Genomic DNA, 144179 nt, shown 5'->3' on the forward strand with positions numbered 1-144179 from the left:
GCGTCCGCCGGCCGTCCGGCGTCCGTCCACACTTTCTTTTAAACAACATCTCCTCCTAAACCGCTAGGCCGATTTTGATTAAACTTCACAGAGATGTTTCTTTGATGGTCTTCTTTAAAAATTATTCAAAGAATTAAATTCCATATAGAACTCTGGTTGCCTTGGCAACCGAAAGGAAAATCTTTAAAAATCTTCTTGTCCAAAACCACAGGTCATAGTTCTTTTATATTTGGTATGTGGCATTATCTATTGGGGCTCTACAAAGATTGTTCAAAATATCACTCTAGGGTCAAATGTGGCCCCACCCCTGGGGTCACATAGTTTATATAGACTTATATATGGAAAAACTCTGAAAATCTTCTTGTCCAAAGCCACATGGCCTAGGTTTTCTGAAGCAGGGATACGCTTTTGTTCGATTAAGGTCGAAAAGGCTGACTTCCAGCCCTGGTATTTCAGAGGGTCACCATCAAAGATGCCAAGTTCTGGAAATGGGAGACGGTTAATCATAAGATGTTCAGTCAAAGATTTTGTGAGATTCAGAATCTCTTGCGAATTTGAGTTATCAGCCAAAGATAAGTTGGTCCTAGGTGGAAAGTGCACTAATGGCATCTCAGTGTTTTCATGTAGATCAACAGAAAGGTTAGTAATAGTAGGAATAAGAGAAGACTTTACATTGATCTAAGAGCCAGAGACAAATGTTTCAGTAGCAAACCTTGTGTGTCATAGAGGACTGGTTTACAATAGGAGTTTCCTGTACAGTATCCATTTGAGGGTCACAACTGTTTATATAATTACTAACAATTTCTTCTTTACTGCAAGTAGGGACAAGCAATTCAGGTATAACCTTGCGCACGTTTGTATCTGATATTTCTGAGCATGCATCATTATATATCCCTAATTTGGCTTAAGCCATTTCTAGTTCCTTTTGAGTAACGATCCTTTCAAATTCAGCCCTTGATTTGGCTTCGGCATCAGTATACCTTAATTTCGTTTTTAATATTGCAGCTTCGACTGCCGCGTCTGAACGTTTTGAAGTGGTTGAATATTTTGTTCTTTTTTACCGACTACTGCGTGACGAAACACGAGTATTCACAGAGTTATTTTCGGACCTTATTTCGCAAATCCTATCAGCAATTTTACATATAAGCTGCTGATGTTCCATTTCCAGGTCTTCCAAGACCGTACATACCTGACTCCCGGTGTCATCAGACTCAGGTTACTGATTTAGGCTACAGAATGAAACCCTAGTATCATTAAGTGACTGTTCAAGATTACCTCTACCACTGCGGATTTCATCAAGATTATCGCTATCAGAGAGTAGTACTGACATTTTGCTAATGTTGGCACGCCACGCTGATATGGTATATTTGAACTTCTTTTCACGCATACCGATTTCATATTGTAAGCCCCGTTCGGAGGGTTTATGTTCTCTTTCACTCCTTCGTAGAGAGACATTGTCGGTCTTGGGATCTTGAGGGGCAATGGTATTATGAGATGATGTCTCGGGCTGGTCTGACATTTTAACAAATGGTAACCTATTTCTTTTATTTTGTTGAATTTAGCGTCGCACCGACACATGATAGGTCATATGGCGACTTTCCAGCTTTAATGGTGGAGGAAGACCCCAGGTGCCCCTCCGTGCTTTATTTCATCACGAGTGGGCACTTGAGTAGAACCGCCGACCTTCCGTTAGCCAGCTGGATGGCTTCCTCACATGACGAATTCAACGCCCCGAGTGAGGCCCGAACCCACATCGATGAGGGGCAAGTGATTTGAAGTCAGCGACCTTAACCACTCGCCACGGAGACCCCGGTAAGCTAATTCAACCAACAAAAAAAAATAGACAGCAAAGGGTGGTCACTTTAAACTTAACGCCGATGGTTACACCAGCGCTCAGTCAAATATTAATACAGTTATAGGTGGTCAAGCATTCCCGAACTACAAAGTCTAGTACACCACCTTTATAGACAATACACATATATAAGAAATGGTTGAGTCTCTCAAGTATATGAAGTCTAGTACACCACCTTTAGGCAAATTACATACAATGATAAGTTGCCTAGCATATTCAGCCTGAAGTCTGGTTAGACACATTTAATTGAATTTCATATAAAAATGATCAAACATTCTAAGCTACATGTAGCTAAGTCTGACGAAACACCTTTTAACATTTTTTTACAAAGTACATGTATAAATGGCTTAGCATTTCGAACTCACAAATCAGGTAAACACCTTTAAAGTTTAAACAAAGTACACAAGTTGAACATAAACTGCTATAAAACTGGCTGAGTATTTATTCATGTGCCTGTGAAATCTCTATAATTGTAACCAGTCAAACACAATCTCTGAATTTACAATATCCCTTTCTTGGAAAATTCCTGAACTTGATGCAATTTTCTTCAAGAACTTAGGCAGCTGGATCATGGAATCAACTGGTCAATACTCTTCTCATCAGCCGTGGTTGCTCCAATTTTCAATAGAGTTCGACTATGACAACATAAGCTGACCGCACGCCAGAAGAATAATAACCAAAACCCAAATAGTTCTTTTACAGGAATTTAATCCGTCGAACTGAAATCAAACAAAAGATACATTAAAAAATAATCCTACCCGAAAGGTATATCCACAATGTTGCAGTAGATTTGTCACTAGAAAATTGAGAAATTCACGCCAAATCGTACAATCACTTTCAATATCAAGAATAAAATAATAATACAGTTGATTAACAAACATTATACCTTTATTTGGGTCTTATAGTCGACGCAACGCACACAATTCTTCAACATAGAAACGTGCCAGAACGTTGGATTATGCAATACATAAGTTACTAAAACCCGCACGTCCACCGTTACAGATAGTTCGTACTTGTGCTTTATATCCCGATAAAAATTATAAACGTCTACTGGAAATTATGCAGTAAATTGAATAAAATGCACAAAACGTGAACACAGCTTTATATTAAATATTTTATAATTTAATTTTATACTACATTCATGTTTAAATTTTACAAAGTCTCCATTTTATTTTCTGACCATATTTGCTTAATTAAACTATCTGCTGTGCGCATGCTTTCAATACCTTTAACTGAGACATAAAAACCCAAAACTGTGGTATTTGTATGGTTTGAACCTACGTCACTTGATATCATAAACGTCTACTGGAAATTATGCAGTAAATTGAATAAAATGCACAAAACGTGAACACAGCTTTATATATTAAAATATTTTATAATTTAATTTTATACTACATTCATGTTTTACAAAGTCTCCATTTTATTTTCTGACCATATTTGCTTAATTAAACTATCTGCTGTGCGCATGCTTTCAATACCTTTAACTGAGACATAAAAACCCAAAACTGTGGTATTTGTATGGTTTGAACCTACGTCTCTTGATATCAGACGCAAACTTTCATCGAGGTAGTTAATTTAGAAGACGTTCTTAACTTTTATGTTGAGACATGTTTAAGTGGCAAATATTGAAAACTCCCTGTAGTAGCATGAATGACAAAAGCAAATAAAATATAAAAAGAATGTGTAAGATCAAAGAATCAGTCTTTATATAAATTTTCCAAACTGCATTATTAGCCACGATAATATATTGTTTTAACAGGACCTGTGTAAAAAGTGCACTCATTTATCGAAATAAATGCATATCTATTAACAACACCCTGTCTTCTGCGTTTTCATATAAACCATTTTATCTTATCTACGTCACACGAAATGGCCAACTGCACTTCCGTCGAGAAAGTTCGAACATTTACCTGTTTCCTCTCCAGCTATCGGTTTTTGCACACAAGTCACGTGCAGTATTATTTTCTAGAACGGTTCCTTTTGTCCCTATCATGCGTTCGACAGATGAACACCAAAATTTCTGGTAATAGAATCTCTTTAAGATTGAATACAAACATTTTGTTTAGAACTTTAACATTTGATATGCTTGTTTGTAACATTTTATTCACTTTGAGACATTCTGCTAATGTTTTAGAATTTCGACAAATATTGTTAATGTTATCAAATTTAAACAAAGTTCGTTTAAGAATTGAAGCTGTAACTACAAATAAAAAATCAGCGTATGCTCGGTGAATACAACTTTCGGCTAAAATGCACTTTACCGATACATATTTCCTGTTTCAATAAGAAGGACTGTTTGCATTTCTGTGTCTTGTAAAGGAGAGCAATTTCCTAAAATCATTCGTTTATTTCAATAATTTCATTAAATCATATCTTCGTTTTATCATTACTGGAATTTAATAGCATTATATCCACCAACAGAAGCAAAAATGGAATTTAAATCAATGGAACTTAACGAAATAAGTATAAAAACGTCTTATTTTTACTGGGTGTAGGGGAAGCGCCACAGTAAATAGAGCGAAACATAAAACGGTGACCCCCATTGTTCTTTAACGGAATCGATAGCGATTGAGATTTTGCACGCTTGTTCAAATTTATTCTAAAAGCTATCCGACAGTTTCTTTAATATAGGCGTCTTTACTCAAAATTTTGGGTGAAGTTCGACGTCAGTTTTGTGTGTTTTGCGTTTATATATCGTTTGCCTCCGATGTGACGTCAATATAATTTAATACAAACTTGTAAATATAGATTTTTTTGTCGTATATTTGTTTTATGTAAAACGATATTAACAATAAAACCTGTCAAGTACGTCACTTTACGTTGAGACTGATTATAATGGTTAGTGCTGCAATAATTATCTAAGAATTGTTATCACACCACTTTAAATATAAATATTAAAATCAGCACATACGCAAAATTAAAAGAAGGCACAAAATTAAGTGAAGTTTTTATAAATCTTTCAAATCTGATGTCACTCATAAACACATATTCGCAACAACAATGGTCTGAATTATGTCTGTCAATAAAGCTGTATAATTAATAAAATTATTATATACACCGATCTTGACAATTTCTTCTATTAAGAATATATATCAACATAAACAGAAAATTCTACATGTATTCCGAATACATTTTAGTATATTCCAAAAGTCTAATTTACTCTCCAATAACAAATAGTGCTCACAGTTCCTTAAAGTGGCTCTAAATTTTCATATAATTTCCTATCAAAAAAGAAGTTTAAAATTTAGTCCAAAACTGTAAACTTAAAGTGCCAAGAATTACTATTATACCCATATTTATAGTCTAAGAGAAGAACCAAAAAGCTGCAATCGGATTGGTTAAAACAGTTTCACAAATAGGCAAAACTTTTCTATTTATATGCAGAAAAAAAAATACTTATCAAAAACCAAATACATAAACATAAGCTAAACCAGAAGAAACTACATCTTAACAGTATATTTCAAATTACAAATTATAAATTAAAACTACTAAAGTCAGTTGTCAAAAACTTGTCACACTTATTCTCCCAAAATATCCAATATGGCTGCAAAAATTAAGTGTTCACATCTGGGGCCAGGCTTGAAGGACTACAGGAGAACAAGAAATTCTTAAGTTTCGGTCTAGAAAGTATCATGAAGTATAGAAAGATAAATTAATTGGTCATATCTAATCCCACTAAAAATTGAGTAGAAAAAAATGTAAAAAGGGGCATTTCCCAAAGATTAATGTAAAACTACATTATGTCATGTCCCCAAACTTTACAAAAATGTTAAGAAATATATTTCTGATAATGTTATTGTGTTAAAATGATTGGTATGCATTAAGAACCAAGCGTTTTATATACAGCAATTTTGTTCAATGCTGGAAAATCTATGCGATATATTTTTGCCTTTAACTTCATCAATACGAGCCCGAATAACTTAAAACATATAGTTAGTTGCGTAATGAAATTCTGTAAGAATCACCGTCCTTATATCAATGTAGAACAGTAAAGGCATAAAGATATACACAAAAGCAAAATGCTTCTTTGCCAAAACCCAGGTTTGCAACAAAAAACATATTCGTCATTGTCTGTATTTGCGATATCTATTGAACAGAGGGGACAATATGGTCCTAGGTCGCTCAACTGAGAAACACACCATAATAGTGTAAACATGTCTGACCTAGTGATTTCATATTAACAAATTTTCTGACCAATTTTCATTACTGGACCGAAATCATTTAACCCCACATGACTCTGATTCTATGCATAACGGTCTACTGGTCTTTGAATCGTGTTCTTAAATAAAGGTAAATGCTGAACGCAAATGATGTTTGATTGGTTGATTTAAAATACTATTGTTACAGCAACTGGACATAGTAAAAACTGTATTATTTTTGAAATTGCATTTATTCAATTAAAAAATGAAATCAGAAGTATATGTCAAATTTGCAGAATGTCTTATGAGAACGAAAATGGGTCATCTTAATTTTACGCATTGGTTAAATAGATTTATGTCCTAATTATTAATAAAAAGATTGCAAAACAATATTAAGCCTGACCCTAGAAACAGTTGCGGATAATTAAAACTAAATATTTTCAAATATCAATTAATGTCAAAAGACACAACATATATTATCCAAAAAGTGAGATTATTGAAAATGTAATCGTTAGATCAGAATGGAATTTGACTCTATCGAACCAAAGCATGAAACATTACAAACTTATTTATTAAATATAAAAAATCGAAGCCTGAATAAGAAGAAAAATTTAGCTAAAAAAAACAATTTTAAATGGCTTACCAAAATAATGGTATCCAGTACTGTATAAAAACACACACACACAAAATAAGGCTTACATTAAATAATGTTCTAATTTTAACTTACTAAGTTGATAAGGATTTGTTACGCCTTGTTAACTTAAACGCACGTTTCCGTGTAAGTAAAAGCTTATTTAACTATCGTTATCATATAATTTGTTATTAGCACCTTGTAACTCTCTTAGAATTTCTTCGACTACTGCCTTTGTCTCTTTGACTTCTGTCTTTGTCTCTTTGACGTCTGCCCTTATCTCTTCGATATCGGCCTGCAACTTACCACTCTCAAAATTTCTAAACCCGGTGACGTCAAGTACCTTCAAAATTGCAGCGATCGGAGTAACAACACACGATACTTTATTTTCCGTTTCATCATTCTTCCCACCAACAACCATTCCAACACATAATACACCTTGTCCGTTATGTCCATCGCTGAAAACCAGAGATCCAGAATCACCGTAATCAGCAAACTGTAGTTCATTTATACCGTTAAACTCAAGCTGACGGTTAAGGTGTATTCTGTACTCTGACTGACCACTGCCATGTGTCCATCTCAATTTTTGTCTTACTGACAGCAGTGCTATCTCTGATTCCAGTTTCCCGCGAGTTAACCCTGTGGCCATACCAAACTTCATGAGTTCTTCCTCGTTTGCCATTGGTCGTGGAAATCCGGCCGTTTTTCCAGATATGTAAGTCAATGTATTACCGTCTGAAACAGAATAGAGTAAAACCACATTAACGCTGTAAAACATTTTAAACGGTTTATTATATTAATTTTTTATAGATATTTCGAGTTATGAAAAGACATCTGACTGAAATGATACGTGATAATAGGAAAACGTTTATTACAATTGTCCCTTAAATTAATCAGAGGGTCATTGGTTTGTGACGAATCGGAATAATTCAAACAATCTTGGTACAAGGTCACACAAGTATGGAAGAGCAATTATGCCAGATGAGTTTCTTTATTAACACGAAATTTCGAGCTAGTTGCACTTTAAATATAACTTACTTTTATCAACTGGAAACTTTGCAGAATTTGGGAATCTGTCACATAATCGAAAGACAGCTAAGTCCAAACCAACATTATTCGTTTTCTCGTTCCCTTTGTGGCAAACAGCTTTAACCAGATTTCCAACCTTTCCCCCATTTTGATCTGGTTGATATACACTGCCATGAAAGGATGGATATTCAGCATTTAGCTCTCCATTTTCGCAAGATAATCTTTTCATTTCGGCAGGCTGTAAAACACAGTGAGCGCTTGTAATGCCACAGTAGCCGTATTTAGGGTGCTGAATAAATCCTCCAAGGGTTCCCTTAGGCGTTTTATTTCCTTCCGATTCCCCGCTTATTTTACAGCCCATTTTCAAAAAATCCTGATATGTTTCTGCTCCTCCTGAGAAAAGATTAAAAGAACCTTCCCTTACGTCAACTGCAACTCCTCCGTACTTTTCTTGAAATGGTTCTTCGTTAATTGGAACATAACCTTTGTACTGCACCCACAAAACGATACAGAGCCCGTCTGTTCTTTTCACATTAGGTGTCTGGCCAGAACATCTGTATTGGCTAGCGGAAATCATCGTCAGAAATTTATGTTTTTCCATCAAAGTTTGCTCGTGTTCATATATAATGTTTTCCACTTTCTTTAATTCATGAAGCTGACAAGGGGAATGTGGAACATGGTACGGTTCTTTTTTGCTGGATCTGACTTTACGCTTGGATGGTATTTTAACACACCTGTACATTATTTCACTGAGGTCAATATCTTCGTTTGAAACGATAATAAAAGTGCAATGTCTTGATTCATCGTTTCTTATTTCGGTTGCGGGAAATCCTGGCCAAACATCTTCTGCCGATTTATCGAATTTGCATTGTATGTTCTCGCAAATGTGATTACACGCTTCAATTAGGACATTCGCGTTTCGCCGAAATACATTTTTGTGACACATTTTATCTAGCTCCTCGGCATTTGGAAGAACTCCATCCTGTAGAAGTCTTTGAGCTTGTTCGACATCGTCATTACCAATACAAGTCATCCAGTTATATTCTGTTATGTATGCAAATAAATATTAAGAATTTGTATACTGTACAACAAGAGTCAAAACTACTCGGTTAATATGTATCTATTACAAGGTCATACCGTTACCATTTCGCAATTTTGTGTTTTATTTGCAATTTCTGTCTCATTAGTTGATGTTTGAATTGAACACTTATATATCTATATATTGTATGTTCTGTCTCATTAGTTGAGGTTACAATGAAATTCTGATAGATCTAAGGCGGAATAAGCGTAATTTGAAGTTGATGGGTTCGGTTTCGAAATTTTGTCTAATATAAAATTCAGCATATTCCTCATAGAATGCGTATTTTACTTTTTGACATTTCTGTAACTTTTTTTTTCTACAAACCTTCAAACACGACCGTTGACGTCCATTTTTGATGAACCCTGACTTCACGTCCGTCAGACTGTTTTCTTAAATCGTTCTGTTCAGTCAACATGTATAGATTTGCTATTTTTCTGATCATATTTTCATATAAAAATGTCTTTGAAATGGTGTAAAATTTGTGGAGAACATTCTAACGTTGAAGCCGATATTTACGTTAAAGTGACGTCAGAGCGACAAATATGACGTTTAGTTTTGAATAAAAAGTTTGCGTTAATCTCATGTAAAACCCAAACGATAGACTTTGACAAAAAACTAACATGATTATGAAAACATTTATTCTGTCGATTGAAAGAAAAAAATTAATGGGTCATCGAATTCATTTTCGCGTGCAATTACGCTACCCCCACCCCCACCCCCAAATCACAAGATAGCGCAATTGACCTCAAATTAGGCGCATTCCACCTTAAGTAAAATAAATATATGCTATAGGATAAACTTTTATTTTTACTTAAACTATGTATTCTGCCCCGTATTTAAAAAATGGCCTACTGGGGTTAGATGATAATAGGTATTATGTCATTTCTAAAATACTGCTTTTATATTAAAGTAACTGTGTATCGAATGTTGATAATCAGATTGTTTTTAAACAAACTAAACATTTTGATAAAAATGGAAAAAGAGGCTTCAAATTGAAACAATTAAGATGACGTTTCGCCTGACTAGAAGTATGTTTATATGGTTAATACCAGAATCTAAACCAATATTTCTAAATTTCATTGTTATTTTCATAGAAAATGCGCTCGGCTCTTGACTTAAATCATTTAAAAATAATGACCCTTTGAATATCCTTCATTAAATAACTTTTTCTTCCGAAAACTTTCCCTATAGTTATTAACATGGAATAGTCTTTCACTAGTCTAGTAATCTAATTAAGGTTGAATAGTATGTCATCTGGTCTGAAGGTCTTGTGGGCTCCATCTTTTCTAATCTGCTAGGTAGGTTTATATATAACTGCGCTGCAATACTTTTGGTTCTTGTGAAGTGTTAGTGTGCAGTCCATCTTCAGATTTCAATCGAATAAAAGATATGTTTTTTTTTTTTTTTTTTTTTTTTTTTAAAGTTTGCTGGCCCTATTGTATTATAATATTGACGGGATTATCCATAGGAATGATTAATACAAAGTCTTGTAGTGTATGTTTTACGGGATCAGGGTTGGAATAGTGTTTACTCAGTTATGTCCTGTCAATTTTTGCGGCGGTTGCCAGTAGGCGGCCAAACCGTTTACTTACCATAGTCTAAAGGAGTTTGAAACGTCCAGGAAAATGCGTGGGAAGATTCTTTACTTTCCAAATCACATTCGAAATGTAAGCATTCAAGTTGAGTTGAACATTATTTTTTTGTGTTTACATATATTCTGGTCCTACGGGGTCCATTCAATGGATTTGTATAAGACTTCCGCTTATGCAAATGGTAGGGGCGTGAGAGGTTTTTCATTATCGTATACAGACAAGTTATATGATGTGTAATAAATATATAAGTTATTAAGACCATTGGGAAAGTGGTAAATTTACTGTTGGGTCCCAAAGACCCGATAATCGACTTTCGACCGAACAATCGACTTCGGACCCAACTTTTGACTTTCAGACATACAAATGACCCTCTAACTTACGTAGATTGAAACTATATGACCCTTTGAATATCCTTCATTAAATAACTTTTTCTTCCGAAAACTTTCCCTATAGTTATAAACATGGAATAGTCTTTCACTAGTCTAGCAATCTAATTAAGGTTGAATAGTATGTTATCTGGTCTGAAGGTCTTGTGGGCTCAATCTTTTCTAATCTGCTAGGTAGCTATATATATATTGCAAATCACAACACAATTTCGCCTACATCACGTGGGAACAGAATGAGATCTCATTTTACCATTCTATAAATCAAACAACAGAAGGATAAAAATGTGTCTTGAAAAATTATCATCAGACCTTTTCTTTATGATGTTGATGGTGTTTTAATGCTTAGTAGTATTTTTTACACAGAGTAGGAATAAATTTATGATTGAAAGTTTGAAAAATCAACATTAACGTTTAAAAACTAGACCCGATTCAGTTTATTACGTGGCGTAACTACCGCCAGTCTAAGTCCTTAATAAGCGTATGTTGATTTGATCACAAGTGATAAGGTCCGCAAACGCTTTAAGAAGATATCGCGGTGATACCAGCTTACGCGAGATGATCTCCTGTTTCCATCCTGCGCATTTAATACTTCTTTGGTAAATCATACTGATTAAGCTGTAAAAACAAAATTGCTTCACTACACGTGTTCTATTAATATTAGTTAATGCAGTTAAATGTCGAATAAGATAAACGAAGAGATAGCAAAATACACTTTGGCTTCCAAATTATTTCTTCAGACGGGGATAAGATACATCTGTTGCTTTTTTTGAAAATGCTATCAATAAGTTATTTAAGGTATTAGGCCCCTAAAAGTAATGTTTAAGAAATGGCATTTGCTTGGTATATTGTTACATTTGACCGTGCTTTACATTGTGTTGCAAATTTTTAAAAACTTTTACCGTGCCGTTTTTTTATATATAAATTTTGTATAATTAATGGTATTTCCTCAAGCTCAAGTGGGGACAAATTTCAAAGTGACGGCCTTTATCTAAAACGTTTACAGAGTCTTCATTTTACCATTTTTTTTTATGGAAGAAACATCAAACTATTGGTAAACATGTATAAAACTTAAAACAAAACTGTCAATATCATCTTTTTAGGGTGCCTCAAGTAAACGGGACTCCGATTTCCGGTTGTAAACAATATGGCGGCATTTTTGTAAACTAACAAAGAAAAATGTAGAATTTTTGGAATTTAACCCGAATTGAGACATATATCAAGGATATAATGTGTGAAATATGTTGAGAAATTTTATAGTGACTGGAAACTAATCATTTGACGGTGAGCATTTATCACGGAAAAATACAATAACTGTATAACTGTTATCGAGAATTAATGCCGCGCAAACAGAACAACAAACGAAGGCGCAATAAATCCTCACCTGGTCACCTTAAAACCAGTAAAAAATACAGAGTTGCAAGTGGCAGCGACAGTGGGGAGGATTCTGAGTATTTTGAACCATTTGACTATCCTGATACCGATATTGATACTGAAACACCCGTTACTTCTTCATCAGTACCAAATATGAGTTCATAGTCTCAGACTGATATAGAAGCGCTGGCTGACAGAATAGTTCCAGTGCTAGTTGAAAAGCTAAAAGATGAACTTATGAAAGAGGTTCACATTATGATCAAGGCAGAAACCTCAAAGTTGAGTGAGGATATTCAGACTTTACACGCTGCAAATGTATCCCTGACAAACGAACTTAATGAAACAAAAAGAGAACTAGATGAACTCCAACAATACGGTCGCAGAATGAACCTCGACATCTCAGGCATATATACAATGTGTCTATGTTCAAGCAAAAATAAGAAAAAAAGAAACTGCAATCCTATGATCAGAAATTATATAGTTTTTGTTCTGCATAATCTTTTTTCCCCCAGTATCAGACGATAAACGATCGTTGTAGCAGACGACAATGGTTCACATAGTTTTTCATGTTCAACATCATTTTTCACTTTTTCAATCCATTGGTGACATACATTTACATAGCTACTAATAAACTTTGATAATGTGGCAGTTGACCTCAATACAATCAACACTGCTTATTTTCCAATACAGGTAAATCCAATAATTGCTTTACAATAGATCTGTGACAGATTAAACAGATGTAAAACTGCACTTTTTTGTTTACTTTTTCTCCTATCCGTATTGTAAATGCAGATCTAGCTTTTTGTTTCGGCTATGCTCAACCTTCATTCAAACAGTTTTTCTAAATTCACTAGCTATTATTTATGATCTGTAGTCCACATCTACATTTTTTGCGTCGTTATTTTTTTTGCTCGCTTATACATTTGTTATTGTCTACAACCCAAGGTGGTATCGCTCCATATGCCATATTACTATTATAAATCATGACAACCAGTATCATAAAATGTGATAGTTCGTATTTATATCCATTATGAATACATGTTATGTACTCCCGAAATTACGTTGCTATTTGTGTACACTGATACAGTTATAGTGTTAAAAATAGAATTTGAATTTCCAATATTCATGAGAAATGCTATAAATATATAACTGGAAAGTCCTAAACCAGTTACTATAACTTGATAACCAAAACAAGTAAGAGTTGAATTAGTATTATTATTATCATACCAGAGTTACAGGTAGGAATGTATGTAATACAATAAGTGGTAATGTGTTGTATAATTCTATCCGTTTATATAATGCGGAGTGATACTAAAATTCTACTTTATATTTCTCTCCGTAAAAGTATCGAATATCTACCTTCAATTAAATAAAAACAAGAGGACCATGATGGTCCTGAATCGCTCACCTGTCCCCACATGACCCAGTGTTGAACTGAGTATGATGTCGTTAGTTCTATTATTTGACATAGTGACCTAGTTTTTGAGCACATGTGACCTAGATATCATCAAAATAAAAAATTCTGACCAATTTTCATGAAGATCCATTGAAAAGTATGACCTCTAGAGAGGTCACAAGGTTTTTCTATTATTTGACCTAATGACCTAGCTTTTGAAGGCATGTGACCCACTTTTTAACTTGATCTAGATATCATCAAGGTGAACATTCTCACCAAATTTCATGAAGATCTCATGAAAAATATGGCCTCTAGAGAGGTCACAAGGTTTTTTCTATTTTTCGACCTACTGACCTAGTTTTTGACCGTACATGACCCAGTTTCGAACTTGACCTAGATATCATCAAGCTGAACACTCTCACTAATTTTCATGAAGATCCATTGAGAAATATGGCCTCTAGAGAGGAAAAAAAGGTTTTTCTATTTTTAGACCTACTGACCTAGTTTATAAAGGCACGTGATCCACTTTCGAACTTGACCTAGATATCATCAAGGTGAACATTCTCACCAGTTTTCATGAAGATCTCATAAAAAATATGGCCTCTAGAGAGGTCACAAGGTTTTTCTATTTTTCAACCTACTGACCTAGTTTTTGACCGCACGTGACCGAGTTATAAACTTGACCTAGATATCATTAAGCTGAACACTCTCACCAATTTTCATGAAGATCTATTGAGAAATATGGCCTCTAGAGAGGTCACAAGGTTTTTCTATTTTTAGACCTACTGACATAGTTTTTGACCGCACGTGACCCAGTTTCGAACTAATAATGCCCAAATCGTACAGAGAAATACCGCTTTGTTTCTGTTTGTTTAGATTTGTTTCTCATGCGTATTCGGTGAGATGTTCTTTTTAAGTATTCAGTTGTAGGTTTAATGAAATGTTTACCTACATAGGATTATATTTGAAATAAATTAATTGGAAGGGAGATTATTAGGACAAAATTTGCCAACTTATGCTTGGTAGGCTTATCTATCTTCATATAATGAACTGTACTGTATATTTTTATTTTGTCTTTGCTTGCTGTTTCGATTTGCAGATTACAATACAATTGCAGATTAATAATTTTGAAAACGAATGGAGATAATTAAAGAAAAGGGTACTTATTGTTCTTTCTCGCCTGATACGGCTGGCGTATATTATATACTATAAATTCAGAATGATATGATTTGTAAACATGTACTATTTATTTATTTTATTAGTTGTATAAGTATGTGATGGATTGCTCTTTATATTTTTGTAACAGTTGATGAATTTTACGTGTAATACCTGAGCAAGATTCAACTCAGACATTGTATCCTCATAGGTAACGAATTAGGAGCCTGAAGAATGGCGATCGGATTGCATTACTTTAAGGGGCGTGCTTGTATTAAAGCTGCATTTTTTAGTTACAATTTATGTTCGATTTTTGCGAAATACCTGCATTTTCTCTATCGAGATATCATTATCAAGTTACACCTTGTAACCCAACTTGTATGTAACTCGAGTTTGAAATTTTCATATATTGCTTTCATTTTCATGTACGTGTCTTTGATTGACACTTCTGCTCGTTCAAATATTGATGATTTTGTTGATTCAAAAATGTACCCCCTATACTTGATCTTAGACAGTTTCATTATGCAATGATCACGCGATTAATTATTTTTTGTCCGGTGATGTCCATCCCAATCCTGGGCCTAGTCTAGAATCCAATGGTTGTTTTTCTGTACTACATCAGAATATAAGGAGTATTCGCAACAAGTTAGATTATATCAAAGACAATTTTCTTGACTTCGATGTTATCTGTTTTACCGAAACTCACTTATCGCAAAATATTTCTGACTTGCAGATGAAACATGAAGGATTAGGAAATATGTTTCGGAAAGATGTTTCATCACACTCAGGAGGTATCCTAGTATATTGTAATTCAGGATTACAGCCAAAACGATTAAATGACCTTGAAACTATTTTACCGGAATCTCTGTGTATTAAAATAAAAGATCATAATAAAAACTTTATTTTTGCTACAGTCTATAGGCCACCAAATTCTGCTATCGACTTCTGGCAAAGATGTTATGTTCTTGTTGACCAGGCCTTAGAAATATCAGATAATATTATTTTAGTTGGCGATATAAATGAAGATCAGTTAAATGTAACAAACCGTAAATTTAGAGACATACTTATTCTTAATAATATGACAAATGTAATCAATACACCAACTCGAATAACACACAGTACAAGCACCTTAATTGTTGTAATTGCATTAACAAATACTGTAATACCGCTGGATTCTGGAGTTTTTGAAACGCCGTCAAATATAAACGATCACTTTGCTACTTATGTTTATGTAAAAAGCAGTTTCCAGGCCAGGACATGTTACACCCGCCGAGTGTGGAACTACCACCAAGCCGATTTTGAAAAGTTAAATAACTCGATAAACGCCACTGATTGGTCAGCTCTTAACTCAGACTCTCTAGACGTAGGCACATCTTTATTTGAAAAAAACATTTTTAGATCTAGCTAAAACATGTATTCCTACTAAAATTGTACAAATCCGCCCCAACGACAGACCTTGGTATAATTCATTTATTCGTACTACATCTAGAAAACGTGATCGTTTAAAGCGAATTGCTATCCAGTCTGGGAAACCATCAGATTGGCAATGTTACAAGAAAATAAGAAATCGTGTCAATAATATGAAAAAACACCTACGCGAACAATTTTATAATACTCTTGAATTTTCAATGAATGATTTAAGTTCTACAAATCCTAAACAGTATTGGAAAACAGTAAAAATGCTAGTTAAATTCTAAAGCCGAAGAAGAAATTCCGCCCCTTGAAAACGAAAATCATGACACTGCTACATTTATGAACGATTACTTCGTATCGGTATCAACTCTCGACGATTCCAATTCTGTTCTACCTGAGTTTGTTGCAAAGTCTAATACAACTCTTTCCCACTTTACTATTTCTGAGCAAGACGTAATTGACGTTTTAGATAACTTAGTTGTCAATAAAGCCTGTGGGCCTGATGGTATTAGTCATAAAATGTTAAAGGGATGTTCGAAAACCATAGCTAAGCCACTTTGTACTTTATTCAATTGATCTCTTATTGTAAATAGATACCCGTCTTAATGGAAAATTGCAAATGTAATGCCGCTTTATAAGAAAGGAGCAAAATCTCTACCATCTAACTATAGACCAATTTCTTTGATCAGTTGCGTAGGTAAAGTAATGGAACGAGTGATTTTTAAGGATTTGTACAATCATCTAAACACCAATAATCTTATATATAAAAATCAGTCAGGATTTCTTCCTGGACACTCCACTGTATACCAACTTGCAGTAGATTTATATAACCAGATCTGTACATCTTTAGAAAACAACCTGTATGGTTTTCTGTGATATATCGAAAGCTTTCGACCGAGTTTGGCATAAAGGCCTTATATTTAAACTGAAACAGTATGGTATTTCAGGAAACTTGGTCAATTGGATAACAGATTATCTGGAAAATAGATCGCAAAAGTATTTGTAGGGCAATCGTTTTCAAATAGTAGGTTATTAACTGCAGGCGTACCTCAAGGATCGGTCTTGGGCCCTCTTTTATTTCTTGTATACGTAAATGATATTGCTGATTCTGTAATAAGTACCGCTATATCTTCACCAGACTCCGTTTATATAGAAACTGTTTTAAATTCAGATCTAGAAAAAATTTCCAGTTGGGCAAATCAATGGCTTGTAAAATTCAATCCTTCTAAAACTGAAGTCATGTTTTTCTCCTTTAGAGATATAGCTCAACCTTCATTAACCTTTGATAATACCCCTCTAAACTTCGTTGACGATCACAAACATCTAGGTCTTACAATAAGTCATGATGGCTCTTGGCACACCCATATAAACAATATCACTTCCTCAGCTTCAAAAATACTCGGCTCGATGAGAATGTTAAAATTCAAAGTTAAAAGGTCTACTCTTAACAGCATCTATTTATCGTATCTAAGACCTCTACTCGAGTATGCTTCAGTTGTATGGGATAGCTGTACTCAATATGAAAAGGACACTATAGAAAAACTTCAATATGAAGCAGCTCGCATTGTTACTGGTTTGACTCGTTCCGTTTCCATTCAAAATTTATTAACTGAAGTTGGCTGGGTTTCTCTTGCAGACCGTAGAATTATGCAGAAATTAATATTAGCTTATAAAGGAAATAAAGGACTGCTTCCAGATTACCTTATAGACATTTTCCCTCCAACAGTTCACAATTCTAACAACTATGAACTTAGAAACAACACTAATTTTGTAACATTGCCTAGACGTCTCGAAATTTACTCAAAATCAGTTATACCCGATTTAGTAAAACTATGGAATAACCTTGACCTCCCGACACGCAATGCTAACACGCTTACATCTTTTAAGAGCAAATTGAAGAGAAAATTTAAATATCCAATTGTTCCGTCTTTTTATCTAATAGGAGAACGATTCTATAATGTAGTTCAAACTCGTATTACAAAACCGATGCAGCAACTTAAACAATGATTTATTTTATAACCATTTACGAGACTATCCCGATTGCTCTTGTGGACATGGTATTGAAGATGCGGAACATTTCTTTTTTAAATGTAGCCATTATGCCGATGCTCGTCGATAGTTATTTATCAATACTCGAAGATTTCATCCTCTGAGTACTCACAAATTACTTCACGGAATTGATTCACTTACTACTGAGGAGAACAAATCTTTGTTTTTAGAAGTATAAACTTATATAAAAAATACACATCGTTTCTCTAGCCCTGCCTCCTGATCTCTTGACTATGTATCTATTTTGAAAGCTCTGGGTTGGGCTGGGTGTGGGAATTCTGAAGCGGATGCGATGAGGTGCACTGGTTGATTTTACGCTTGTTTGTGTTAGTTTTATTGTTTTTTTTCCCTTTCGATTGTTTTTTCCCCTATTTTTCTTCTTTTTAATTTACTGTCTTAACTCTTCTTCTATATAAGTAAGTTTATATCTTAAAATTATATTTTGTTAAGCATATATAATTTTTTCCATTCTAGACCAAACAAAAATCCGCCATTTAGTTTAATCTAACATTAATTTGACATCCAGGGACGGACCGATTTCTGATGTTGGCAAAACTTGTGGTCTAACCCTTTTGTATTATCGCACATTCGCAAAGTTACTGAATACTTCCTAATGTACAGTAGTAATATATATGTCTTGTATAATGATAGTTTGCTGTTGTAAATATATTTACATATGTATCTGTATAATATTGTCCTGATGTACATAATGTCTTGTGTGATGATTACAATAAAATATGATTAAACTAAACGGGTTTAATGTGACAGAACTCTAACTCCCAACATCGAAAAATTAAGGTCGAATGCTGTCAGTCTGTTTTGAATTTTGCTCGCTTCATTCAAAAATAACCTTGGGGCAAAAGTAAAACCTACCTACATTTCTTCCACAATATTTTATCTAAAGATTGAATGCTAAATAAAGAACTTTTACCGTATGTAACTCAGTATTTTTAAACATGTCTCACTGTACCCCTTCTGTTGCAGAGGTAAATTTACTTTGAACAGAAAGAAATCGCTTATCAAATGATTTTTCCCATTTTTATGCAACAAATCATTAACAAGTCTTGAAAGAAGTGACAACTTACTAGAAAAAATGGAAAATAAGGACAAATTTTAGTCCCAGTGGGGTTTAAACATACGCCCCCTGAAAATTGAAGTCAAGGTAGCTTTATGGTAAGAATTGAATACTCTTCAAAAAGAAGGTACTCTATTATGGGCCTAATACCTTAAGTATATCATCAAATACTATTTAAAGCAGGCAAAGAAACTCATGAAATCAAATTTGAGATTATTGATTTAAAAGAGATTATTGAGATATTATAGCTCACGCAAATGTGCCTTACTTCTTTCCTCTTCATGACTATCTGCACATCTGAAAGCAGAAAATAGCGATAAAAGCAATACTCATTATACTTTATAGTATGATGAAAATAATTAAATATCGATTAGCCGATGCAGAAACAAAAACTTTTATCCTGTTGTGCAGGTATTGTCTTTTAAAATTAAACGTATGACAGTTTACATGCTTGAATAGTTAAGTGCCGAATACAGGGTGACAATCACTGTACAACTATTCGAACTAAGTTGGAAATTATGATATCAGTAGGTCGAGGCATATAATTTGCATCTATTTAATACAATGTAGAACATATCTGAATTCCGTTACAATATTACAAGAAAATTTCGGTCACCTTGTTTCGTAATTGCTTGGTACACCAGAGTGATTTTGAGCATTTGGCATTTGTATTTGTGTGGAGTCTTGCTTCAGACTTTCTCTTAGTGACTTTGTATCCTCAACAGACGCTCTATCTATTACTAAATGCCAAAAAACAAAAAAACAAAATCATGCATAGCACATAGACATTTCAACTTCATGCGCAAAGCTATTACCCACAATGAGGTAAAAAACAGAAACAAAGATAAAGTTTATTAAATTTACATGGCATATAAATATATGTATGTTCATGAGGTCAATTATATTACAGAAATGCTATTTGAGTGATTGCAAATTTTTGCTTTTAATGATCAATTAGACATTTAATATATATTTCTTTTAACTGTTTTAGACGTTATTTTATCATACATTTTCGGAAGAAGCCAAAATAAGCCCGAATCTGATAATGCTACGGTATTTCTTTGTTTCTTTTGGCAGTGAAACATGCAGTGCAAAAAAACAGTGAATCAGGTTATTTAAAAATAGTTTTTTTTTTTTTTTACTTTAGTCTAAATACTACAGGAAAGGAAACGAGCTCGTCGAACACAAAATGTCCCCCTTGATGCATTCAGTAATTGCACAATGAACAGAAATTATAAACTCACTGTAAACAAAAGTTCTACCATTCTGGTTTAATCTGACCTTGACCTTTAACCTATTAACCTAACAAGAGATTACAGAGTGATCTTGATGCCATCCACTGTTCCAAATTTCAAGACTAGCTCAAGGTCAAATTTCATTTCGGTACGAAACAATGTGTATGTGGTCCAAATTTGAACGCGGTGGCTTGAAAAATGTTAAAGTAGGTAATAGGTAAAAATCAATGTCAAATTTCAATTCAGAACACAAAAATATGCATGCGGTCTAAATTTGAAGGCTGTAGCTTGAGAAATGTGAAAGTAGGTCACTAGGTCAATCTCAAGATCAGAATTAATTTCAGTACACATTTTGTTGTCAAATTTGAAGGATGTAGCCTGAGAAATTTGAAAGTAGGTCACTAGGTCAAAATGAAGGTCAAATTTTATTTTGGAACAAAAAAACTATGCATGTGGTCTAAATTTGAAGCCTGTAACTTCAAAAATGTGAAAGAAGGTCACTAGGTCAAGATCAAGGTCACCTCATGTCAAGGCTCATCTTGCCACTTAAAACTATACATGTGGTCCAAATTTGAATGATGTAAGTTATGGACATGAAGATTCTACGTTTTTCCCTATATAAGTCTATATGAACCATATGACCCCATGGGGCGGGGTCATATTTGACCCTAGAGGGATAATTTGAACAAACTTGGTAGAGAACCACTAAATGATGCTACATTACAAAACTGGTTTGGACAAGAAGATTTTCAAAGGTTTTCCCTATATAAGTCTGTGGAAACCATGTGACCCCCAGGGCGGAGCCATATTTGACCCTAGGAGAATAATTTGAAAAATCGTAGTAGAAGACCACTAGATAATGTCATATATAAAATATCAAAGCCGTAGGCCCTGTGGTTTTGGATAGGAGGTTTTTCATTTTTTTCCCTATATAAGTCTATATAAACCGTGTGACCCCCAGGGTGGAGTCATATTTGACCCCAGGGAAATAATCTGAACAACGTTTGTAGAGGATCACTAGATTTTGCTACACACCAAATATCAAAGCCCTAGGCTTTATGGTTTTGGACAAGAAGATCAGAAACCGTTTAACTGTTCCTGGCCAATGTGACCTTGACCTTTGACCTTGACCTTGACCTCAAAATCAATACGGTCATCTGCTGGTCATGCCTAACCTAACTATCAATTTTCCTGACACTAGGCCAAAGCGTTCTTGAGTTATTGCCTGGAAACCATTTTACTGTTCCTGGTCACTGTGACCTTGACCTTTAATATACTGACCTCAAAATCAATAGGAGTCATCTGCCGGTCATTACCAACCTTCCAATCAATTTCCTGATCCTAGGCCCAAGTGTTCCTGAGTTATCATCCGGAAACCGTTTTACTATTCAGGGTCACTGTGACATTGACCTTTGACATACAGACCTCAAAATAAATAGGGGTCATCTGCTGGTGATTACCAACATCCCTATCAATTTTTATGATCCTAGGCCCAAGCCTTCTTGAGTTATCATCCGGAAACGGATTGGTCTACATTCCGACCGACCGAAGTTGGGGGGGGGGGGGGGGGTTGGAGGGGGCATAAAAAGTGTTGTCCAAATATTTTTAAGTTTCACTTGAATTAGTCTTCTCTAATGTAAATTTAGTTAAATAGTGTGGGCACATGTTCCGATCGGGGTATAAATGTATTTCGTCGATCAGGGTTATCTATCAGGGTTGTCTTACCCCAATCGTGGTAACATAAGAACAAAAGAAAAACACGAAAACGTCAGTATCTTTTAAAAAGTACTTTTTCTAGACATTGTTGTCTTTTAAATGTTCACGTTTTGTTTTCATGCAAACTAAATGTCACATAGAGCAAACATATGGGTATTTTAAGTACTCGACGAAGTGTTTTTTCGAATTGTATGTATTTGTTCCAATAAGATATACTTAAACCCATTATTTTATCTGGGGACCAAACGCCGCTCTTCATGGAATTACACGCCTCAACACGTGTATCATTGAAGGTTCCATGTTCACCACCGTTTGAATACATCTGCGGATGTCTCTAAATTGCTTCTGTACTTTTAGCATGTGTAAATGTTGAGTTCTGCTCAACCCGAGGCTAGAGGGCGTGGACGGTAGCATGCATTTCCACTACAGTCCATGAACAGGCTAAATCAAACCGAGCCTGCAACATTTTCGTTTTTGTCGTGTTGAGCGACCTGTGAAGTTTCCACGTTTCTATTTTAAAACAAATGCTTTACAAACCCAACACAAAATAGGACTGTTCACAACAAAGGCGCGTTTAGGTTAGTCAATAATCAATCTTGGAATAGATGTTTATAAACCTGTGAGATGATTTGAAACCACAGACTTAATCACCATACAGACCTATTCCTCGAACAGTCTACATTTGTATAACTTATTGACCGATACACAAAACGGTTTTCATATGCATTAGACGGTGTCAAGTTGCTGTTCGTCATCTCCAACAGAAGTTGTATTGAACGGTATCGCATTGCGCTGCAATACATCAAAATTTAATTCATAACTGATCTGATTATTTAACAACACGGTTTAATACCCATTAGATTGTGTCAAGTTATGGTGTCTCTTTTGTTTTACACTGCAAGAACACAGGCTGCATTCATTGTATCCACATAGGGCTTCATGACAACACAATTTGTCGGACGGTTTCACGTTTCACTGCATGATATATAATTCTTATGCACCTCTTCGTATTAAATAATGCGGGGTCAATGTCCATTAGAAGGCAACAGGTTGAAATGAGTCAGCTCATTTTTTACCACACGAACTCATGTGGCGTTGCAAGTCGTCCCACTGGGCTGCATGGCATCAAATATTTATATACAGCTTCATCTTAGTGTTTTCAAAATGTATTACACTGCGTCAAGTTGTGACAAATCTTTTCATTTAATATTGCATGAACTCTTGTTACATGGAACGTCTTCACATTGGCTACATGGCTACATAACCTGTCGAACAGTTTTAAATTACGACGCATCGTAACAAGTTGTTTAAAATATCGTTTTATGTTTAAATGGATAGAAAAACATTTCAAATCATGTGGTATCTAAACTCAATTCACTGAATGACAAGTTACTTAACGGGTTGGACTTTAAGACCAGACCGTATTAAAATGCACTGCGCTGACTCGCTTGCTAATGAGTGTGTTGTATATCTACTAATGTTCACGGTATGCGTTCTATATGGCCGAGGTAGAGTGTGAGCGAGCATTAAGGGACATGTTTGATCTAATGTATATGTCTTTTGATTACAATTAGACTCTACATATATTAAATGGAGATCACATATGTCCTTCTAAAACTATGACCATTTTTTGGTATTTTTGTCTTGAAAATGAATTCATATTTTGATATACACATTCTATCTGTATTTAAAAACTGAACGGATTGGACTTTAAGACCAGACCGTATTAAAATGTAAATTAAATATAAGGTATACGGATAGCTTAGTGGTTTGCACACTTGCCTTCCAATCATAAGGTCGGGGGTTCGATCCTCGACAGCTAATCGGGAATTTTCAGAAAGGCTTTTCAGTGTTTCCAATCTAACTAGAGGTGTACTAGTCAGGAACCAAGGCAATCCTTGCGTGTATCAGTGCTATACACTGGGCACGTTAAAGAACCAGGCTGTCTATTCGCAACGAGCTAGGCTAAGTTAGCCGGACAAGCTTGTATCAGATTTTTGATCTCTCTGTGGTTTGGGCTTTGTCTCATTCAGTCCCTCTGGTCAGATTGCTCTGTGTCTGTACTAGTAGAGGTTGAATTATGCGCTCTGTGTGGCTGCATTTGAACTATGTAAAAAGCCTTTGGACGTGAAATTGATCATAAAAAGGGTGCTAAATAAATCTAATATCATAATAACAATAATAAAAATTCAGACGTCAGATAGGAGAAATGTGCGGATAGCAAAGAGCACTCTGTCTTTCAAAGAATTATTTCTGCAAACGAAGATTTAATATACATGTTCAAACAAGTGAGTGAGTGAGTTAGATTTTACGGCAAATCGACACAAAAAGGCCTTATATCGCCGAAAACAAGCGCTTTGAAAACGCTAAGAGTAAAGCATCTCTAAAAACAATTATGTAAAAATGTTTAAACATATAAAGGGTAAAGTAACTTGTAAAGTACATCTAAAAACATTATGCCAAAAAATAGGGTTAAATTATTAATGACAGTAATATTGCAAAATACGTGAACAAAAATATATGATTTTCAGAAGGACAAGATATTGCCGACTGAATGTTTTCAAACAACTCTTTCAAAGATTGAACGTCATAGTACATAAGTATGTACTGAGCTGTGGAATGAAGTCCACACAGTCAATTAAAGTATGTTTAATAGTAAGCAGTGTCTGACATAGTACACATTCATGTTGTTGTTTTTTATTCAGAATATAAAAATGAGTCAAACGGGTAGGACCTCTTCGACAACGAGACAACTGTAGCTATTTAGAGCCCGAAATTCAAATAAAACGCGTAAAATTTGGTAATTTCTCAGCCCAAACACGATTTTCTAAACTATTCCCACCATTTGAAACTAGGTGATTAATACTTATATGTAGCCCGGCTTATAAGTTATTCGATCTTGCACTTTTTAGTAGAGACAAGCCATGAACGTAAAATGATTGAAGATTATGTCAAATAGAAATCTGGATATGGAACACTGACTTTTCGCACCTTCTCTTTTCAGGGGCAGACAACTCGTATAAAGGATATTTTCAGCAAATTTCTTTTTAAATCGTCATATTTTGCTCAGTTTTTAATAAAACTTGAAGATTTTGGGATTTAAGTGTTTTGTGCTAATTTCGTTCTATATATAGTATTAAAAGTAGATTTACTCTAAAGTTTATTCATGCGCAACGACTTCTGTTATTTTGATAAAAATGCTCTTAGTAGTTATATTTTTTAATGAATCCTGAAAAATTGTTATATAATTTATCTTTATAGAAATGCAAAATTAAAATAATGTAGTGAAATAATATATTTCAGAAAAAGACAAAAATATTCATTGTGGTTTATAAACAGCTACCGGTCCTTCCTTTTTATCAAAAATACCGTAAAATGTTTGTAATATAATACTCATTTTTCAATACAAAACGGTTTGACGCGCGAACCGGTAAGACAGCATTATGAAGTCCATTATGACGTCAAATGGTGACATGACGTCCGGTTTATTACTACTTGGATAAATGAAGCCCAGCATAATTTTATCATGAAATTTCAATGTCCATGTTAGAATAAAAATAAAGAAGGCCGTTGAGTCGTTTTTCACTTGATTTATCACAGTTCAGAGCTCAGATGCGAAGGAATTGAACCAAAATGTTTTTAATATATCTAATTAAAATGCGATATTTTTAATAGCGTGATTTATATAAAGACATGGGTGTGATATTTTAAGTGAAATGTTTCTATTAATCTAACAAAGCTGTTTTACTCTTTGTAACGGCATGATATGTGTATCATTCTGTATATTTTTGCAAACTAACGTAATTAAAGATATACTGAAATGAACAGTACTAAGTCGCGATTTATTTCTTACGTTAACCAAACTGTATTTATATCTGACAAATGAATATTTTAGATTGAAAGAAAGTTGACATCGATCATAACTTATTCACACAAAGCACGAAAAAGTCTTACAGAGTTGTTGTTGACCTATCATCCTAAAGGTCTATGGCCATAGGGTAAAATAAAAATCAGCTAAATATATTTTTGTTTTAAATGTTAAGGGGTGCGTATTTCGAACGTAGTACATACCAAAATGGAAACTGCTAATTTGCTATTTATATCATATAAGAACATTTTTTATTTGTCTTTCTTTAAATTGTTTACACTGATTCAGTTTTGCATGACTTTAACTGGTTTTATAGATAAACTTTACATCTTATCTTACAGCATATATTTATACTGGCATGCATCATCATGAAAGTGTCTTATGACTAATGTCTAGTGTAATCACGACGCAACGTCTGTAAGCAATCGTACATCCAAACGTTCTGATATTTATAGCCCCGTTTTTTGAAAGCCAATTAACTTCGGTAGAACTATTTATTTCATTTCATCAAATGCAATCGTTCAGGAGTACTAAGTTGTGTAAAAATGCTTCTGTTCACATAACACTCCCTTTCATTAAGAAATAGACTGTGGTTTAGTGGTTCACATCTGGGTATGAAACATATGGACGTGTTTACCTTACAGAAGGCGGTAGTCTTCACACTTCGCGCTTTAAATAAAAATCATGTATTTCATATCAAAATATAAATTTGTAAACCACGTTGGTGATGTGTATCTTATAACTACTACTTGAAATATTCAAATATTCAGTCTAATTAGTCCCCTACTTGTTGAAAACCAGTTTCGGGGACTATATGAATGCGCTTTTCCGTCATTCCGTCATTCCATCATTCTGTCATTCCGTCATTCCGTCCGTCCACAATTTCGTGTCCGGTCCATAACTCTTTTATCAATGAAGGGATTTTAATATTACTTGGCACGAATGTTCCCCATGATGAGACGACGTGTCATGCGCAAAACCCGGACCCATAGCTTAAAGGTCAAGGTCACAATTGGAGGTCAAAGATCAACAGGGCTTTTTTCCTGTCCGGTCCATAACTCTCCCATCCATGAAGGGATTTTAATATCACTTGGCACAATAGTACCTCATAATAAGACGATGTGTTATGCACAGCTTTCAGACCCCTAGCTCAAAGGTCAAGGTCACACTTAGCAGTCAAATGTTAACATGACATGAACAGGGTCTGTTTCGTGTCCAGTCCATAACTCTTTCATCCATGAAGGGATTTTAATATTACTTGACACAAATTTTTCCCATGATGAGACGACGTGTCATGCATAAAACCCACACCCCTAACTTAAAGGTCAAGATCACAATTGGAGGTCAAAGATCAATAGGGCTTTTTTCCTGTCCGGTTCATAACTCTCTCATCCATGAAGGGATTTTAATATCAGTTGACACAATTGTAACTCATAATAAGACGATGTGTCCTGCACAACTTTCAGACCCCTACTCAAAGGTCAAGGTCACACTTAGCAGTCAAATGTTAACATGGTATGAACAGGGTCTGTTTCGTGCCCGGTCCATAACTCTGTTATTCATTAAGGGATTTCAATATAACTTGGCACAGATGTTCCCCATGATGAGACAGCATGTCATGTGCAAATCCTAGAGCCCTTGCTCAAAGGTCAAGGTCACAATTGGGGGTCAAAGGTCAATCGGGCTTTTTCCCTGTCCGGTCCATAACTCTGCCATCTATGAAGGGATTTTGATATTACTTGGCACAAAATTTAATGTTCCCCATAATGAGACAACATGTCCTGCGCAAAACCCAGACCCCTAGCTCAAAGGTCAAGGTCACAATTGGAGGCCAAAGGTCAATAGATTTTTTTCCTGTCCGGGCCAGAACTCTGTCATCCATCAAGGGATTACAATATTATATGGCATAAATGTTCCCTATAATGAGACGACATGTCATGCGCAACACCCAGAACCCTAGCTTAAAGGTCAAGGTCACACTTTGAGATAAAAAGGTCAATAGGATTTTTTTCCTGTCCAGTCTATAACTTTGTCATGCAAAACAGGATTTAAATATCAGTTGGCACAAACATTCCCCTGGATGAGACAACATGTGCGCAAAGCCCGGACCCTAGGTCTAAGGTCAAGGTCATACTTAGAGGTCAAAGGTGAAATTCAAGAATGACTTTGTCCGGAGCATTTCTTCTATATGCATGGAGGGATTTTGATGTAACTTGGAACAAATGTTCACCACCATGAGGCACACTTTTTTAGAATTACGTCCCTTTGTTGTTACTATAAATAGATTATATTGTAACATTTTTATTACTGGCCGTAGGAAAAAATCGAGACCACTTTTCTGTGGTACAACATGCATGTTACATCCCATTTTAGGTGTATTTTGATCTATCTCTACCTGGTTAAGAGTTTCTTGTGGACTTACATTATGCAGATATTTTTTTTTATTAGGAATAATTTCACTTTGTTGTTAGTATAAATAACTTTTGTATAATCGGCCAAAAAAATCCAAATGAAAACAACTGTACGTTTTTGTATATGCAAATTTTAGTGCTTTGTTATATTATATTGTATATATAGTACAATATTGTTTATACAGATATCAGTTCATTATGTTATACTGCAGTACAGAAAATAAGGTGCCTCCAGTAGGGGACTTTGTATTGCATGGCAATACTTCATTCACTTGTTTTACATATTTTGGGAGTTATACTTCTCTGGAACCCTACAGTAAATGTATTAATGTGGTGTCACAATGCAGTTTTCCCATTGGTCACATCCGGTAACGTACACATTTACCATGCCGCAGTTGTTCCATCTTTACGTAAAGTCATAGTAATGGTACGTAGGTTTATCGTTTATAATGCAGAAGCAATTTTAACATATACTAATGAGGTAGTCTGTCCCAATTGTAATTTACTTTGTTGACTTAGAAACATACATTTATAAATATTTTGTCTACAGTCATACGACAGACTAGCACAGTATATCATCTCACTGGTGAAATGCAGTTTGATATAAATATGTTAGATCAAAGTCGTCACACTATAAGGCAATCATACATTTTTTCTCATTAATTTATATAATAGACTAATATATCTCTGAAAGGCAAAAACACCCCAAAAATGAAATTTATTAAGGAAATTGTTTCAAACAAATGTTCAGTTTTATTCATCAGTTAAAAATTATATTCGGATGAGAACCCCCCGCCCCCCCCCCCCCACACACACACCCCTCTCTCTCTCTCTCTCTCCCTCCCTCTCCCTCTCTCTCCCTCTCTCTCTCTCTCTCCCCACTCTCTCTCTCTCTCTCTCTCTCTCTCTTCTCCCGCCCCGCACACAAACAACACACCTTATCGAGATCAACTTGCATTAGTTTGTGTCAAAACATTATCTCGCATGCCACTTTTAAAAATGGAGTTCTAAACGAATGTTTTAAATGACTACAATAAACAATAAAATATGAGCTAGATACTTAAATATATTAAGTTTTTTATTGAGACGCTTTTAAATGGGTTTAGGCATTGATGCGGATAAAAGTAATTGATATTGCATGTTTCAATTAGCTGTAATTTTGAAATTTTACTAACAATATACTTTTCTAAATGAGAAAAAAATATGTGCTTGTAGTAATTTAAAAGGTATTTGAAAAAGTCTAAGTATGACGCTAGGAGATTTGGTAAGTGCATGTTGTCATACAGTTTACAGCTGTATGAAACATCGCGGTACTAATAAAATCTCTCTGACCTATTCCTACAAATATTCTTTAAGGGAATATTTCTTCTTTCAGTTTTAGATATGTTTCTTGCTTTTTAATAATTAGAAAGGGTCTGCTTTTCTTAGTATTTTATATGCCATCCCTTAGCCCAGCTCTGTTGCGAAATAGTCATGAAATTAACCACTCTACATGTTCTTCATTCTGTTATATCAAGTAATATATCGCTGCAAAAGTATAGATAAGTATTTAATTCAAATTAAGATCTACGTATGAATTGATTATTACATAAATACGAGGTTTAGTTCGTATCCACAAGAAAGAAATATACAACATTTAGAATGAGCAAAATATGAGGCATCTCTCCCGTATGTGTGAACAAGTGTAAAATGACCCAAAAACGCATTTATAGTCGGAAGAACTTTTAAGTGAAATAATCTAATTATAAACACATGTTTCCTCTTTTTTCTAACACTATTTTATAAAACAAATTGTCATTTTTTGAAAACAGGATGTAAAGGTTAAGAAATGTGATACGTCGTTTTAAATAATTTATCCCTGTTCATGCAAATTATTCCAAAAGTAACCTTTCTTCGATATTTCTTACAATAATATAACTTTGAGAAGCTCTACGTAGCCCAATTGTTTTGTCACCAGATTATTAGAAATTTCGAAAAGGGCGATAAAATTTTAAACGTTGCTGAACATGATCAAATTATTTTTACGATTTCAATAGTCCTAAAGATGACGTCATAAAACAGTTTGCCCAGGCTGTCATGATTGACTGATTCGAGTGTTCCATATCCAGAATTTATCTCCTGGTATTGTTCTTTAAGAAATGTATTATCTTAAGTCTCTACTAAAATGTGCAAGGTTCGGCCATATTTTAGGATTTATAAGCCGGGCTAATGTGAGTTCACCTAGAGTTAACAATTACAATTAGTCATATGGAAACAATAATTATATACTAAAACTCAACCTAAAACATAGGGGCTTAAACCAGGCCAATATTGGGGGTAGATTTATCAAAAAGTGTAAAGCGATGTTTAGCTCGACTATCTAAACCACACAGATATTGGACGTGCTCATTCGTCGTAGTCGTCTTCTGCACCGGCGTCATTGTCGGCGTCCCGATTTGGTCTAGTTTTTAATGTAAGCTGGTATCTCAGTTTCCACTTGTGAGAATAGAGTTATGCTTTTTACATTTATTTTTGGTAATATGTTTGTATGTCAACTGGTACCCCAGTACCAACTTACGGGAAAGGACTGAACCTTTACACACCTTACATACTTGTATCTGATATGCAGTCTAAAGCGGTTATATCTACTTTGCATTTTCACACATTTTTGTCCGATTTCGACATGGCAAATGTTGATTATGGTTTTGTATTTAAGTTAGCATCCGTCCCCATGACTGGGAAATGTGTTGACACTTTGCACATTTCTTCGCTGACGTAAATTAACTTATAGGGCGTCTTAGATAATGCTCAAGAGGATTTGCATATTTCATACTATTTCACGAACAGAATTTGCTGAACCAGTTCTGATGTTTTTCGTTTTGTTGTGTTCTTAGCTCCCAAGGGATATCTATATAGATTTTATGTCAACAGTACTTATGGATGAAATGCACGTAGCAGATTATGTTCCTGACATGTACCCTGTAACAGTCAAACAGATTTCAAACCAAAGTTTTTTAAAATTGTTATCTTAAAAACGGAAGTTTTAGAATTTTGAAACTCGCAAGAGTCAGCGCATACGAAAAGTTAAGTTCCTTCTATAAAATTGATTTCAGTACTTTTATAGATTTTGTCAGTTTCAAATTCAGTAAAGCTACACGACAACTTTTATTTTACTCGTAAAGTTAATAATTTTCACCGAAAATTGCAAGTTTATGTTTGAACGGTAGCGAACATGTCTGAAACTTGTCATTGATAACAAAAGATACATTAATTTTACTTTGGATCTTATGCTGAGAGTATACTGTAATCTTAAGAGTTCGACAGCCACCACCCGCCGCCCACTTCCCTCCGCGCCTACCACAAACCAGGCTAAATTTTATTAAGTTACCACTGAGTTAGCTGCCGGGTTTTTACAAAGAATGCCATCATCATGATCATAAGCAATTTCTAGACCTCTTTTGTTTTGGATGTATCAGCACGCTATCTAACAGGAAGGCTTTCAAGTGCCATATTTATAGTCGTTACTCAAACTTTGATAAGTATCTCACAAGTAGGCCTTAAGTAGAATTTGCTGGTGTCTAAGTGGAGTTCGAATTTCATATTCATGAATCCCACTCAATCATAATTTCCAAAACGGTTTATATAACAATAACCTTAAAGGTATGCAAAGATGTTGGTCGGTAGTTTTGTAGTTGAAAGTTTTCATGTTAATTCTTACCTGTATTATGTCCAAAAAAAGTCAAATGCGTACAACATGTTATATATCAAAAAACTTGTAAGTTGCAATAATTCAAATTCAGTTGGAAACTCGATTTATTAAATGTAGCTATTTATAATATAGCCGCGGTAGAGTGTAAGTACGTAATACATTTTAAGGGTCATGTGCAATCAAATGTACGTTTCTTTACTTGCAATGAGGCTTTACAAACATTCACTAGTGAAAATGTATGACCATTTTTCTGTTCTGTTTTTTTGTACCCCCCGACAACAAAGTTGTAAGGGGGGGGGGGGGTGTATACTGGTTTCAGGTTGTCTGTCTGTCTGGCCGTCTGTCCGTCTGTCCGTAGACGCAATCTTGTGCGCACCATCTCTCTTTATCCCCTTGACAGAATTTAATGAAACTTCACACAAGTGATCAGTACCAACAATAGTTGTGCATGGGTCATGTTAGGTTCTTTAAAAAAAAAAATTGCAGAGTTATGGGACTTTGTTTTTTTGTTACTATACTATATACATAGACACAATCTTGTGCGCACCATCTCTCCTCATCCCCTTGACACAATTTAATGAAACTTCACACAAGTGATCAGTACCAACAGTAGTTGTGCATGGGGCATGTTAGGTTATTTTAGAAAATAAATTTGCAGAGTTATGGGACTTTGTTTTTTTGTTACTATACTATATACATAGACACAATTTTGTGCGCATCATCTCTCCTCATCCCCTTGACACAGTTTAATGAAACTTCACACAAGTGATCAGTAACAACAGTAGTTGTGCATGGGGCATGTTAGGTTCTTTCAGAAAAAAATTTGCAGAGTTATGGGACTTTGTTTTTTTATTACTATACTATATACATAGACACAATCTTGTGCGCACCATCTCTCCTCATCTCCTTGACACAATTTAATGAAACTTCACACAAGTGATCAGTAACAACAGTAGTTGTGCATGGGGCATGTTAGGTTCTTTCAGCGACAAAAGTTGCAGAGTTATGGGACTTTGTTTCTTGTTAACATACTATGTACATACAGTCTGCATATGCAATCTTATGCGTGCCTAATCTACCAAACCATTACACACAATTTAATGACACTTCACACAAGTGATCAGTACCAACCCTAGTTGTGCAAGGTGCATGTTACATTCTTTTAGATAAATATTCTGCATAGTTACGGAACTGTGTTTTTTGTTACTATACTGTATACATACAGTCTATATACATACAGTTCACATAATTATGCAATCTTGTGTGCGTCAAATTGCAATGTACTGTGTCAGTGCATGCGGGGGGTACATTCATCACCTTTAGTGATAGCTCTAGTTTTTTCTGTTCATAAATTGCCATTGTCAGATAGGATAAACGAAACGAATGCACTTTGGCTTCCAAAGCAAATTATTCCTGCAAACAAGGAATAAATATATCTGTTTTTCTTTGAAAATTTTAACAATATATTATTCAAATACTTTGGATTTTGTGATATCCTAAATCAAGTTTTGATAGTGTATACACAATTTATTTGACGATATCTTGGATTTTGTTTAGCTTCGATTTATTGAATTCTATTTAATGTAGTTTTACATTGTTTCCGTTTTCTTTAAGTCGAAAAACAATTTATGAAAATCATGACAGGAAAGGTATTGTTAATAGAATACCCAATATTCATTAGTAAAATTAATGTATCCGATGTCATTTAAAAGTCCTTTAATAAATAAAGGTTTTCTCCAAAGTTTAGGGGAGGTTTATATTTTTCAGTATGAATTATCCGTTATCTATGCTTGTGAATTGGAATTATTTGTTACCAGGACGTGTGATTCTTAGAGAGACGGATGAGCCCCGTTAGGCTAGATTTCGTGTATGTATATTTAATTTCAATTTTATATTTCAATCGTCTGCCCAAGTGTATTGTCTTTGGATTTGTTTGTTTTTTGTGTGTGTTTTCATTAACAAAATGTGTTTCAACAGAACGTAATATATTTTTGTTTCCAAAATATCTTACTTTATTTATTTGTTTTGTTTGTTGGGTTTAACGTCGCACCGACACAATTATAGGTCATATGGCAACTTTCCAGCTTTAATGGTAGAGGTGCCCCTCCGTGCACAATTTCATCACGAGCGGGCACCTGGGTAGAACCACCGACCTTCCGTAAGCCAGCTGGATGGCTTCCTCACGTGAAGAATTCTACGCCCCAAATGAGGTTTCGAACCCACATCGATGAGAGGCAAATGCTTTGAAGTCAACGACTCTAACCACTCGGCCACGTAAGTCCCTAAAATATCTTACACACATATTCCTTTCGCTTTACATATATATATATATATGTCACCGTTATCTTTCCCTCAAATTAATCAACTGTTTCAAATTTATCATTCAATCTTATATTTATATGCATTAGGAAACACTCGAGCGACACCCAGACCTCCTAAATATTTACTCACTCTCAGGAGGTAATCTCAACAGTCACTAACCTGTACAAATATAAATCGAATCTTTCCTGATCAAAGACGTGACCGTAAAGCATTTATTTGAGTGTACTCAATGAGTGGAGTTGGAGTATTGCCTATGATTATAGGACTATATTTTCAATTGATAAATACAGGGGAATAAGACTAGTAAAACAAATTACCATGTTTTTTGACAAACCGAAATGATTTGAAAATTCTTTATTTATGCTCTCCCCAGCTAAGGTTGTATCAAGTTAATTTAAATCAGGCTAGCGGATTCTGACAAAAAGGGGGCCAAATGTGCAACCTAACAAAACGGTTTTTACAAGTTTAAAAGATAACTGCAAACAATTTTCCTGACACCATAATGCTTTAGGGATGTTTTTTTGAAGAATTGTTGATGCCGACGAAAGAGGGATGAATTAACGATTGAAAAAAGAACAGAAATTAATCATACTTTGTTTTACATAATTATACTTTGGTCAGCTAATTACACAATAATTTAAAAAAAATTATTTATATAGCTAAAATCTAAATCTTACATCTTTCTTCCTGAAGATTATCTGCACTTCTGAAAGCAGGAAATAACGTTAAAAAGAAATATTCATTAATATTAAATAGTATGATAAAAATAAACATTTTTTAAACTTTGCGATCAACAACTGTTATAGTTCAGTTTTCCAGATATCCAAGTCTGTAAGTAAATTATTACATACAGAGCGACAATTATTGCGCCAGTGATCGTGAATTTATATCCTGCATGACTCGATATTTTATCGTTTGAACAATGTGTTACAGTAGTGACTTTAAACCTGTTGTCCCTTACAAACAAATAGCATTTATAGACTGAAGCAATCCGTATAGATTCTAATCTGATAAGATATGCACCTGTTTAATAAAATACAGGCATCCGTTACAAGTTTAACTTAATTTACCTTGTTTTATCATTCCTTGGTAGTTTGATATCTTCAAAGTTAATGCGCTTTAGAGCATTGGTTACTTGAACTTGTTGTTCGGAGCCAAGTTTGACAAGAGTACCTCTTGATGGATTTCTTTTAAAAGTAGATAGTAGACGTTTTTTGTCCTCAACAAACATTCCACCTATTTTAAAAAGTAGATATAAAATCGTTTAAAAATGTTAGAAATGTCAAGTTTATTTTTGCCTCAATAACAAAAAAATAACAAAAAGAAGTTCTTGTAGAAAAGCGTTTGTGCCGAAGCATAGTAGTCAAAAGGGTACTTAAGCGAAAATTACTGAAACACTGATGGTTGGCCAAGTGACGTTAAAATAATAGAAATCATCTACTCAGCATCTTATCATACCATGAAGTTTCATGTTCTGAGTCAAGTAGTTACATTGTATCAAGTGATGAATCGGCAGAACGGGTTTCCATGTTTTGGCCTCTGTGACCCTGATCTTTTATCGGGTGAGCCAACAAAACAACAGTGTTCAATTCCTCCGAAAGTCCTTCACCCTTTGAAGTTTGAAGGTACTAGATCAAAAAGTTGTTTAGGTAATGAGCTGAAATGAAGTGTAACCGACAAACGTCCGGACAGGGCAAACCACGAAACATAAATATAGTTTTCTGAAAATCGCAAATTGGATATGAAGGGAACTTATAATCTATATAAGAGACAAGACAATTTGGTTTTAAATACAAATTTCTGTTTTGATTTTGACAAAGCCATTCTTCCATAAAAGTATGTTGTTTTATAAAGTAATTAAGTGCTTCGCCTTATTACTTTAGTCTAAATACTAAAGTAAAAAATAACATTAAAAATCGCTGGAAACGGCGAATAAGTGTCACATGAGAAAAAAACGTAAGACATGTTATATATTTAAATATTTGTAAGTGGCCATAGTTTTAAATTCAAATTCAATTGGAATCTTTGTTCAAAATAGCCGTGGTAGAGTGTAAGTGCGTAGTACTCTTTAAGGGCCATATGTAATCAAATGTTTGTTTCTTTCAATTGCAATAAGGTCTTACAAACATTAATTGGATAAAAAGGCATGCCAATTCTTCTGTTCTGTTTTTGTGTGAATATATTAAGTTTGAAAATTGCAGATAAAATAAACGAAAAGATAGCAAAATGCACTTTGGCTTCCAAAGCAAATTATTCCTGCAAACAAAGATTAAATATATCTTATTTTTTTTTAAATTTTAACAGTTTATTATTCAAGGGTATGACCAAATACGTTTAATTTTGTGATGTCCTAAATCCAATTTTAATAATATATACATGACTTATTTGGCAATATCTTTGATTTATTTAGCCTCGATTTATTTAGTGAAATCCATGATTCTATTTAATCTCGTTTTAATCAAAAGAATTATTTATAACCCATGCGCGTGCAAAGTAGTGTCGTCATCCTCTATGTATAGAATGATCCTGGTGCGTAATACGAAGTGTAAATCATGACGTAAAAAGTAGATACCATTTTATTCTAAGATTGTCGATACTTATATGTCGTGTTAGAACTGATATAACAACCTCCCAAGTGTGGTTTATCGAAAAATACCCAGAGTATTTCGTTCTTATGCCAAACAATATATCGCTCAGGCCTACGTCCTTTGTGAAATATTCTTACGCATAAAAACGCAAAACACGGATTATTCTACAATAAAACACGCCTAGGAACTTAGTATCAGTTATTTCAAATTTAGTTTGACTAATAAAACAACAGGTAGGGACTGGACTCGCTCATTTGGCGGTGTTGGCGCCTGCATCTTCGTCCGCGTTGGCGTCCCGATTAAATTAATTTTTATATAAGCTGGTATCTAAGTAACGGAACTGATTTATGCTTTACACACTTAATAACTTTAGTCAGTTGACTTACGGTGAACAGGTCTTATAGCTCACTTATTTTTTGTTATGCCCATTTTTCATTTAAGAAGTTTTTGGTTTTGCTTTCAAATTGTTTGTAAGCTGTTATCTTAGTACAAACTAATGAGAATGGGTTGAAAATTTTCATACTCGCAATCTGACATGCAGTGCACAGGATCCATAACTCTACTTCTCAAAATTTAGAAAATTTTGTTATATTTTGACTTGGAATTATTTGGTTATGTTTTTATATGTAAAATGGCAAACCAGTACCTTTGCACATTTATTCGTTGCGATGAATTAACATGCATTGCACAAGTTCAAACAGACTATTTTATTTAAAAACTTTTTTCCCGTTGATTTTGCAATTTTAGGTTAAATGTCTACATGCAAGCTTGTATCTCAGTTCCCACGAATGGGAATTAAATGAAACTTTAAACACTTGTTGTTTACTGTATATCTGTATTAGACGAATGTCTGGAGTTAATCTGGTAGACATCAGTACATTACAACTTGCATTACGAGATAAGATACAGGAAGAGCAAAACGTTGTTTCATGACATTACTGATTCTTTGATACAACAACACTTTTTCTTTAAAAACCAAGATGGGATCTTAATATGTTGCATCTTAATGTAAGTGGTATCTTAAACGAGCGAGTTCGAATGTATTTCATTACATTCTTTAAAAGGTCATTTATAATATTTAGATTTTGGATTTAATACCTATATACCTTATCTAATGCCATTGCATTTTGTATTGTAGATTAACGCAAAAGTTGTGATAGAAGTGCTGGTAGACCTAATGTTCGAATCCACTTTACTGGACATGTACTGTATGTTGGGGTACCGTTAAAGTCGGTGCACATTTCTGCTCCTCTCCTTAATAGAACCATCAAGATGTGTTGTCTGCTACAACAACCTTGCATTTTCTTGCGTTCTAGTTTTTTATGCTCTGTGCTTCCGAGAAATCTACCCTTACCTATTATCTTTTGCATCATCTTACATATGTATTAATTACTGCATTGTGTAAAATAAAATTACAAAATTACAAGGCCTTGCAAGTTTTAATATCTGCAAATGATGGAAAAATGTCCTTTATCTAACTTTTCGATTTACAAGAATAATGTTACACAATCGATATAAACCTTGAATCAGTCTTCATAAAACAAGACCTGATGTTGGCACCGTACTGGGTTAGTATTTTGTGTATCATGTGGTATGGTTTCACTATCCGAATAATGGTCACTACAAGCAATTTAACACGAGTTTGTGCTTTTAAGGTATTGCTTATCTGTCCAAACCTAAATATTATATTAATATAGTTAATCATTTTCAAAAATATCTTTACTCATATAATTCAAATAAACAACAATTAGTCCTAAATAATAATAGTTGGGCATCACTTTAATTTGACAAGTTTCTTGGTTTACTGAACATTTTTGCAGATAGCGATAGCACTACTATCTTACTTTTGACTTTACTTTTACCTTGTTTCAAAAATAGAAGATATTAAATAAATGAATATCGTTTCATATTGAATTTTTTAATGACTTGAATAAAAAATAATATCTGTTTACTTATAAGAGGCACACAATTAATATTCCTTTTACTACATGTTAGCTTTTCTCCTTGAAACGTCGTAATTTCGTCTTTCTTTACCTACACTAGACCTATATTTTCTATATCTAAAACAACGTCAAACCTTTATTATACTAGTGTAATACCTATATTAACCGATATTATGTTATGGCTTTCTTTTACTACAACGCCGTCAAACATGTGATACATAGACTCGACACCAGGTTCTTGATAGACGAATAGGTGATGCTTATATTCAAAAGAATACTAAATACAAATATAAACATGAAGGTAAAGGTCCATGTTTCGGAGAAAAAAGTTCGAACGTCATCAAATCATAGAAAGAAAGCATTGTTTTACATGAAAATTTAACAACGTATAAAACATTTATATTATTCTACAAAACCATTGTCAATTTACTCATATATGTATTGAATTTCGGAAAGGGACTGCATGAAGGGGCCACACTTCTGTACAGTTCACCGCCTTTAAAAACTCACCATTTTTTAAAAGCTGTTACATGTCTTCGTCTTGATGCATTTGCAACATCGTGCGAGTGTTTAAACTTTACATAATTAGGTAAAACATCGTTTTTGACAATTGTTTACATTTATTTCTTTACAAATGGCATTCTTATTTAAAGGGGGACAACTCATTTAGAATATTTTAAGTATCCAACTCTGTGGGACAGAACAGTAAAACATGTATTGGACAGATGAGTTGTGTGTCAAGATGCTGTTCATTTACTAAAAAAATCTGTTGTTTTGTGATATACTGCTAAACCTGAAGCAAATACTCTTGCCTTGAATATTTACTACTTCTAAAGATCTAAATTCTCAAAGATTAACAATAGTATCAAGTATTTGCTTAGCCTTCATTAAAATTATTATTTTATTTAGTTGTTTTATTACAGTTCAGTACATCTGTAGAAAGAAAACAAAAGTCAAGGGCTATACAATATTTAACTGTCAATAAGCTTTATAAAAACCATAAAACGCTGAAATAATTTTGTTATTATTAGGATATTATACGAATATTTCTTACGCTTTCTTTCATCTGTTAATTCCTCCTTAGCCCTGCAAGTAAGAAGTTTCGATAAGGATAAATGGATACAACATTTTTAGTAATAACAGTATAAATCAAAACTATCCTGTTAAATCTGTGAAAAAGCAATAAATGCACTTAATTTTGATTAACCTAAACTTTCGCATTTTACAGGCAGAATAATACGTCTATTGTCTTGTCTGTCCAAAAATAAAAAGTCAGTTTAATCTATTTCTTAGACATGCCACCTGGCTGCTCTGTAGGAACCACACACAACTTGAGTAGACAGATATTTGGTATATGTAGAAATAGATACATGGCACAAACAAATGGATATAAATACAATCATGTCAAAATGGGGACTTTTACTGTACATATTCATGTCAAAAGAAATGCATAGCAAACACACAATGCATACTGAAGTTTCAATAAACATTGATTGAAAGTAGATATATGTATATATAACAACAAAAATAAATGAAGTTATATATCAGCATAAAACGGCCTGTTTACGTATCAAATAATGTCAAATATTTCTTGATCAGTTGTTATTGATTAATGGTTCGTGAATGTTACATTATATACAATGTAGATGGTGTACGTGAAACAAATATTAGTACGTAAATGCAACGGCCGCTACACCTACAGCTACAACTACTTTGTCTACGGTCTGTCTATACATCTGGTGTTCAGACTGACTGTTATCAATGCGACTGATAAAAAGTTTATTTATGCTTCTGTCAATGCAAACTTATAAAAGGGCAAAACAGTTATGTTATAATATTGTTATATATTCATCCTAAGACAGGCAGTTTCAGTTGACACATTATTGATTACCATGTCATTGTGACTTTCTACACTGGCTACAGCACTGTCATATGAATACAAATAGGCAAACCTGTGAGCAAATGAAAACGACATTGAAAATTCACTTGGAATGCGTGGAATGCAATATGGCAAAGGGGTGGTGGTGGGGTTGAGGGGGGGGGGGGGGGGGGGGAGGGTATTGTCTCAGTCAGCTGTCTGCGCAAAATGTGTTTTTCTCTATATGAAAATATACCTACATGTAATACGTTTCATTTACAAGTGTTACTGTTATCAGTTTTGACTTATATAAATTCACATTTAAAGTGGATGGGGTAATTTGACATGTTACCAGCTAAGAAAAAAATTTCTGTCGTTTGTTTTGAAAATGGTTCAAACTTTTTACCTGGAACTTTCGTAATAAAATAACTATGCAATGGACATTTACACAACATGTTGCGTTTTAAATTGTCTTCAATACCTTTTTCAACACAGAGTCACAAAGTGGCCAGATCAAATTTACTGATTTTTATTAGACAAACTTCACCAAAAATTTAAAACATTTTTATTAGTTGAGATATTCAGGTAATTATTTTCAGCAGATAATGTAAGCTAAATAAACATTAAAATGACATAATATCAGAACACTCATATTAATTTTGGAAGAGTGGTACACTCTCAAACAGGGAAAAAGTGGGGTAAATAAATATTCGAAGCAACACTATTATTGGAACAAAAAATCTGCAGTTGCATAGAAATGGCTTCAAATTGTATACAATCCTCTTAATTGTATTAAATACAGCCATAAGTGATAAACTTAACACAATTTGTCAACTATAGACATGTGTGTCATGCAAAACGCATAGACCTTGAACACGAAATGTAGACAAACAAAATTAACCCTGAAAGCTCAGGATATTTAACAAAACGTTTTGCCTGAGGCAGTATATTATTAAGAATGGTATTGTAAAAGTTGAGATTAGATTTTCTGCACTTTTAATTTCAATGTAGTTTAAAATATACATGAATATAGGATTTCTAACTGGTAGCTTTGACAGTCTCTTTCAGGTGGCCTTAGTGCTGGTAGTTTTAATATTCTATCTGGTTTGTCAATAAAAGCATGTAATATACACTACAGGCACTGCTGTCAGTGGTCATTTACCTGAATGTACATAACACATTGATCGTTAATTTCTAGACAGAAACATAAATCTGCACCAAGTACATTTGTTATAAGAATGAACAAATACTTATACATGTAATTGCATTAAATGTACTTTGACACTGTTAGTTTTAAGAAGGAACCCATCAAGTAAGTTCAAGGAAGGAACAAACACATTATCTACACTTGTTCCGAAGCAGGAACATACATCAATCTAGGTATTATTAGTTCCAGGTAGAGACATATACCAGTTACACTCAATAAGCCACTATATGTTCCAGAAATTGTATCACCCAAGGCTGTATTTGATAAAATAGAAGATAAGTGGAATCTTCACAGGTCGCCCAACACGACAAAAACGAAAATGTTGCAGGCTTGGTTTGATTGAGCCTGTTCATGGGCGGTAGTGGAAATGCATGCTACCGTCCACGCCCTCTAGCCCCGGGTTGAGCAGAACCCAACATTTACACATGTTAAAAGCACAAATAGCAATTTTTAGACATCCGCAGATGCATTCAAACGGCAGTGAACATGGAAACTTCAATGATACACGTGTTGAGGCGTGTAATTCCATGTAGAGCGGCGTTTGGTCCCCAGATAGTGTTTGCTCCAAACGAGAAAACAATGGGCATAAAAGCACAAAAAAGCAATTTTGAGACATCCGCAGATGCGTTACTAGAATGTGCCTGTAGGACAAATGGTGTACAAAGTCACATCATAATCAAGACTCATGCAGTGCTTCATGAATTTACATCAAACTTTCTGAACTAAGCAGGTCATTATAGTCTGCCTATATATCAAGAAAAGTGGCCTAGAAATTGCCTTTGGTGGCATTTTTGTTAATGCCGACAGCCATGTTCATTGTTAACTTTATAAAAACTGAAAAAGTTTCAGGGGAGCTGTCGTCTTCCAAGGGTCATAGTAAGGTCACAGCACAAGGTCAAAGGTCAGTCAGTGCATTTTTGTTTTAAACGTCAGATTTTCGCCACTTCTGCTACCTTTAAATACACAATGTATAAACTTGTAATTTTTCGGTGATAATTATGAATTTGAGAAGTAAAATAAATTACTTCATGTATACTTATTGCATTGGACACTGGCAAAATTCAAAACAACTAAAGTTATTTTTATAGAATGAGCTTAATTTTTTGAACGCTCTGATTTTCTGATCATTTATAAAAGCTATCTTTTTCATGTTTGATATTCTAAACTTCCGTTTTCAGGCTAACACTTTTTAAAAAGGCTAGTTGATTGCCTGTATGAGTGTCTGTATGAACAATACAGGTAGAAAAAGTATTTTAAGACTGGTACAGTTAAACTTCGTTTGCTCGAATTTGGATTATTCGCTTACTACTGGCTCGAACTCGTCGTCAGGTCTATATATAATGTGTATTTCACGTTGGCTTGTCCTACTGATATATCGAACACATTTGCTTGTCCCGTCGAGCTCTAGCGAACATATAGTTTGACTGTAATATCGTTGACAGATCTAATTTAAAAGATTCCTTCGTAAGCATAGAACTCAATGACGTAAAATAGCAAACTCAGTTTGATTAAGTCTGTTTGTGAGATAGTATGAAATGTGCAAATTCTCTCGAGCATTATCTAAAATGGTCTATGCTGTCAATTAAAAATCTATTCCAGTGGTTTGTGCATGTGTTGTATTAATTTCAGGAATGTGTGGGTGTTGAGAAATACCAGCTATGTACAAACATTAAGCGATATCAAATTTTAAATACAGATATTAGATAACCGTACATTTTTTAATTTTTAAATTTTTGAATCAGCTAAAATATTACTTTGCACATTAACGTTAAGCTATTATAAGAACTGGTAACCGTTCTTAAAGTGTTTTCAATATCTACAATTTTGTAACTACCGGTATTGGTTTATATTGGTTCTATAAATGTCATAACTTCAAAAAGGCTTAATAATTGTCAGTGAATTTGAAAGTATATCGAATATTATTAGTGTTGTCTTTATGACTGTGAATATAATGGAAAGCATGTTTGTCTTCCTGTTACAACGCCTTTAGATTTCCGAGTATTTGGCTGGTGATAGGACCGGGTAGAGCAAACGTACCAATGTATCACGAAGGAATCTTATGTTATAAAATGAAACAAATATAAGCTAATGCTATTTTAGTTTTAAATGTGTAAAATTAGATATATTGTTAATTAAATTCAGTGCGGAATGCTATAATGAACTATCCTTATATAAAAATAACGTCTTACCCTTGTATAAAAATGATTAAACCCCATATGATGGAATAATATTCCCACTTCACAAGCTATAGATGTCTTAGTCTGACATATTCAATCGACACTATTTGTTTATTATAAATCCATCGTTTCGGATTTCGAATCTCTTCTTCATGCTCTTCTCCTCATGTATGAAGTCATTTTTACACATTGTTTATCTCTTAGTTACTGAATGTGACTTAATATTACTATTATAAAAAATCTAAAGCAACCTTTCTGATGTTTTCATATCTTAATTTTACATTTTAGTTCGTAAAACATCTGAATGACTAATGTTTCAGTTCCAAGATACTAGCTTTCTTTTCACAATGTAATCTAGGACATCCTGTCTGAAACCAAATAAGATAATGCAAGTATCGCATTAAGAGCTTCGGTGATATTCTTGAAATGTTCTGCTTAATTACAAATACATAAAATATGATGATAAATGTCTGACCGATAGTAGAAAAAAGAAAAGAAATTACAGCAAATCAAAGACATGGTGTATAGAGTACTTAGTTGAATTCCTACAGATCTGTTCTGTTTTGTTTATTACCGTACATGTACTGTGTACACCTATAATGTTACCAATGTTTCAGTTATTCCTCTAAAATGGTCCTATTTAACCATCACCTCGCGATCGTTGGCAAGTTAACATAAATCTATATAATATAATGACATCACCAGTATTGAAATAATTTCTTTTGGAGCTGGAGAAGCATTTCATATATGTAAATGTTACTTTCAACAGTATTTCAGTTATGTAACGGCGGTCAATTAACTTAATCAGTGTTTCTGGAGTCTCTACAAGTATTAGCCTTTTTTTCCAAAAGTAACTTTGATTTAAATCCAAATGATTCAGAAGCGGAGGACGAAATTACTTCTGACAATGTTTATTATCAAATCATCATGGAGAACATACACCTCTCCCGGGGATCGAACTCACCACACCGCGATCCTTAGATCTGCACTCTCCTTATTGAGCTAAAATATCAGGTTGTATACATGCCAGTAAAGTGATTTTAACTGTTTATGTGAGAATTTTTATATATTTATATGTTATTCATTTTCGTTGTAGTCTCCGTGCTCAAAACAAATCATATTTTCTCTTTCGCACACAATTATTAAAAGGTGTACAATATGAAAATAATCTTTTGGTAGTCAATTCAAAGCTTAAATTCAAATTTTATTGCTACCTCACTTTTGTTTTTATCTCTGCCAAAGTTTGATAGATTTGAATGAAAATTGGACACATTGCTTAATGAGCAGTTCAATTAGATAAACATAACAGCGATATCAACTGTGGGTACATTCATTGAGCTGGGACAGTTCAAATAGCGTAACCTAAAATTTAAATGTCACAGAATGGATGCAGCTTGGTGCTGGTCTCTATGTGGCAAGTACTACCATCTGCAGTATTATACAATTTTCTCATTAATTGGTGTCATTAATGACGTCCAATACCTGATATAAAATTAACATGTTCATATTGAAAATATTGATGGATGTTCCATTTCAACTAAACATAGTTGAACATTCAGAATATGGTACTTTGAATTTCTGCTGTGATGAATTTACTAACTATGCAACATTTAAGCGTTACCTTATTGTTACCCTTACGGTTAAATGAATATATTTCAGGCTATGATCGTTTTCATGTTTTATTATAATAAAATAATTATTAAACATTGTGTAAAATTTGGCGATAAAAGAAAAAAAAAACACGAAAAGTTGTTGAGTATATTATTAATAAACGCACCATTTTGATTCCTGTAGTACATTAGAAGTCAATTTCAAAAGTTCATTTTTGACCTTGACATGTCTGTAACCTTAAAATTACATTAAAAGTTGGACACGACAATACCAAAAATATTTTTGCAGTTGATCCAAGTACATAGATTGGCAAATATGTCAAGTATAACACACTTTGCCATCGTATGCCACTTTTTCCAGATATATATTATTCTGTATAATATAAGAATTTATACGAACTAAATCACCACCACAATATACCAGACCAATTACGACAAAGCGCCTAGCAGTACAAACGAACACGCACATGCCACAGCAAGTCCACTAACCCAATAAGATTAGTTTCGATGCTGCTTTATATACGAGCCCGAATTGTACTACACATTCGTACTGGTTCAACATTTGCATATATATACTCAAATCTCTGTTTCATGTCTCACAAATCAGCAGTGACATTTAAGTCTTTTTAACTGATTGGGACCAGAGAAGCTATATTTTCTCTCTCTGAAAGTTAACTGGATCTCGAGGATACATTGAATATATATAAAGAGATAATCTGCATTAAGGGATATAAATATATTCAGAACAGTTGACTTTCCCATACGTGAGATCCGCTAGGATACAAGTTATATATATATATATATATATAAGAAATAAAAAATATTTTAATATTATCATCAGTTTTATTTACAAAAATACTAAAAGGCGTTGAAAAACAATATTTAAACCAATGTAGATGTCTCTATGAAAACAAAACGAGTGCGCAACGGTGTAGATTTTTCGTAAATGCACTCATTTGACCTTTGACACCATTATACTGTAAGGTGGAACCCTAGAAGGCGACAGCCCCTTTTTAAATTTCATGTTTGATCCTAAGGAACACTTTCATAATAATATCCAAGCATTAACAAAAAATGCCATCAGAAGTCACATTTTCCTCAGATATTGGCAGACTAATAGGTGAAAATGTGCATTTTGAACCACTTCAGGGGCCAAAACTCTGGAAATAGGGGACAGAGTCAGACGACAAATAGGAGTTGCACAAGTTCATATTATGATAAAGACTCATGCATGGTTTCATCAATGTATATGAAATACTTTCTGAGACAGGCGCACAACAAGGTAAAATGTGCATTTGTTACTATTTAAGGAGTCATAACTCTAGAAATAGGGGGCGTACTTAGGAGTTCATATCATTATAATGATTCGTGCAAGGTTTCATTAAGTTATATCAAATACTTTTTGCACTATCCACATCACAACGTGAAAATAAGCATTTTTGACTATTTCAGGGGCCAAAAGTCTAGTAAAAGGGTGTAAAGATCATTCAAAAATAAAGGGTGCACAAGTTCATATCATGGTTAAGATTCATACACGTTTTCATCACTCTATATCAAATACTTTCCGAGCTAGGCATGTCACAATGTGAAAATTTGTTTTTGACAATGTCGGGGGCCATAACTCTGTAAATAAGGGGCGGAGCCAGACAAAAATAGAAGGTACGTAAGAACAGGACACCATAAAGACTCATGCAATTTGTCATCAATTTATATCAAATAATTTTTGAGCTAGGTACGCCAAGAACTTTGGGCGACGGACGGACGCTCAGACGCACGGATGCACTAAAAAGACCAAATCTATATGCCCCAACAACTCATTGGGGCATAATTAAGATAGTAGTAGATAATCATAGGCTATTTTTTAAACTGCAAAATTCTTATTCCAATTAGTGTTGCTTTGAATGTTTAGCTTCGCATGTTCATTTACCCCACCCACTTTTCATAGTTTGAGAGTGTACCACTCTTCCAATATTAATCAGAGTGTCCTGATATATGGTCATTTTAATGTTTATTTAGCTTATAATATCTGCTGAAAATAACACCTGAATATCTCAACTAATAAAAAAAGTTTTAAATTTTTGATGAAGTTTGTTCATTGAAAATCAATAAATTTGATAAGGCCACTTCGTGGCTCTGTGTTGAAAAAAGTTTTCAGGACAATTTAAAACGCAACATGTTGTGCAAATGTTTATTGCATAGTTATTTTATCACGAAAGTTCCAGGTAAAAAGTTTAAACAATTTCTAAAAAGTGGTGGGGATTGTGTTCCTGGCTGGTTACATGTCAAACTACCCCACCCACTTAATATGTGAATTTGTATAAAAGTATGTCAAAACTGATAACAGTAATACTTGCGAATGCAACTTTATACATGTAGGTATATTTTCAAAAAATATAAAGAAAAAAAAAACAACATTTTGCGCAGATACCTAACCGAGGCACCCCCTTTAGGAATATAAAACAGTTTGTTTTCCCGACAGAAAATCGGCGCTAGATGACTGTCATTATACTATAAGGTCTTAGGACGGTCATTTAAATTCCACTAAAATAGTGTAATAGAAAATGCAAAGCTGATATCAATATTGTGTTAGAAATTGATCTAGCAGGTGTCTTTAGAGAGACAACTTTTTCACTAACATGTGCTTGTAATTGTTCCAGGAACTACATCATTATAAAATGAGATATATTACAATTCTAAGCTGAAACGTATACTCAATATAAGGCGTAGTATGTGTTGAGGGTGGTGATATTAGCCTTAAACTAAATCATTATATTTTAAATGAAAGTTTAGGAATCTTAAACTTATTTATAGTTGCGTTAGCTTATTAATATTCCTTCGATATATTTCGATTTATGTTGCACACCAGGACCTTTTCTTCAATTTTACTAAATCATTTCTGTATTTTATACTTACTCAGGTACGTGGTTTAGAATTGTTACAGCAGAGCAATGACTCTCATTTGCTTCGTTGTCTTTCTTTACAAAACCTTCTTCCGAAAATGTTTTATTATGTTTGATCGTTGCTTGTGTAGTGTCTGGTTTGACACATGCGCCTTCTGGGGGCATCCTTTTACCAGAGGTGTCCATACGTTTATCTGACTCTGAAAAAAATGTAGCTACTGCTGAACAATAATTAGTAGCAATACCATTAAAGGTGTGCAGGTTGAGTGACATAATGACGTACTGGATTTATATATTGCATTAAACTTTGCATTAAATATTGCATTAAACTTTTGGTAGAAACACATTTTACTTAACTGAAACGTATACACAATATAACGTGTAATGTGTGGTGGGTCATTATTTTTCAAATGATAGCTTAGGAATCTAAAACCTATTCACACTTGCGTTAGATAATCAAGATAACATGGCAATTTTTTGAAATATGTTACACACGACTTTTTTCATGTTATATGATTAAACAAAGTATTTGTAACTGGTGTTAGTTTGCTTCCAAAGGATCTTTTTACAGATTTTATTAACTATCACAACAGCAATCTGTAAGTGCCGTGTGGCGGCTGTAAAAAGTCTCCCCGTACTTGGATTCAGTGTTATATTTTCTGGTCCCTTGGAATCATGGAGTCCATTCAGCATATGTGTAATAGGGTACCGCTTAAGCCGGTGCTAGGGGGCGTGAGAGGTGTTGCACATTTCATTACCTCTCATGAACAGACTCAATCAAACCGAGTCTGCTATTATTCTTCTTGGTTGCATTCTTTGCTTCCAAAGGATCTTTTTACAGATTTTATGTGTAACAAAATTGTAAATATGTTACAAAATAGAATCATTGAAAATATCTTCTGGAAGCATTCATGAAAATTTCAGCTTGTTGTAGAGAACTGCATTGGAAAGGAAAAGCCACTCAAGCAAATATATCACCTTACTGTATAAAAGAAGTGAATAAAGTATTGCCATGCAATACAAAGTCCCCTACTGGAAGGCACCTAATTTTCTCTACTTCAGTTTAATTAATGAACTGATATCTGTCAATGATGTATAAACAATATTGTACTATATATACAATATGTTATAGCAAAACACGTGGATTAAAATTTGCATATACAAAAACCCATAGTTGTTTTATATTGAATTTTTTAGGTGATTATAGAAAAGTTATTTATAGTGACAACAAAGGGTAATTAATCCTAAAAAATCTATAATATATTTGTCCACAAGAAACTCTTTACCAGGTAGAGATAGGTCGAAATACACCTAAAATTGCATGTAACATACATGTTGTACGACAGAAAAGTGGTCTCGATTTTTCTCAACAGCCTGTAATAAAAAAGTTGCAATATAATCTACTTATAATGAAACAAAGGGACGTTATTCTAAAATGAAGGGTGCCTCATTGTGGTGAACATCTGTGCCGAGTTACATTAAAATCCCCCATGCATGAAGAAGAAATGCTCCGGACAAAGTCATTCTTGAATGTGAACTTTGACTTCTGAAATTATGACATTGACCTAAGACCTAGGGACCTGGTTCTTGCGCAAGACAATCTGTCTTATGTTGTCGAACATTGGTGCCAAGTTACATCAAAATTCCTCATTCAATGAGAAGAAATACTCCGGACAAAATCATTCTTGTATCTGACCTTTGGTCTTAAAGTGTGACATTGACATTAGACCTTGACATTAGACCTAGGGCCTGGGTCATCCAGGGAATATTTGTGCAAACTGATATTCAAATCCTGTTTTGCATAACAAAGTTACATACCAGACAGGAAAACAATCCTATGACCTTTGATCTCAAGGTGTGACCCTGTAAATATGTTGTTACCTTGACCTTTGAGCTAGGTGTCAGAGTTTTGCGCAAGACACATTGTTTCATCATGGGGAACATTTGTGCCAAGTAATATTAAAATCCCTTTATGTTGTGACCTTGACCATTGGGCTAGCGGTCCGGGGTTTGCGCATGGCACGTCGTCGCAGTACTGGGAACATTTGTTCCAAGTAATATTAAAATCCTTCATGGATGACAGAGTTATGGACTGAACACGAAATTGTGAATGGACTGACGGACGAACAGACGGACGGAATGACGGAGAAGCGCTTTCCTAATGTCCCCGGAACTGGTTTTCAACTAGTAGGGGACTAATAAATGTTAAAATAGAACCTAATGCCATATTCAGCTCACGTGGAAAACCCACTTTTCGTTTTCCCTTTGAGGGAAATCTTGTATAGCGAGGAATTCCTCCGGGTACTGCCTTATTCTGACTCGGAGTACCGACCGTTATAGTTTATTACTTTAGCGGAATTTCATTCAGTCACCCCGAGAAAGTACTTGGCGGAATTCCGAGTCTGATCAGCATTCAAAACCCCTGGGTCTGAGTCCAAGTACTTACGCTCATTAATATGACACTGAAACATATGTTATAAAACATGATGTTCTAACTTAGTTACGACACTGTTATATATTCATACAACTGAAATTTGATGATGAAGTAGCTGAAAAAAATTGTAATGTAAATCTGGGAGAAAATTTGTGTATTTGTTAACAGCATGTTGGCTTAGTCTGTAGGCCATTAGGGACAGTATTCAAAGCAGTATTCACAAGTTTAAGCTTCTGTCATCCATCTACCTTCTTATACCTTATCAGAGCCTTTGTTGGTGCTTTTTCATAGAACTTGTTTCTGATTGATCCAAATTAGTATATAGTATTTTACAACGGGTACTAACTTTAACCAAAGGTCTAAAAATGACGCAAATCCTATTATTCACAGCAATTTAACTTTCATTATAGCAAAGACTCAATAAGAATGAGTTAAGCACTATCTGTGCTTATTCGTTACAATTAGTAATATATCATATATACAAAATATTCTGACACATTACCATCCATGAACAGGCTCAATCAAATCGAGCTTGCAATATTTTCATTTTTGTGGAGCAGCCTGTTGAGTTTCCGCGTTTTTCATTTTAAACCAGGTGATAAAGTGTTTGCACTTTTATCTATCCTTGGTAACCATTTGAAGCTAGATATAATGGTCCCTATTGAATGCAACTTATTCACCATTAAGTTGTTGTTGTCATTATATCAATAACAAGATTGTAATAAGGTATTCAACCAATAGTGTCAATTTGAATGTGAAAGTGCAAGGAAGAAAGTAATACATTTCGTGATTACGGATATTACCTTTTATGAAATGAAACCTATGTTTGTATATTATGAAAGGGGAAGTGATAAAGAAAGAAAGAAATTCATCTCGAATTCAAATCGAGCTCTTAAGAAAAAAACGGAAAAAGTACAAATTCAGCTCTTCAAATTAAGAAATCATGTTTGTTACTGCTGAAGCGATGACAGAAATATAGATCTGATAAAAGCATTGATAACGTTTTACAATTCCTTGGAGTAAGCACATTGAACTAAGTTTTAATGTTTTCATTTTAGCAAAAGCTTTGTGAAAATTTAGTCAATGTAACTATAACCGAAGAGGAAAATATATAGGAGAGTTTAGTACTCATTGACAAGAAACATTTCTGTTGCTATCTACAACATCTAGTAGAGGTAATTCCATGTATATTTCAAAAAATAAAATTAAATCAAATGCTGTTCATAAAAGCTAAGTATGCAAACTCACATTGAAGGTAAAGAGTTCAGAATATGAAAATTTTTAATTTTCATTTCTATGGCAACATCACTTACACTTTAAAGGCCAAGTGGCATTATGACGTTGTTATATTGAAAAAAAAATATACAACTCGGTATTATCAGTCATCGAAATCACTTTCCTCATCTTGCTGCAAACAATTAAAAAAGTATATATATAATGTGCCTGAGGTATTGAGGAAATTCACCGATGCGTACAAGGGGCATTTTGTTTTTGATTTTCAAAACGTGACTAAACGTTATTTTCTTCTAATGTCTCTACCTCGTGTCGTTAGTGTTATTCTCCTGGTCACTTTTAAACCATTCATACCACTAATAATACATGTTGTTTTCTTCAGAACATTGTCCATTAAACCTTACGCAGCATAGCATATGAATCTTTCCTTTCATCACTGTTTTGTTTTAGGCGACGATCAACATATTTTACCTGTCAAACATTTTACTGATTTCAAATTAATTATTCGACTTTATTGACGGGGCATATGTTCTTCGTGACGATTTGATAAAAGATATTATGTCTGAAATCATTCGTCCTATATCTCTGATTCATGTGGGGAAGTTGGAAATTACTTAATATAGAGAACAGGTTTCTTCTGGTTCAGAATCCATGGTTAGGTTTACTGCCCACCGTTTCATTACTAAAATACTGTTTTAAAAAACGGCGTTCAATCCCAAACAAACAAACAAATCTACATTACATAACACTTGCATCAATTTTAATGATAGATGAAGAAGAGATACTTTTCCTGATATTTGAACAACTTGCCCACCTTTTTGGATTATTTTCAATAAACATTGTCGAAGCTGCTATCATACACTCTTATGAACAAGCATCAAAAGAAAAATGGCTTCAACAAATAATTAGGATGGGGACTTGACGGGTATTTCCTTCATTACAGGCGATAGACAGTCATGACGCTAAAATATAAAATCAGGACGGTTAGAGTAATAATATAGAGTAGAAATTTTTTTTCAGCTATAACCAAATAAAATGACACATCTTCATAAAGTAGAAAACTCATAAATGTTAAAACAGTTGAAGATATTTATTTTTTTTTCTTGGAGGTTACACAGAATGATAATTTTAAATATATATGTACAACTATATTAACAACATTCCTTTAATGTTTTATACTTCTAGTTAAAATACTTTTTGAGATACCTATGCCACATACTTTAACATCAGTTAAGGTCCTTAACCCTGGTCTTGCTAAGTGAAATGTAAAGAAGACCGAATGTACAACTGTGCTGAGCAATATTCCTATACGGATCCACTACTCTAGATGACTGTTTTATTAAAAGAAGGATAAAAGCTTTATACATTTTTTTTCAGCTTCCCCAAGGGTCTTAACTTTCGCCATACTGAATGAAATAATAATGAATAAAAAAAACCCCAATCAAAACGCCATAACTTCACATACTGAATAAAAGTTCTATGATGTTTGATGATTCTTAAACGCATTCCACACAGATATGAATGGCACAACTTAGGACGGACATCCAAACGACGTTCCTCTATATAGGTATTTATGGGGCTACTCTTTTGTGTTTCTCTATTTTCCTTCAGCCACGTAAAAGAAAATAGCCGCATAAAAGCTTACTGAATGAATAACATCAAAACAATATACAGTAACCTACTGCAAATATAAGCTGGCGGTGACATACGGACACAGAAAAACCTAAATGTCATTTCAAACATTTTAGTTACGGATTGATCGCGACAGCTAAAAATAAATGTAGAGGCAGTTTTTTCCCGATATTTCTTAGAAACAATAATTGAAACTCTAAATCATTTTAGCTGATATTTGTGAGTTCCATAGCATCTTTACTCTTTTCTTCTGCTAGGTTTCAATTTAAGTTGCCAACAGAAATCTGTAAATAAGTGGTTCTTATTTTTGATTTCCATATGAAACGTACGGTTAGAATGCTCTTCTCTTTCTTACATTTGTATGTACATGTAAAACATTAAGTATTCCTTACCGTTTACACCTCTTGAGTAATCTTCAGAACTGAAAACAAGAACAAATCTTTAGTTAAATTAACATTCAATGTAAAGAGGTTCTACACAAAATAATATTTCTACCATTAAAGTCTGATTTTTCAACACTTTGGGATATACTTAGAAATCTGAGCAAACAAAGGGGTAGTCGTGTGCTTGATTTTTGGTAGACTGGTTTGGAAACATGTTACTTCACACATATTATAATAATAACAGTCGTAAGTAATATGTTATAGTGAAAAAGTGTATAGCTCAATATGCTAGGTTTCGATTTGATATTTTTCAATGATGATAGAGATCCGCGCATTTCAAGCTGATTTCATGACATTTGTTAAAATCATCTAATGTGTCAGATACTTTAACATCATATGTCAACTTTGAAAAGGTAGTAACATTGCCGCTGTAATAAATATACTGGTAGCCATTATCAAGTAATTCCACATGCCGAATCCAGGCTTAATTCTACGCGTCCCGTATAAATGACGTTACGCCATTACTTCCGGTTTAACAATGTGTAGAACTACCTTAATGGCAGAGATTAGCTTTGGGATAATTCAGAAGGTACTATTAAAATTATATAGACTTATCATTGAAATCAATAAAAATACTTACGTAGCTTTTAATATGCAATTTCCGAGATGCATTTTCAAACTTATAACACCTATGATTTGATTTCATATGCTGTAGACATATGCTGTAGACATGTCAAAACATATTAATACCCTGTTTTGTCGTCGGTGGTCACATACTCTTCAGATGAATCCTCTATATCTTCTTTTTGATTGTTTTTCTTTTGTCGGTGGTTGCGTTTGGCACGGGTAGCAGGCGAGGTTCGTCTTTTCTTTAAGGCAAGCAGACGTTTCCTCTCCTCCACAAGTCCTCCACCAGCTGGAATTAATACATTACAATCAATACCACTTAGTGCGGTCGATACATTTTCATATCGTTCGGATCCCAAAGGCAACACATGTTTGATTATCAAGTTCAAAAATGTATTTAAAATATATTCGTTTTATCCAGTTGTGTGTGTGTGCGTGTGTGTGTGTGTACGCGCGCGCACGCGCCTGTGTGTGTGTGTGTGTGGGGGGAGAGGATGGCGGATGGGGGGGGGGGCGGGGGCGTGTGGAGGAGAAAAAATGGGGAATGGCGGAGGACATCAATATATTGTCTCAACACTACCCTGACGAATAGATTCAGGTAATCCAAGTCTGCTATTATTTCATTTGGCTGTGGAATCTGCTTCCAAAGAATTTTGTAAGCGTTTTTCGTAATACTTATAAACTGCAATCCTAAAACTTCCTCTTAAGTCAGTGTTAGGGGCATGTTATTTATGTTGCAATTTTCCTTACGCATAAGTTAAATCAATTCATGCTTAACACTGCGTCTTGCTTAAATTCAAAGGACTCAAATTCGTATTGTGCTATTATCACTGAAACATGACGACCAAATTATGGAATGTTGCTATAGACGTGTCACGCCCTCAGAGCTTTAAACGTTGATCCATACTTGAAATCACAGTATTTATTATTGCCGAGTCTTTGAACTCATAGCTTCCATTTAATTTACTGTTATAGAATACTAGAATAATTAATTCAAACAATTTGACTTAATTATGATAGAATTATTAAGACGGAGCGAGAGGGCGTATAGATTGTGCAAATTCTATTACCTCTCATACAAAGACTGAATCAAAACGTGTCTGCATCTTTTTTTTATTTGTTTCTATATTTTGTAATAAAGTTGTTTTATATTTCATCGTTATTGTTATTATCGTACAAGTATAATATTTTGTATTAACCAGTTATCATGGTTATGATAATTGTTCCAATAAACTTTATATGAAAGATAATAGGTAATGGTAGATTTCTCGGAAGCACAGAACACCAAAACACAGCCTCGGATCCTCTCATTTTCAAAGTACGCCAACAAAAATCTAACACATACGTACAAATTTATTCCAAATATAGATAGAGGGGGATGTGTTAAGGGGTAAAAAGGGGGAGGATAGGGGGTTGGGGGAGGAAGTTGAAGAGGAAAGTATAACAAGGATGAATATATAAAGGGAATGCTACGTTCCTTAATCACAGTTACACTACAACATAAACCACAATAGCGCAGACATTCATGTACCAAAGATAAACACACAACCATATCCAACAAACCGATAAACAGATAAAAATGATACAAATTCACCGTAGGGCACCGCTTTAGACTCACGAGCACATAAACGCACCCCTATAATAAGGGAAAAAACAATCGTGTACCGCCAAGAGTCTGAATTTTAAGGGCACGTCTAAGAAAAATGCAAGACAAAATTCTACTCCCTCCGTCCGTTGTATTTAAAATTACGGAGAAAAGCATCATGGAGTTTTACGCTTTATTAATCATCACACCATCAAATAGTAAAGCGTAGCGATTAATTGTAGAGGGGCCAGTCACTAAACATGCATTGTGCTTCACGATTTTCTCATCGTATCCTCTTTTGATAAACTTTTAACCCATTTTACAATATTTGATTAAAATAAGGACTAAGTTTAATTTCTGAATTTTGTACAATTTCTACATCTCCGTAGTATTTCGGGCGTGTCAGTTCAAATTTTAAAAGATTTTTAGGTTAGTGTTGTACGTTTTAAGTTCTGATGAACTGTACTAAACTTTTCTGAAAGCTTTCCTTAGATATTGATAACGGTAACCATGTGGTAATAAATTCTTGGTGATATGAAGATTTCTATCATGAAAGTTTCTTTGAGCAAGCTTTTGTAAAACGAGTAAGTTGTGAAATATTTTGCACGAGGAAAAACAGCTTGTTGCTTAAACTTTATTGCAATTTGAATACCGTGGGAAACATCGGTCATACAATCGTATCACATTTATAAAAATGAACCTATTTCGCGAGAGCAAAGGTATAAAAGTTAGGATTTCGAGTTCAGTTGTGTTTTGTTGCATGGGTACTATTTTGCCACAGTTTTATTTTATACTTATCAACAATTTCTATGATTCCAAGTTACTATTTTGTATGAATGAAGCTGCTAAGCTGCAAAGAGTACTACTACCTTTGTTCCCACATGTGTTTGCAGTATTTTATCTTTGTTTGACCAACGTAGAAAGAACCTAAAGGAGTACCGCCTCGGTACCCTAGTGGTAGAGCGTTCGCTTCGAGTGCAGGAGGTTGTTGGTTCGATCCCGAGCCGCGTCATACCAAAGACGTAAAAGAAGGTACTAGTAGCTTCCTCGCTTGGCACTCAGCATGTGCTGGGACTGGTCAGCTCTGTATCAGTATAATAGAATTAGATGGGGTATCATGTTATGTGTCTACGGCCTGATATTCCAGTTAGGCCTCGTATTACTGTAGTTTTGTAGTGTGATCTGTCGTAAATATATATCGTTTAGTGCCTAATGCATATGTCACCTTAAATGTCTAAAGAATTATGCACTTCTTATCATATTAGGTAAAACCTCTCAAATATCAGGTCAACACCTTGCTAAAAGCAATCAGTAGACAGGTGTATAAACCTTCTATAATGATAATAATAATAATGATGATAGCCCTTCATTGAAAGTCTTGAAATATCATCAGGTGTAGAGTGATTTGTCCTACGTATGTATTTTTTTTCCATATGAGATTCAGTTGGATTTTGTTTTAGGAATTTGTCAAGCAAATATGCTTACAGTTTTTTAAGCAGCAAAATAATGTGTTTATCTATTTAAAGAAGGTTTTTCGTCTAACAATGTTTTGTCAAATCGAGTCATATTTAATAGTGACATATACTGGTAGCATACTTTTATCGCTTAGAGCGGACTTGCTGTTTTTGCCTGAATATAAAGCACTAGTAAATGTCTTCTAGGCTAACTTCGAAAATTTAAAAAGTAAGTTTTATACATTGTCATTGCCATTTTCATTTCTCCAATGACATCAATAATATTGGATAATTGATTGGAAGAAAAACATTTTTACACAAAATTAATGTACCCAATAATAGGAAATATATCATGCACAGCTTCAAGTTGCCTTGCTTAAAGGTCAAGGTCATAGGTAAAATGATATCTGTTTCGTATTCAGTCTAGAACTCTGCAACCTATTAAGGAATTATTGACCTTAATGTTTCCCATACTCAGACAACCTGTTATGCGCAAAATTAAGACATAAAGCTCACAGGTCAAGCTCACACTGAGATCAAACGTCAATGGTATCTTTTCCTGATCGGACAAGAATGATGCCTTGCAAAACAGAATTTCAACATTTTTGTTACAAATATTTCTTTTGATGAAACAAAGTTCCATGCACAAAATCCTGACCGTTAGTTCAAAGGTCAAGGTCATACTAGAAGGTAAAAACAGGGCATTTTCCAGTCCGATCTGTAACTCAACAATCTTTAGAATGAATTAAGCATTACTTGGTTCAACTGTAACCCATAATATCACAACATGCCCATACCCTGAACCCTAGATCAAAAGTCATGGTCAAAGTTGCAGGTAAAAGGACAATATGGCTTTTTCCTGTATGGTCAATATATCTGTCATCCATTAAGAGTTTTTAATGTTTCTTTGTACAAATATTCACGATAAAGCGACAACGTGTCTTATCCCTAAATCCTAAGGTCAACGTGACAGTCGGAGGTCAAAGTTTAGTAGTTTTTTTCCATTCTGGCCCATAAATCTGCCATCCATAAAGGGATTTAACATTTCTTGACACAATTATCTCCTTAATGATACAATGTGCCATGTGCTTTACCCGGATCCATAGCTCAAAGGTAAATATCACATTTCAGAAGTCAACATTGATCTTATCCTATGGAGCGATTGAAATATCTTTATATCAGCTCATGTATCATATGGAGCCATGTAAGTTTTTGGAGTATATCATCAAAACACAGAAATATTTAATAAACGGATAACATCTTTACCAATATTTTCCTGACCATAATATGTTCTACCGTACTGTCCCGTGCACATATTAACTAAAAGTTTATGTTATAAAATGTTGTATATATACAATTTAATGCATTCTAACACGATCAGCAGCAGTTGCTATATAAACATATAGCGAAATCGCCTATAAATAAATCGACGATAAATCCATTTCACCCTGCGGATGTAACATGACTGCGAGATTCTACATGCAGACTAAATACTCTCTTTTTTCAGTGCTAAATATTGGTAATAAAAAGTAAATAAAATTTTGTGAAACAATTTCAAAATTGTTACCGCAAGGAAGTGTTTCAGCTCGTTAAGCTTCAACTTCAACATCGGTTCATCTACCCCTATATCTTGTTGTGTGCGTAGTTTACAATTTCTGCGTTGTAGGCACAACATATGTTAACTAGATTTTACTTTAGTAGTATTGAATTATAATTCATGTTCCAATCTTCCAGACTCAAGTGTTTACATGTTTATATGCCGAAATGTTTCAATGCCATCATATGGGTGACGTGTACTATTTCTAGAAACTGCATGACATTGTATAAATGGTATTGACAATATCATTTTCATAGCAGTAACTACTTACTGAATATCGGAAAATTCTGTTTTATACAACGGTTTCCATTCGCGGGGAGGTTTATATAATAATGACCAGACGAATGACGTATCGAGCTAAAGTGTAGTCCTGTAAAATGCAAAGAATTTGCGTGGTTAGAATCGAAATAATAAATACGTTTCAATAATCTTATCAGTTAAGAAAATATGGGCAGTCGTTCGGATGCGAATATTAAATCACTCGTGCTATGCACGAAAGAATCTTCATTCATTTGTTTTCTGAGTTTTTTTTCTGCATCAGTAATCATACATCTTGTTCTATAGATGTAATAAACCTTTTCTTTGCATTTTAAATGCTGTCCCAATTTCATCAATTCTAGAAACATCAATCAGTATTCGATTTAATGTAATTCACTGCCGAAGTGTATATTCTAATGCTTGCAACCAACACTAGTTTTGATATTGTTCGGTGTTATATAACTGCGTTACGCTTATTAACTCTTATGAACAAACTAAGTCAAGCGGAGGTTTTCCTGGTTCTAGGCTTATCCTAAAATATCTTCTTTCAGATTTTGTTTTCCATTACTGTCAGGAAACGAGATATATGACTCAGGGAAGTGCCTACGCCTTTAGCATCTTGAGCAATGAAATGGGTCCAATCGCTAAGGCGACTATGTCTTAGACTAGCTGACAAACGATATAGAATGTCCTTTGTTTAAACGTATATCTGGTGAGACCAAATATCGCGTATATATATAAAATTTTCACCCGGCTACCATGCCTAAAGCATTCGTGTACAAAAAATTGGTAAATAATTGCAATTATGAGCCATATAATTTCAGGGATCAGGCAAAAATCATTCAATGTTTCAACTATCAACTCAAAATCAGCAGCTTATTCTCCTATAGGCTGGAGATACTATACATGACTAGTCTTTGTGTCGAAGATTCTTTCAGACAATGTCTTTGAAGAACAACGTACGAGTCCAGTCGCATAGATGCTCTGCCTATGTTTTCTTACTTAAAGATGCAACTCAATAAGATTGTCTTACTTATATGGTAGTTGAATGCTGTAAGTGATATATGCGCTGAGCATCCAGAAGTCAAGTCTTAGGAGTATATCATCAACACACAGAAATATTTGATAAACAAGCAACATCTTTACCAATATTTTACCTGACCATTACATGTTCTGCAGTACTGTCCCGTAGGACGGATACTTAAGATATTCTGTTAACGGTTGTCTCCCTTCGAAAATGAAGGTCATTTGTAAAGAAATTTAAATAAACAATTGCTGAAAACTGTGTTCCACCTAGTTAAATGAAACTTCAACACTCGCACGCTATTGCAACTCAATAAGATTGCCTTGACTTCTGGATGCTCAGCGTATATATCACTTACAGCATTCAACTACCATATAAGTAAAACCCTGATGCCGTGACCGTACTTCGCCAACAACACTGAAACTCGTGTATATGCTATAAGATCTACTTTCTTACTGCCTCAGTTTTCCGGAACTCAGCCTATATTTGTTTTCGTCTATAGCATTCAACTACTTTTAAGGTAAAACTCTAATGCGCTGGCTCTATAGTTCGAAACCTTGTTAAAATCCTTCAACACTTCTTTAGTATATGAACACCATACCTTTTTTTTAACATTTTATCCGCCCTGACAGTGTAGACGACTTGTCATGCGCAATATTAAGAAATCAAGCTTAAAGGTCGAGCTCACACTTTGAGGTGAAACGTCAATGGTGTCTTTTCCTGGCCGGTCCAGAAGTTTGTCATGCAAAATAGGATCTCAGCATTTTTGGTACAATTTCTTCTTTGGATGAGACAATGTTTCATGCAGAAAATCTTGACCGTTAGCTCAAAGGTCAAGGCCATACTAGAAGGTAAAAGTCCAACAGGGCTTTTTTTACTGTCCGATGTGTAACTCAACAATCTTTATAATGAATAAAGCATTACTTGGTTCAACTGTACCCCATAATATCACAACATGCCCATACCCTGAACGCTAGATCAAAAGTCAAGGTCACAGTTGTAGGTAAAAGGACAAATGGGCTTTTTTCCTCTATGGTCAATAATTCTGTCATCCATTAAGGGAGATTAATGTTTCTTTGCACATTTATTCATCATAAAGAAACAATTTATCTTACCCCTAAATCCTAAGGTCAACTTGACAGTCGGCGGTCAATGTTTATTAGTCTTTTTCCTTTCTGGCCCATAAATCTACCATCCTTAAAGGGATTTTAACATTTCATGACACAATCATCCCCCTAAGGATACAATGTGTTATGTGTTTTTCCCAGATCCATAGCTCAAAGATCACATTTCAGAAGTCGCTCCATGTGGTTCTTGAACGAACTGTGTATGAAAAGAATTGGAACCACTGCCTTACCCATGCTATTGCAACTCGATAAGATTGCCTTGACTTCTGGATGCTCAGCGCATATATCACTTACAGCATTCAATTACGATATAAGTAAAACCCTGATGCCGTGGCCGTACTTCCCCAACAACGCTTAAATTCGTCTACAAGCTGGAACGCACCTACTTTCTCAGTAGATCACCAAAACCTATGTCTCTGCCTCAGCTTTCCGGTACTCAGCCTATATTTGTTTTCGTCTTTAGCATGCAACTACCCTTAAGATAAAACTCCTATGCGCTGACCCTATTACTTAAAACCTTGTTGAAATCCTGCAACTCTTCTTTAGTCTATGAACTTCCAACATTTTCTTTTTAAAAATTTATCTGCCCTGACAGTGTAGTTGCAATAACTTTCTCATCAATGTACTGGGTTAGATTATAAGTTGAATCCTGGAGGTGTCATCTTCAACGCTGGATACCGAATGATCTCCCTGTCATCCATCTACCTAATAATACCCTAGCAGACGTGAGCTTTGGTTGGTGTTGTTTATAGAACTTGTTTCTGATTGGTCCAAAATCGAACATAGTAATGTACAAGGAGTACCTGCTCTAACAAATAGTTGGTTCCCTTTAACTAATGTATATAATGTAACGTATGATGCTTGGATCAAGCCATCACTGTAATTAACCCAAATTGTCTATAAATGACCCAAATCCTATTATTTACAACAAATCAAATATAATTATAGCAATGGTAGCATGACAAGGGAGTCAAGCACTATCTGTGCTTATGTGTAACGGTATCAATATATCAAATATACAAATAATTCTGAGAACTTGTAAAAGTTTCTGAATTCTAAGAAATTTATATAAAGAACCTTCCATAACAAAATATGTCATCTACTTCAAAACCGTGCAGATATTCCATACAATACAATTACATATTTGTTGTCAGTAATACATAATTGATGGACATGATTACACACTTTGTAACGAAGTTCACTTTTAATATTATTTTATATTATTTCGTTCCAGCATTAGTCAAGATAAGATCAGGCGGTGCCCAACTGTGTTTCTTAATTTGTTCATTTTGTCCTCAGGTGTATGATTTGTATGTTAGCATGTGTTTATGAATGTGGCCTTTCCTGTTTGATTCTATCCTTGTTTTTTGTCTATCTGGCTCTAGTTTCAGCATAAATTATGAAGTCTGATTCATTGCAATTTGGAAATTTGTATATACTGTTTTCACAACAAAACGGTTCTGTACATTGTGTCCATTATTTGACTTTTTCAATAACAATTGTTGTGTTTGCTGTATCTCGAAGACCATGTATATTCACTTTTGTTGTTTCTTTTTCAAAATTGTTATAATGCAACATATTTTGCAAAAGTACTTGATATCATATCCAGCAAAACAAATGCAAAAATGTTATGTGACAAATTCGTATAAAATCATTGCACCACTGTTTAACTTTCTAAAATCTGGTATACAATTTCTTGTTTCTGAAAGGCATTTGATTCCCAAACAAGATAAATATGGTAATATAAAAGCCGAAAACATAAAATGAAATCCTGAAAATAAATCAGTATCGTTTTAATCGTAGCTACTAAAACTTCTGGACGCTCTGCGAAAATCACGTAGAAGAACATTTCTTTAAATCTGATTCAAAACAGACATTAAGATAGTACTTATATTTACGTATATTTCAAATAATTACGATTTAATTTATGTCATTCTAACATATCGTATATGTGCGATAATTGAAGAAACTTTAAATCTGAGGTGTTTCACAAAGTATAACCGTTAATGCTATTTCAACTAAATACGTGTCCTCATTTAGTCTGTCCTGTAAAAAGGGTTCTCTTTGTATATCCTGGAAAGTTACGAAATTTGACATACGAGACTTTGGACGCCAGCCGGCGATTTGAATGTTTAGTAACTGAAAGAATTTAATATTTTCTTATGAAAACTTTTTCAAATGAAAAGTCAGGTCTTGACAGCTATTGGTAGGGATATTGTCCGTATTCTATTCAAGAGAATATTATCTAAATTGTATGGAAGCTCTGGAGGGACATTTGCCTTCTGCACTTCTTACTTCTAACTGACATTTGCACGTTCTCGAATAACTAGCTTTCACACGTCTCACTTCCTGATTTCTGACTTACGACTTCCAGCTTTTCAGCTTCCAACTTCCAACTACCTTACTTCTACGTTCTAACTTATTCGCTTCTGACTACTGACTTCTAATTTCTTTATTTTCATTTATATAACTTGCGAGCAAACTTCTCATTTCTTACTTACAATTTTCAAAATTTATTTCTAACTTACTGACTTTTGGCATCTGATTTCCAACTTCAACACGTCTTACTACTAACTTTCCAATTTCTACCCTCAAACTTCCTTACTTCGAACGTCCAAGTTCAACTCTTTAAAATTCCAATTTCTATGTTCTAACTCCTTGATTTCTGATTTCTTACTTATAACTTCCAACTTTTTATTTACTACTTTCAACTTCCAACTTTCGACTCCCACACTTCTGACTTCCAACCCCTTCGCTTTTGACTTCCAACTTGCTCTTTTTGGCTTCCAACTTCTAAACGTTTGACATCAAATTTTCCTCTTTCTACTTCTATACTTACTTTCGTCAAAACTCAGGAAGTTAGAAATCAGAAGTGCGGAAGTCGGAAGTAAGTCCTTTGACTTCTGATTTCCAACTTGCATACTTCCAGTCGTCTCAAATTCTAACATCATACTTCCTAACTTCTGACGTCCAATATCCTCTCTTTTAGCTTCCAACTTTTATGTCCTAGCATGCTGATTCCCGGCTTCTAACTTTCAGACTTATTATTTCTGACTTTGAAACTCAAACTTCTGCACTTCTGACTTTTAACTTCCTGGCAACTTCAAAACTTCTGACTTCCAACTTTCCTTCTTCCTACGTCTATACTAACTTTTCGTCAGCAGTCAAAAGGCAGACATCAGAAATGCCAGATATCGAAGTAAGAAGTATAGAAGATGGAAATCAGATGTCGAAACTCAGAAATTGAAAATAAAATCTGTAAAAAGATCCTTCGGAAGCAAAGAATGCAACCAAGAATAATAGCAGACTCGGTTTGACTGAGTCTGTTCATGAGAGGTAATGAAATGTGCAACACCTCTCACGCCCCCTAGCACCGGCTTAAGCGGAACTCTATTACACATACGTTGAATGGACTCCATGATCCCAAAGAAAATATAACAACACTGAATCCAGTCAGAAGTGCGGAAGTTAGAAGTCAGACATAGTTAGAACGAGGTTAGAAATAAAAAAAATTGAAGTGAGAAGTGCAAAGAAAGATACAATAATTCGAACTATGGAAGTCATGTGTCCCTCCGTGGCTTCCATAATATTGCTATGAAAAAGGCATAATCGGAGACGTTTCCCTTTGATTTTTAAACTGTTATCAGGTAGGCATGTTGTAATTTCGTCTTTCTTATAGGAAAAACAATTTATAACACAAATGTTAGTCACGCGGATACGCAATAGAGAGGTTAGGAAGTAAGCTGGTATGAGAACATAGAGATTCTACCTATTTCTAAGAATATTATCTTCCAATAAATCGAAACTTAAAGAACCTCTTAAAACATTTACTTACGATTAATACTCTAAGATCAAAAATAATTATGCTTAAATTACTTTGTCCGTAACACTAGAAGTCATACATGCCAGTTGTTTTCCAAGCTATCTTTAAAAGTTGTTTGAATTGGTAAAAAAGCAATGGAAGTTTTTCTAACAATTCATGTGTATTGTGTCTATCTACTACTGTCAACTCAGTAATTTTAATAAAATTTATGCGTCAGTGATTTTGAGTTGTACTCTCATAAAAACATCACAGGGTTTATGTATTATGAAACAAGGCGACGTCATTTATCATTACCCCGGTACGGTATATTGAAAGAATACAAAATTAAGCATAAAAACTAGATTTTTAAAAAAATAAGAAGTGCCTAGAGATAATGATTTTTTACTATATTAGAACATATTAAGGGCATCATAACGGATATCATTACTTTAAAAATGATGCTAACCAAATAAATGGGACAAACTTTAGTAGTCGAATGAGAGGTTAGGATCGCTAAAGGTAGAATCTGGTAAGTAGTAAATCACAAATGAAAAACTTGAAAAGACAATACATACTAGACTGTAGCTGTTTTAATTGGAGGGAATGTCGAGTAATCGATTCACGACTAAATCGATCCGATTTTGCAGCTTGTCGACACGTTTGTTGTTTGCCGGTAATCTTTGTTGAAATTCGATTACGTGCTGCTTTTCCGGGCTCGAAATCACCACTTTCAGACATTTCCGTTTTATCATCGTTTAGTTGTGCACTATATTCGCATTCTGTTTTGGAAGGTTGACTTTTGTCTTGTGATTGTTTGAAGTGTTTTGGTATGGTTAAGAGTACTTCTGTTGTAACATTTTCTTCAGCAGATGCGATCAAATCTGTCGTCGCTATTTTGTCAACAAAAGATTGCTTTTCGTCAATTGAAAATGTAGTCTCCTTTTCAACATTAAAGATAGAACTTCCTGAAATATAATAGAAATTATATCAAAGATCTAAAAAGGAACGGCAACGATCTGGTGCAACAGCTATCATCGAATTTGAAACGATATTCTTGCCATATTTGCTGTATAAGATGAATTTCCTTTGAAATTCTGTTCATATGTGACTTTAATCATTCGCATTTTAGCAACAGTTTTGCACAAATGTTGCTGTATTTCAGATGTTTTTGTTAAGAGTTTAACAACGGAACTATGGCCTGTTACAAACAAACGAATAGATAATATGTTCAAAGAAAATGTCTTCTTGAAGTTGTGTATGTACGGTTGTCGATATTTCACATGATCGTTTTTAAAACAAGAGGGTCATTATAACCATGGATCTTTCAATTGAGTAATATGAGATACATGTTTCAAATGTCAAACTGATGCTTAAATATTATGAAAGCAGGTCAGTAGGTCACATTCATGGTTAATGAACGTCAGTTTCAAGATCGGTGTGTAAAACTGTATTTGTCATCCAAATTTCAAGGCTCTATCTTAAAAAAAAACAACAACAGAAAAATAGGTCAATAGGTCAAGGTCAAAGTCAGTGATTCATAATTACTTGGCTTCATCAAATTATTATAAAATAACAGTCAAGGAAATATGAAGAAAAATTTTAAAGAATTTCTTTCCTATTTAACACATATAACAAGTGGGCCTTAAGATAGGGCCTCTTTTCACCCCAGGGGCATAATTTGAACATTCTTGTCAGATAACCACTAGGCAATGCTACATACCAAATATTGATGACCAAAGCCTTACATTTTCAGCCAGGAAGATTTAAAAATAAAATCCTATATAAGTCTATGTAAAACTTGGGACTCCCCAGGTGGGGCCACTTATCATCCCAGGATAATAATTTGAATACATTTGGTAGTATACCATAAGACAATGCTACATATCAAATAGGTCATGTGGTTTCAGACAAGAAGACTTTTAAAGTGTTTTTCTATACAAGTCTATGTAAAACTGGGACCTCCGAGCCGGGCCATATTTGACCCTAGGGTGATAATTTTAACAGTCTTGGTAGAATACCACTATATGATGCTACATACCAAATATCAAAGACCTAGGCCCCGTGGTTTTGAACAAAATTTTTTTCAAAGTTTCCCCTACATATATCTTTGTAAACCATGTGACCTTCCCTCATTCCAGGGCGGGGTAATGTTTGACTCCCGAGGGGGGGGGGGGGGGGGGAGGGGAAGGGGGGGGCGGTTATTTGTATAAACTTGTAGCAGAGCCATTAAATGATAACAAATATCAAAGCCCTGGCTACTGTGGTTTCGGACAAGAAGATTTTTTTTTAAAAAGTTTTTGTTGCCATGGCAATCAGAGTTCTGTATGGAATTCATTTCTTTGACTAACTGTAATGAGGACCATGCAAAGAAAATTCCTGTGCAGTTTAATCAAAACTGACGATTACTGGCCACAAAAGCTCACAATTGAGCATTTCATGCTCTATTGAGCTAAAAAAGATACACAGAGTGAAACATATGAAGGCTGCAAGGATGGAAAATTTGCATCTGACCTAAAGCACATTCGTCCATCACGTTTCGCAAAAAAAAAACACATCCAACGCAAAACTTGAGTTGGATTTGTTTTGGGATCCAGTAAGACATGGTACACGTAACGTTTGCTCGTACGCAAATAGCATAATTTATAATGAATTCAAACTGGAACTATTCAACCGCTTATTTCATTAAGCTGGACGACTGTGAATCATGTATTAAGTTACAATCCGATGCAATGGGATGTAACACGACTGACAAATCAACGTCTTACGATGTTATGGATTTAGATTTCTTTATTGACAACCGATGAAATATTCCAGGATGTAAATAAGACTACGTGTCAAGTTACTCTTATGTATATTTTTCTATAACATAACATGTTCTTATGTTCAATAAATCGTTGATTTTTTAACAGTTGCTGAAATAATAAATCATCAAAAGCAGTTTTTTTCCGTTACGATTTCATAACAGTCAATATGTCTGAAATCATTAGTACTCCACGGGAAGTTGGCTGTTGCTTGCGGATAAAAGTTTTGTTCTGGTACAGAATCTAGGGATACTGGTTAGGTTAACTGCGCGCCGTTACACAACTAAAATACTGTTCAAAACGGCGTTAAAAACCAAAATTGACAAACAAACAAACAAATAATGGGCTCGACATTTTTGCCCTTTTGGCTTCAACATTCTTCATGCTGTTTTTCGCAGCTTGCAGATTATTTTGCTGGTGACGCAATATCGTTTCGTGTAAGTACGAATTACATGTCACCGTTTAGGGGTTGCCTTAGCTAGAAAAGTATCTTTAAACGACTTCTTTTCTTGAACAGCTTCATGGATCTTCTACAAAGATGGTCTATAGCAGCATTGTAATTTACTGTTTTTAATTCATTCAACTGGGGCACAAGGTGAGTGTTCGACGCTATGTTGATGAAATACAGTGTGTCCCCGAGATCAGTGCTTGGTCCAAAGAACTTAACATGTACATTAAATCCGTAGGTGCCATATTCAGACGTCATGAACTTCTTCACCATTTCTACGCCGATGGCTCTCAATTATACCTATCCTTTAAGCCGATAGAGGCTGTGGTTAGAAGTGAGGCTTTGCACAGCATTGAGAGCTGTCTGACTGAAATTGTCTCGTGGATGTATTGCAACATGCTGAAGCTCAATGCTGATAAAACGGAGGTAATGCTATTCACATCAAAGCAACTCCAAGTACATTAATGACGTCTCTGAAGGTCGGTATATCTGTGATAAAATCCACAAAATGTGTTAGGAATCTTGGTGCAATACTTGACAACAATATAGATATGGCATAACAAGTCAACTCTGTGTGCCGGGCTAGATATGCACAACTTCGCAGAATAGGTCACATCAGACGGTCTCTGACCAAAGATGCCACGAAGACCCTTATCAGCAGCCCGGTTACTTCACGGTTAGGCTACTGTAATGCCTTGTTAAGTGGTATTCCAAACAGCACACTTAACAGGTTGCAACATGTCTAGAACACGGCAGCTCGCGTCATCACCAAGACGCCTGTTCTGAAGGAACTCCATTGGTTTCCAGTAAAATACAGGGTGCAGTACAAGGTTCTGACCCACACCTTTAAGGCTTTACAAAATCAGTCCTCTGCCTATATTAGGGATATGATAGAAATGTATAAACCGGTCAGAAACCTAAGATCACAAGACACGCTGTTACCGGTTATGACAAAAACTAAAACAATGATGTATGGCAATCGCAGCTTTTCGTGTACTGCTCCAAAGCTTTGAAACTCCCTTCCAGTCAAGATCAGGGATGCTTACACGTTAGCTGCTATCAAAAGCCTGCTAAAACCCACATCTTTGTACAATTTATTAACTGACCAATACATTGATGCTTTTTTTCTTCTTCTTCACAAAACTGCGTAGAACGGCATTTTATCCTAGGGTAACTTAAATTCTTTTAAATATGAATGTATATTTATCCTGTTTAATCTATACGTTTTACATTTATGAATTCTGTTAATGTGCAATGCATCTATTTTATGCGTATTTGTTAGCATTTTGGCATTTTTTCTGTGAAGTACTTTTAAACGTGTACATGTGCATGAAAGAGTGCTATATAAATGTGGTATAATAATAATAATAATAATGATACTGACTTGTGCCCCTTTTAGGGGCCACTTGAGCATGAATTAGATAAATTTGTAAGTAACTCATTTTCATGAACTTCTAGATTGATGTTTATCAAAACTCAGAGTCCTTGTGTTTCTCAAATTGGACACCAAGTCCCGTCTAAGCAGTTATCGTAGGATGTTTAAACAGCAACCGACCTGGCGTTTCTAGTAGCAAAGTAACTATGCCATTGACCTTTTAGTGACCACAATCAGGAATTGCTGATTATCATTTTATATGAAAGCTTATGGGTCGAACACTATTTTTCTTTAGACAGACTAACCGAGCAGCATGAGGAAACCTCCAAATGTCTGATGTACATCTATCCTAAGCAGCGTAATAATATATTTCTTATGCTAAGTGATCAGCTGACAAATGTCAAATTGTACAAATAAGTTAATCCGAAGATCAAATAACAAATGAAATAATCATTACCTTTACTCTTCTCAGCTGTACCTTTACTCTTCTCAGCTGGACTATCGCTTTTCCAAAACCTGGAAAAGGAGATATTTGAAATCGAGATTTTATGTTTTTCAAACGAAAACGTAAAGTCCAACTAGTAAACTGTTCTTTTCCATATAATTTATAAGAACTACAATAGGCACATGAAAATTGTTACAAGTATCACAAGAGATGCAAATAATTAATGAAAACACTTAAGTTTCTATATGACGGGCTTCAGATAAGATAAGAGGTGTGCAACAGACATTTGAACGAATTACAAACAAACCTATACGTTCAATAATATATATTTCATCGTAAGTAATTTCAAATGTTCGACTTGAGGCCCGTTTCAGTAAAAAACTACCTGCAAGGGTCGGACCAAGACTGCAAAACTATTTTAGAAGTTAAGTATTTTATCACTGAAGTTTCTTCTGTTTGTCCTTAAAGACCGAATTCAAATCATTTAAGTCTCTACAATGTAACACTAGGCGCCTTCCTTAGTCTCTTAATGGTTCCCCATTTATGACATGTATACCATACAACACTGAAATTACTCAAAGAGATGAATCCACTCTGGTCGCTGTTGTTTAGATATACAGCTAGCCTTGGCGCACTGATAACATATTATGGTTTATGGTGACAAGTCTTCTTGAAACAGATAACCTTTTGTATCTTAGAGGACCAAACATCATTTATTAGTAAGATAAGAATATTATGCATTCTTATCGTTAGATATATATACAAGTACAGATATGTTTTTGTTACAAAATTATTAAAGAAAAACAAACATCATTGCATTGATAAAGTAATGCTATAATTGCAATAGTATTCAAAGAAGCATATACTGAGTATTTTAAGACTTTGAAATAAAGTTACATTTATAATTTTCATCACAGAATAGCAGATGAAATAACAATCCATGATAAAAGCAAACCATTTATGACTTCACATGTATGTTAGACAGAACGCTTTCTGTTACAAAATTTATCATTTTGCTAGATACATACTTTTTTTTAAACCATGACTTTTTTTTCTTTTTCCCGTCCTTGCTTGCCTCTGCTCCTGATCCGTCTTTTTCCATATTTCATAAAAATATGTTGAACGTACTAGCTTCAGACGATGATGTCAGCCGCACTCTGTAAATGATGGAAACATATTGCAACAATTCTCCTTGCCCTTTTCATGGTTTATCTTAATTTGTTCCTAAAAAACTTTTGTAAATGAAAATACAGCCGAAGCACACTGTTTTGTTTATTTTAGCAATAGAGGGATTGATTGACTTATTGTGTGAGATTGAAAGTGATTGACTGGATGTTCGGAATGATCGATCGATCAACTGATGGACTGAGTGAGTTGGTGAGTGAATAAGAATTAGCGAGTGTGGGAGGTAGTGAGCGAGTGAGCTGCGAGCGAGCAACTGAGAGGGTCATTGAGTGAGCATTTGATACAGCATTTCGGCTTTATTGAATATGCTAAGGTGTAATTAACAAACAAAAAAGAATAAAATAAACAAATATATATATACAGTACAACTTGTATTAAGAGACCATCTATATGAAGAACAAAATTTGTCTATAAACACAAAACATTGTTTTTCTTTCGTACTACAGTACTGAAATACTACTTACTTACTAAATACAAGTGGTATTTTAGACTGACGTGGTCTCCAAATCAGATTGACTGCAGTTATTTTATTCTGACACGATTCTTTACATTTTACATATAGGAAAACCGAAGACCTAAATATTCTTTTACGATAAAATATATATTAAACCCCTATGGCAGTAAAGTAATGTTAAAAGTTTGAGATATTTACCGTGTAAAATAATCAAAGATTAATTTATTTGTTTAACTTCTCAAATAAAGTCAGAAGAGCATTAGCGGACATATGACGAGCCAAGTTGATAAATGATGCATTTATGTAATAGTTTATTACATCAAACCCAAACGTTTTATACATCTAGCATAATTATGTAAGCTAGTCTTTTTTTCGGCGACGCCGTCTAAATTCGTTTTCGTTACCTATGCCACGTGACTACAGTTTGCAAATCAAACTACTTGATAACGCATTATAGATAATTTATCAAAATGGAAGATTTATGCAACATTCTGCCTGATTGGACGAGAGTGCCAATTTCTTTCACTCTGTTGATTGTGCTACGCTGAGTGAAATGTAGACAAAGCGTTTATCCTATACGACGCTGTTCAAAGTTTTAAAGCTAACTTTGGCTCAGTATATTTAGCAAGAATATTGATATATCTCAAAATGATACGTAAGTTTAATAAATATGATTAAAACCTGTTCAAATACCAACATATATCAAATTAAAGAAAGAGCTGAATACGGTCTGCGTATCACATGAATAAGGGTGTGATAAGAGTCTTTTACGTAGAGAAGTGCTTTTTAAAAGATTTTCCTTGTTACAATTGTCGTCTGTATATGAAAAAGTTTCTTGCTTTTGTGACTTATTCAGATTGCATATTAAAATGAGTACTTGTTTGCTTTGATATATTTGTTATAAATTATTTAACTGATTTATTATATATGAATATTTTTCTTTAGTATGGTATGCAAATATTGAACTCAGTTGAAATCTGTTTTATCATATATATGCTATATGATGACTGAATCTCATTACACTGAAATGAAGGTACGCTGCATACAGTTTATCTATGTGATATGACTACGGTCAAACTTTGCTTATGAAACAGAAATATTAAAATAATTACAATTGAATGTTTTGCTTGACCTTCACTTTTTTAGGTGTGACGTCATTGTCCAAAGATTCATGAATAGCGAATATGCTATTTGTTAAAGCGGGATCAGTTAGCCTATTTTAGAAATAAATAAAAATAATAAATAAAAAAAATCCTTTAATTCATTTTTTCTCATGTATTCTAATCAAACTTGATTTGTAGCATCTTTATTAGGCCCGCAGCTAACTTTGTTCAGCTGGGATATTGACCCCTTTTAGGGGCTGCTAGAGCTAAAACTAGAAATGCCTTTATATAGCGTCTCATGAACAGCTTGGTGGATCTTTGTCATACTTGGTCTGGAGCATCATTATAAGGTCCTCTTCCAAATTTATTTATATAGGAACTTGGGCCCTATTAGGGACCACTATAGATATGCCTTTCTTCGCAATCACCACCAAAATGTAATGGATTTTTATCAAACTCGATGTGTAACAATATCGTAAGGTCTCCTGCTATTTTGTTACAAATGGGGATAGGGACCAATTTAGCTAAAAATATAAACACGTTTAATGACCTCTTCTCATGAACCGCTTCATGAATCTTCATCAAACTACTGCTGTAATTATTCGTCTAAGGATAAACGAAACGAAACAAAATTGCAACCCTACGAAACCTTTGCGAAAAATTAAAAGAGAACTATTTAAATTGTTAAAGTGCGGTGTTTAGTTTTGCAATTTGAAAAATGTTAGATAAAAGATGAATGTTAGATGAAAAATTCATAAACTTCTTTCCTTGTTACAATTCGCCGACCATCATTTTTAAAGATATTTCTTGTTTGTTAAATTTTTGTTTCTATGTTTGAACAAACTTTCAATGTAAATTTATTTTGATCAATTGGTAGACACGAAAAGAAATTCAAATTTATAAAATGATAAAACCTAACTTATTATATACACAATTCCTAAAAAAGTAAAATATATTTAGAAAAATACAAAAAAAACAACAACAAACCAACAACAACAACAACAACGCAAAACAATAAGAAACAGTCAGGAGAATACTCAAAAGACTGAATTAAGAAATGCAAATGTGAAAATATTTGTTTTTCGAAAATTATACTTGTCATAATATGTTTATTTTACTTGTTCCATATGATATTACTTCCCTTATGGCCACATTTAAACAGTTTTGAGCATCCCCGCATTGACAAATTGTTTGAATGAAGGAGAATGAATTGTCCTATGAAACTTGTGTATAGTCATAGATATGCGAAAAAATGAAATTGTAAATTGTTTCTGTTACGCTATATTTGTAATATTTAATAAACAAATATATGTGAAATACAAAGAACGACTGAAAAAGCTAGTAAGCTAGTTAAATACGTAAAATTCATGATGTTTCATGCATGAGAATGCGTTGCTGGGTTTAAATGTCATTGCTGAATAAATGTGTACATAGTCAGCTTTCTAACCATATGGTTACTTTAGGTCTCAGTAAATTAAAAGGTTGGTCTGTTGTGCTGTAAATATTTTAAAGCCTGATATGGCCAGGAAGAATCTGTTTATTATGCGAAAATGACTTGATATTGTCGCTGGAACATGCGGATTCCAGTAAGGTTGAATTTGTTTACTGTTAAACAGGCAAATATACTGCCTTCTGTAAAATTAGCAGAGATACTTGTATATTGTGAGATACTAAGAGTTACTTAATATTGTTTTTGTGAGACTGGAAGTTGTGATCCCAGTTGTCTTGTAAGACAAATACTGCCTTCTGCAATCTTTTTTCAGAGTCTTACTATCATAGCGTGAAAATCGATGCATATATTGCATTATTAGGTACGTGTGCGTACCGGATATTTTAAGTGCAACAGCTTTTTGTTTTATGAGACCTGATGTAGTATTTTTGTCAAGGAGTTGCAAAAACAGTTGAACGTGCTATTACTTATTTAGGTTACACTTTCAAGTTTTTGCAGAGTATTCTGTCGGAAAATTGATTTTCTCTCGCGGACGACATAATATTTCTGTAGGATCATCTAGAAAGATTACATTTTGTTAAAAGTATGGAAGTAATCATGATCAGTTATTTTGTTTATATATTGGTGTTGGTTTTGAATGTATGTCTATTGTATGTCTATTGTATTTGGATATGACTATATGCTTTATTTTGTAGATTTTTGTAGCTTTCTTATGCATTTATAAATACCACATATTAGTATTTTTTATGTTAAGAACATTTTGCTTTTTGTTAGGAACATATTTTGGCTGATATCATGTAAAACGTAGGACATAGCTTACAGAAAGTACATAGAAATAAGGTTTCGGTTATATAACGGTTTATGCAAGGCACAGATCACTTATAGAAAAAAAAACTACGACCTGGCCGAAATAAACTACCGACAAACTATCAAATTAAACCAAAGAAAAAGTGAATTTTATGACTGTCAAATGGCGGACTGTCATTATATAATAGCCAAAGGAATACATGTAACTGTTACGTATTGGGAAATACTTGTCAAGACGAAATAATTATATTGCACTGGTGTGTCATGACAATTTGTAAACATGCAGTTTTGATTTTATCTGTCATTTATAAATGGGAACAATATAATTACCTGAAGTACTTTCGGTGGTCTTCTATAATATTGGACCTTGTGCAAATGAAACAATAATATTATAAGTGGGAGAACTCTAGGACATTTTAGAAGTTAGCAAATGAAATTAGATGGATGAACATTATAATCTTGGAGATTACGATACAACGTTATAACAACACATGGCGGGTGGTGGAAAATCCTTAGTTATAGATTGATGATGATGCGTTACACTGTAGAAAGATGTCGAAACCGAGGGACACTGGCGAAGTGGATGACAAGCTGTGGAGCCTGTGGAGATTGGCGAAGAAGATGGTATGGTCCAGCTGGAGAATTGCAGAACACTAAAAACAACTATTTATCTTTTCTTTTTTCTACTTATCAATACATATTCATATATTTTGGTCATTACATATTGATTTAGCAATTTATTTAAGAGCTGTAGTCAAATATCAAAGTATTCAAAAGTTAGATTAATATGCTGCATAAAATCTTTGTCTAAATAAGTGAAATTTAAATATCGTGATTTGCTATACATGAGACAATAATTACAAGGAATTTAGCAATGTTACTAAATAATTTTTTATCATTTTCCTAATTTTTAAATAGCATATATTCTAAAAGATGCTACCATGCCTTTTTGTTTCCATTACGTGTGTTAGAGATTCACCTGGAGGGGTTAAGCTCCCCAGTGGTGTTTTTGCCACTGACCATTCCAAGGCGGTGTCCCACTGTGTTCCTTTGTTTGTTCGTTTTGTCCTCGTGTGTTGGCTTTGTGTGTGCGCGCGTGTATGTGTGTGTGTTTGTGGTGTGCGCGTCTGCGTGCTGTGGGTTTCGTTTTGGGAAGACTGCGATTTTGGTACGTGGCATTCCCTGTTTGATATTTGTCTTTGTTTTTTTTTTACCTGTGGTTTGCTTTATCTTACAGTTATTGGTTTTGTGAAATATAGGTGTAACACGGTCTAAAGAAAAAGTCTTGGAGGAAGAAAGGAGAAGTGCCACTACAAAGGCCGTGATATAATAACTAAAAAAAGACTTTCTATGAAATGTGAAAATTGTTTAGTTCAAAACACTATTCTCCTTTATTCTTGTTGACATTAACTGCATAAATTACTTAAGATTCTTTTTCTTTAACACTGTTCTTTAATATCGTTTCTTCAGATTGTATTTTTATGTTCTTGGTCACATTGGATATCATTGTACATGTCATATTGTGAAACAAGAGATAGTATTTAGAGTTCAAGTCTGAAAAATTCAAATTTGCAATTCAGCTAGTGTAAAATAATCAAAGATTATTTTCTTTGTTTAACTTGCCAAATAAGGTCAGAAGTACATTAGCGGACATATGATGAGTCAAGTTGATAAATGATGCATTGATGTAATAGTTTATTACATCAAACCCACACGTGTTATACGTCAAGTTGTCAGACAATACATATCACTGATGTTATGATATAGCTATATAATAGAGTTACAAATATTTTAGATAGGCAGAAGATGTGAGAATAGGTCTAGGACAGTCCGGCTGTGGGCCGGCTGCCCGCAGAGACTAGGAAATGAGTTTTATAGATATTAAGTTAAGTTTAAGATATGACACTTGTTAAGATCAAGTTTAAGAAATTATATACAAAATGATTTACTAAAGTTATGTACACATATTCTACTGTGTAAATAAACATCAAAATTGTACAGACTCGTGTTGTGTTACGTTTTATTTTTTATTTTAAGTGGTAGAGCTACAACATATAAAACATAGTAATATAATAAATTACTATGATTAAACGTCATACATTTTGCTGGTTCTCAGGCTAGGCCATAACCCCACATTTTGACTTATGCAAAATTCGTCACCAGCGAACATGCAAGAATCTGGTTCAAAAATGACGTAACAACCATATAATGTTTTGCACAAGTAAAGTTGCACCTAAGAAAGATAAGATTTTGTGAACCAAAATAGATAACAGGAGTTTACCAATGCAGGGCAATATACGGTTGAAGTTCCATACTAGAGAGGAGTGTGTGAAGAAGGGGTAGGGATGTAATTGGGGTTGAGTTTAATACGACTACAAAGAGCAGAGGCAATAATAAGAAAGAAGAAACTGAGATTATTGCCTTGACGAGGGATGGGAGTGGAGAGAAGGCGGGCGATTGATGGAAGGTGCTGAGTATGTGTGTGTACGGTGGAGCGTTGGGAGTAATGTGCTTGAATACCAAGATACAAACACATAAACGAGTAGAAGTGACGCCGTTTGAATGCATCTGCGGATGTCTCTAAATTGCTTATTGTTCTTTTAGCATGTGTAAATGTTGAGTTCTGCTCAACCCGGGGCTAGAGGGCGTGGACGGTAGCATGCATTTCCACTACCGTCCGTGAACAGGCTCAATCAAACCGAGCCTGCAACATTTTCGTTTTTCTCGTGTTGGGCAATCTGTGAAGTTTCCACTTTTCTCTATTTTTTTTTACTTTTTGTGTGTGATTGGGAGGATTGGCTGTCAAAAATGTGGGGGGGGGGGGGGGGGGTAGATAAGGGGTGGGTGTGTGTAGTTGGGGTGGGGCGAGGGGGTTAATGTGGACTGCTACACTCCTTAAATCACCTCATCACCGCCTTACTGTTTTCCGGGTTTAAAGTCAAGCACATGTTCTTGGTCTTAAGGTCAAATATCAAGGTCGAAAATGATTTCAAATATGTCTTCTGTAATTTGTGTCTTGAGTACAACTCTTGGCCTATTAAAGTTGTTGACTTTAAACTTAATATAAATTATAAATGAAAAAATAATTATATGTGACGATGAAGTTACTTGAGGAGTGCAACAATTCGCATTACCTTTAATAGTTTTGAAGATTAGCTCTGGATACAAAATAAAAGGACGAATTTGAACTTAATTTGTGACCTTGAACTACAGATTACATATAACATGCAAACTGTGTTACCACCACCTAATGATGTGCCAAGTATGAAGCCAATACCTTAATTGGTTAATAGTTTATGCTCTGGACTCAAAGTATGAAAGACAGATCATGCAGGTTCAAACATTCTATCCTATGTACATTGTTTGTATCTTATTGCAACCTATCTACATGCCAAGATTGAAGTCAACAGATTGAATGGTTATTTATTTATGCTTCGGACATCAAATACGAAGGGCAAATTTGACCTTTTGGCTCCATTTGTGACCTTTAATTTAGACCTATGGACCTATCTGCACATCATTCTATCATAATTTGCCAATGTGCCAAGTTTAAAGAAACACCTTGAATAGATTTAGAGTTTTATTCCAGACACAAAACAAAAAGTAAAAACTTGAAATCAATCTTTTACTTTGACTTTTGACCTTTCTGTGTTCTGTGGGGAGGATTGGGGTCGTCAAGAGGGGGCGGGTGTATCTGTTATTCACCTTTATGTTATCTACTACATTATCCGATCGTTACTCTTGCTTTGCGTTTGTACGAATCAGCTTCATCCTTTCCAACTTTCTGTTTACGTTAGCGACGCAGACCTTTTACATGTATAGAACTGTTCTGAATCATTTTTTGTCCATTGGTGTGTTTTCGGAATACTGTATTTTACTTGTGTGACTAAAACAATGCTTTTACATTTGTGACCATTTTGACACTTGCTACAAGGTCAGTTTATATTTAGAACAACTAGATTTCCTGTATATGAAAAGCTGTTGAATTATTTCACATTTGTGAATGTTTTGGGGTCCTTCATACAATGATGCATGTTCTGTAAAAAGTTTGTTTAATATACTTCTAATAACTTCTAATATTTTTCTTAAAATTGTTAATATTCACTTACTATTATAAAAGTCAATGAAATCGACACGATCAGAAACCAGATGATGTAAAAAAGAATGGACCGACTGACTCACGAAGCCGAGTAGTTCTTTCCCATTTTTTTAGAAGGTGCAAACATTTCTTTTTGAAATGTTTCAAATACCAAAAATTTAGATGATATTTCATAAACAACTTAAATATCACATACCGGAATGCTGGCAGTTTCAAGAAAAAGTAAGTTGACTATCATTTGATCTGCAAGCTGAGCGTTCTGAAAAAAAAAACAACAACATTATTTGTGGGTAAAATACTTGAAAATAAAGACGAAAATGTATTAAAAACTTTTGCAGACATAGACAATATATGTTAAATCCAAAGATTTGTTAACATCTGCAAATTTCATGGAACTTTAAAAGTGTTTTATTTTTTTCTATACCGAGCTTTAGACCACAAAGCCATGCAACATTTTACTACAATTGTATATAAATATATACCACAATTTCAAAATATATTTTATTCCAACTGTAGGATTACACTGACGATTAAAATGCAATATCACTACACGTTTCTTACTATGATGTAATATTATTTATTTGTAACATAATTATATACTTTTGTTTTTACTATTGCTTTCGCTTTGTTCAGACCTATATTTATATAACACAATAAAATATTCAACACATTCCATATTTCTATCATATTTTTATATCATATTTTAAGTATAACAATGTGTTTGTTTGACTGTAATTGTCCTTAATATACTATGTTGTAAATGCAATGTAGTATGCCGTTCCATTATAAAACCTATATTAGTGACTTTTATAATTATTGCATAATAAAATGTTACACTGGCTTTCTTATGTTTATGCAGAAACTAGAAACAAGTATACTCAGGGCAAATCAAATTGTACCATATTTTACAAATAAATGTAATTCCTTTGGCATAGCAACTGAAATCCAAAGCTCCACTCATCAAACAGATGAAGGTTAGAAAGGCCGTGGATGAAAATTTTAAAATTTAATTAGCTAGGTCCTGTAAACCATTAACGTTCTTAATATGAAATTTAAATGTCTTAAGTGTTATTGTTGTATTAATGACTTAAAGCACGCCATGCCAACGACGTCACAAGTTTTTCATGACTTTTTTAACGTCACGTCCAAATCCCTTTCGTGGCATACATATTCCATTTACTCTAATTTGGATGAATACTTAAAATTTCAGATTCATGAGAAAAGAATGTTTTTAATGAGCTTTGTTACACCATTTTTGATTTTATTGTAACTAATACAGGTTTCTCGTGGAAACGCCATTATATATTTTATGCTGTGAAAATTTTGTTCTTGAATATTTGTTAAATTTGATCATTAATGAAACTAAGTTCAAATTGTTAATCTTCATTCATCAATTAAGATTTTATAGCCGTGATTGTTCATTGTCAGTTTGTTTGTGAGGAAACAAATTGTCTTAATATCGAATATGCAAAATTAAACGACATATTCAAGAAATGAGTAAGAAAATTCTATTAAATACTATGTAATGGTAGGACACATCTTATTTAACAAATTAAGTCACAATTGCCCCAAAAATCCAAAGATATAAACACACGAATAGATAATATCAATTAATTTTGACTTAATTCAAGTTTCGTTGGATCTTACAAAATATACAAAAATGCTTTTAAAACAAAGGATTATAATGCCTGGACCCAGGGAAGAAAAAATTGAATAAGTTACACTTAGAACATTCAAAAGGGTAAGTAATCCATCAGTTTCAATTGAAACATGTAAACTGTGAAAATTTTAAACAGAAGAAAATGCTGTACTAGAATTTATTATCCCAAATTTAAACTTACATAAATATTTTCCCTTTACCCCAAAGCCATCGGAGAAAATATTCAAAGGAATTTCATACTAGAAGTCATTAAAACTATCATAAAGGACAACACATCGCAGTTGGTAAAATTTTTCCCCTTACATAAAAGTATATTGATTTAATACCCAAAAACAGGGCCCTTAATGGGATATTGACATTATAAATACAAACATTTAAAAAAACATTAGTACTTTAACATACGAACTATAACATTATTTCTTTTGTTTTTTAAAAGTATTATTTTTTTAACACCAGACCCAAAGGTAGGATGACAATAACGACAGTCACCGCCGGCGTCCGTCTCCGTCCGTAAACTTTTAATTTAATGACACTCCCATAATAGGCCAATTTCATCAAACTTCACAGGAATGTTCCTTTTGCTGAAGCTCTACAAAAATTATTCAAAGAATTGTTCCATGCGAACCTGGTTTGATGGCAACAAAAAGGGAAAAAACATTAAAAATCTTTTCTCAAAAAAACCAAAGCCCTAGAGCTTAGATGCTTAGTGTGAAGCTTGCCTTAACCTCTACAATTTTGTTCAAATCATGACCCCCCGGATAAAAAATTTACCCGCCCCAGGGTACTTTTTTTTTACATAGGAAAATCTTAAAAAAACTTCTTCTCAAAAACCAAAATCTAGTGTAAGAATTTCCAGTACATTCCCATGACTTCTACTAAAGTTCTTAAATCATGAAATTGGGGGGAAAAAACTGACCCCGCCCAGGGGGACTTGATTTTACAAGGAAAAAACTTCAAAAAGTTTCTAAAAATTTAAAACCAAAAAAGGGGTTTTGGTTAGATATTTTAAAGTAGTTGCCTGTGGATCTCTACAAAATTTATTCAAATATGACCCCGGGGATAAAATGACCCCCTCCCAGGGGTACTTTATTTTACATACTGGAAATTTTTTAAAAAAAATTTAAAAAAAACAACCAGAATCCTAGATCTTAATATTTTTATGTAGCATTTCCTAGTAGAATCTACAAAATGTCTTTAAATCATGACCCCCGGGGGCAAACGACCCCCCCCCAGGGGGGATTTTTATTGTGCATAGAAAAATCTTCAAAAATTTTTTAAAAAAAACCCAAGGGCCCATAGCTTTGAATTTCACACGTAGCATTGAAGAGGGCTTCTACACAAATTTTTCAAATCTGTCCCCGGGGGGCAAAAATTTACCCCCCCAGAGGTCATTTATTTTTCGTGAAAACCGTCAGAATTTTCTAAAAAAAAAAAAAAGAGGACCTAAAACTTAAATATTTTTAATTGGATTGCTAGTGATTCTACAAAACATTTTTTAAATCATGACCCCCGGGGGCAAATGGCCTTTTGCCCCATGGGTTATTGATTGTACATAGAAAAGCTTTAAAATTTTTTAAAAATAAACAGAAAGGGCCTAGAGCTTGAATTTGACCGTAGCTTTTCAGGGGACCTCTACAAAAAATTTTTCAAAATTTTACCCCAGAGTCAAATGACTCACCCCTGGGGGTTACTTAATTTTGCTAGGGAAATCTTCAAAAAATTTCTAAAAAAAAACCAACGGCCCAGATTAGATATTTAATGTGCTTCCATGTGAACTTTACAAAATTTTTTCAAATCAGACCCCGGGGCAAAATTTACCCCGTCCCGGGGTTTCCCTTTATTTTTCAAGGAAAAGTTTTAAAAAATTTTTAAAAATAACCAAAGGCCAGATCTTAGATTTTGAAATGTAACTTGTAGGGACCTACAATTTTTTTCAAATATTCCCGGGGTCAAAATTTACCCCGTCCCCGGGTTATTTTATTTTTTTCATAGAAAAATCTTTAAAATTTTTATAAAAAAAAACCGAAGGCCGATCCTAGATATTTCACAATTTGCATTGCCAGTGAAACTCTACAAAATTTGTTCAAATTTGCCCCCCGGGACACAATTGACCCGTCCCGGGGGCACTGATTTTTTTATAGGAAAAATCTTTAAAAACTTTTAAAAATAAACCAGAAGACCCAGATCTTGGATATTTTACATTAGCATTGTGGGGGACTTCTACAAAAATTTTTTAAATTATGACCCCGGGGCAAAAAGGCCCCGCCCCTGGGTATTGATTGACAAAGAAAAATCTTCAAATTTTCTAAAAAAAAACAGAAGGCCCAGAGTTAGATATTTGACTGTACTTCAGTGGACCCCTATAAAAATTGTTCAAATCTTGACTCCCAGGGTCAAATTGACCCAGCCCCAGGGTGTGACAGGAAAGGCCGTACCGGCGACAGTAACCATAAAAACAAATCAACACCCTTTACAATATTTACAAATTTATTTACAAAAGATGATTATTAACAATGAATATATATGAAAAGAAAAAAAAAAACGATTATAAGAAAGAAAAAAAAAAGAAAGTTCAGTATCTCTAGATACAAAGTTCTTATAGTCCATTCTAATCTGACGTGACACAGGTCTTTATGTAATTGCGAACTTTAAGTAGCACAAACAAAACAGATTTTCTAAATTCAGTCCTTTTAAACCGTGAATACGTTGATTCCGTGTTGGGCTCCCTATGGTGGTAGGTGATTGCATCCCTGAGCTGACTTCAGAGGATAACAAAAATCATCGTCTTTGCGGTTTACGGCACAACCATGGGACGAAAGCTCTGCGCTGGGAATATCACATCCAGGCGAGTGAAGAAAAGTGAACCTCGGGCATTGTACTTCCGGGTTATGACATCACCCAGGAAAAAATCGTCTGGCGGAAGAAGCTCGTTTCGAGCATAAATTTCTAGCAAGAAAATAATTCAGACATAGATTCGTCTATAAAGTCGTAAGGGTTTGGTGTGCGCAAGGCATATTCTAGTCCAGACTATTTAAAGGATAATGCCCCGCCAAATACTAAATTTCATGGGATTCACGGCTAAGCCGTGAGCTATGACTATTGTCATTTTCACGGGATTCACGATATAGCCGGGAAATCTAACTACTTTGGCGCGAATTTAAATTGACAATTTGAGGCCCATTATAGTGGTTTTGGGGATAAAAAACATAAATTACTGAAGTTTATAAAATATCAACTTTCTTATTACTGAACAGAATTTAATAAAAATTTACATGGAAATTTAAGTTATGAAATACAGAAAACATGAGAGGTATTTCATGCGTGAAATCTGACATTTACCTCAATAACTCAAAAATTTACAAAAAGATGATGCAATACCTGCATTTACACTACAGATAAATAAGGCCCGTATGTCAATTTGTGACACACGTCCCCCCTTAAAAAGAAAATTTATAATTTTCTTAAATGAAAACAAATTGGCATACTGCACATAGCAAACACAACAAAAAAAAAAACACGCTGTCACTATCTGTACACCATATAATATAGCCACCTGTCTACACTTACTTAAATAATCTGCACCTACATTTTCTCTACCAGGAATTGCTCTGATACTGATCCTATATGGCTGCAATGCCAATGCCCATCTCATCAGCTGGAGTTGCTAAGTTTCGCTTTATTAAAATAAGTGAGCGGCTGATGATCTGTCTCTAATACAAAGTCTTTACCGAACAAATACCGGTGAAACTTAGCTACTGCCCATACTATCGCTAAAACACTCCTTCTCTATCACTGAGTACTTTTGCTCCCTAGGTAGCAATTTTCTACTAGCATACGCTACAGGTAATTTCTCTCCATCACTTTCCTGAAGCAATACTGAGTCTAACCCTACATTGAAGCATCTACTCTAAAATATAAAAGTCTGATCTAATCTGGCAACTTCAAAATAGGCGGACCCATTAAGCTAGCCTTCAAAGTCTGGAAGCCTTTTCTTGACTTTCACCCCACTCTACAAGATTTGGCTGACCCTTTTTCGTCAAATCTGTGAGCGGAACTGCAATGGCGGCAAAATTGGGGATAAACTTTCTGTAAAATCCGACTACACCTAAGAACGAACGTATTGCCTTCTTGGTTTTCGGTCTCTCGGCATCTTGTATAGCCTGTACTTTTTTGGAATGGTTCAAGGGTCTGAACATCTCCTATCATGTGCCCTAAACATTCTAACTTCTGAAAACCTATAAAACACTTAGTCGGTTTGCTGTTAACTTACCCTCTCTTAGTCTGGTTAACAACTCAGTAAGGGCTACTACATTTTTGGGCCATGTGATTGTATACACCAGGATATCATCTATGAAGCTATCTGAGTGCCCTAGGTCCTTCAAAACCTTCCGCATCAGTCTACAAAACGTTGCTGGTGCGTTAACTAATCCAAAGGGCATCTTACGGAACTGGAACAAACCTTTCGGGGTTTCAAAAGCAGTCATGGGTTTTGCCTTTTCAGACAAAGGAACCTGCCAGTAACCTTTGCTCAAGTCTAGTTTAGAAAAATATCTATACTTAGATTAGCTTTGAAAACATTTCCTCCATGTTTGGCATAGGTTCAGCATCGAAAACCGTCAGTTTGTTGACCTGACGAAAATCTATACAGAACCTTATACTGTTATCTTTTTTCCTTATGAGGACAATAGGGGAGGAAAATGGAGCATTTGATGGTTCGATTACTCCAACCCCAACATTTTATTACTTCCTCTTTTACTACTGGCTGTGAATGAAAAGGAATAGGATAACCCTTTACTCTTATCGGATCTGTAGTTGACAACTGAATATCATGTTCAACTAAGTTAGTATTTCCAGGAATATCTGTCAGTACATCTGAGAAATTTTCTAACAAATCTACTACTTCTTGCTTACATTCTACTGGTAACTCTGGATTTACCTCTACATCTTTGTACGTTTCTGTACCCTGCTTTATAGGACACAAAACTATATCCTTTTCTACTCTACTCGAAAACTCATCACTACTTTCATTCGGATCTAATCTGTCATAATCTCTCTGATCCTCCTCTACAATAGCTGCTCCAACCTTACTTAAAATACCCTTATCTGGTATAGACTTACTATCATCCTTCCTTTCACAGTACTGTTTCAGCATGTTTGCATGAAACGTTTTCAACTTTCCGTCTACATCTATCCTGTAATCTAGTCTATTTACTACCTCTACTACTACGTAAGGACCCTTCCAATGTAAACAACAACTTATTATGTTTCGTAGGTAACAATACAAGTACCTTACTACCTGCCTTAAACCTCCTATCTCTAGCCTTCCTATTGTAATACTTTTTGTATCTAGCACTACTTTTTGCTAATGTTGCTGAGCTATCTTACACGTATCTTCCAACTTTTCTTGCAAATCCATAACATACTGGTAAGTGGTTTTAACCTCATCATTCTCCGTCTTACCAGCCCATAACTCTCTTAGCACAGTTATCGGTCCACGGATTGTTCTGCCGTAAAGTAACTCAAAGGGAGAAAATCCCAAACTTTCTTGCGGAACTTCACGGTAAGCAAACAACATAGCATTCAAATACCTATCCCAATCTCTAGGTCTCTCACTACACATACGCTTCAACATTTGCTTCAAACTACCGTTAAACTTCTCTACTAAACCGTTACACATAGGGTGATACGGTGTTGTAGTTAACTGCCTTAATGACAATAACCTACTTACTTCTGCCATAAGTTCTGACGTAAACTGCGATCCACAATCGGTAAGCATTTCCTCTGGCACTCCTAATCTACTGTACATATCTACTAATGCCTCTGCTACTCTCTCAGTTTCAATACTAGGTAGTGCTATGGCTTCCGGATATCTAGTAGCATAATCTACCATAGTCAAAATGTACCTGTTTTTCCTATCAGTCATAGGTTCGATCGGACCAACGATATCGACGGCAACTCTCTTAAACGGAGTATCAATCAAAGGCATTTTTCCTAACGGAACTTTACTTACTCTACCCTTAGCTATAGTACGTTGACAAATACTACATGACTGACAGTACCTCCTAACCTCTGCCATTACTCCTGGCCAGTAAAATTCGCCTAATACCCTATCACTAGTTTTCCTTATACCTAAATGGCCTGACAGTAATGAATCATGTGCAACTTTCATTACAGTTTCTCTAAGACATTTAGGTACAATCAACTGTCTACTTTTGTCTAAATTCTGGGCGGTATACTCTCTATATAACAATCTATTCCTTATCACTGCTTAATCGTACCTTCCTCAGCCTTCTTTCTACACAAATCTAACGTGCTATCTTTCTGTTGCTTTTCTAAGAATTCCTCTCTAGATATATCTAAAATCTGAGACGGAACTTTAAGCTTTACTTGCTTCTTAACTTTGGCTTGCGCCCTAGTTTCTACTGCTGACGCTAAACTACTAAACTGAGGTTCTACAGCTCCCTCTACATTACCAATTATAACATCATTGGTAGGATTATCTACAACCAACGCCTCTACTGTACCCTTGAAATACGGACAATCAATATCTATTCTAGCTACATCTAGCCTATGTTCACTCCCATCTATGTACTTACATCTACGGGTTTTCTCTAAAAACTGACTTGCTTCTACTAAGTCCCGTTTCACTATCACACATGTACAACCTGTATCTCGCATAGCGATTACATCCCTACCATTACAAGTACCGGGTTTTGTAGGACATGTACTTACACTAAGCATACCTAACTCCTCAACATCACTTAGTTCTATAATGCTATTTCCACTCTCTGACCTATTGACTTACTCCTATTTTCTATCTCTATTTCTTCCTCTACCTCTACTCCTAGATCGGTCACGGCCTCTACCTCTATTTCTACTTTCCTTACTATTTCTATTCTCCCCTTTACTACTTTCCTGTTCCTGCTCTACTTCTAACTCTGCTGCTGCATTAGCACTGTTACCGCCGTACTTTCCACTCCTACAGTAATAGAACTATGCCCTATTCGACCACACTTATAACACTTCAGTACACCAAAGGGTTGATAACCTCTACCTCTATTAGCAACATTGCTACTACCTCTATTACTAGTGCCTACATTTTCGACTACTAGGATAGTGTCTCTGAGGTATATCATATGGTTTATAGCTCCGGTCCTTATTTTGGTTCGATTCACGACATACTTGTGACCTCCCCGAGTCTTTGCAAACAAATCTGCATCTTCTGCTACATCCTTAGCTTTAATAACTTCTTACTACCTCAAGTTCTGGTATAGTTCTCTATTACATACATCTAAAATTGGTCCCTAAGAATAAAATCTAACAATCCTTCGTACGTTTTCTCTACCTTACTCAATCTAAGCCAACCATCTAAATATCTACTTATTCTGGCTAGAAACATTTACAAAGGTCTCATTTTTCCCGAGGCCTCTCAGTTCTAAACTTTTTCTTATAGCCATCGTCAGTGAGTTCGAACTGACGTAGCAAAGCGGCTTTCAGTTTATCATAATCCTTCCTATCTTCCAACGGAAGCCTATCAAAAACCTCTCTTGCCGTACCCTTTAGAAGGAACGGTAAGTTAAGTGACCATATCTCTTTATCCCAATCCTGCGCAACAGCGTACGTTTCGTACACATTCAAGTACGCATCCATGGAATCAATTTTCTCATCAAAGGGAGACATCTTAACCTTTACCTTTTTCTTACTCATCTTTTCTAAGTCTGTCTTAAACTTATGCTCTGTTTCTAATTTCCTACTTTCTGCTTCCTCCTTTTCTGTTTCTAACTTCCTAGCTAACATTAACTTCTCCTTTTCCATTTCTAACTTATCTAGTTCTAACTTACGTTCGTATTCTAACTTATCTAGCTCTAACTTACGTTCTAACTCTAACCTTTCCTTCTCAGCCTCTAAGCTACTACGTCGTTCATATTCTATCTTTTCCTTCTGCAACCTAACTTCTAACTCTAATCTTTCCCTATCTGCTTCTAACCTTTCCTTCTCTCTTTCTCTCTCTGTTTCTACTCTTAATCTCTCTGCTTCTAAACTACTTTGTTTTTCATATTCTATCTTTTCTTTCTGCAACCTAGCTTCTAACTCTAATCTATCTTTCTCTGCTTCTAACCTATCTTTCTCTGCCTCTAATCTACTATGTCTTTCCTCACGTTCCCTAGCCTGCTCTTCCTTAACAAAGTTACGTAACTCCTCTCCTTCATAACCTAACTCTTTTCCTACCTTCGTTAACTCTACTACACTAGTCATGATTACACTACGTTAACACTATATAACACTACAGTACAACAGCTACTATAACAACCTGAGACACTAGTTAAACAATCGTGAGGGAATACTAGACTACACTAGTTTACACTAAGGCTCTAACAGTTACCACTGAAGCCAAAACAAAGTACTATACACTACGTATATACTACACAAAACGTCCTCACTAAAATAATAATACACTAAGTTGCGCAACAGTACTATGTGTCAATCAAGGTTGCATAGGCAACAATCAACAAAGTACAGTGACAGTAGGCTGTAACAATACCCTAGCCTTATCAAATATCAATCAACTGTAACTAGTGTTAACACTTTAGTGTAACAAATAAACAAAAATAAATCAAAGTGCTTTATCCTAAGATAAAGTATAGGTATAACACAACTGTGTAGCACTAAAACTTAAAAGTAGGTTAAAAGTATATGCAAGTAAACAAGCTTGCTAACACACACAAATTAAAAAAAAAAAATACTGTATCTGGTATGTATACAGCACACTAATACCTAATAGGATCTGGGAGAAGTAGGGCGACGCACAAGTAAGAGTGAGTAGGATAACTCTCCTTGTCAAGGGCGGTCACTCTCAGCACAAATATATGGTGGCTTAATCATAGAGTGACACAAAATAAACCCAAAAGAAAAATAAAAGGAACGAACTCACCCCAGAATCCAAGTGTCGTAAGCAACTGTCTATCAGTCTGTGACCACTAAAGCTGGTTAGCTGAAGCTATGGATCTGTCCTTGTCTTGTCTGAGGTAAGACGTCACTCTGAAAAATGAATAAAACTATTTATGTGTACCAATAGAACAAAACAAGAGGAATCTTTACAAATTATTGCTCTGTTAATGGGTGTTAATAATGTTCGAATAGCTACTGTGTCTGGTCGACCAATCCCACTTCTGACACCATTGTGACAGGAAAGGCCGTACCGGCGACAGTAACCATCAGAACAAATCAACACCCTTTACAATATTTACAAATTTATTTACAAAAGATGATTATTAACAATGAATAGATATGAAAAGAAAAAAAAAACGATTATAAGAAAGAAAAAAAAAAGAAAGTTCAGTATCTCTAGATACAAAAGTTCTTATAGTCATTCTAATCTGACGTGACACAGGGGCTTTAATGTAATTGCGAACTTTAAGTAGCACAAACAAAACAGATTTTCTAAATTCAGTCCCTTTAAACGTGAATACGTTGATTCCGTGTTGGTCCCTATGGTGGTAGGTGATTGCATCCCTGAGCTGACTTCAGAGGATAACAAAAATCATCGTCTTTGCGGTTTACGGCACAACCATGGGACGAAAGCTCTGCGCTGGGAATATCACATCCAGGCGAGTGAAGACAAGTGAACTCGGGCATTGTACTTCCGGGTTATGACATCACCAGGAAAAATCGTCTGGCGGAAGAAGCTCGATCGAGCATAAATTTCTAGCAAGAAAATAATTCAGACATAGATTCGTCTATAAAGTCGTAAGGTGGTGTGCGCAAGGCATATCTAGTCCAGACTATTTAAAGGATAATGTCCCGCCAAATACTAAATTTCATGGGATTCACGGCTAAGCCGTGAGCTATGACTATTGTTTATTTTCACGGGATTCACGATATAGCCGGGAAATCTAACTACTTTGGCGCGAATTTTAAATTGACAATTTGAGGCCCATTATAGTGGTTTTGGGGATAAAAACATAAATTACTGAAGTTTATAAAATATCAACTTTCTTATTACTGAACAGAATTTAATGAAATTTACATGGAAATTTAAGTTATGAAATACAGAAAAACATGAGAGGTATTTCATGCGTGAAATCTGACATTTACCTCAATAACTCAAAAATTTACAAAAAGATGATGCAATACCTGCATTTACACTACAGATAAAATAAGGCCCGTATGTCAATTTGTGACACAGGGGTTACTTGATTGTCTACGTACATAGGGAAATCTTCATAAATTTTCTAAAAATAAACCAGAAGGCCTAGATCTTAGATATTTGATATGTGGCATTGCCTAATAGACATCTTAAACTTTGTTCAAATCATGACCCCGGGGTAAATTGGCCTCTGCCCCAGTGTTTACTTGATTGCACATCGGAAAATCTTCCAAAACATTTTTAAAAATCATCAGTTTAACATTTGAAACATGTAGCTCAAATTATTCGGGTGAGCGATCCAGGGTCATCATGACCCTCTTGTTCACAAATACTAGTATTGTTTCGTGTTTACGAAAAAGAAAAGGAATATGTTATCTAAAACAGAAGTACGCGATTTTTTTCGCAAAATAACAAAAGTACAAAGTATATTTAAATATTATTTCATCTTTTTCGAAATTCAAATCGTAAAAGGAAAATGATGTTTCACTAAATTTAAAGGTAATTTTAATGTCTTTTGGATGTATAGAATCCAAAGTGCATGCTTTGAGGATGGATAGGTTGTCATGTTATTTGATTTTTAACATGGACGCTAACAACATCATTCCTTGTTACCATGCGCACGAAATTACTGATCACACCCTTTCCAAAGTATGCACTTTGAATTACATTCATGTGAAAGACATTTAAAATTACTTTCAATTATGTGCAGAACAAGTGGTCGTACATTCTCTGACAGATTACTGTGCATCTTAACTCTAAACCGAGATACATTAGACGACAAACATCTTGAATGCCTTGTTTATTTGTTAATAAAACGGAACAAAAAAATACGACCAATATACATTCAAGAAATCTCGCATTTGTTTTAGATTTTGAGAATAACTTGCATTTTGTAACCCTTTTGCTTCGGAGGAAGCGATACCTCTCTTTCATCAAACACAAATGCACTATTGTTAAAAGCAAGTTATAAAAGCAAGAAGAAATATGATATTAAAACATACCACACGTTAAATAATTCAAAATAACGTCCTAAAATTAGCGTGAAATGACCGGTTTACTGTAATCATGGTCAAATATCTCAAAAATAAGCACACGGACCTATACATTTTATTTCATTAAATTATAGGCCATGTCTTTATTTACAACTCTGAGAAGTTTCATCAAAATCTACATTGTAGAACAATTTCTATTCGCGAAAATGTTATGAAAGTTATGATTTTCCCATAGACTCCCATTTTGAAATATTGCGCGAGGTCCCATTTTTTTCAGATCAGTCTAGCAAAAAATCAAGCACACGACCCTATCTTTTTATTCTTTATTTGCTGAATTTTCTAGGTATATTCTTAAGGTTTGAAAAATCAGAGTTTTATCGAATTCTACATTGTAGAAATAATTTCGATCCAAACGTGCAGAACTACCTTAATATCAAACGCGATTAATAAGCATTTGGTAGGAGGTATATAATCGAAGTCAATCCTATTACTATTTTTACATTGCAGTTCAAAAACATTTATCAACACAAAATAATAGTAAGACATCGTTTTCTGTTGATAAGAACCTATCAGATTCCCGCAACATTGTAGTAAATCAGCTTTCTTATTGCGGATTTTCATCATGGTAATTTTTTCGTTTTTGTGTAAGCTTATTCATAGTCAACATCGTTAGCAAATACAGGTGACTCCTCTAGAATTCTAGTTAGCGGATAGAGCAACCTACAGAAGACGCTTCAATTCAAAACGATTCCCCGGTTTTAAAGTATGTCAGGTATAAAGCGTAGAACTTTTATCCAAATGTTTGTTACCATAAGTTGTAAAGCTGGGTCTAGAACTCACGACTCATAGTTTCATAGTTCTGTAGGTAAACAGTGTCACCACCACATCACTGTGTCCGCTATTATCATGAACCCTTTCCCTTTATCAATATTTAGCTTATATTAATATGTACTTGGTGCATGTCTGAAGCAACCCGTCTGAAATATTTTTCCATTACAGCTTCTTTTTGTTGTGGACCTACTATATAAATGCACAGCTCTGGCGCTGTGTTTTCGGTGCTCTGTGCTTCCGAGAAATCTACCCTTACCTATTATCTTCTGTTTTTACTTCAGGCTCAACATCATTTCTCAAAGTAAAGAAATACAGTCATGATATAGCAAAATTTACCGACTTATGTTTTTCATCATATTACAAAATACCAAAAACGTAACAGCAAGGGGTAATTTGTAAGCGTTACTTGCTTTAAGTTATATACATTATACTTAAAATACTTTACAAGACTAGAACATTGGAACAAATATTTCACTCGCACATGTATGGAAAACAGAAGAGAAGATCTTACTTACTACATGCTTATTCAAAAATGTCTAATCCATGTCACAACAAAGCTCCTTTTATTTCAAATAAACATGCAAAATCCCCATTTCAATCCTCCACTCAATATATTTAGAGTATTATCACATTATTTTATTACTGAGATTTAAAACAGTAGTACTAAAACAAATAAACTCGTTGATGATCCGATAATCGCATAATTATGTTTGACAAATTCAAAAAGCACGTTAATCATGCATGCTTTTAAATATTTTTTTACCTATTGTTAAATTGGACAGTAAGACAATACTACACGTAAATTTGGCCAATACCTCAGGACTAAATCATTGTGTATTAGAATTTTAGCAAAATGATAGCAAACAGACTGCACATACATAAGAATTGGAAATGAATAAAACGGAAATGATTTTCCCGTGCAACTGAAGGTCCGTAATAACGATGGAAAGTTAAGTGTCATTTTTTTTGCGAATAAGGGCATGAGAATCTTATACTGATGATATATATTACATTCTTCTAACTTTGTGCGAAATCTCTGCATATTTCTAAACACAAAGCTAATAACCTACATTTTGGTATGCAATTAAAACTCCGTTAGTTTTTACCCACTTTCATATCGGTTGTTCAACGTCATTATTACAGGCTAAGGACAATATGCAATAAATAACCGCCAAGTAATCATAATTCCATTTTATGCATTTTTCCTAATTTTATACATTGTCGTTTGTCATGTTAGCTTCGAGTATGTGTGTTTGTTGAGGAGTTGTTCAAATGTCGTAAACATTTATAGTTTCTTTAGATTGTTTTCTTTTTATAGAACGATATTTTGATTTTTTCTTGTTAGTCTTTATCGACAGATGATATAGCATTTCAGTACAATTGAGTTACTTCAGAATTAAATCTGCGAGGGGTGTTGAAATATTACCCGGAAAAGTGCTCTAATATCTACATTCCTAGCCGCATTTTGCAAACTTTTGAAACTATGATGGATATGACTTTGTTAAATGCGAATATCTAAGTCACATATTACAGAACATGCACAATATTTATTTATAGTCTCCCAGGCAACGTAAGTACCTCAAATTTGGCGCAGCGTCATTAAGACTCCGTCGTATCACAAACACTCGTGGTTACCTTTGGTTCAGTGTTTATAATTTTCTACATTTTCCTACGAACAGATACTGTTTGTTTTATACTCCTGTCGATTGATCAAATGGGGCATCGAACTACAATGCCTTATCAAGGAGCTCTTTGATTCATTAAATCGGAAAAGTAGATCCCTCGGAAACACCGAGAACAAAGCAAACAGTGAAAATTGCAGACTCGTGGATGCATCAGTACATGCTGAAGCTCAATACTGACAAAACTGAAGTTCTTTTGTTTCACACAAATCACACAAAAATTCCAGAAAATATCTGCGTGAAAGTAGGACAATATCGGATTAAACCATCAATTTGTGTGAATAATCTCGGTGCTAGATTAGATTCAGACATAAACATGAAACAGCATGTTAAATCTCTATGTAGAGCCAGTGATGCACAACCTTGACAAATAGGCCACAATAGGCAGTGCATCACAGCTGATGCTACCAACTTGAAGTCTCTTGTAAAGTCCCTGGTTAAATCGAAAGTAAACTACTGTAACTCGCTGCTGTATGGAATTTCCAAAGACACACTACAAAAACTTCAATGTGTACAAACGCAGTGGCCCGCATCATAAAAAAGACTCCACGATACAATCACATCACACCAGTTTTAAAGGAGTTGCATTGGCTTCCGGCTCAGCTCCGAATTTCGTTCAAAAGCTTGACACTTACAAAACAAACCCATGCGTAATGAATCTTCCAAGTACATTAGCGGTATGCTAAATAGGAAAAGTGATAGAAGTAGATTATTCAGGGAATTATTTAGGGTATTAAAAACATATAAAGTTACCCAGATCTCTGATTAACACTAATTTTCAACCTAACATTATTGACGTAACATTTGCACTTACGTATTCAAAAGTTTACAAAAACGTAGCTTGGAAAATAAGCAAAAGGCAAATAATGTTTTAGCGAATGCTAATTAGGAAAAGAGACAAAGATGTGCTGTACCAAATGACTTTTTCATGGGACTAGCATTTAATTATTTTGGCATATCATCTAACAATCCCTTATCTGCATTATCCCTGGAGTGATCTGTTTGATGACATTTGAAGACATGAGAACACTTCCCCCGATATTTACTGTACACTGATGCAGATTTGTGTTTGAAAATTTATTGTTCATCTTATTGTTTCAAAACAGCACAATTTTCTTAGTGTTTAAGGATCAGGTGAGGCATATACACATGTTTATGCAAAATAACCATAGACCCTCTGAAACCAGACTCCTATAAAGACATATTTCACTGATTGCTTAAAAGGTAAACAGGCCTTTCAACAGCATGGTTTAGTTTGCCACTAAATGTCCCTTCTTCGTGCTTGGTTATTGCTTTGACGTCTGAAGTAGTTTAAAAACTAGTATGTAATGTGAAATGTCAGCTTTGCAAAGTTTAGGATGTATGAAAATTGTCTGTCATTTTTGTGATCTTTTTTAATGAAGAAAGTGATCTTTTTCATGCTAGATTAATAATCGATTTGTTTATTTCTTAGCAAAATATAGCATTAAATGGAAACACCCAGCAGCATTACAGTCAGCTAGAATTGACAAAATATGTTTAAACATTTTAAAAATGTTACTGTTTTAAATTTGTTACCCCAAGGATTTGAAAAATGGTAAAACAGCAAGATGGCAGGAGTAATGGCCGTATTCATACTGCACAAAATCATGACGTCACTGTCTTTCTCTAACGAGTGAATTATATGAGAGAACAGCGGAATAAAAACTAAACAGTCTCCCTGTAATGAGTCTCTGTAACTAGTGAATTGTATGAGAAAAAAAAAAAGAAACGGAATCAAAAACTAAATAAAAGTTGACTTACAAAAACAGTAATCCTCATTTGACAATTAAACCAATTACACCAGTCAAACGTCTTAGTACATAGTATTGTACCATCAACAATTGCACAAAAATTGATTTTCATGTTGTTCGTAAGTATTTACCTCACACCTAGTGATGTTGGTCACACAAAGAGATGATTTCTGGCAAGCTTTTGTAACAGTGCCATACGTTTCTAGGTGAAATGTTACGGATTTGTGAAGAGTTATTTAGAATAGAACATACAATTGTTGCAAGCACAGAATTTCGGTTGGTGCTGGTAAAATACCGGTAGAGTTTGTTACCGATATGTGCTGCCACTGAATCGATATAGGATCAAACATTGATCTTCAATATCAAATATCATTATATGTCCTAAAAATAACCTCAATTTCATTGGACGAAATTCTTATCTTTCAAGATATAGTTCACGTTTAATGGTTAGTGGGTTTTTCCCATGAAACATGACTGTCGCAAAATAGAATGGAAGTTATTTATTGTTACTTTCAAACATTTAATATTTCTTACTTATTCATAAACCTGAACACATAGAGAGTGGTGGAACCTATGCTCGCGGTATTTTGTACATATATAATCTTTTAAGAAGCAAGAAAAAATTATTATTTCGATTTGCCTATGCAAAAACATAAAGTTATCCTCTTTTTATCGAAACATATTGTTGATGTGCGTCATCACGTGACTTAGTCGTCTCGTGAGCTATCAACACGGCATACGTGAAAAAGTGAAAATTCGCCCTGAAGGGAAACTATGCTGGCGGTATGTAATATCGATTAAACTAAGGGCGAAAAAAAAAATCAGCAGGTTAAAAATGAACAAACAAGCATATGCGAATATAATATTTAGAACATTACTCATTTATTATGTGAAAAGCAAAAGAAATGTGGATAAAAATTAGTTTGTGCCTCTATGTGTATATTTCTCTTACAGAAATGGAGTCACTATTAGAACAAAGCCTAAAAACGTATAATAATGATGTTTAAAAACAGAATGTTCAAGTATTAAAGATTCAAACAACGAGAGAGTGATTAACTCGCTATGTTTTCTACACTTCTTTTGTGTGTAGGAAATTTACTCCTCCCTACATCTCAGAAAGAAAGATTTGGAATTTGTAAAAATACTAAGATCAACATCGATCTTTTCATGATTCGAAAGGCACTCGTAGTGTAGCCAGGCGTCACATTCATCACATCTTGCTCTTAAATGTATCTTATATCTGAATGTAATGCATGATTTCTAAAAAACTAACTTTAGTTGAGTGATTTTGACATATTTGTGTGAGATTTGTGCGACGGATACAGATTGCTTAAAAAGTACCGGCTGCTGTATACGTCACGTGAGCGGCACGCTTGGCTATCGCTACATTTGTTATAAAGTTTTTTCACCACTGGTCGGTGTTGAACATAGCACGATGAAATATTTTTATCAGTGCTTCTGCAGAGAGCATATCTATCGAAATACCGCGAGCATAGGAATACCGCGAGCATAGGTTCCACCACGCTAGAATAAAACAGTTATTGGCTCTCGGCCATTTAATATGGTGAGATATTCACCGGGAAGAGAAAAAATATTGACATCTAATATCACTTCATATCAAATGGCTCAAGAGTCAAGTATTGTAAAATGTAACATAGGATATTGAAAATCAAAAAATAAAATAAAAAGATACATTTCATTTGTTTTTCGAAATACATTTATTCTCTAAATGAATACAAATGTTATAAATATATTAATATAGATTAAATGGTTTAAAGATGTATATATTTGTATACACGATAAGAATACCTGCCAATAATTAAAAAAGAGGACCAAATGGTCCTAGAACGCTCACCTGAGAACAGCTGGATCAAATTTAATAAATATCCTGCTTAAAATGCGACCACTTTTTCAGAAGTAAGGTAATTCATTGATTTAACCATGTGACCTAGTTTTTGACCCTACATAATTAATATTTAAACTCGATCAAGCTTTCATCAAGACAGACATTCTGATAAAATTGAAGAATCAGTGTAATATGTAGCCACTAGTGTATACACAAGGTTTTCCTTTGATTTGACATTTGACCTAGTTATTTACCCCCAGATATCCCATATTCAAACTTGACCCAGATTTTATCCAGACAATCATTTTGATCAAATTTAAGGAAGGTCCAGTGTACATTGCAGTCCCTATTGCATACAAAAAATTCTTTGATTTGACCTATCGCATTTACACTCTAAATGTTAACAGGCATACGACGAACGCCGGACATCGAGCGATACACAATAACTCACCTGATTAATACTCAGGTGGGCTAAAATATCAATTTCAAGACTTCTACAAGTCAAATGGTTTATCGCGGCCAGAAATTTGTACAAACCGGACAGAAGTTGCGAAATTGTCATTTGTGCAGGAAAGAAGCGTTTACCGTAATGTCCAGTACTGGACAGGTATAGTGACCATGCACGGACACAGCCAATTTTCTCAGAGGGAGGCCGATCCCCTGACCCCCCCTCCCCCCTCCCACCCTGGACATTTTGAAATTTAGCACTTCATTTTTTTGCATTCTGGGACAGTTTTTTGGACTAACCTGTTAAATTTGGGAAAATGATAAAATCAAGCTTTCTTGAAGGTAATATTCTTAGTTTCTTTTAGATAAATAATATGAATTATGTCGAGGTCGTATGTAGCAGCAGCCGCATATACTTTACATGCAGTCCTAATGTTGCCTTTTTCGAAAAACATTTTCTTTCCTTCTTGTCTTCTTTCCTTTTTTAAAGATTTTCCAGAGGGGGTCCGGACCCCCGGTACCCCCACTCTGGATCCGTGCATGGTGACATATCATGCTTTCTGTTTATGCAGGTAAACTTGTGTTTGGTTAAATTTCAACAGAGCACAATTGTCTGAACAGTGTACAAACTCATTACTGTTTTTTCGGGCAAGGGTGGAAAAAAAGTGGTAAACAATGAAAGCAGTAACAGTTTTATTAAAAAAAATAAACAATGAGACAAACATTTCCAACATCTTTGGACGGTCCAAAAATCTCATGTTAAACATACGATAAAGCCCGAAACGCGTGGAAATGTTCCGAATGTAAATCGGGTGAAATAGACGCTCGTATAGTTAGATTATGCGTCTAGATTGATTAAACTGGGCGAGTCTACTTACTTATTACTTGAGGATGAAAAAAACGTGTTTTTTAAATGTTGCTCTTAAACAAGGGTGGCGGTTGAACTACTAAAAGTACAACAACAGTTAATTCACAACAAATCGTACGGTATGTTTTTATAATCAGTAGAAGCTAGTCGTATTTACGATTATGAGACCTGTTTCACCCATAAGTAAAGAATTCACAGGTCCATCATGAAATATTTTCCCCAGCGTGCAAATACTTGTCCTATTCAATATGATCGCCGCGATCAATAACAAGCATTAGATTAGCTCAGCTGAGCATAAAAATGTATGTCAGAACCGGACTTTGTTGGTGACATCGTCCATTTTTAAAAGTGCTGCTATGAGCGAAACTAATTCGACAGTCAGTTAAGGACAGAGTTCGGTTCATTTTGGGAAAAATAGAAAGTCTCCCTTGCTTGAACATTTTTAGAAAGAACAAAATTTTAAAAGAGTAATGATCTATTCAAAAATGAAAGATTAAAACAAGAAGGCATAATAAACATAACCTTTCACGAACAGCCAGTTAGTTAAGCTCGATTTCGATGAAAGCTTAAAGCTTATTGGAACCACTTTCAAATCCGTTTTCTGAAAACAATAACAAAAAAAAAAAAAAAAAAAAAAGAAAGAAAAACAGTGTTGGTGTTCTATGAGAAGTCATGGTCCTGAGTTACAAGATGACAGTGCAAAATTAAATGCAAATGGACCGAAGAAAAGCCCATGTAGCACTGAACTGATTGCTCCGTCACAGATTATCACGTGTTCAGCATATGATAGTATTTTCAATATATGTTCACGTACATACTTAAGGTATATTTGAATGTTTGCTAAATATTTTTTATACTTTCGTTTATGTAACATTCACCGCCGAAATGAAGATTAAGAATATACATTCTATACAAAATAATAGGACACATTTCAAATGAAGTGATGACGGTAAATGCATAATGTAAGTAACTCAAACAAGTATTTGATATACATCACAATTATATCATTCACAATTTTGCTTGCTTTGTAAAGCGGAATAAATCAATACACTAAGATTTTATGAACTGCTTTTATACCTGACCAAAATGTTTTGCTGGCATGTTCTTTTTTGTTTTAAATTGATAATTTGTTTTAATTTAACAATTCTATTAATTTATTTTGTTTTCAAAATTGTATCAGCGATGCAAATCTTTCCATAATAATTCTTATATTTAATAAAGATCTTTTGTAAATGTTGTCGGGTTCTTGAATACCAAATCCAGACGTCACTCTAATCAGTACTGCGATATCAATTTTCTCCAAGCTTCTGTAAGACTGATTGAGCGAAACTTTCAAACTGTTTATCGAAATTCTGCAATTTGGTTCTTACAGCTCTTTCTCAGTTTAATGTCAGATATTTTGTCAGATTTTCAGTTTCACAGCTTTTGATTCTTGTATAATAGGTGTGATTAGAATAACGAGAGTTGTTCCTTATATTGTTCCTCCTTCCACTATGCCTAGACATACAAGATCGTTATCGTTTTCCTTTATAAAGACAAGCGCTCCTGAATCTCCATTTACTCGCAATGGCTTCTGTTCTCCGTTGGAATTCTCTTCACACGATTTAACCTCGAGCTGGTTGTAAAGAGTGACCCTGAAGTCGTCATTATCAATTTTCCACTTCATTGTCCTAACAGCAATACTTTCAACCTCCATGTTAAAGTAACCTCTGGTTTTATCGGTTATTGGACCAATCTTTACGGCATTCATTGTTACCTATTCTAGAGAACCCAAAAGTCTTTCCGGAATCGTAACGAGCTTTGAGATCCATACATAAAACAAATAAGAAGCTCACAGTAGTTAAGGTACTAACATAAAAATGTGTAAAAAATAGAATATTAAAGAGAATTCCTATAGTTTTTTCTTCCTTTCATAGGTCATTTTTTTCAAATTCACATATATGATAGAAAACTTTGTGATGAAAACAATGAACAAATAAAAACTATGGGTCACCAGGCTTGTTTTTTTGTGAAAAATTGTTTTGAACACACCCACTGTTGCTGAAACCGCCAGCGATTTTTCAACATTTTTATAATTTTCTGCTTTTTTATAAATACCAATCAAAATATACATCAAGACAACACAATAAGGTTAAACTTTATTCTTTTTACAGATTTTATTATATACTTATTTGATATCATAGTCATATTTGTAATACTGTATCCTTACAATAATGGGTACAAATGAAAATAAATATTGTTTCATATTCACTTTTGTGAACTTTTTTCAATGAAAAATACCCATTGTGAAGAAATTTCTTTTTTAAATTTGTTTTTCTAATTTTCTTGTGTATAAATAATTGTATTGTGAGCATGAAAATGGCTAAAATGTATAGGTCACCAGGCTACATTTTATGCTAAGACCGTTTGATTACAACACCTGTTCGGACGAAAAATGGCGCGAACCTTACCAAATTGATTTCATGTATATCTGCTAGAAGTTAAAAAAAGTTTTAAACGTTCTTAATTATTTATATAATTGAATACTAAATAATTGTCTTAATTACATGGCTATATATACATTACATATATTGTATATATACATTCTTAAGTGATACATTGAAGAAATTAAAACAAATTCGAATGTCATTGTATAAGTGCTTCTGAACTACTGGGGACCCGGAGAAACATAATATTGAATACGAATACCTGAGAGTTGTGAGTAGTGCAGCTGAGAAAACAGACAGAAACATTGATGGGGACATTGGAATCTGGGAACCTCAAATACAGAAACACAAGAACTGTTACTGAAAATAAAACGAAATAAAAGTTCACTCATGTTCAGCCAAAATTTGAGATCTGGGGACCTCAACCTAGGAGATACAAAGATATATAATTGTGACAATATCGCAATGTTAAATACTGAAATAATGTTAAAGATGAACATATTATTAAAGTCCATTATACAAAATACATTAGCTACATAGTGACGTATGGATGGGGATTAAACATATATAAGGTAAGCTTAAAATTGGTGTAGTCTTACACGAATTTCTTGCCGAAAAATCAAGCATCTGCTACAAGTAATTTGAAATAGTTCAATCAATGTTGTTGTCGGTCAGTTTAGAGTGGCTATTGACAGGTGGTACTCGCTCTTTGTGACATTATATAACCTCAGAATTGTATTTTATAAGTCTGTTGAGGTTAGCCTAGAGAGAAAATGGTTTTCTGAGAAAGTATTAATGTCAGTAGGCAGAAAGAATAAACTTTATTACAGATTACTTGATCTCAACAGACTTTGTAAGTCTACCAAAAAAATAAAATAGCATCAGTCTAACACCCCAGTCACACATACGGCGCGGATAGCTACGTCCAGCCACGGATAGAAACGCAGTAATCCGTATCGACCTGTATCTAGGCCGTGCCTCAAAGTAGTAATCCGTATCAATCCGTACGAACACTTGGTCAAAACGTATTCAAGACTTTTCCCAAAACTTTGAAATTCCCAAATGTTTCATGACTCTAGGGCATAACGTCGAATACCTTTTGAAATGCATGTGACATAAACCTCTGCTCCGGATGAGTGAAATCCAAAAAACAGAACTGTTACACCAGTTTCAAAATTTCTTAACTTTGTCTAAGACTAGGTAACAAACTACGCTGATGTCAATTTTCAAACCTTTGAGATAAGAAGACCTTAAGCTACCTATCCCATAAATGATTTTCCTCTGGCAACTGACCTGGCCATAATGATTCGTGTATCTTTGTTTTTCAAATGATTTATATTATGAGATTAATAATTATACGGACAAAGCAAATCATTAGTTTCTTGACTTAAAGCGTTCAACTAAAGATGTTTAGGTTAACCTCCTATAGGTTGAAAATTTTATATTTGTCCGATAGTTTTATTGAAGTCCCTTCAGACGGTGTCTTTGAATCAACAATATACGAGCCTTATCGCATAGCTTTTCAACATTTGTCTTCTTAATTCAAGCTACAACTCAATATATAATTGCTCTGACTCCTTGATGCTTAGTTCATACATTATATAACGTTCAAATACCATACCGTCGTGGCCACGATATTTTGGTAACGATGATAGTCCTTTGTCTGTAAGCTGAAACTCTCCTACTGCCTCTGTGGGTAGATTTCAAAACTATGAGTTGAAACTTCTTATCCCTATAACAAGCTTATTTACATGCTTTTGTCTATAGCATTCGGCAGCCGTAAAAGTACAATTTCTAAAGGCTTCTTGCCCTATAATTTAACACTTTATTAAATTAAGATTCTGAAACTCTTCTTTTGTCTAGAACGAACTTTGAACGTCTATTTGTATTCCCTCACAGACGCTGCAATAGCTACTTACAATAGTTTCCGAGATTAATTTTTTGTCGAGTCCACGATATGTTTACATGAATCGCTGTAAACAGAATACGCCCACTGTTGTTTGTAAGCTCATTTATAGCCAATATCGGAGACACCTCCAGAAGGCTGATATCAATAATTAGCGGGAGGATAGTGCAAACTACAGAAGACGTCCAAATTTCCAGACGCTTCCGTGGTTTTTAGTACCTCAGTTGTACAAAAATCCAAACACTGGACTCTTAACACTATGTGATAAATTTTATCAGGCGCGTGTGTTCGAACTCATAAATTCTGGTTTTGTAATCAAACAACTCTAACACAGGATCATTGTTCTCCTGTGCTCGATAGAAGTGCAGTCTGATTGAGGCTTTTTTAATAGAGAGCGTTTCCGATAAGCCATCATTCGTATAGTATAGTGACATATTTCTTTCACTACGCAGAAAAATATTCTAAATATTCGAGAGTACACTTATTGTTATAAAGGAGTAAGATAGTACTATGATCTACTGTAATACCCAGCGCGCACTAATAGATTATACATAGTTCGCTATCCGTTAATACTTATCACCTGACTGTTCTGTCCGCAACAGGTTTAATTTAGAACATTTCGAAATGGTCCTAAACATTCCAGAACACCTTTTCTTTCACTCCGTTGACCAAGAGTGAGTGCAATATTTCTGATTAGCTTTGTGTAGAAGCCAGTCAGTGGCTCGTGGGATCCGGACATTTGCCCCCCAGGACATTTGCCCCCCAATAAAAATGTTGACTGCTGGACATTTGCCCCCCAGATGAAATGGTAGATAGGACATTTGCCCCCCAGTCCTTATTTCTGAAACGAACATTTGCCCCCCAATATTTTTGTCCCCTAGTGATTTTTTAGAAACTTAGTAGAAGATAATTATCATATTGTAGATAACAATGTCTTTGTTTCTTACATCTTTCTAGTAGATAATTGCCAAATTAACAAGTTTGAGTGTTAGAAACATTGCACAAATCAAAAAATTATAACATTGTTATGAGTTCTTTTATCACTCAATAATAGGCTATTATTTACCTTAACACCTGAATGTAATTAACATATTCATCAAATTTTTATCAATAAAATACTTTGTTTTACAGAAAATTGCCTTTTAGAGTAATTTTGATAATTAAACAACATAAAACACAGTATATCTACTGGCACATAGGACAAAAATATTGGGGGGCAAATGTCCATTCTAAAAATAAGAAGTGGGGGGCAAATGTCCCATCTGCCATTTCAACTGGGGGGCAAATGTCCGGTAGTACATTTTTTCATTGGGGGGCAAATGTCCTGGGGGGCAAATGTCCTACAATCGTGGCTCGTTTATGCTATTGTTTAGCCTAACTAAAAGTAATTTGACATATCTTCGACTAGTAACGCATAAAAAGGAAACCACATTTATTTAGAAACAATCTCTTTGGTTAATATGATGAAATAGTTGGTTCTTTCGATGAGAAGCAAGTGATTTAAAGTCAGCAAAGTTAAAACTCGGCCACAGAGGCCCATTTAAACGCTCACAAAGAATGCAAGATAAAAAGCCTCTAAGTGAAAGCTCCTGTCTTTTGCATTGATTTAAACAAAAAATCTATCGTGATAACGACTCTAGCAGATAACATTCACGAAGAAAAGGTAATGTGTTCAAAGAGCGTAAACTGATGGTATAAATAAAATTTTAAAGAACATCATATGGCAAATAACGCCTCATCTGACGCAACATATTTGTAATAATTATGAATGTGTTCAAAGTCTCTGCCTATCAAACATTACAAACTATTCCACAGCCAAGAGGATTTTAAAAAAAATATGAGGCTGAATGCAAGTTTCTTGGTGTCATACAGAGGTATCTTTTGCATTTGACACGTGTCTGAGATTATAATCTACTAAACTAATATTCACCTCTGACTTTTAGCTTTGACAAATTTGTCCTTATAAAGTTTTAATATATGTACTATGTCTTCTGTAAAAATATCATTTATAAGCAGAAGTGTTTTGTCCCACTGTGAACCTTGAAAAGAATCTAGGAACATATGAGCATCCACAAGTTTCTTGAAATCATGCCAGGTACCAGAAGATGATCGATCAGCTCTGTCCTGTGATGTTACTCGACGAACTTTATTCTTCTTGATAGTGGAAAAATGGAGCTGAATTGAAACAACTCTTTGATCAAGGTACCAATCCTCGTTCTCGCCTTTATTGACGTCTTCATTTGGAATGCTTCTACCATAATGAGTTGCTAACCATGTATTTATATAAAACGGAATGGTTTCATTTAAATGCATAGGTTCCAGGTCCATAACTGTTACCCAGTTGCGTGCGTTCATACCGATTGATGTCATTGGTTGCATTTTAATATCTTGACCTTGCCAAGAAAACGAAGAACAACAGTCCGCATTTAAAATGAAAATTTCGTTACCGTAAACTATGTCGTAAAAGTCACCATTTAACGGCACTATATCAATATCTGACGTCATAACAATGTCTTCAGGTTGTATCATGTGAGCAAACCGGGCTGCAAATAACCTTGACACCTGAGCATATGATACAGGATTATGTGCGACTGGGATGTAAACAAAACGTGCCATATTGTCGATGTCCAATGTCGTCTGCTTTACCATCTTTAGTAAATTGGAACTATTCCAGTGGACAATATCACCAGTGACAATGATTAAAGAATGCCAGCCAATTCGTCTCCAAGCTACGACTGTTAATGGAATACAAAAAACATAACCTTCAGGCATGTTACGGGTCACCGCTATAGAAATTACAATCCAGCGCGATACTGAATGTCTTGTAATGTTCTCGCCCGTCAATGAATGTCTATTTTGCCAGTTATGGTTGTAAAAAGGACCATCATCAGTGACGTCATTTGCTGAGTCACGATCAGTGTAGTAAGATATCACTAGAAACGCTGTCACAAATAACACAATAAATACACAAAATACTATTCTTATTCTATTTAGAGACGCCATACTTATTTCACAGAAGCCGACCTTTTCATACTAAATACAGATTACACTTTTCAAAAGCCGGCTCATTTCATACTGGTAAATACAAACAGTGTAATTTGTTTATAATTTCCAGTGTGTGTGTATTGTTTTTTATCACTTTTTATTGGACATATTAAGTACATGTCGCAATCACTTTAATGTATAAATCACTTTATGTTCACATGCACTCCAAGTTTAAAGTATTTAGAAAAGAGAAATTCATATAAACTTGAAGTGTAACTCATTCAACATGTTTACTTTCCAAACACAACTTCAACCGGTAGTTAATCCTTGCGACCATGTATTGTCAAGGCCAGATAATTCAGTATAGTTGCAACTGTACAGATAGAACCGTAAAGGTTTAAAGACAGAAGACATCAAATAACGTCAAAAGTTGATTTCTTAGCCCTACAAATAACCAAAAAAGGATTTTATAAATGTGAAGTTTTTGAAAATTTTGTTTATATCAATAACTGAAGTTTTAATATCTAATTTAAACCTGTGACCACAAAAAATAACAACTCTTGCCTTGGGCAAATACTGACAAGGAAGTAGAAATATGTATTAGTTAATTTCTCTTGTAATTACACAAGTTGAGATTGGGAAGGGCTTAAAAACAAAATTTTATATTTTTTTGTAAATTAAGTCAATTAGGGCTTGAGAACAGCTTCAGGAGTTTAGTCAGTTATCTCATGGTAAAAAAGTCAGAAATAAAATGAAACATTGCTGACTTTTCATTGTGATAATACAGTTCTGCTTGTATCTTAATCTCACATGAAAAACAGATATTGTAATAACTGACAGGTAGCATATGTAAGAGTGCAATTATTAAATGGTTAATCTACTTCTTATTTAATCGATTAAATCAAACGATGTATCCTCAAAAAGTTACTGCGTTGCAAGGGAGATAAATCAATACTAGAAATACTTAAGACCGCGTTATGGTTTTTTCCCATAACAACTTTGCACAATGTCATTTTTCAAAAGTTATTGGCAAGACTGAATTAACCCACAATATAATCAAAAGAGATTTTATTATTAAAATTAAAGATAGTTATCGAAACTGCAGCACAAATTTCGATTACTATGTTCTTATGAGAAAACGAATTTAGTACAACACTAGAGGTCAGTCAATGATGAATGATTTAATGTATAATTATAGTTCTTAGTTAGATAAAATAAATACTTGAAGGAGTTGACACAAACTGAAATATTGAATAATATAAAAAGTTTATGATAATGAACAATTTACAGATACATACATGTATATACAGGAGCATTGGTTCATATATATGTGCAGGTGTCTATGCAAATGATACTACACATATTTAATTGATGACAGCGGCGGAAAAAATGACATGTAGTACAATTTTACAGGCTAGTACTCAAAACATTATTATCTATATATTCATGCACAATGCACTGTCTCTTTTGGGGAATGCAAAAATAACAGAACTAAGTGTTCTATTAACATTTTTACTGAATCAGATTTAAAGAAGTTAAAATTATAGAAATATGAATTTGATTGATTATCTCAAAATAAGTCAATATGCACATATTATGCTCCTTGAATTTATGAATTCAGTGTGCGGTATGAAAGAATTCAGCTGACAGCACTAAGCCTCGACAGTACTTAAGTGTTTTATTTTAATCGATTATCATTCTTGAGTATCTCTTTTACTGTTTGAATCAATGAGTAAATAAATGAATGAGTACAATAAAAAAGGATGAATAAATGAAAACTTATATACAATGTAATTAAATAATGAACGATTTGATAAACATGGAGCAAAAACACACACGCACAAAAAAAACAAAAACAACAGTATTATAAAAGTGTTCTTCATTATTTCATTATCTAAGCTACTGTGTAGTTTATTCTACTTTGTAAAAGTACATTTGAATAAAAGTCTACCTGTCTGATGCCAACATAAAAGAGTTTTGCCGAACCAGTGATCGTAATATCAGTCTCCCTTTAAGTTAATTAGTCATCGGCCGTCAGCTGATTTAGATTTATAGTTCATATATATAACGAATAACTTGTACCTCTAACTAAATATGTGTTCAGCGACGTAGATTATACATGTCTCTCGCCATATGAACACAATTCCAAAATGATGAAATGATTATTGCTCTTGTTTACTAGCATCAAACACGCAGTAATACCACACAGAACGGTAACGGCCGATACCACATACGCTACATGAACACATGAACGGACAATGCGTGCGCCGGTACAGTATCAACATGTGATATTTTTACTGTCATACCCTATCCAACAGTTATACTTAACAACTGATGTATGTCCGATCTGTAGTCTAACCTGCAAAATACCGGGAACATCAATACAAGCATACAGATAATGCATAGGTTCATCACCACTCATATGTTCAACTGTGAACGATTTAGCTTATCTTTAACTGTCAATATAAAAACCCCTATGTAACTTCTTGCATTAAATCTTAAGAAAGTCTGGTGACTTACATCTCTCCTCTATTGCTTCGTCCAACATTGATGTTTTTCTTCCACAGTAACTTGTAATTCGTCCTTCCTTTTAGCAAATTCCAAATATCTTTATGCTATTGACATTTGAAGTGGACTTACATAAATATGTCAGTGTTCTAGTCAATAAATTATTCTACTTTTATCTTTAACAAAGAGTACTGAAATAAGATATAAAATGCAGAGATTCGTAAATTAAGACAAACTTCGATAATTAAGACGAAATAATTCGTTAGTTAAAACGAATTTATTTATTTTTACTACTAATCAACAGACGAACTGTTTCTATAATCAAATAATGAAAGCTTTGCTTGACAGACAAGACGTCTTATTTTGGGAATCACTTTGATGTCTAATTCATTAACACTATTTGTACTTGCCACGTGATATACAGAAGGTTAGATTAGACAGATTACTTGTAAAGTTAGAAAAAAAATATATACGGTATGGCAACGACATTCCGCGGAAAGCAGTTTTAAAACGATAGCGAGGAGCTAAGAAATAAAAATATAATACCCTCTACAATGACAAATTTTGTGATATTTGCATGATGGCTTTAAAGCATGTCTAATCGTGTTTATTTGGGTTTAACGTCCTTTTCAACAAATGTTTAATTCTACCAACGGAGGTGTTTTCCTGTAGCAGTGAAAACAATGCCCAATTGTTATAGCGCTGCCTTACTGGAATATCACGCCGTGGACACGTGACATGTTACCCCAACCAGTCGCAATATACCAGCACTGGGCTGCCCAGCCCTCATACTTTCCTCTTGATGCTGATCTGCGAGCGGGGAAGCTATAAGTACCATTTTTATGTCTTTGGAATAACAGTGCAAGATATCGAACCCACGACCTCCCGCACTCGAATCGGTGCTCTACCAATAGGCTACCATTAAAAAGATATTTTCAATTCCTTTTCCAGTTTTGTAAAGTATTTTTCTGACCCAATCAATTTAACAGATAGAGGTTATTATTACAATCAGTTTTATTATCATACGCTATCTAAATGAATTGAACCTACTTTACAGCAAGACGAGTTTAAAATTATCAGAATAACCCTGATTTAGAAATAGGCAGGCTAATAGTTATATGATATTTGGAAGATATTTCTTTGTTGCAAATTTTTCACCTAGTGAACACAAGGTGCACAATTTTCATGTGAAAGCTTAAACATAAATTAAAAAAGTCATATTTTAGAACTTACAGAACAAGGTTCCTGTGAGTTTACTCCTTTTGCAGATTATATTTATTAAGTTACACGAAAAGAAAAAAAAAAGGAATACCACGTTCGAAAAAGGCAGCCTCTCAAAAAAGAAACCCACAGCACAATGTGTAAACTTCTAACACAAACACACTCACACGTGGACAGAACAAACGAATTAAGGGACACGGTGGAGGACCGCCGTGGAACGGTCGGTGCCAAAACACCACTTGGGAGATTAAACCAGAAGTTCTGTGCAAGGTTCTCGCATCATAGCCAAAAGCACTGGCAGCATCGATACTGACTGCTTGCTTTTCTCTTATTTTTCTTTGGGTATTTCATAATCACCCCTTGGATATGGTCCCTGCCTTTTAATTTTGTCTTGGTAGTTTCTGTGAGATACAGGATCCATAAACTCCGATCCCCTTTCTAAATTCCAGTTTGTTAAGTTCTGACATTTGTTTTCTCGGTTAGGGCCAAACAAACTTCTCATGGAATTACATGCAAGTGTATCATTGAAGCTTCCATGTGCACCACCGTATGAACACATCTGCGGATGTCTTTAAATTACTTTTGTGCTTGTTGCATGTGTTAATGTTGAGTTTGCCCAACCCGGGGCTAGAGGGCATGGGCGGTAGCATGCATTTCCACTACCGTCCGTGAAAAGGCTCAGTCAAAACATTTTTGTTTTTGTCTTGTTGAGTGACCTGTGGAGTTTCCTCCTTTTCTATTTATGTTTTGCCTGATAAGTTCGTCTTGGAGGTAAGAGTGAGGTAAGGTGCACCATAAACAAGTTTATGCTCTCCAATGGAAGTTTTGACGCCAAACGTTCGAAGGCGGTGCCCCACTGTGTTCCTTTATTTGTTTCTTTTGTCATAGTGTATTTCCTTTTGCGAATGCGTGTGTTGGTCGTGTACATGTACGCACGCTGGTTTAACGTTTAGGAAGGTTGCTTCTTATGATACGTGACTTTCCGGGCGAGTCGTTTTTTCTCCGTGATGACTTGATAATATGAATAGTGTCTTAAATCATTTGATTCAAGCGGAGAAGTTGGCAGTCACTTGCGTACGGTAGTGGAAATGCAAGCTATGGTTGAGCAGAACTCTAACTTTGCACATGTTATAAGTACACGAGAAAGACGAGCGTACACATGATATACAGAAAAGTAACAAAAACTCACAGCTGATCTTCATTATGCACCTTGTAAATTTTGTTATTACAAAACATTTCACAAAATTTTACTTTCGTTCTTTGCAGAATATTCATGCAAAATACAATACTCCAATTTATGTATGTAATACCTAACGTCAGCAACTGATCTTTGAACCCGGATCTTCCGAACTTAGGCAGTGAGCTGGAATCTGAATCGTAGCACCCTTGTGATATTGCCCATAAAGGTATTCTAAAAGGTGCTATAGTGGTAAAAAATGGGAGGTAAATTTTGTTTGTAATTGCACAAATTTTAATATTTAACATAAAATTAATAAAGCATGGAAGTTATTGTATTTCAAAAAGTAGAATCAGGTCTGACCACGCTGCGTTCATCTGAAAAATATCGATTTAAGTTTAGAAACAACATAAAGTTTTCAATAAACTGAAATTTGTGGATAACTTAACCTGAATAAATTTGTTTGTTTTGAATTAAATGTCGTTTTGCTACAGTAAGTCGGGCAGTTAACTCAAGTATTCTTTGATTTTGGACCATTACTTACTGTTTTCCGCATGTTTCTACAGAGGACAAAGGATTTTAGACACTTGATCCTTTATCATTCCTCACAGAGAACATACGACTAGACTGGTACATGTAATCTAGCTCACGGACCCATGATCCGTAGATATGCGCTCTCTGTATTGACCTAAGAAGGTAAACTAAAAGGGATCCTGTCTTGTCTAAATAAATCTCCTGGTTCAAGATGAATGTCATGCTTCGGTCGTTTTAAGAGCACTTTGGTCATCAATTTCGCATTGATTATGTCCGCTTTGCCTGAACTGATATTGACTGTAGACCTAGAATAATACTAGTTCATTTGTCAATACATGCTTTTCTATTATTTTCCTTCTCAAAAGCAGCTGTAAAATTTATGGTAGAATCAAGTATGATCAGGCTTGGTGGTCTTGACAGACTGAAGGACATCACGTAACAGCAAAACAAATAGTTGAAACTCACATTCTTTGGAATTTTTTTTCACTTTGATTACACAGTTGATCCAACCAGTGCAGAAAAATGATGATTCTTACATGCGATAGCCATCTTGTGGTAGTTTCTTTCACAAGGGTCACCTCGACTTTTTCATATATCTCCTTAAACCTCAAACCTAAATGGCAGTCGAGACCTTAAAAAGGTCCCACACTGCCAGAAGCACCGTATCAGCTTCTACAAGAATTGGATGTTTTCATCACATGTTTCAAGCAAAGTGGGAGGCGATATCGATGGTTGTGGCAACTGATGTACAAGCAAAATGGAGACAAGTGTCGGACCTAACTCACGGTATAAGATGTATTGGGTACATCGTTATATATCTTGATCTCAATTACATTGCCAGTTTTAGAATAATCAGATTCCTCTAAACAAAGAAATTTGCGGGGCATTAAAAACGATATTTGATTCGTACCGCATTCATTTCATGAATTCGGTACCATTTGCATCTTATTCCTTGGGTTCTTTTCTTAATATTGACTATTTAGATGTTAGCTGCGTGTAAAAATAACATACTTCTAATTCATGATTTTCTTTTGTCGGTGTTAAGATATGATTTACTGCTTAACCTTTCTCGACAGACCGGCGCACATCGGCGAAAGACGGATAGACAATGTAAGTGCTGGGAAGCCAAACAAATGCCGACCGGTTGCCAGCTGTGAAACAGCAAACGCCGCATACTTGAATCGATTAAGTCCAATAAGAGGAAGACATTAAAAATTGGAGAAATACTATACTAGCGGAAAAAAAGAAACTAAGCATGGGTCTACTATTCTATATCTTAGCAGGTATATAAGAAATCACAAAAAAAAATCAACAGGGTTTTATCTGACCTTTATTTAACACCATCTCAGTTGATATGGTTATTGCATCAGCAAATGACCGATAGGGATACATAGCTTACCTGTGTAAAGTTTCAAGCTTTAATTTATAAAATTGAGCGATACATGAACATTTTAAACATGCACAGTTTCTTTTTTCCGGTAGTATACATTGTTTTTGAAGGGTTATTATGCCCCCGAAGGGAGGCATATAGTTTTTGAACCGTCTGTCGGTCTGTCAGTCTGTCGGTCTGTCCGCAATTTTCGTGTCCGGTCCATATCTTTGTCATCCATGGATGGATTTTCAAATTACTTGGCATGAGTATGTACCACAGTAAGACGACATGTCTCGCGCAAGATCTAGGTCCGTAGCTTAAAGGTCAAGGTCACACTTAGACGTTAAAGGTCATTTTTCATGATAGTGCATTGATGGGCGTGTCCGGTTCAAATCTTTGTCATCCATGGATGGATTTTCAAATAACTTTGCATGAGTGTGAACCATAGTAAGACGACGTGTCGCGCACAAGACCCAGATCCGTAGCTCAAAGGTCAAGGTCACACTTAGACGTTAAAGGTCATTTTTCATGATAGTGCATTGATGGGCGTGTCCGGTCCACATCTTTGTCATCCATGGATGGATTTTCAAATAACTTAGCATGAGTGTGTACCACAGTAAGACGACGTGTCGCGCGCAAGACCCAGGTCCGTAGCTCAAAGGTCAAGGTCACACTTAGACGTTAAAGGTCATTTTTCATGATAGTGCATTGATGGGCGTGTCCGGTCCACATCTTTGTCATCCATGGATGGATTTTCAAATAACTTGGCATGAGTATGTACCACAGTAAGACGACGTGCCGCGCACAAGACCCAGGTCCATAGCTCAAAGGTCAAGGTCACACTTAGACGTTAAAGGTCATATTTCATGATAGTGCATTGATGGGCATGTCCGGTCCATATCTTTGTCATTCATGCATGGATTTTAAAATAACTACGCATGAATGTATGGCACAGTAAGACGACGTGTCCCAGGTCCGTAGGTCAAAGGTCCTAAACTCTAACATCGGCCATAACTATTCATTCAAAATGCTATCAGGGGCATGTGTCATCCTATGGAGACAGCTCTTGTTTTTGACCCTACAACGGTCAAACGATTGTCTGATTGTAACGGCATTTTAATGTTTTAGTCTGTAATAATTCTTGTTCACTTCAATCCCGTAAAACACAGCTGTTAAAATGAAATGCTCCTGCAATTATATGAAAATTGTCTATTTCAATCAACCACCATAGCTTTTTTTCAACGACAGTCGCATTTCTTTAAAGCAAAGAAGCGATCTTATCAATTATTCTGAATTTTAGTTTATTCTATCATACAATATGTTATTTATTCGCCGGAAACGTTCAGAAATATTTCTAATCTTAAAGCCACTATAATGAGCATTGCATCCCCAGCTTCTTGGCTTTATAATAATGATAAATGCCGATGTTACTGTAAATAACATATAATCACAAGAAAACTAAATAGCGAATACTGCGACGTGACTTTTGTTCTACTTTTCTTGCGCCTCATTCGTGGCCCATTGACAGTAATGAGCAAATGAATATAACTAAATTACAGAGTTTAACCTTTAATTGCCAGTTCACGAGGTGTCCAAAATCTGCACTAGTAACATAAAAATGAGATTCTATTAACACCTTTCATTGTTCGAGGGAAAAGTTTGTTTGTTTGCGTTTAACGTTTTTCAACAGTATTTCAGTTATGTTACGGCAGGCAGTTCCTTGATTCTGCACCAATACAAACCTGTTCATCGCATGTAACTGCAAACTTCCCCACATGAATCAGAGGTGGAGGACGAATGATTTCAGACACAATGTCTTTTATCAAATCGTCACGGAGAACATACGCCTCGCCCAGGACTCGAACTAACAACCCCGAGATCCATAGATCTGCGCTCTCCCTGTTGAGCTTAGCGGGCGGGCTCGGGGAAAAGTTTTGATCTAGGCTACTATAATAGCATTATATGGGACTGGAAGTTCAGGAGTTCAAGCCGTCAGTGTTTGAGGGATCAGCTGTAGAACGTTGTGTGTAATGTAAATTATTCCGGAACAGGACGTGGAGTTAAAGCGAATGGGGATTTTCTAGCGATCCGAATTCGAGTAAATTAAGTTTGACTGAAAGATCAGTGTGCTATATACATCTACGACAAAAATGCAAGACCATATTAAAACGTAATATATTTATATAAATAAAAAAGGAGAAGACCTTAACCCAGTAACACCACCAGTTGAAGCGGCGTTTAGATTTTAGAGAAACTGATGCTTAAAGTAACTTAAGAAACAATGAAAAAAAAAAAAAAAAAAAAAAAAAAAAAAAAAAAAAAAAAAAACAAACAAAACAAAAAACAAATAAATAAAAAAAAGCATCGACATTTAACCTTTAGCCTGCTGACGGCAAGTGATTCTGACTTTGCGACCAGTGCAGACCAAGATCAGCCTGCACCTCTGTGCAGGCTGCTCTTGGTCTGCACTTTTCGCTATTCAGTCAGTAATTTTTCATTGAACACCCCTTCAAATAATAAATGGTACTGCTCAAATTGAATGATGGATGAGTCCATTTTAGAAATTTAGCAGGGTAAAGGTTAATAGCAACATGCTTTTCTTAACTTTTTATTATCATACGAAATTCTATTGCTTCAATATATTAAAGTTGTGTCTTGATTTTCACACACATTTCTTTTATTTCTATTGAATATCTAAAAGCATATGGTAATAAAATGATTATTATCGGCTGCCATTACCATTTAACGGAGATGTTTCCGTCTGCCCAGCAGAAAGATTGAGTCTAAGATATAAACCCTAATTACAAATCGATTACTGGTGTATGGATCGCCTCGGTAGATTATTGGTAGGGCGCCCGCTTGGAATGCGTGAGGTCGTGGGATCGCTCCTTGACCGTTACACCAAAGACAATAGAAATGGTGTGGGAAATTCGTCGGTTTGCACAGAGCGGACATAGTGGTCCAGTAACATGGTCTGACTACGAAACAAAAGGTCGTGAGTTCGAGCCCCCGGTCCTCGAGTTATAAATAACCAACATTGGGATAAGAGTTTCATGTATGGGTGCTTTACACCTAGAACTCTAAAGAACCCGGGACGTTACATTGTTCTGAGCATTTACGATAGATAATAATATTATAAAATATATGAAAAGCAGTCATATATATTGAGTACATTTATGAATTTTATACCAATACGCTGTACCTTCAATTTATATAATATTCCTTGAATATTTATCAAAGGCTTAAAGTACATACGTGGGCGACCTTTATAAGCAGCCGTCTATAGATATTTGTTATTTCAGGGCAGATGTTAGAAAAATGATATAGGCTGACGTAAATGTATAAAACAGTTTTCATACATGAGCCGTGCCATGGGAAAACCAACATAATGGTTTTGTGACCAGCACGGAACCAGACCAGGATCCATGCTGTTCGCTAACGGTTTCATTAATTGCAATAGATTTTGAAAGTGAAGAGCATGGATCCTGACCAGACTGCGCGGATGCGCACGCTGGACTGGATCCATGCTGGTCGCAAACCCACTATGTTGGGTTTTGCATGGCATGGCTCAATTATTATTCCGTGGATCTGTTACTGTATTATTTTTTCCATAAAATATCATTGATGACCTGACGCTGAACCTAAGGAGAACGCTTTATTTTTCGTATGGAGCATTCGATAGCTGATACCATCGGATTAGTTTACAAATGATACGTCTCAATATTTCATTTTTTTTGTTACTTAGTTCAGTTATACTATCATTACAATATATACAAGTGACTACTGTTATGTACTTTTTGCAAAAGACGAGTTTAGTTAACCACACTCGAGAACTTAATTATGTTATAACTTATTGCTTACATTAATTGTATCAAACTTCGTATAGAAAACAAGTTGAAAATAGGGGCGCCGCCTTGGAACGTTCAGTTACCTAAATAAAAGCAACATATGGTTTTAACGAGTTTAGGGCATGTCAACCTTGCACTTACCATATTTGCAACAAGATTGTAAAGACAGTGTCAGTAAAATCAGTTCCCGCTGAGAAAGGCTCTAACATTAAGGACGAAATACCAGACCATATCCAATAAAACATTATATTAGGATCAATTTTAAGGTTTAAAGAGCTCTTTAAGATATAATAGAATAAAAATAATCCTTTATAAGTATGGATAGCCAGCTAACTATTGTACTTTGACTATTTTATAACATTACTATTTGTCATCTAGTTAGAAATAGGCAAAAAATAAATATATATCATAAAACGATACTTAAAATACTTCAAAATGGAAAAACAAGGTAATAATATCCCAAGATATTTGATAAAAAAACTTTATGTTATTTAGTAAAATTTCAGCCGCACGTGGACAGTTTCTAATTTCTGAAATAACCATAACTGTATGAGTTATTCTAGGTGACATTAACATGTTTTATAAATGAAAAAAAAGAAAGAAAAAACACGGCTAGGCGGTTATAATTTTAATCAAACAGACACAGGCAGCGCAGTATCCTTATATGAGTTATTTATAAGGATCTATGAATATGAATATTGGATATAAATGCCTGTAACTTGCACAAACCTCTTTTATTTAGAAAACGCATCCGGGCCAAATTACTTTATGTTAAAATTGACACTGCTTACGCATGCAAATGTGCAATTTAATGTAAAAGGTCTCGTTGGAAAGGTCATATGAACTGATATACATCTTTGATTTGGCGCTCAGCTTATTAAGCAAAAAGGCCAGGAGAGTGTCATCAGTATAACTCTCAAAATCATGGCCGTGATTTGAAAACTGCAATCTTGTTGTCAATGTTATAATTCAGCCTTCTGTATAATATAATTATACAATATGGCATGAAAGAAACAAATACTTCAAAGATGCAATATACTACTAACAGGCAGCCCAGTATCATTATTAGAGATATTTTAAGATTTATGAACATCTTAATAAAACATTGAATACAAATGCATGTAATACATGTATATACAAATCACATTTATAAATTCGGAAAACGAACCAGGGCCAACAAAGCTATTTAATATGCAAATTAATGTGAAAGGTCACAGGAACAGATAAATGCGTACATCTTTTGATTAGGCGCTTAGCATACGCAAAAGGCCAGGAGGGTCTCATGAGTATAACGCTTTCATAATCATGGCCGTTAATTTTAAACTGTTATCTTGTTGTAAATGAAGGCATTCGGCCTTCTGTTAAACAAAGAAATATTCGGCCACGGATGCCTCATTTCTTTAAAGTAGCAAAATATTAAACCTTATCGGTGGTGTCTTTGATTCGTATTGATGTGGGCGACAATTAAAAATCTTAGCATTTTCTTGGTTGCATTACACTACTGGATGCACATGCAATTAAAAGAGTCATGAAATTGGCCTTAATATTTTCAAACGTTTTTAACAGAGTGTATCATGTGTACTGTTCACTTCTCTATAAACCTTAGTTTCTACTCAAGGATTGAAAAATTTGAAAATCTAAATTGGTCTGAACCCATTTTATAATGTAAATTCCTTACCCTACCCATTTTCTTACACAAATACTCATTATTTGGACAGGAAAAAAAATCAGAAAAAGGGGCATGCATCAATACGTATTTACCCTTACCAAAATAATGTAGATTGATGTTATCAAATAAAGTAATATGTTTTCATCCGACTTTCATTGAAATAAATCCGATATTTTGTAGGAACACAATTTGGTAAACATTTGAAAAAAAAATGGCGTAACGGCATCAAGGGGAAATAACTTTAATGTGTAACAGGCCCGGTACAAACCTTTATCTTTTAGACTTCAACTGTGTAAATTAAATGCTCGGATGACATACATATTTTATATTACACCGGCTAATGTTCTATTATTTGACTTCTAGTAAATGTCGTCTGCTGATACGAGGCATTTGATTGGAACGCGCACCGCTAATAGCCAATCATTACCACGTGTATGTCATCTTGTGCATGACTGGTCAGTTGCACTTACGGAAACTTACGAAGTTTTGTTTTATAATGCGTTGCTTAGATACTATTGCTGCGACCAATGAAACAATTGTTAGATCTTTTTACGCGGTAAAATGTGCATAAAATGTGTAAACGATGATTGTTCGAGAGGGTTCTTTCTCTCGCTGCACAAGCGTCGAGTTTCCTCACTTGCTAACGTTAACATGTAGGATTTATACATTGTTAATATGTACATTGTATATTAGTTGGGATAAGACACAGGCTGAATATTAAATGTGATATCTACTTTTGAATTGTTGATTTACTTCAAGGTCTGAACTTTATTCCCGAGTCGGATTCGAACCCCGTACTCGTATTTCTCTTACCAACTGATCTTGTCCCCTAAGCCCCGGCTTAGGAAGGCGGTGCCCGTTACAAATGCAACTAAATATAACATCATGATGCATTATAGACGATGTGTGCGTAGTATGTATTTATTGTGATTAAAGTCCATTTTAGAACAATATGGGACTTGAATTATAAGTATTCAATGGGAGTGCTAGCCAAAAACCAAAAAAAAAAAGAAAATGTACGATTCACATTTTACAGAATGGTGGATTTAATAGGCATCAAATTGCTGTTAAGGGCCATTAAGTTTACTCTTAAATGAAATCGTACAGAACTTGGATATTTAATGGGCATTAAATCAAATTTAAGGGCCATGAATAATCCTGTTAAATTCTAAATATACAGAATTTCACTCTTTTTCAAAACCATTAACATTTTTAGCTACCAAACTAAATTTTTATGGCATGATTCATGGTCAAAAATGGGTGTTTTAATGGTATTTTAACATGTAACCCATTAATATTGTGAAACCTGTTAAATAAAGTGATGCAAGAATTAATGGGGTTAATTAACGGGTTTTCCTATTTTAATGGATATTTTACAGGGTTTTAAGCCATGTTTAATGGTATGTGCATCCAGCAGTGTTAGGCAGGAACTTCTAAATTTCATCATCCAGTAAAGGTTCTGTTACTGAATTGTGTCTCTTGATATATATGCATTCTCGCATACAGGTCTCGCACATTTTCTATCACTATATTATTTTCACAAATGAACAAAAAAATCCACTTAACGTTAACGGCGCCTAATTTGAGCCTTTCAAACTGGCTAATTGCTAGATTGTGATCATGGACAAAGCAAAGAGCATTTAAGGCGTGAATGCAAATATTTACTAGATTTTCCAAATGCACAAACTGGATGATGTACTTTATACAAACCTACACCTCGAGAGTTATATTTAATGGCTTATTAAGAAGTCCATAGGGAATCGATACTACCTTTGAAAATCGATCCCTCTACGGAAACATGCGATATATACCGAATGAGATATACTCTCCATTTAAAAAAACGTGTCCTTCCGGCATGTGCACAGGACGTCTGACTTCAGATTTTTTTGAAAGAATACGCTTTTTCCTTGTGCGTAATAAGAGTCCATATAACTTGTCCGAACCGCAACGTCTTGCATATCAGTACAACTATGGGCAGACAAAATTAAAAAGCAGGCACTATATCCAAGAGGTGATGATATACTACCCAAAGCTATGAAAGCGGGAGTATTGGAACAACTCAGGTCGAAATGGTTGATGTCGGTGCGACATTACACCCTACAACATTTTAAAGAAAGGGAACATCGATATCATCATCTTAATTTACTAAAGAAATGGTAGTGCTTACAAAAAAACATGAAGGTAGTAACTACCGAAATGCGTTGATAAACAATTAATTTTAAAATTTGTTTTACGTGTTGTTGTTGTTGTTTATTCCAAGATTATAGTGCATATATATAGATATCTAAATGCCACAGTGTCAAGAAGATTCAGTTTTACCCAGACTGATTAAAGATAATTTCCTAGATTAATGCTTATCTTCTTATATTTTATGGTCGTCAGAGTACTTTAGAGTACTTGAGTTCTGTTTGCACATATTACTTTCATTACTGGTGTAGATCTAAAAGCATAAGGTAATAAAAATGGATTAAGCATCTCTTGAGGAAATTGTTGTCAGCACTGCAAGATTAGTTTTAATATAAAGTCTCATATTGCATATCAGTCGGATTTATGTTAAACATAGAGTCCTTGTTGCTGGTAATTGATTTAGAATCCTGTTAATGAAAGTATTCTAACACTGCACAGTTTTAAATGATAGATATTTGTGCTGAGCGTCTTTTTTTTCTCTTGCTAAACACCACATTTGATACTATATTTCTTTCCAGCAGCTGATTAAACATTTGCAACTTACTGTTAAAAAGTTAGAAAAGACATACCATGTTATAGCACGCACAATTAGTTTAAGACAACGAACCCTATGTGTAATTGTTTATAATCTAAACCTAAAGGAAATAATGCATACTGGTCCTTTTTGAGTTTTGGCTGTTTAGTAAGTTTTCCCTTGTAAGCGGTAAACGAACTTATGGTATGGTGAAAATGGATTAGTACGCCATAAGTTCATGGTATGACAAGGATGGAATAGCTTTTCCACAAATTTAGTGAGTTTCTGAATAAGCGGTTTCGAAGCTAATGGATTTTCTTTCGTGCACTTAGCTTCACTTTGTCAATCAGTATTTTATTACACTTGGTAAATCTTCATTTGCATGATTCTTAACAAATTATGTATTCTTTATTACAATGATTGATTTACTTGAACTTTAACAAGGATAATTACAGTCAAAGACGGTACTTTCAATTACCGTGAGGTGTTCAAAGTTACCTTTTAATCCAAGTCAGTACAGTCTAAATACGGACATGATATTTTCTTCAGTCATTTGTTTTACTATCGTTTTGCTCAAAATCTCACTATTCTATGATTATATCCCTATTGATGACGTTTTGGCAAATTTATTCTTACACAAAAGTCTGATAACACCTTAGTTTGTTTTCATTCGGTTAAAAACGAATTAAATTATTCAAGATGTGGCATTTAGAAAATGAATATGACACATACAAAGGTGAATATGTGTTTTAGTGCGTTTGTTGTGTTTGTTTGTTTTGGGATTAACGCCGTTTTTCAACAGTATTTCAGTCATGTAACGGCGGGCAGTTAACCTAACCAGTGTTCCTGGATTCTATACCAGTAAAACCCTGTTCTCCGCAAGTAACTGCCAACTTCTCCACATGAATAAATGGTGGAGGACTAATGATTTCAGACATAATGTCGTTTATCAAATAGTCACGGAGAATACGCCCCGTTCGAGGATCGAACTCACCCCGATCCTTAGACCAATGCTGTACCTAATGAGCTAAGCGGGCGAGCTGTTTTTAGTAGATTAATTGCGGGAAGGAATTACAAATTATTAAAGGTCAATAATGCTTTTAATGTTTATCTTAAAACAGAATAAACAGCTTTTCAAATCGATTTTATGCGCTGTTACATGGTAAGAAAAGCACTACTTTTAATATTGTATATGAACTGTTATAGTTAGTGCCATAAAGGGATGTCATAGAAAACAATAGATTCAATTCAACAGTGTATGGTATATTCAGCAATATTCAAACAATGAAAGTAATTATCAGAATTAATGTATTTTATGTTCATAATGGAAAATGTGGCATACACATTTTAAACAAAGGCATTGTGCGCCTTGAACATATTAGACACGGACTTGCTCATTCTGCCTTCAACATTAATTATTTCACATTTCACTTTTGAACCTGTATCGTAACATCAAATATGATGCAGCATTTTTTCTTTCCGCTGAATATAGTTTAACCCTGCATACAGTAGTTGAACCTATTGTTGTATCGTTTTATAGCTGTATCATGTTAAAATATACAGACAAACATAACAAGACTTTTATCGTATGTCAGTCGTGTAAACTTTACTGGACACTTTCCACTATTCAATGAAAAGTTCACGTAATATATATGTAAGATATTGAAGTACTTGATGTAATGAGCCACGTTCATAATTGTTGTCAACTATACATTAAATTTGTACGAAAACTGATATATGTAGACATAGAAATTGACATGATGAATATATACTAATAGTTAACGATAAGAAACAACTTTGCCTCAGAATATCACAATATTTGACGGATACAGTGTCAGTATGCGACGGGTGATTGCAGTATAATTTGCTTTTCCTACAATATGTTTATTCTCAATAATTTACATTCTACGATGATCCATATTACTTTAATAAATTTGAATTGTAAATTTCTGTTTGCACACATTACCTTCATTAAGAGTGATGATTTAAAAGCCTATGTTAATAAAAAAGATGATTATCTTCTGTTATAAGTATCTCATGTGGATATCGCTGTTAGCGCAAAAAGGTTCGTTTAATTATGAAAGTCCATTACTGCAAATCGATTATGTAGTAACCATAGATACAAAATTTTAGCGAAACTAATAACATTTTGTACCGAATAGCTTCTTAATTAGCTCCTCATTAACTCAATACTTGTATTCTTTTTCGAAAAGTTGATAGAAAACAGGGATGAATATCCAACAGGTAGATTCGTGTTCCAGTCTCTCAGACTGCAATCCGCAGCACGCGGACATACACACGACATAGATGTATACAAACACGCACATACACAAACACGGCAAACACACATACACAAAACGAACAAATAGAGAGACAAGTTGCTTCAGAACTTTCATTGGTAAAATCCAGTGAGGAGCTTATGCCGATTTATAGTGCACACAGCTTTACTCATAAATCCTGCCATGATTTTAAACAATAGAAATTATGTGTTTCAATACAGAATAGATCATTTAAGCACTCGACAAGCCAGTTGTCCGTCTGCTTTGTACACTGCTATAAAATGAAAAAGAAATGCATGATTGCAACACAGGTTTAACGTTTAGCCTTACGTTTGTAGAAAAAAAAAAAACAAAAAAAAAACCAACACCAAATCATGGAGAGAAACGGTGATTCACATGAAGCTTGAACAGCATAGAAAACATGTCTATAAGTCTACAAAACAATTGGCAGTATACTGATGATATATCTATTGACTTGTTTATTCGTTTTGATGCATTTGCAAGAAGTATCTTAAAAAAAAGATACACGACCGCATTAGCCAATGCACACTTTTAAGCTATCAAACGAACATTTTTTACATGCGGTATTTATAAAGCAAAAGAAATGTAGTTTTAAAGAAAAATATTCATGTAGAACATATTTTACAGAACACGTATTTTACATCATAATTATGTTAATCGTAATCTAGGAAACTTTGACAAAACAAAAAGGGCTAAAAATGAGAGGACGAAACGTTTGGGACGGAATGTCCAATTTGAAATCGTCAAGGAATACGTTATGACCAAAATGGGGACGAGTTGAGTAGAGGACGAGTTGTCTGTCAATCGTTTACGGGAGATCACTCCGTATCAGAGAGACAGAGTTGGCAGGCTTGCAGTCGAAATCACTACCAAACGGGTTCAGGTGTATAACGTAAGGAATTTCCACACGGGTTCAGGTTTATGACGTAAGCTATTTCCACAGCAGTCTTGCAACGGATCATACTATCTAGCAATACAGCTCAGATCACCCGACACACCTTAAGAAAATTTTATCTATTCCTTTCTAAAACCTGTGGACGTTTTCATTCGCAAATCAAAATGCACGACTTTTATCAGCTGTTAAATGACATTCACCCCAGATATTTACAGGAAGTAAAGGTGAATTCAATACCAGCATGTGGTCGAAAAATGTTTCAGTGCTGAAATTTTACATAACTAAGTGGAACTTAGTTTTCAGCAATTGTTAATTTTTCTTTATTTAACAAATGACATTCATTTTGAAAGGGAGACAACTTTTCCAGAATTTTTTAAACATCAATCATACTGGACAGTACGACAGAACATGCAATGGTCAGGCTGACTGTTGGTAAAGATATTGTTCGTTTATAAAATACTTCTATGTTTTGATGTACAATAAAGATGAATTAGGCTTTACATAAACTTAATGAGGTGTTGCATAATGGATATAAATGCAAAGCGACGGAAGGAGTTATGAAAGCAGAATGTTTCTCTTTGAGTAATGCATTATCGTTTTCGGCAATCCTTAATTTAGTTACTTTCGATACATCTTAATTTAAGAGTTATCCAGAGGAGAGTACCATTAAGTAATAGAATAATCGGTTTACTTGAAGTAATACGTGCGTTAAATAGATTCATTTCGAAAAGAATCAACACTTTCAAAACTTGCATATCATACGTTACTTTTCTTAAAGTGTTAACGTTTTGATTTGAAAAACCAAGATAATCTGTTGAACTGTCAAAAGATATGGATTATGTAACAGAGCATGTTCGTCAAACATACTTCATGCCAATATGATGAGACACAATTTTATCATCATTAATTCAATGTAAATCGTGAAGTCTTTCTATTAAGTATAAGCTTTCGTAATCCTCGTTTCAAAATAAGATTTCTCCAGGGTGCTGCTACTTGCGTAAAACTATATTTTGATAGATATTTGACGGTTATTTATGAGATTTCATTATTCATTAGTTACAAATGTTTAAAGAAAACTCATAATATTCTGGTCATCAATACGGATTAATTAGATAGAAGTAAAATAAAAAACAAAAGTTGCAATAATTATTGCTTTTAATTAAATAAGCAAAACTATTGTACCCTGGACACTAATGTCTCGTCTGCGTTGAATCCACAATTATATTATTGCAAAAAAAAAAATCAAGGACAATGCCACATATGTGTAAAGTAATCATAAACTAAACATAATTATCCGTTTTCTTAGAAATGGGAATTATTTCGTGTATTTCATGCAAGCATGTGGGAGCTATGCAATAGCCAAGGACAGTGTTCTAATATTTGTTTTCATTTGTTTGTCTTTTCTTTCTTGATTTTAATTTTTTTGTAAGGTGTGTCGCCAGGTCGTTGACGTCGGGATGTTAATGGTGTTCTGAATTCTACAAAGGGACTGAGTATTCTTTAGATCACTGATAAACTTTTAGTGCACAAAGAAATTTTCTACACGGTTGTGTTTGTAATATGAATTCACCTCACGTGGATTTTTTTACTGACGTAATTCTGTAAGTTTTAAGAACGGTTGGAATTAGAAGTGAGACTGTGTGTTATTAAACGATGTAAACGATTTTGATAAAATAATGCACGGAGGGGCACCAGCGGTCTTCCTCCACCATTAAAAGCTGGAAAGTCGCCATATGACCTAGCATGTGCCGGTGCGGAGGATAAATCCAAAAAAAAAAAAAAAAAAAATAGAAGCGAGCCACACCTAAAATTAAAAAAAAAATCGCAAAAATATCAAGAGTAAACATTCGTATACAATATAGGAATGTATCCGAGCCAAATACATGATAATAGGCATTCCCAAAACAGTATGGTTCAAATATAATGCTCAAAGTTTTAGAGTTAGTGACAAAAGGACAGATGCTTCAAGTGTACTTTTCATTAGTTTTGATATTAAGCTTATTTTATGCATTAGTATAATACATTCAACATTTTAACGACTATATTTACTTTAATTACAAACTAAACCGAAATCTCCGCGTAATCACATCCTTTTGTTAGGCAATTCGGCATTCTTCGGACGAACAAATAGAAAAAATGTAATCTGAAAAATGAAATCAAATTTTTGTAAAATTTCCCAATATGTTATTGTAATGTAATGTTTTGTTTATAATAACTGACTTTCAATTTGCTTCAACAATAAGTGCCACATTAATAAATTGGAAGGTGACTCTTAACAATTTTAATAATACAAGCGAACGCTTTTGCCATTTAATATATGATAATAGAAAGGAAATGCACAATTTGCAGTCTACATCTACGACCAAAAAGCAGTAATTGTAGAAATATAAGAAAAATGAACCATTTAAAGACAATATTTAAAAATTCTAATTGACAATAAAGTGGTGTTTTGCCACTGAACATTTCAAGAAATTCCCCAACTGTGTTTCTTCCTTTGTTATTATTTATTTATGTGCTACTTACACAAAACGTACGTAGGATTTTGTTTGTTTGTTTTGGGTTTAAAGGCGCTCGCGATAGTTCTTTCGGACGGGTCGATATATACCCCAACACCGTGTCAATTTGGTTGTGTTTCTAATCGATGTAGCTCATTGCAGCGTTGGAGCGGTCTTCTGCACATGCCCGGAAGTGATTATCTAATGTAGCGTACGGCAAAATGTGCAAATTATTGCAAGTTCGCATGCATTTAGTGTATAATATGTATAATATACTGACTAGAGGGTAGGGTAAGTATCACCATTGTTACAAAATATATACAATTAAAGTACTTTTAGTTCAAATTGCTTCAATCTGGCATATACTGGAGTCTGTAATTTATACCGGCGCTCCAGCTCTGCATTGAGTCACAGCTGTTTCTCACCCCGTACCGTACCCATACCGTACATCCGTATTCGTAAACTATAGGTTTTGTTCGGAGAAAGGCTGAAACTTACATCGTTCTATGACATCAAAATTCTTCCGAAACACGTTAAAAAGCGCTTATTAAGAAATCTGCCGTTTGATTATTTGATATATCTCTAAGTCATTTGCTCAAACACTGAAAGAGAATTTCGTACCAACCTGCGTTGAATAAATGCCCGCCAGACCCCATCTCGTTGTAATTTGATTTAAGCGAAATCTAATATGGTGACCTATCAATTTTCTTTTTGTTTTAGATTAGGTAGACATAACCAAAAGTATGTGCAGAGTTTGATTAAATTCTATTATGTGAAACTCGATAAAATAGCAGAAGTGCTAACTTAAAACTATGCAAAAATAGCGCTTTGGCCTGCTGAACAAGAATTTCCTTTTTTACAAAAATCATTTTTTTTTTAAATTTCTCTGAGCATGTTTCAAATAGATATTGTTTTCCGTTATAAAGATGCTTAGATTTCAAATTTATGCTTGTTATTGTACTTTACTGAAATATTTTTTAGGAGTATAGAAATTTTGAAAAAGGTTAAAAATAGCACCATATCTAGGGGCAAATTAGATTGAAACAAAGCTGGTGACCTAGTATTTTTATTTCATTTTTCAATACATCATAACATGATCTTTTAATACAGAACATTTCATCAAAATCTATTACTGAGAGAAAAAAAAATACGAAACTGTAGCGAGCATCCTTAACGCCGTTTTTCAACAGTATTTCAGTCATGTAACGGCGGGCAGTTAACCTAACCAGTGTTCCTAAACTCTGTACCAGTACAAACCTGTGCTCCGCAAGAAACTGCCAACTTCCCCACATCGATTTTATCAAATTGTCACGGAGAACATACGCCCCGCCGAGGGATTGAACTCGCGACTCCGCGATCCGTAGACCAACGCTCTCTTTACTGAACTAAACGGGCGGGTACATTGGATTTAGAAAAATACAGAATACCAAGCCAATAAGATAATAAAAATGTAACGTCTTTGTAAAGACAATATTCCATTACGTAATTTAACTTCACCATAACTTTAGCTTTTAAATCAGAAAGCGTAAAATAACTATATGTTCAAGAGCATTATCTTAATATTTTACAGACCATGATTACAGGTCACTTTGAAAAAACATAAATTACAAATTTCTGTTTTCAAGACAGATATGTGTTAAACGACTGTCCAAGATATTACATTTCAATACGACATAGTTATATGTTAAAGAAATGTTTCCTTGAACTGAGTACATTAAACATAACGAGTAACTGTGAAAAGTTTGAAATAATTTTGAAAAAAAGAGAGATATCTTGTTTTAATTTAAGCAGCAGCCCTAAAATCTAATGTCCGCATGACAGCGTACTGAAGTGTATTAACTTTTAATATTCATAAAATAAATGAGATATTATTTATGCATGTTACGTGTGTGCGCTATAGGTTCTGGTATGAATTTCATAGAAAGTTCAAACTATATGTTCCGTTTTATATTTGCGGAGCCATTAACCAATCGTCTCTATCTACATCCAGTCCCATTTATCAATTAATTTCCCACATGAATCCTCATCTAAAGATCCATTAATTCAAACATAGGCGCTTAATGAAAAAAATAAATGATATTAATGATTTAATTTCTGTGAGCGCAAAGGTAAATTTTTAATCCGTAGTCTAGTGATTAAAGTCGCTTACTAGTTTGCCCCTCAACCACTGTAGGTTTTTTATAGTGCTTGGAGTATAGTAGTCTTTCATATGTGAAAACCATCAAGGTGTGTTACAGAAGATCGGTGGTTCTAAATAGGTGCATGCTGGAGCCTAATATAATGCAGAAATGGGTCTTCCTCCACAAAAAGCCGGAAACAAAGTACAAAAACCTTAATTTTGCACATTTTCGTTCCTTGATGTTTCTGCTCAATGTTATCTAACATGTTTTATTTCATAATTGAACCACAGCCTCAATATTCAAAACGTTCGTTAAATTCTTTCATAATATACTGTATTTATAAAAAGACGTGCTTTGAATTAAGAAATAATAAGTTCTCAAACGTGGTTTATTACGGTGCCCCTAAAGTGACATGTTACACACTTTTTTTCCAATTAGGTAATGTGAGACTTTTTTATTTCGTTTAAGCGATATTGTTTTAAAGTGCTTGATAAGTAAGTATTTCGTTGTAAACACATCATTGTTACAGAAATCGGTGTTCTAAACGTCATCTGAGAATATATGCACGAAATTCATTCTCACGAAAAAGTTCGTAAACGAAAATACAACGAAATTATTTTGACTTTTCTTCTTGATTTCGTAATGTTACGAAATGTTATTTCGATTTAACGACTCATTTCGAAACGATTCTAATTTCGTTTAAACGAATAAAAAAGTGCTTTCAATTGAAGAAAAGTAAGTTTGGCAACGTGTTTATCGTAAATAACCAGAGTTTGAGTTCTTATGCGTAAAAATATATCACGAAGGCCGCATACTAGTATCAACAGTGTTAGAAAAGAATGGTAACTACTTTTTACGACCGCGCTACGCACCTGGATTAGATGACGTCATTGCACGCGAGTGGTATATTGCAAAATAACCCGAGATAGATTTGCTCTGCATGTAAGTAGGTTATTTGATGGTCGTGTTAGAATAAATAGTAAGTTAAACTGAGAAATGTGTTCACGGCAAAGCTAAGTTGGCCTAATTCGTAAAATTAGATAAACAATATAGAAAATTGATTGCCTAAGCCAGTGTTAATATGCTTCTGTTTTGCTAGTTTGCATTCTAACCCTTACCCTGCTAAATTTCTATAATGAACTTGCCCATCTCTCAATGTTTAGACAGTACCATTAACTGTGAAAAGAGGTGCTTACCAAATTGATCCTGACTGAATAGCGAACAGTGCAGATTTTGATCAGACTGCACAGATGTGGATGCTGATTATGATATTCACTGGTCGCAAAAGCAGAATCAGTCGTGTCGATTATTGTTAGGGTTGTGGATTTAAATTGCCTAAAGCAAATGTTTACAAAAATAAGTATTTGTGATTGATTGACTTACTAGCAGGAACCATTAATACCCTCCGTACAAAACATATCTTCTTATTTGGACTTTATTTGGTTTATGATATACTATTAGGGACAGTATGTGTCCTATCCTCTACTCTCTTTCATACAAAACAACAGACAAAACAATTAAACTGGTTACACGTAAAGAATGCCAGCAAAGTATAAATCTTACTCGTCTGTCTCCAGATTAAATTCGATCGAGAAAAGAAGTTGAAAGATAAGGTTTTAATTAACTGAATAGCAGCCACTTGCTCTTTGATAATGGACGTTATTTTATCTTTATTGTTTCGGTACCATGGAAACAAACTCTCAGTCGTGACTTTAAGTTCTTATTTCTATTTAAATTGATTAAAGTGTGCTAAAAATCGTACATCCAAGAAATGTACACTTTGTCGAAACACAAATTTTTAAAATGTTTCAGGAATTACAAAAACGAGAATTTAACATCGTTTTCAGCTCCTTTTTGCATTGCAACAGTTACAAAAAGTTGTGGTCAGAGCCCATTTGTGTAAAGAGGCCACTGTTTGTCCTTCACTTAGGTGGTATTGTAATGCACGTGGTGTTACATTTAATTAGTGTTATAATCTACCATTATAATATACAGACATTAAATAATATTATATTAATTTGATTTATAATTTTTAAAAACCTCTGAAACTGAAACTACTAAAACTGAATAAATTAATTAAACACCTATTAAATCATACAATGGTATATTTCAGTGGCGTTGTACATGATAATAAAAATAGTTATTATAACAATATTAATAATGACAATAATAATAATAACAGCCTTATTGTAACAAACAGTCATGACCGCAACCCTCCCCTTAAGGTCATTTTACCACTGTTGCAAATACCAGTGCTTAAAGCATCTGGTACGCCCAGACGACCTGCATATAGAGTTCAAATCCCCCGGTTGATGGTGCTATCATACACTTCTTAAGAAAGAAATACTACACACTACTCTACCCATAGAGCTTTACCAACAAGTGCGTTTATTTAAAAAACCTTAGAGATATAAATGTTGAAATGTAAAACCTTTTACAAAAATTTAAGAATTATCACCTGCTGTATTCACATAATAAAAAATTATCAAAAAAAAAAAAAAAATTAAAACAATGCCACATAATCACCGAAATACAGTGTTTTAAGATTTTTTTTAATATGTCAAGAGATTTACTTTTGCGTAGTTCTAACGGCAGTTCTGAACCAATAGTACAGAAACTTCTATCATTGGATGTTTTGCACTTCTTGTATGGAACAACAAAATGACATTTAGAGATTTAAGACGATCTCAAACCTTGTCTACTAGGAATATACTCAATTCTGTTAAACACAGAGGTGCTCTGTCAGAGTGAAAGAAAGTATCTTGAACTCAAGTCTTGCTTATACCGGCAACTAATGTAAGTTATACAATGCTTGTTTAGAACTGTCACATTTCCTCCTTCTAAAACCTCCCGTAGTAATCACTTCAGGTAAAAGAATGAATCATGTGCTGATTTTTGCATTCAGTCACATACTTCGTAAACCTTGAAACTGATTACAGAAATAAGATGTCAGTAACCTTGATATTTTAGTATTCCTCTTTTCAAACAGTAAATTTCAATTAAGAAGTCTTCTGAAAAGGCTTATTTGACTTCGATATTGATGAAATAACCGGTACAAAACATAGTCAGTTAGTAAAGAGCAGTCATTGTGTTTGTTGTCAACGTTTTCCTAAAACTTTTGTTTATCTAAAAGAGAGAAAAGAGAAAACTTCACAGGTCGCTCAACACGACAAAAATGAAAATGTTGCAGGCTCGGTTTGATTGAGCATGTTCATGGACGGTAGTGGAAATGCATGCTACCGTCCACGCGCTCTAGCCCCGGGTTGAGCAGAACTCAACATTTACACATGCAAAAAGTACAAAAAGAAAAACAACTTTTCAGAGACATCCGCAGATGTAGTCAAACGGCGGTGAACATGGAGCCTTCAATGATACACGTGTTGAGGCGTGTAATTCCATGAACAGCGGCGTTTGGTCCCCAGATAAAGTAAAACGATTACGCATATATAGATGCCAACTCCGCAGAAATCTTACCTCGCTATCTCCCCGGATTAATTTCCCCTGGGAATTATTACTGAAAGGTTATATCTAATTTGACTTTGATGATTTGGCATCAGATGTCATCGTATCATAATAACTGTTTTGGTATCAAGGGAGACACAAACGTATCGTAATGTTCTCAACTTTTTTTCAGTTTAAGCTCGACATAGTCCTCAAAACATCTGTTAGGCGTATCTGCGTGCGGACGGTAGTGTGCACGTGTACTCGTCGTCTGAAAAACTTTGACAGGTATACAGTGATCGTGTTTTATTAATTTGTATGCCCTCGTTAATGAGACTGTCGGGCTCAAACCATAGATCATAATATTCTAATGTAAAAGGGAAAAAAGTCACTCTTAGGGTCAATGGCTATTTAAGAGTTTGCCCGGGACTTCAGTTCAAACGTCATCATTAGGATTCAAGGCCACATTTATGTGTTAAACTACATGTAAGACTCTGTCCGGGCATTTACTTTGACAAACATGGTGCATTATTTTTTTTTTTGCACCTGTGTCTGCATCGATGAAACTAGTTCTGTAAACACTTCTGTGTGAAGATAATGGTTAAAATCGATTAAAGTAAGTTGTAAACTTAAATAGGACAACAATGAAATATACAAACAAGGAACCACATAATTAGTTATAAGTCAGTGGAAAATGACCGGTATGCCGGTAATGAAGGTTTCTTATGATTTTGTATGCTTAACAACTGACTTGGAACGATAGAACTTAGTTTGTATGTTGGAATTGACTGTACTATTTATGGAATTGTTTCTGGAACTGAACAATCACGCCGCAACTACAAATAATAAATCAGTAATGTTTTTACAAAAGAGAAAATATGTCTAAATCAGATATAACAAAGAACAGAAATCCTTCGGCATCTCTATTGATCAGCATAAAATGCTCCTTATAAGTAGAACTAATCAAAATACATTATTTATGGAAACTGAAAAGATGTACGTATTTTATTTACTAGTATGATATACAATGAATAGGTCAATATATTAAAGTCCCAATCTTACAAAATAGAAGCAATAAAAATGAAAATGTCTGGAAAAGTATAGATTTGTGATACATACGGTAGAAAGAAATATATAATAAACAAGACTATAGTAATAACAAAAATGTACTAACATATATTTCTAATACTTTTTTCGTCTTTCGATGATGCCACTAATTGTTCTCGGTTCAGAGATAAATTAAATAAGTTACCTCTAAATAATAGTGACTTGATAATTGATAAGGCTGAGGCCAGTCGTAGCGACAGAGCAACTGACTTCTTAACAACAGATCGCAGGTTGAATCCAAAGATAAAAATTGAATTATACCGCGGTATCCACTCATCTTAACATAATTTCGTGTATGATAGGAAGTTTTTTTCTAGTTTAGCATAAAGCACATACATTTCTTAGTCACGTTGATGAATGTCATGTCTGTAAAAACAGCATGGCTTATATTGTGATAATTGTCAAATTAAAAACTCTTCCCGGAAATCGAAAAAATCCATATTACATTTTAAAGAAGGGAGCTACCTAGGATGAAGTTAATTTCTCCGAGGCTATATATGAAAAGGTCTATCGATTACAGCGATGAACAATTCTTTAACCAGACAAATACTTAGCTCATTTTACTTATTTTTGTTATCTCGATTAGCAAATAAAGCACAAGCAACTGTGATACTATCATGACATGATTATATTCAACGGGCCTTCAAGTCGCTTTTTAGCCTGTCATGACCGTATTCTACCATCTGTGTACTTGACAATATTATTTTAAAAGTAAGCAGTCCCTTGTCAATGCAAATGTGCACATCACTCAGGGATTGAGCCCTGTGTTCTATTCGTGGGCTAGCCCCAGACGAAGCATTAAAGGCTTTCTTCCTAACATCAACATGTACATGTATTCCGAAATCCATTTTATTTCGCTCCGTTTTGCATTACGGAAATGATTTCTATTCACTTACGGCGGGGCGACATTCACTGGGCCCCCAGAACGACGTGCGGCAAATGTTGACAAGGCGACATTTGGTGGGGTCACGTTTATTAAGGGATGTTCGGCTGGGTGATTTTCGGCGGGTTGGCAGTCGATTTGGAGACGTTTTTCGGGGCGGCATTCGTTGAGGCGACAATTGTCAACTGCCTTTGGGGGATATAGGTTTGGCTCCATAACGACGCTCAGTAGGGTAAATTCTATCGGTGCTACGAACGCCGTAACGACGTTTGTAGTTGTATGCTCATTTACATATACTACATAATTATATTACAGTAAATTTGCAAGAGTTCCGCAGCATGCAAAGAATATCAACATTTTGTTGCATATTCCTTTGAACTGAGAAATAAATATACATTTTCCTCTTTTTGCTGAGTAAATCTATGTATTATTGACGCGGATGTACTTTTTGACTTTACACTTCCAAGCGTGGTTTAACATAGAATGACCCCTGTTTTAAAGTCTTACGCGTAAGAATATATCACGAAGGCCGTAGGCCTGAGACATATATTGTTTCGCATAAAAAATGATACTCTAAGATAAATCACACCTGGGAACTTGTTATTTTGATCTAACACGACATACTAGTATCAACAGTGTCAGAAAAAGTGGTAACTACTTTTACGACATGAACTGGACTTCGTGTAACGCACCTGGATCATTCTATACATAGAGGGTGACGTCACTATTTTGCACGCACATAGGCTATCGCAAAATAACCGTTGATTGGTTTTCTCCTCTATGTTTATAGGTTTTTGCTGGTCCTTTTAGAATATTCATTGTTCAGTGTACGAAACATTCATAGTAGAAAATCGCATTTGTCAAAAATCGGACTCATTTACATTGCATATATTATATTGCTTGGATTCAAGTTTCAAGAATCTTCTTATAGATTTTGATAAAACGTTTTGAACTGGTAGCCTCAACGCACAATCCAGCCTAGTGGTAATTAACTTGACAGTACTTTAAACATTGCCATCCACTGCAGAGAAATAACATTAGATCGATGTTAAATCTGTCACCCAGCTCGCTGATGAAAAAGAAGTGCTTATTTTCGTTAATACACGAGATATGCATTCTCTTTTTAAAGAGAGAACTGACCTGGACTCAGAACATGTTGCTAACATGCAACGACAAGGTCATAACTGAAATAAACATCAATATGTGGTACAGTTTTATTATTAACGGAGAAAATATCTTCAAGTTTCGTTATCATACATATTGAAAACATAACAATAGTCTGTGTCAAAGGTCAAATAATTTTCTGATGAAATAAGAACGTATACAAAAAGTAGATAACTGCTACGGAAAATGTGTCAATCGGACTGTTCGTGTGTAAAACCAACTCCTGAAATCCAGACAGAAATTAGCATTCCGTATTCACGTGCACGTGCATACATTTACATATACCCTTACTGCAATGCGGAGTTCTGTTAAAGCGGCTGTGTGCATTACTTTGAATGGTGTTTGTTTTTCTTTTGAAATCTGTTTTTGATATTTAAAACCTCGAGTCTATCATATTACATTAACTTTTCAGGACTGTTTTATATTTCAGAAGGATTCATTATATTGATCAGCACTCTTTTAGATATTTACATGGTTGATTTTTTGTCTTGTATAAAGTACAATAATTTTCTGTTGTTCTACATGTGAAGAAAATGTTCAGCGATCTCGGGATATTGTGTTGTTAATGAAATACACATTTATGCCTTGTTATTGTTTAGTCTTAAACCATTTTTCTCTTGTATGATATCTGCGGAATTATGTTTTATCATTATGATACTTTAATAATATTTCAGCCTCTAACAAAATTTAAAAAAAAGATCAATTACAATAAAAAAAAAGAAGAGAAAATTATGTAACGACTTCGTGCTTGCTTCTTTGATACCTATACAACAATGGTACAGTAGCATCCGTAACCAAAGTGGACAAGCAAATTATCTCAGTGAAAAAAGACTAAACCTTTCAATTTCGAGTTTCCGGTTGACAGAGAGAAGTATATCTTAAAAGTCATTTGCATTCAGTCTGTGTAAAATCGATCTTGTAAAAAGGTTTGCCCTGTTGAATATTTATCCTTGTATTTTTAAACAGAAAAGATTTGCAACTGATTTTGATCCAAAAGTCCGTCTGTACTGCTTTCCTTTTTATTGTGAAAAATAAACTTAGGTGCTTTGTGCTTCCGAGAAATCTGCCCATACCTATAATCTTTTTTTTAGAATAAAAAGATTATTTGACATTGTCCAGATGATTTTCTTATCATGCTACCAGTGACAGTATAAGAATACAATTTTGGATTCGTAGTCGTAATGTGTACTTTCATCTTCGTATTATGCACTTTTACCAGCAGTAAAGGGTCTGAAGTGGTTATAAGTACGACTATACCTATTTTTGCAAGAGGACTTAGAAGTGATAATAACTAAGTAAGGAACGTCATTGCCATCAATAACGACTACTCGATATTTCTAATCAGTTCATCATATAAATTTTAATTTTTAACCCCGACGGCAAGGGAAAAGTGACCTAACAAATGAGGTCACTCATTCATATAACATTTGTGTCGTCTTCTGGCTATATTGCCGGCTGGGTTATAGGGTTTTTTGCTGCATGCATTTAGTTTTGTTACTATTTATTAAAATAGGTATACTATTAAGAAATAATTTATAGCAAGAGTGCTTTTAAATTAACACTATTTATGCACGATGGGCTGTTATACGTCGGGCGTGATAATTTCACGAGGCGAAATATATACCCCGAATGTATAAATAAAGTGTTAAAAACGGGTTTGCTATAATTACAAATTATTTCAATTCTAATATGTCAATAATCTAAAAGAGTAAATAAAATATAGTAGCGCTCTTTCTTGGTCGCGACAAAAACGTTAACGTTATTGCACGTTAACGTGCCGACATTTTAGCGAAAGTGTTTTTCACAGGGGCAAATATATTAGAATAAAGCATTTTGTATGCTTTGGGTTATTTAAAAATCTTATTGCTCTTAATAGACTGAACGACGCATGCCTAAGAAATGAAAAACATTTGTTACGATAGTTTTGTACATGCTCATACATTGTCATAAGCACTTTAATCGGTCTAAAGATTATTTTACATGTATTTGTGTTTTTTAAGTCTAGCTTTCTTTCGGAAACTAAGAAACCCTTTTCTCATACACCTGTCCGACATTCTGAGGGAAGCCGTCCCAAGCATGGCTCTGGTCGTATATTATGCAATTTGGTTTTCGTGCAGTTGAATGTAAGAACGTTAGCAAACAAAGATACTACGGCTTATCTATAGTTCAGAAAATATGACAATATCTATAACTATTTCAAATTCATACCAACTTAAAAAAGTTATTTGTTGTATAAGAATGAATATGCATACCGGTAAACAGATCCGTATGGTTTATAAAAGTATTTAGTAATATTGTTCACTGTATTGCTTAAACACGGCTTGATTTAGAACCTGTTCTAGTTGCAAACCAATCAGAATTATTGTTGACATGCTTTGAAACTTTCAATAATAATTATCAATGAAATAGATATTTCACGTAATGGGCAACTGGGGAATCATAACACATAAAGAAAGACTGCTTGTATATCAGGAAGTGTATGCAACATTTCCAGCTTTTTACGTGTAGAAATAGGTCATTTTTATCATAAATATCAACATTACATGGTTCCGATTATATGGACAATTCATTAGCGGAAATCGTCTGGGAAATATCTAAAGCAATTTATTCATCACGTTTAATGGTTCGACAAAGATTTCTCCACGGTATGAAATATAAAATTCTAATGGGATTTCCGCAAAAAAATATAGCATAAAACATATATGTGTTATTTGAGATTCTGTCGTGCGCTATAGCGACTGGATTTTCGCCGCTTACTAATCTAGGCAGTGATGTTTTGACGTATATCGCAATAACTGAGGCCAAACGAAATATATACATCTTTTGGGAATGATATGTTACATCCTGCAAGAAAATTGTTAGATTGTATAAAAATCACGAAGTAGCAGATAATATGTAATTTTGTTGTTCAGAAACAAAACAGTTGTAAGTCATTGATCTTCTTTTACTCATTAATATTGCATGTATGTTAGAAAAGTAAGCAATGCAAAAATGTCATAAACTGAGTTAGATTGACTCTGTGCATGGGAGTTAATGGAATGTGCAATAACACAGATGTCTCTAAGCACTATAGATTGGTAAATGCAATTACTGATACTTTTACAGTTAAACGCTTTCTTTTTTCCCTATGTGATTGTTTCTGACTTTAAAGGTAGAACACTATATTAGAGACAATTTCTAAAGCCCTCCAGGCCCTTAATGGTATCTCTCTTCTGCAAAATACGTTGAGTAAATGCGTAAATGGTTACATTGCTTTTTATATAGTATTAGGTTTACTACTTTACGTACCATTGCTCTTTTACCACTATGTGCGTAAGAGATTTAGCTGGCAGGAATACCATTTATTTACACGTACCGGTCGCTTATGAAAATGGGTGGAATTAAAGGTGAGGTTTTGTGCACCATTAATCGGTTTAAACTCGCCATAGTTGCTTTTTTCTACTGGATATGAATCTTGTTTTTCATAAATTAATTTCATAGATAAAATGTAAAGCAAAGCATCATATGTAAAATACCAATAACCTTTTCAATAAACTGCGACAAAATTAATGAACAAGGCTTAAACAGCAAGTAGTAGTATTACTACAGTCACATTGAAAAACATGTGACTTGCTTGGTAAGTAGAAAAATATCTGTTCAATCGAAAGAGTTTATTTTAGCTTATCATTTAAACAATTTTTGTTTCCAAAATTAATCTACCGATATTTGGTTGTACAATTAAGCTCAATTTGTAAACACTCCTTTCTGACTTCAAAGCAAAAGTAATGTCATAGAGATTGAATGAACAATTATTTATTCAACAAACTATGCCGCTATAATCCTTTCCAACACATCTAAAACCGATTCCAATATCTTGTTTGCTAAAAACGAAAGATCAAACCAATTTAGAGAACCAATATTAGAATACTTTGTTTATTCTCTTTTTTTTTATTGTTTACTCAATGTTTCATAAAGCAATCATCCGTTAAATAAATCTAGAAATATGGCACCACGAGTTTCCGATAAAACATAAATGAATATCGAACAGCTCGTTTCCTCTGCAGCTTATGAATGAAGGTTTCCAAAACATACGGAGGGGATATTGAGATATAAAGGCGTTTTCACTATAATGTGAATCTGTACCTTTCGGTATGTTCTGGTTACGTTTGAAGGATTCAAATATTAAAGTATCTTGAATGGCGTTATATAAAATTTAGCAGTAAACAGATACTGAACTCACTCGTATGCGAAATTCTGAATGCATAATTAGAATGATATTTGTGTTTTTTGGTAATTTTTATTCTACGCATGCAGGAGAAAGCGGATGAGGAAAACAAAAATCAGAAACAAATTGTTTCATTTATGTAATAGAGATTAGGTACAAACTTTGAACATGAAACACGAGTTAATATTAACATATTGAGACGCACAAACCTAGTAGCTAAATTGATGAAAGCAGTAACAAAAGACAAGCAATTGTTCCTGAATAATATATTTTATGTAATATATCAAATGTTCTAAAATAGCAGCAGCAATACTTCTTTTATGTACGGTTTGTTGCACATTGTAAACGTCTCACGAACAGACTCAATCTATCCAATTCTGATGGTTGAGCCCTATGCTTACAAAGAAATTTCTTTGAGATTTTATTTAAAAATTATTTAATCACAAAATTTCAAAAAGTTCTTCATTTCTAATTACAAGTATGTTTAGTCGATATTTATGTATTTTTTTCTCTATTACAATAAAGAACATACTGTAAAAATTATTCCAAAGCGAAGTTAAAAGTCTCAATTTCTACTCAAATGTTTGACTCAAGTATGCGCTATTCTTAAATTCTACAAATAACGTCGAACGGCGTTTATATTTGGCATAAATTTTGCAGAGTAATGTTCATGACAATAATCGACTCTATGTGCTTTCAAAAAGATATAAAGTTAGCTCATATTGATCCTAGTCACCAGAATAGTTCATCAGAGCGGACAGTCTTTTATTATTATCCACAACCTTTTTATTGATATCCTAAGACGCAGGATGATATTTTTTTTTACCTTTAACAATTTTATTTCGCTCTTTCCTTTACCTGTTGAATACTGTACGTATCGCTATAACCTAGTGTTTTAAGATATTTTATAATGCCCCAATCTGTCACGTTTATGTGCCACGTAGAAGTACGTTCGTAAACGTGACTACAACGTGATGTATCGTAGAACAACGTGGCTGAAACATGACAAAAGATGAACTGGAAATTTAAATTTCGGACATTTTCAAAATTCGCTGCCGCTTTCCAACAGCGTGGCACAAACTTGGAGAAAACGTGGTACAACGTAGTATAACGCAGCAAAAACGTAACGGAACGTAAACATATATATAATAGTTCGTCCGGCCGATTCAAATTGCCTTAGCCATAGCATCACTTTTTGGCCGCCGCTACGTTGGTAATTTAGGCCAGTCAGTTAGCAAATGCGTGACGATTTTAGCTGCTAGCGGTTGCAGAATGGCGGCAGTTAGACATAACGATATGGCAGCAAAGAGGCGCTAGCCTGGCGGCAGCGATGCTAGCACGTCGCAAGCGCGTTGTGGCAAGTTGGTACATCGTGGCATCCGGCTGAAATTTCCAAAAACGTTAAATCAGAAACGGGGCACAACGGCGCGGTTAAAATGTAACACTATGACTGGCGCATAAAAATGTTGTATTGTTTATATGCAATTCCCATAATTATATATCATAATTATAATGTTATAGTTATTCTGTTACGTATATCATATTAAATGGTGTTTCGGGAATTTATTCTTCCTTCACTTTATTATGGGTTTTGATACCTTTTTACATGCCTTGGTAGCAAGCCTTAATAGTCGTATAAACTGACACTGCTTTTAACATCGTAATTACTTATCTTATTAAAGCAACATATTATTGGAAGTTTGTAGATTCCTATATGTAGACATTGTATCGAATGAGTGCTTTACGTGAGTGGACATAAGAGAAATTAACCTCTCATTTAGCTGGCATTGTAGGTTGTCCGAAAGGTACCGAGGCGGAAAGTGTTTTGGTATCCACAATAGATTGCTTATCTGTAGTGTCATTTCTCCACAACAAACCTTACGGCAATTAATCTGAGAAAGATATGAGAGTGTTAGTACTATTACATCTGTCGGCTTGATGGACAATAAGTCTCTTTTCCCTCGTTTTGGGATTTAATGAGCACATTTTCCTCTTAAATAAATGGGAAAGTGGAACACGTTGAAGTTAATTGTTAAACATTATACCTTTCTAAAAGAGTCATTTAATATTATACCTTTCTAAAAGAGTCATTTAATAAAAAAAAAAAAAAAAAAAACACTGTCTTTGTCAAGAAACATATTTTCCGTCTTGAATCTATAAAGAATTTTTTGTGAATAAACCTCATGTTTATAAACGTGATTTGTGGTGTTTATTTATTTATTCTTTTTTCTTTTGCTAACTATACGAATTTAAATGAAACATATTTTGAATGTTTGTAAAACATCAGTATTTGTCCAGATGGCACGGAATTGAACTTGAGGTGATTACTAGTTATATTGTGTATTTTTCTTGTTTTTAACATGTTTAAGGAATAATAATTTGATTATTGCTATTTTATTATCTGATAATATTTTATTTAATTTCTGCCGAGTGTTCCAGTTATAACTGTACTTTTCAACGATACTTCAAACTGCTTTATTTTTTATTTTTTTTTATTTGATTAAACGCCTAATTTTACACGTAGTATATTCACCGGCGTTGTACATTAAATTATACCAGATTTATATAGCGCCAAAGGCGCTTTACATAGTTCAAATGCAGCCACACAGGGCGCATTATTCATCCTCTACTAGTACAGACACAGAGCGATCTGACCAGAGGGACAGAGTGAGACAAAGCCCCCACGACAGAGAGATTAGAAATCAGATACAGGCTTATCCGGCTAACTTAGCCTAGCTCGTTTCGAATAGACAGCCTGGTTCTTTAACGTGCCCAGTGTATAGCACTGATACACGCAAGGATTGCCTGGGTTCCTGACCAGTACACCTCCAGTTGGGTGGGAAACACTGAAAAGCGTTTCTGAAAATTCAATAAAAGCAAACACCACCAGACATCTTAAATGTATGAAAAAAAAATCATTCGGCAATTACATTTAAACATTTATCTTTACGGTGGATTGAAAT

At 34.4% G+C, this 144179-nt stretch overlaps 1 protein-coding gene across 1 annotated transcript; it reads right to left on the bottom strand.

The window, feature by feature from the left end:
• Positions 1-2900: 2900 nt before the first annotated feature.
• On the bottom strand, positions 2901-94322 carry LOC123539626 (uncharacterized). The gene is made up of 15 exons (XM_045324303.2): positions 94161-94322; positions 80212-80274; positions 71946-72074; positions 70930-70988; positions 66424-66813; positions 55125-55290; positions 54384-54412; positions 48706-48892; positions 39995-40026; positions 35480-35645; positions 35087-35115; positions 19786-19909; positions 19438-19466; positions 7661-8695; positions 2901-7357 (listed from the first exon to the last, which is right to left on the bottom strand). The coding sequence occupies exons 3-15, from the start codon at positions 72017-72019 to the stop codon at positions 6786-6788; spliced, it is 2892 nt and encodes a 963-aa protein (XP_045180238.2). The 5' UTR covers positions 72020-72074; positions 80212-80274; positions 94161-94322; the 3' UTR covers positions 2901-6785.
• Between the last annotated feature and the right edge of the window lie 49857 nt (positions 94323-144179).

The sequence above is a fragment of the Mercenaria mercenaria genome, chromosome 16 (genome assembly GCF_021730395.1).
Source record: "Mercenaria mercenaria strain notata chromosome 16, MADL_Memer_1, whole genome shotgun sequence".
Lineage (NCBI taxonomy): Eukaryota > Metazoa > Mollusca > Bivalvia > Venerida > Veneridae > Mercenaria > Mercenaria mercenaria.

Excerpts from the sequence above, each read along its gene's own strand:
- LOC123539626 (XM_045324303.2), bottom strand. The coding sequence starts at position 72,019 with ATGGAAAAAGACGGATCAGGAGCAGAGGCAAGCAAGGACGGGAAAAAG. Across the intron at positions 55,291-66,423 it reads ATTAAAACAGCTACAGTCTA|CTGGTGGAGGACTTGTGGAG; the intron begins GTATGTATTGTC and ends TATTAATTCCAG. Across the intron at positions 8,696-19,437 it reads TAGTCATGAAGAGGAAAGAA|AATATAACTGGATGACTTGT; the intron begins GTAAGGCACATT and ends CATACATAACAG.